We start from the raw sequence: 103,592 nt of genomic DNA on the forward strand, positions 1-103,592 counted from the left end.
TCATCGTCATGCCATGGTGATGGCTCACAATTTCTCCAGATACGATGGACAGTTTCTTCTCAGATACTATATGGAACATGGCACCGAACGTCCTAAAGTGACTTTGAACGGAGCCAAAATCATTTTCATGCAAGTGGGACAAGTACAGTTTAAAGATTCGATGAGCTATTTGGCCATGCCTTTGAGTCAAATGCCTAAAACGTTTGGAATGACAGAAATGGCCAAAGGGTATTTTCCACACTTTTTCAATACAGAAGCCAATCAACATGCCGTTCTACCCTATTTGCCTGAGGCTCACTATTACGACCCCGACAACATGTGTACCGAACAACGAGAAGCTTTCTACGCTTGGTACCAGGCTCACGCCTCGGACCCTTTCGACTTTCAGGAAGAAATGCTAAAGTATTGTCGTTCTGACGTGGACATTTTACGGCGTTCCTGTGGAAAATTTCAAGAACTGTTCATGGAACACGGAGGGGTCGATCCTTTGAAAGAAGCTTGCACCATTGCCAAAGCGTGTTCCTTAGTGTATAGGCAACGATTCATGCCTGAAAACACCGTGGCTGTCATCAGTCCTCAAACGACCCACTATGTCAAACGTCAATACTCGGTCAAAGCCCTACGCTGGTTACATTACTTGTGCGACAAGGAAGACAAATGGATTCAGCATGCCCGCAACGGAGGAGGCGAAAAGACCATCGGAACGCATTCGGTCGATGGCTGGGACTTAGAAAACCCCAAGATCGTGTACAAGTTTAACGGTTGCTTATTTCACGGATGTCCCATCTGTTACCCTGACCGTGGCACTAAAAATCAGTTTTTACAGCGAACCATGGAAGACTTGTACCAGGACACTTGCCAGCGATGCCTAAAGTTAGAACAGCAAGGATACCAAGTGGTGGAAATGTGGGAACACGAGTACGATCACCGTTTGAAAACCGATCCCGAATTTAAACGCCTCGTAGAAAGTTACCAGTGGGTGGACCCGCTGAACCCGAGGGATAGTTTGTACGGAGGAAGGACCAATGCCACCTGTTTGCTGTACCAAGCCGACGAAGAGAAAGGAGAAGAAATCAAATACTTGGACGTGTGTTCGCTGTATCCCTACGTGTGCAAATATTGTCGCTTTCCTGTAGGGCACCCACAATTGTTCATGGAACACATCGACCTGAAAAACATTCGACAACACGAAGGTCTGATCAAGTGCAAAGTTTTGCCTCCCACGGACTTGTACCATCCCGTGTTACCTCACCATTGCCAAGGCAAACTGATGTTTCCTTTGTGCCGTACTTGTGCCGAAACGTGCAACCAAGACCAACCTTCTCAGCACACCCAGGAAGAACGGGCCTTGACGGGGACGTGGGTTAGCGTGGAATTGTTCAAAGCTCTGGACATGGGATACCAACTGTTAGAAGTGTACGAAATTTGCCACTTTCCCAAGACACAACAATACCACAAGGGTGACCCCAGTCAGAAAGGCATTTTCGCCGACTACGTGGATGCCTTTTTGAAACTGAAACAGACCAAATACATTTCAAAGAGAAATACTATGAACAAGAAGGTATTCCTTTTGACCACATCGAGAAAAACGAAGGCAGGCGATCGTTTGCCAAAGTGATGTTAAATTGCTTGTGGGGTAAAATGGCACAACGACCGTGTTTACCCAAGACGGAATATTTGACAGAACCTTCCCGATGATTCACGACAAAACCAAATACATGAAACACGTGGACGTCGTTCGCGAGGGTTTGATCTTGGTCAATTACGAAGAAGTTCTGGACTTTGTACAAGACGACCCCTTTGGAAATGTCATCATTGCGGCTTACGTGACAGCCCATGCTCGCTTAAAATTGTACGAAGCTTTAGAACTGTTAGGGAAACGCGTCCTGTACTTTGACATGGACAGTTGCATTTACATCCATCACCCGAGTCAACAGCACCCTGACATCGAAGGAGACCGTTTAGGAGCCTGGACAGACGAGCATCCCGACGACAAGATTCTAAGTTTCGTCAGTGGCGGTCCCAAAAATTACGGCTACGAATACCGGGACCCACAAGGAGAAGTGCACACGAAGTGTAAAGTGAAAGGATTGACTCTGAATTATCGTACCAGTCGTGTGGTCAACTTTGGGGTATTGAAAGAAGCCTTGCAATCTGGAGAAGATGAACACTTTAAAGTGACCACCTATCAACCGAACAAGATTGTGCGTTTACCCACTCACCACGTCGTCAGTCGACCCTTGGAAAAAGTCTATCAAATCGTGTACCAGAAGCGAGTGCGACTCCCCAATCATTTCACTTTACCGTATGGACACGTCGGTATTGGTCTGTATATAAAAAGGAACTCTAGGCAAGATCGACAGTTCATTGTGACTACCAAGACCAAGCGAACAAGATGAATACTTTGAAAGAGACATCGTTTCAGTTTGGGGATTGTAAAAAAGTTGTATCTTCCTCTAGTGTGACTAATACTGGATGGATAAGACCCAGGCATTGCGACGGAAAATGTCCGGAAGGAAACTGCGATTGTCCATGTGGTTACCATTGTAATTGCGTAACGGAGTTTGCAGACGAGTGCGATTGTGAGCCTTGCGATGGGTACGATGCTGTACGTTGTGACCTTAGCGATGCCGTAAAGCATCATGGGAACTTTGTTCTCACTATCCCTATCATGGAAAGTGATGCTGTGCGTGTCAAACCTGAGGGATGCGAAAGCGATGCCACTCGTCCTCTTGGACATTTTACTGGGTTTCGTTTTAAAGGGGAATGTCGACCTTCACGTTTACCTCCCTACGGATGTCATCTAGCCCTGAGCAAACTCCTGTTCATGTCACCCAACCCTCATCGAAATGAACCTGTGAAAGACGAATATTCGTTTCCTGTGCGTTTGTCGGAATACTGCGACTTTGAAAATCGTCTTCAATCGTTCAAAGGAAAATGGCCTAAGTATCTGGGAGGACCGACCCCCGAAGAATTAGCCAGAGCCGGATTGTTCTACTTGGGCGAAGGAGATAAAGTCAAGTGCTTCAGTTGCGGTGTGTCACTTCACCACCGGGAACCGCAAGATTCGGCCTATGTAGAACATGCTCGATGGTCACCGAATTGTCATTACTTACCCTTAGTGGGACCGAGACATTGAAGTAACTTACCATAACCTGTTTATGGATACTTTACAAGAGAACATTCGTGCTTTGCCTGTGGAGTTGAGAGAAAGGATTTACCGAGAGCTGGTCAAAATACAAGTCAAACGTAAAGAACAATTGCATCCGTTACGTCACCGATGTTTGAATCACTGGTACCTGAATGCTATACAAGGACTGATTCAGTTGAAAGTGTTCCATTGGACAGACATTGATCAACGATCCCCTAGTTTTAAAAAGGATTGGTTTGCTATTGATGATTCTATCTACTACATTGTAACTTACTGCGTCGAATTCCACAGGAAGAGTTAACGAATTACCAGCATCTTGTACACAATGTCAACTTAGTGAAAGAGGAAACTTCTGAACGAATTGTAATGTGTAAATTAGTGACTAAACGATTTAAATTCGACACTGAAGTAAAACCATTCTGTGCAAACGGTACATTTCTTGTGTCAGACAAAAGAGGATTTAGTATGACCTATTCATGGATACTTTGCTAGAGAACATTCGTGCTTTACCTGTGGAGTTGAGACAACGCATTTACCGAGAGCTGGTCAAAATACAAGTAAAACGTAAAGAACAGTTGCATCCGTTACGTCACCAGATTTTTAACCACTGGTACCTGAATGGTATAAAAGAACTGATTCGTCAGAAATTGTTTCAGTGGCCAGACCATGTTCAATACTTCCAGGCCCCCAATGGTCGATGTGTTGATCATTTTGGTTACTTCGAGATTCACCTAGTACAACACATTGAGGAAGACAAGGTAAAGGATTACCGACATATTTTACGTGGAATCTACTTAGTGGAAGAGGAAACTTCTAAACGAAGTCTAACGTTTCGGTTACAGTATGCAACATTTAAATTTCCCACTGGAAATCGAAGATCTCTGGCTAGAAAGTACGTGTATTGTTTCCGCAACAAAGAGACTATAAAAACAGGCTGCCATGCCACGACTTGCATCACATGTAATCCAACAGATTCCGTGGAAGGAACTCAATGACCATATTCAAACCGTGGATCATTACCATCGATTATTACAAGAACTGTATCCATTCAATTTGGGTCGACAAGTGGTGTGTGTCTTAGTGACTTGTTTTCTGGGATTTCGTTTACCAGCCGATTCCTTGTGGACTCTTTACGAACAGTATTTACCACCCCAATGGTCTTAAATGGTCACGAAAGACTCCTTTTGCTCAAAGCCTTGCGTTTTCATCTGGATACTTCTCGACCTCTACGGGAAAAAAAGATTCGTCAACTTTTAGCTACCCAAGACGTGTATGACGATGTGTGTGTAGCTTGTGACTTACACCCCCATTGGACAGATGTCCGTGCCTCGAACGAATGGGATTTTGAGGCTTGGACCCAAGAAGTGGCCCAGTATGCACGAGAGTTGTTTAAGGAAAAAAGTTACTTTTCAACCTGTGTTAGTGACGGTGCCAGAAGAACCCGTCACCCAGGACAGGACTGTCGTGGACAGGCCTGAAAGACCCTTTCGGGAGGACACTTGTGTGACCTTACCCCCTATAGAACTGGTCAGAACTTTACACAAAACATATTGTACAGACACTTGTTTTTATTCCACGTTAATGGTTATCATGTGCCTTTTATCCTTGTACTTAAGCCTTTGGCTTTTATGTATTTTTGTCTTTCGTATTCATGTTTAAAAAATTCAATAAACTTCTTCTGAAAAAAAGTATATAAACTCTTGTCTTGTTTGTTTTCGTGTCACAAGTGACATTCCTAACACTATGGCTACCTCTGCTGTCTCTGCTCCCTCTTCCTCTACTGTCAAAGTCATCGACGAACACTTAGATCGTGCCAGTTGGGAGGCTTTGTATCTTCGCCATCCCTTTAACATGCTTATTGCTGGACCTAGCGGTTCAGGCAAAACCGAATTCGTCAAACGTTTGATCGAACATAAACATCATTTGATCGATCGGCCACCTCAGCGGATCGTGTGATGTTACAAAGAGTGGCAATCGGCGTACAGCCTCTTGCGAGAAAGTCAAGGCGATTCCATCGTGTTTGTGGAAGGCATTCTTAAAGAAGACGACGGCATCGTCTCTGACTCCCGTCAAACCCATTTGGTAATTTTTGACGACATGTTAGGAGAAGACGAAGAAGAAATTAAACTGTGGTTCACGCGCAAAGGGCATCACCGTAATGCCAGTGTCGTTTACATCACCCAAAATTTGTTTCAACAAAGTAAAGCCCATCGCACCATCAGTCTCAATGCGCATTACGTAGTCTTGTTTAAAAGCCCTCGAGATAAATCGCAAGTGCAAGTCTTAGCCAAACAGTTAGGAACGCCTTGGCTGACTCAGGCGTACGACGATGCCACTCAAACTCCACACGCCTATTTACTCGTCGATTTGAAACCTACGACCCCCGATGATTTGCGATTTCGTACCCACTTGTTTCACCACTGGTGCCAAGACGGAGGGTCTGTCCTGTACACGTCTCCGTCCTCGACTTAATTTCACTCCACACAAAAAATCTATAAAAACCTCAGACCCTTTTCGTCTGTCTCACACAACGTCAACATGACGTCCCTTCAGTCGCATCTTCCCGTCAAATTGATTCGTGCCTTGTATGGCATCAGTCGAGAAAAAAATCCACAAATACGAGCTCGTGTCTTAGAAGCTAGTCTCAAAGAAGTCTTACGATGGTTCACGGTGACGGCACGTCAATTACTCCAAGGAATCATTCAGATTCCTCATCAAACCAAACGCTTTTTGGATCGAAACAAAGTCGCTTTAACCCAACTGGCCGATCCCCGCATCGACACTCAAACCAAAAAAACAAATCATTTTGAAACCTGGAGGGAGCGGTACTCTAGGAGGGGTCATCATTCGCTCTCTCTTAAGATGGGATCCTAATGCCCCCAAACTTCTCCCCAAGAAAAAAGTCAAACGAAGCTCCAAGAAGAAGAAAAAGACCAGGTCCCCAAGGAGAACTTCTCCAGTGGCGGGACCCTCCTCTTACCAGACACCACCCCGGAAAAAGAAAAGAAGCCCCCAGAAAAAGAAACAGAGAAAAAGTCCCCAGAAAAAGAAAAGCCCACAGAAGAAAACTAGTCGCAAGAGAGGCACTTCAGCCAGGACGCAACCTTACACTCGCAAACCACGACCTGCCACGGTGGTGACTGCGTCTCCGGCAGCCTCACGTTCATCCACTTCTCCGTTGATGACACCAAGAACTGAAGAGTACTTGGAGACGTTGATCACACCAAGAACTTCTCCGTTGATGACCCCAAGAACTTTCCCAGTGGCAGGACCCTCCAATTTAGTGGCAGTGGCTGCTGCTGACAAAGTACCTTCTCCCAAAATCAAAGTCCAAGAAAGATCGGGCATGTTACAAAGTTTACTGGATTTGTCCAAGCAAGAACTGGCTCGATTTAGTCCGTTGCGTACCCCAGCACGACGTGTCATGCCTGTCCTGAAGTTGATACGACGTAAAGACAATCAGTGGCGACGCGTTCCAGTATAAAAAAAAGGCCTGTGACCAAGTCGGGGTATCAGTGTTTTTGGTGCTGAAGACTCATAGATGTCACCCTCCAGAAAACATCCCTCTTCTAAACAGCCCCAAGGAAAGAAAAGGAAAGGACTGCCTCCTCGTTTAGTCAAACATGGAGACATGTTATCTGTCCTGTCCAAAGCTTCTCCACCTCAACGAAAAAAACTCATTCAATCGGCCTCCAAAGAGGTCATCGATACCGTGTGCGAATGTTGTTTGAACGTCTTGAAAGGCACGATCCCTTTGTCCAAACACCAGAAACAATGCTTAGGCAAACATCGTCACGTTCTTCGCCAAATGGTTCAAAAGAAAATTCCCATTCGTCAAAAGAAGAAGATGTTGGTCCAACGTGGAGGCATTTTACCCCTCTTGTAAGGTCCCTTACTGAAGGGAGTCTTGGGAACCATGTTGGGAGGACTGGTGGGAGCAAGATAAAAAGGCCCTCGGAAGTCCCAAGATCTCAGAATCGACCCCTGACAACCCCATGGAAGGACGAAAACTAGCTTTAGTGCCTTACAAACGATGGATGGAATACCATCGTTGGCAAGAACAACTCACCCCGCATTTACCTCCCAACCCCAATTTGAGCGAGATGTCCCAGTTACAACACGAATTGCAGTCCTTGATGGATCGCCAAGATTTGTCCGAAACAGAAAAATCGCAAAAGTACGGTCAACTCTTGCAACGACTGCAATTCTTTCACCAGAAAGCTTTAGACAAAACAGCTCTACCCACTCTGAAAGATTTTAAGACCTTGATGAAAAGTCCAGCACCATCATTACTACCACCACCACCACTACTACCATCCCCAGGGGTCACCAGAGATGCTACCCCACGAAGACCTGAGGAAGAAGAGATGCGAGAAGTGTTTCAAACACCGTCAGCAGCTCCCATTTCGAGTAAGATTGCAGCATCCTTGTTGACCCCGTCCCCCACACCCCAGCGAGAAGAAATGAAAGCTTGGGTTAAAAAGATAATGTCCACTCCTCCTTCGACAGAAGTGAAAAAGAAAGAAGGGAAACCAGAAGTGAAAAAAGAAAAGAAGACCAAAGCCATTCCATTGCCACCTCCACCACCACTACCTTCGACTTCTACTCCCGTAGCCCATCGGACACGTAAATCCGTTTCTAAACCACCCTTTCGTCCCACCCAAAGTAGCATCACCGAAGAGTGGGTGACTTATTAACACACAAACAAACACAAAAATGGAAAAAGTGTTAGCCAGCATTTACTACGATTCCTCCCATCCTGCAGGTTACGCAGGAGTTCAAAAATTGTATCGTGCTGCCAAAACTCGACTGAAAAGTCTCCGTTTACCTCAAGTGCAACGATGGTTACAAGAACAAGCTACCTACACTTTACACAAACCCATTCGACGCAAGTTTGCCAGAAGTCGCACCCAAGTGGAAGGCATCGATCATCAATGGCAAGCCGATTTAGCCGATGTCTCTCATTTGGCCAGCTACAATCGTGGCTACAAATATTTGTTTTGTGTCATCGACGTCTTTTCCAAATTTGCCTGGGTCGTGCCCTTGACTTCCAAATCGAGCAGCGAGTTAGTGCGAGCCCTGCAACAGGTGTTGAAACAAAGTGGTCGTCACCCTCTTCGATGGCAAACGGACAAAGGCACCGAATTTCTGAACCAAGCTTTCCAAAAAGAATTAAAGAAACATGACATTCATTTTTTTACCACCGAGAATCCCGAAACCAAAGCCAGCATCGTGGAACGTTTTCAACGCACTTTGAAAGAACGCATGTGGAAATATTTTACACATCACCACACTCTGAAGTACATCGACATCTTACCGCACCTGGTGCAAGCGTACAACTAATCTTACCATCGAAGCATCGGACGTGCCCCGCAAGAAGTGACTCCCGAGAACGAAGTGCTGGTGTTTGAGCGCCTGTTTGGTACGTCCCCGACGAGGGCTGTCCCCAAGAAAAGTGGAGAGTTGACCGTAGGAGGTTGGGTGCGCATTGCAAAACCAAACGCACTTTTGACAAAGGTTACTTACCTAACTGGACGACCGAATTGTTTCGTGTCACTGGACGAGTGCATGGCCGTCATCCTGCCGTCTATAAATTGGAAGACATGAACGGAGAAGTGCTCAAAGGAACGTTTTATTTGCCCGAGTTACAACGTGTCACCAAAAAAGAAGACGACGTGTACGACATCGAAAGCATTCTCGAACGCAGAACCTGTAAAGTGGGCAAACGACGTGTCAAAGAAGTCAAAGTACGTTGGAAAGGATATCCACCCAGTTTTGATTCTTGGATCGACGCTTCGCAAGTCATCGACTATAAAAAGAAGTGACCATCATGCCCTTTCACACAGACGCAGCTACGTCGACCACTCCTTCACCCAGTTCTTCTGTGCAAGATTTACAAAAACAACCCTTGTGGGTGTGGTGTGGAGAACGTGTGCCTAAAACGCAAATCGTCTTTTTCTGCCAAATCTTCGTGGTGTATTGTGTCATCGGGGCAGCCATTGCCAATTTGAATTTGCAACAAGGAGACAAACAATTGTGGACCATTTTATTGAGCAGTTGCATCGGTTACCTGCTTCCCAATCCCTCCCTGAAATTCTCCTCGAACGGAAACCTTGTGTCCAGCGCCAGTGCCAGTCACCACTCCAACAACAACCAGAACCCCATTTTGGGCGGAGACACGCCTCTGACGTCCAGTAACCCCTCGGAGAGCCACAGAACTCTGGAATTATGAGTCACCAAAACCAATTTTACTTAACCTTACCCAGTGACAGTTCCATGGAGGTGTTTCCCAACAACATGTTGTGCTGTTACACGGCCAAATTACCTCAGGCCATCCAGTTAGATCACGAAGCCCATTGGGAAGTGGCTTTAGTGGAAATGATTCACCCTACACAAATCCAAAACATCACCGAAAAGCAAAACACTTTTGAGGTCGACATCCTGAACCAACAATTGCAAGAAACCATGAATGAAATTGGGTTTTCAGGCGACGTAAAACCAGCCAACAATCCACTCTTCAGTATCTACACCTTGAAAATTCCGTCAGGGTTTTATTTTAGTGGCCAACATTTGGTGGACACCATTGCTTCCAGGTTCGAGTTAGCCTTTGGCAAAGCCCTGAACAGAATCAAAAAAAGTGTCACCCTGGAGTACCATAAAGTGGCTCGTCGCTTACTGATGAAATTTCAGGATACCCAAACGTTGTCCATCAGTTTTAATCGTGACTCGTTTGATATTTTAGGTGGAGACACAAAAATGGCTCCAAATTTTAAACCGAAGATCAACAGCAATATGGAATTTTACAAGTTTTTTCGATTCCCGGTAGAACTGAACCAAGGACTGAATATGATGTTTGTGTACTCCGATGTGGTGGAATATAACGTGGTGGGACACACCTCCGTGCCGTTACTGCGTGTCTTTCCTTTCAAAGTGGATAGTACCACGTCCAGTGACGAGGAAGGTGGAAACACTTACCACGTTCACCGCGAATTTGTACATCCTCACTATTTGCCTGTCAGTAAGTCGTATTTGGACACGGTCAACATTGCTATAAAAGAAGATCTGGGGCAAAATATTCCATTCACCAAAGGAAAAGTCATGGTGAAACTCCATTTTCGAAAACGGTTCTCTCACGACTCGTAAGTCATGTATCCAGTGTACCGAGGGGTTGCTCGACAGCGAGGACACGGTTTAGGAGATATGCTGAAATCGGCCTTTCGTTCGGTGGCCCCGGTGTTGAAACCGATGGTGACACGCGGATTGCACGCCTTGAAAGATGCGGCACTGACACAAGGCAAAGAATTTCTCCAAAATGTCATCATCGACAAACAAAACCCTAAAGAAGCCTTCATGAGGGCTGGCAAAAATGTCTTGCTGCAAACGGGCAAAGACCTTTTGGGCCTACGAGAAACACCTATAAATGCCCTGCACGCTACCGAGTCAGGCATTCAGCAAGGACAAGGCAGAAAGAGACGACGAAGAAAACACCCTTTCACCAGACTTCACACTTCTAAAGCTAGAAAGGCCAAGAAAAGAAGAACCGTTTGAGACTTAGACGTTTTCGATTATTGAGAAAGAGACAAAAATGATGCACCGAGAGTCTTGCGCCTGTTCCAAGTCGGAACTGGATCTGTTTGCCATGCCCCCCACCATGATGACCATGCAAGAATCCCAATGGGTGGAATTTCATCCCGTCTCCTCTTTGACCGATTCCGCTCCCATCGAGTTTGAAATCAAGGGACAGCCCGAAGATTACATCGATCTGAATAGCAGTTACTTGTACCTGAAAGTCAAAGTTCTAGATAAGACAGGAGGTGATATAGACACTGAAGCAGTAGCTCCCGTCAACAATTTCATGCATTCCTTGTTTAGTGGAGTGGACTTGTACTTGAATAACAAACTAGTCAGTAGTAGCATGGATACTTACCCTTATCGCGCCTACCTGGAAAATCTCTTGACGTACGGAATAGACGCCAAGAACACTCATCTCAATGCCTGTGTGGTATGGGAAGCTGACGAAGCTAACGAGTTTGAAACATTCGAAACTGATACAAAGGATAAAACTAAATCAACAAATGAGGGATTTCTAGAACGAAGAAACAGAATCATGGGAGTCGACACAAGTTTAGAACTGATGGATCGTTTGCATTTGGACATGTGGTTGCAAGAAAAGTATTTGCTGAACGTGGTGGATGTCCGCCTGAGACTGAATCGTAGCAGTACCGCTTTCCATTTAATGGCTGGTGCTGACGATTACAAAACCAAAATCCAAGAAACTAGACTCTACGTACGACGCGTGGAAGTGTTACCTAAAGTGGGAAACGACATCAGTCAGACGTTGAGCAGAACGACCGCCAAGTATCCGATCCGACGCGTGGAAGTGAAAACTTTCACTATTCCCAAGGGGCAACGATCCATGATCGAAGATCATCTGTTCCAAGGACAACTACCCAAACGTTTAATCGTTGGTATGGTCGAGAATGAAGCCTTCAACGGAGCTATCGCTAAAAATCCTTTCTACTTTCGACACTTTGGCGTGTTCAAGATCGAAGTCAGTCGCGATGGCAAGACCTCGTGTACCCGACCTTTCGAACCCAACTTTGAGAAGAAGAATTACTTGAGATCGTACTTGTCCTTGTACGAAGCCACCGGTCAGTTAGGAACCAACACCAGTCACGGTATTACGTACGAGGATTATGCAGGAGGGTATGCTTTGTGGGCTTTTGATTTCACTCCAGACCAAGGCAGCGACGAGGGACATTTCCACCCTATAAAATCCGGCCAGATTCGTGTGGAAATTCAGTTTAAAGACCGAGACCCTGATGTAACGTTGAACGTCATCCTGTATGCAGAATTCGATAATACGATAGAAATCAGCAGTTTGAGAGAAGTCATTCTAGACTATTAGAAGTCATGGAAGACTGTTATCCCTCTTTACCTAGTGGAGAAACTTTGGAGATGGAATGTGAGGAGACCGTGGAAGGAGAATCCCAAGACAAAGACGAAGAAGTTGTCATGATGAAATCGAGATGGCCAGAACAAGAAGCCCATTTAGTCTCCTGTTTTGCCAAACACTTGGTCGAAAAAATGACGGAATTGATCAAGAAAGATTGCTATGGATGTCAAAACGATCATCCCAGTCAAATTCAACACGATAAATGCATGATGCTGAGTCAAGAAGAAAAATTGGACGAGTATCTGGACGAAGCTTGGAGTCTCATCTCGGACGAAGTCGTGTTGCACCAGTGGTATAAAGACTTGCGTGAACATTCTTGTCCACCATTAACCACTCAAGAGATCGATCGTATCGAAGCTCTCCTGAATCAAAGTGAGGAGACGAAACGAAGAAACGATTATTTGTCAGACATTTTCAAGCAAAAAGTCAGGATCGAATTGATGACTTATTATTACCTGTGAAGAAGAAAAAAACCACACAAAACATGGATACCTGGGAACTTTATTACCTTTTGAACCACAGTTCGTATACGGCTTCTTGGAATCCTGTCGTCTGTGCTAAAGATGAACTCCCTCATCGCAAACCTCAAGACCATCTAGCTTATGTGATCAACACGGACGACAGTCATCTCCCAGGAACCCACTGGGTAGCCGTTTACTTTCCTCAAGAAGGATGTGTGGAATATTTCGATTCGTACGGATTGCCTCCTTTGGAAGACGATATCATCGACTTTATGAGAAGAAATGCTCAGACCACCCGATTCAATAATGTGAAATTACAAGGCACAGATTCCTTGGTGTGTGGACAATATTGTGTGTATTTTCTGCATCATCGCAGCCTGGGCTATTCCTTAGAACATTTAGTGACTCATTTTGATCCTCGTTCTTCTTTTAGAAACGATGTGAAAGTAGATCAATGGTTTTGTGACCATTATGCTTATCTTTTGTCTCAAGCTAGGAAACGTAGTGTCCATCAATGGCCTAATGATTTCCAACAGTGGAAATCACAATTTCATTCACAACGTTGTCAGCCCTGTTTGAAGTAGAGTGTTAATTGAAAAAAAAATGTTTGAGATTTGAAAAAAATGTTTGATGTTATATTGTTGGATTATTGTTAAAAAATGTTAGAGTTGTTTGTTAGTGTTAAGTGATTTTGAATAAAAAATGTTGTGATTTGAAACAAAATGCCTTTGTCTTTTGTTTGGCTATAAGAATGTTGATTCATGCTCTTTGACTTCTCTCTATCCCTCTCATGGCACTCATTGACCGTTCTGGCTCGAAAACCGTAGAGGGATGTTTTCCTTCACGTCCGCGCTTTGACTTTAAGAACCGGGGCAGTTTCCAGTCAAACCATCCATTGTCGACTCATCCTCCTACGAAGATGTGCTCCAAACTAGCTAAGCTAAACGAAGCCTACGCGAATTTGCATAGGGTCAGACACAGTCTGATACCGAAGCCAGAAGAGATAGAGAATGTGAGAATGCTAAAAGTCACTGAAGACCTGATAGAAGAGCTCTTCAGAGAAGAAGTGAACAGGGAGAAAGAAGAATGGACAGAGAAGTACAGACTTCAAAGACAGCAGCAACAGCAACAACAACAACAGCAGCAGCAGCAGCAACCTGAACCTGACACAGGCTTTGTCGATTGTCGTATCGACACCAAAGAGTTCTTCTCTTTCCGAAGAAGCAGACCTATCGTCAGAAAGTCTATCCTCAGAGGACGTCGCATTCTTAGAAACTAAAAGATTGCCATAGCAAACAAAAAAAAACAGCCCTTTTCAGGGCTACCCAAACCTTTAGAAAAGAAATAACAATCCATTTGCCTATGTGTGTATGTAGAGTAGTGTGAATATAAACACTAGCTCTTTTTTATAGTGTGAGGGTATGTGTTTGTGTATATGATTGTGTGTTTGTAAGTGCTCACGTACGTTGGTGTGGATAGTAGATTAAGATCATGTTTTTTTGCTGTTTGACGTGTGGGGAGACTAGGTTTGGGGTTTGATTGAATTGCTTTTGCGCATGTGAATAGTATATTGAAGTGATTAATGAAAATTTTTAAATTAGTAATGGATAGTAAAAAAGTGAGTGTTTCTTTTAGGTCCGCGCGTTTGTTTGGTCATGATCTAGGTAATATAAATTTTGTTTCAGGGGGATGTTTTCCATCACGTCCGCGCTTTTACTATAAATTGAAAATCACTGGGCAGTCTAGCTACCCTGTTCATTCGTTGACAAGACAATGAATACCAGAATTGTGAAACTGCTAGAACTCCAGATGCACCTGGAATATGCCAGGCGCATAGTAAATGAACTGGCCGCGGAGGCCATAGTAGAAGAGGCAAGGATAAAGAAAGAAGAGGAGGAGAGAAGACAAAAGGAAGAGGAGGAAAAGAAAATAGGAGAGAGGATGGCTTACAAGATACCAGAGACAGAGGATTGGGGTGATGAAGCTGATCATCCTCCCTCTGCGCTCCCAGTCAAACGAGTCAACTGGAAAGATTGGAGTAGAAGATGTGTGTGTGGTGCCAGGCCAGGAAGGTGCCAGCATTAACCAGGTGTCCTGGAGTTCAAAAACAAACAGCCCTTTTCAGGGCTACCCAAACCTTTAGAAAAGAAATAGTAATCAATTTGCCAATGTGTGTGTATGTAGAGTAGTGTGAATATAAACACTAACTCTTTTTATTTGTGTGAGTGTGTGTTTTTTATGTGTGTGTTTGTAAGAGCTCAAGTAAGTTTGTGTGGTTAGTAGATTATTGGGTTTAATTATAATGCTTTGCGTGTGTGGATAGTAGATTTGGGGTTTGTTAATTGCTGCTTCAGTTATGTGGATAGTATATTATATGAAATGAGAAAAGTAGGGGGATGTTTTCCTTCACGTCCGCGCGTTTTAAGTGATAATCTAGGTAATATCAATTTTGTTTTAGGGGGATGTTTTCCATCACGTCCGCGCTTTCACTATAAGAACCCACAAAATTCGTCGTTCGCACCATTCTAAGGAATAAAAAAAAAAGAAGATGGAAGTGTCCCAACTGTTTAATGATTTAAGGCATGTTTATTTCTGGATGGTGGATGGTGAATATGGAGTTGAAAGGATTGAAAGAGATTGGAGGTTAAGAACCAGTGTGCACTACGTGAACGAACTAAAATTAGCCAGGGAGATGATAGAAGGATTAATTGAAGAAGAAGTGAAGAGATTGAGAGGGCTAATAAATCCTCCTTATGTCAGAGTGGGGACATTAAAAGAGGCCCTGGAGAAGGTAGAAGAAGTAAGAAGGTTTTTGGAAGAGATAGAAAAAAGGTCAGAGTGGCCCTTTATCAAAAGGAGTGTTGAAAGATTGAAAAAAGGGGAAGAAAAGATGAGAAAGGTGATAGATGAAGAAGTGGAGAAAATAAAGTCAGGTGGGCAAAAGATAGAAAAGAAGAAGAAAATAGAAAGAAAAAGGAACTAGAGAAACTGAACGCTAACTGGATAAAAATCCAACAGAAGTTCCGAGCCATGGGTCACCCGGACTGGATACCGGAAAATGAAAAGAAGAAGAAGAAGAAAGGAATGATGGAAAAAATAAGGGGATGGATAAAGAAGTGGACGAGTTAGAAGAAGACGAAGAAACCCAAACGCCCTTTTCAGGGCCACTCATAGGTCTCGAAAAGAGATTGACTTTCCATTGCCAACCCTCCTTATTTTTTATTTTATTTTTTTTTTATTTAAAAATCCCATGTTTCAATTGCCTTTGTCCCTAGAATGGATATTTTTTTCTCCCATTGTTCAAATGCCTTTGTCCCTAGAATGGATATTTCCTTTCTCCCATGTTAAATTCCCTTGTCCCCAGAGTGGATACCTTTTTTTTCCCATGTTAAATTTATATAGTCCCCAGAGTGGATATTGCTTCCCATGTTAAATTTACGTAGTCCTCAGAGTGGATATTACCTTTTTAACATGGAACTCCCCTAGTCCCTAGACCGTCCCACCTTACTACTGACATTAAATTTACTTTTGTAGATTTTACTGGAAATTGAAAGCCTCTGAAATTGTGATAAAACTAATCAAGATTTACTCATGAGCTATTTTCATTTAGAAAGTTGTTTTTATCATTAATGAGTTTTTCACTCCACTGCTTAGACATTACACTAGAATTTAGAACAATAATGTTAGGATTCATCATATTTATGTTGCAGAAATTCATTTTTGTTTTCAACAGTAAACTTATTATATAATTTTATATACTGAAATTATATGTATCCAAAACTTATTCACACATTCAGTCACTCTCTTAAAAAATTATTCAAAATAGGAACATTTTTTCCATTTGGGCAAGGGACAAATAAATGTGTTTTTTATTTGGGTTCAGAAGCAGTAACTCTCCTGATCCAGGCTACATTAATATAATTTTACAGCATATACATATCAACCATTTTAAAGCCACACTCATCAACCATTTTATAGCCACTCTCATCAACCATTTTAAAGCCACACTCATCAACCATTTTATAGCCACTCTCATCAACCATTTTAAAGCCACTCTCTTCAATCATTTTAAGGCCACTCTATTCGACCATTTTAAGGCCACTCTCATCAACCTCTTTAAGGCCACTCTCATCAACCATTTTAAGACCATTCTCTTCAACCAGTTTAAGGCCACTCTCATCAACCATTTAAGGCCCTTCTCATCAACTATTTTAAGGCCACTCTCTTCAACCATTTTAAGGGCACCCTCATCAACAATTTTAAGGCCACTCTCATCAACTTCTTTAAGGCCACTCCCATCAACCATTTTAAGACCATTCTCTTTAACCATTTTAAGGCCACTCTCATTTACCATTTTAAGACCACTGTCATCAACCATTTTAAGGCCGCTCTCTTCAACCATTTTAAGGCCACCCTCATCAGCCTCTTTTAGGCTACTCTCATCAACCATTTTAAAGCCACTCTCTTCAACCATTTTAAGGCCACTCTCATCAACTATTTTAAGACCACTGTCATCAACCATTTTAAGGCCACTCTCTTCAACCGTTGTAAGGCCACTCTCATCAACCTCTTTAAGGCCACTCTCATCAACCATTTTAAGACCATTCTCTTCAAGCATTTTAAGGCCACTCTCATCAACCTTAAGGCCACTCTCATCAAGCATTTTAAGACCACTCTCTTCAACCATTTTAAAGCCACTCTCATGACAATCTCACCCAACTACACTTTTCTTTTAATATAGTCTCTTGCTCAATTATAAAGACACTTACACAAGAAGAGAATCCAGTTCTTGGAATACGGTATCAGCGTGGTTTGGTAAGCTCATTTTCATGATGCCAAACATTTAGTAACTGCCATTGTATAAAAAGAGGTTAATTGTCTGTTTTGATGACAGCTGCCTGATTTTCCTGAATTTGTTTGCATAGATTTGTTTAACCATAAACCATCTCTGTCTGTGATGATTTCAAATGTGAACACACTAAATTTCATGACTGTATCAAAGTCCCTCATAGTGTATACTAAATTATCTCCAATTGCCCTTACGATCTGTTGCCGATAGTTAGTATTACCCTTCCAAGAACGACATACCATAACCTTAAGTTTTAGCTGCTAAGATTCAATTTTTTTTTCTTTCACAAATCGGTTTTTTTTCCATAACACCTATAAATATAATGAGTCATATGTATCATCACACGAACTGTAAACTTTGACTTGAGAATAGTGTGCAAGGAGGAGATAATATCATTTAGTTAAGCATATTATTCTATTTTCTATTAGATCACACGTTTTATTTCCAAACGGCTGTTGTTTTTTCACGATTTAGTTGATCGCCTCAATTCATTTACTACGTATGCAGAGAAAGCAGAGAGGGCACACGACACAATATTCTTGACTGGTGCGCTGCCCTCTTTATACTGCCCTCTTTACGTTGTATGTGCCTGGTACACTAATTTAAGATTATATCACCTTTTCTCCTATATATGAATCTAGCCAAAGACAGTCCATTAGCATCCTGGTACCCTGGGTCGTCGGTTGGTCAATGACCCAGGGTACCCGATGGTTTCTCAATTACAAAACGTCTTGCGTGCCGAGAATAGCATTCCTTATTCTAGTTAACATTGGATGTAAAAAATCTGAAAAGATCATCCAATATGGAAGTACATTCTTTTACTTAAAGGGGATAAAAGCTCAGAAATATCCTTATCTAGAAAAATTAAGTATAAGTTAGAGGACGGCCACGAGTCCTTTTAAAATAATATGCATGCCTCGCCAAAGAACGAGACAATAATTTTATTTTGCACTGGTATGTCACTTCGACCAATTAGTGTGTCCTTTCTTATATTTGTATCAGATATTAATATACTGCGCCTGTCGCCTCTGAGCACAAATGGTCGTTTGCATTCGATAACTTTGCATCAAACACGTCTATTTACTCCATATATATATGTGTGTGTGTGTGTGTGTGTGTGTGTGTGTGTGTGTGTTGGATTTTTTTTAGCTCAGTTTGAATAATAATTCAGTCATATCGCTACGATGTCTGCAGAGTGGCAGTTTATAGTGATATCTAGTACGGGGGCATTATGCCGCAGACATGTAGCATAATGTCCCATCCAGTCACATTATCCTGACACCAGTCCAACCATTGCTAACACTGACCTCTTACTGCTGAGTGCATAGCGAAGCAGCTGCTAGTACCATTTTTAAAGGTATTTGGTATGACTCGGCCGGGATTCGGACCCACGACCTCCCGCATCCAAGGCGAACCACTAGACTACCGGAGCGGCTGTGTATGTGTGCTAGTATATATATACGTTCAGTATGTTCCTTATCATAGTAATGCGCATGTTCATTTTCTCACAGTATGCCTTACTGAATTCTTTGCTTTAATTTGGTTGACTTCTATACCGCCTACTAGGGCAAGTGAAAGTTTTCTGATTTTTATCGTCCTGCTACAATAGTGATGGGGAAAATGTTGTCAATAGCCTTTATAACTATCATTGCTTACGTCCCATTGTCGAATCACTTTCTTGTGCACTACATACAATATTAACCTGTGTGCATCTTAGTAATGACAATTTGATAATGCTATTGAACATACGTACGTACATACATACATACATACATACATACGTGGCAGTAGTGGCCTAGAATAGCAGATAGCATCTGGCGCCCTAGGCGAACCATGCAATCCCCATCCCTCACCCAAATCATTACTCCTCAAATCTGGCTCCCCATTTAAGTTGGCGCCTAGGCAACCGCTTAATTTGCCTGTATGGATAGACCACTCGTTGTGCCTAACCTTTATAAATAAGAATACAAAAATACCCATTTTGATACGAGTTATTTCCCCTGACTTGACTTGTCATGTGGTCTGTAGTCTTCAAGACGTTTGCATATCAGTTAAAATAATAGCTTATTATTATTATGTTAAGATTATGTTACGGAGAATAGATGCACAATTAATCGTTATGGAATAATATTGCTTTCAGAAGCAGCCAGCCAAGACAAAAGTAATCGAGTTGATGTATTCTTTTCATTGTGTATCATTCATTCTTTGCTATTCTTAATGTAAAACAAACATAGTAAATATTGTTGAGAGAGCTTTTATATGGATGGCGCAGCACCAACGCCATAGATTTGCACCTATGCAGTCCTGGTTTCGAACCATGGATCCAAGTTGTGCAAGGGTATTTTTGCCCATCCAAGGTCAGTTATTTTCTCAGGATTCTTGACTAACAACAACAACAATCCATCACGAAGGTTGTATTTTGGCAATATCGGTACAAGTCGAGAACGCGACAAAACACGTAGTACAATAGACGTTTAATATATTAAGTTTAAACTTGATTGGACAAGTTTATATATAAATAGAAATATCAAAAATTAAAGACATGGCTAAATTTATCATATAAGTTATGTAATTGAGGATAGCAGATTAATTCTTCTTTTTCTTCTTCCTGTTCGTCGTCGTCGTTTTCTTTTTCCTTAATGAACCAAATGTTGTATTAACATTACTGAATAGAGGTAAAGTGTAATCCACAAATTACGCCATCTACATGTTGTGTTAACATCAATGCACAAACTACACCACCCCATGGTGTACGTACTGGAGACAAAAAAGACGGAATGCACAAATTACAACATCCACCACCCACAGCCACAAGGCACCAACCTTACAACGAATTCCGAAGTTAGACCTAATTTGTTTAATATGAACACCTTTTGCAAAGTAAAATACAAGCTTACAAACTTAATTCATGTTCATATTAAATTTGAATGCAAGAAAAATGCATTAATTATTATAATTATTGTAGCACATTACAAAGAAGTATTTGGAGAAAATGCCAGTCTTGCTCAAATTTTTTTTTTACATGTATTTGTACACAAGCTGGCTCTTTGTTTCACTTGAAATCATCAGCAGTACAGACCTTAACATGCCAGCAAATTGTGAGATGTATATCAAGATCTACGCTATGTTAGGGTGCGTATTATACAAGGATAAAGAGAGCATAGGGACTTGGTCTAGACAAGTTCAACTCTCAATGCTATTTCACTTGACGTAATGGAAATGTACAACTAATCATTTTAATGACCTGTTTGTGAGTGTGCATAAATAGTAGTGGATAAGTGTCATTATAAATTCGTCGATTGCTGGACGTGGTTTTTGGTTTTTCTTCCTTCTCATTATTATAAACATATTGTTTTCTAACAATGAGACCATCTCTCTCTCTCTCTCTCTCTCATCATCATCATCATCATCATCATCATCATCATCATCATTGGTCACCTAGGGATATTACCCTCAAAGCAGGTCAAAAACTCGTTATCTTTATCTGTCTGTCTGTCTCTGTGTGTGTGTGTGTGTGTGTGTGTGAAAGACAGACAGACAGAGATAGATTGATATCCGAGTAGTAGAAAGATCCAAATCTTCTGTCGTGAGAATATTCAGAAGCAAGCAAGAAGTCTTAAACTGGTATAACACCTGTGACCAAAAAAGAAATGATGAAATCATGCCACGACGTTGAAGATTGCAAAATATTTTGCTGGTATTTTTCTTTCTTTAAATAAGAAAATATGTCGAGAATGTGCGTAATGAAATTTCATAAAATATAAAGTAAACATAAAATCGGAGTCTTTATTTTTAGAACACATTTTCGTCTTTATCGAATTAGAATTATTTATAACAGGCATCGGCTAATCTACAATATTTTAGATGCAAAAATAGAACTTAAAAGGATGAACAAGGTAGTTACTAGGTATGACGCACTTAATGCTTTAGTTGTTACTAGGTATTACGCACATAATGCTTTAGTTGTCACTAGGATGGACGCACTTAATGTTGGTTTTGTTACTAGGTAGGGTCCACTCAATGTTATTGTTGTTACCGTGGTCTAAGGCGCCCGCCTCTACACAACACTGAAATCTCACTTCTGTCCTCGTGGGTTCGAGTCTCGGACTCGGCCAATGTGGGTATATGAGAAAGTTTTTCAGTAGCTTCCCATGGGTCCTTGGTTTTTCCCAGAGTTTGCCCGGGTTCTTCCTCTACCAAATATACTGGCCGCCATATATAATAATATATCATGGGCTGAAAAATGGCGTAAACCAGCAACAACCTATGAACCATTTGCGCCGTTTAAAACTTTGAAAATATACCATCAAAATTGTAATCGATTTCCAACACTTCTTAATTTTGCAGCTGCAAAAGCAGGGATCGCGAATACTCCGGGACCAGTATAGACAACCTGCCCTGTAATTAAAACCAGATTTCGGAGACCGTGATAAAGTTTCGGTCTGGTTCGACTGCATTGGTAAATCATGTTATACTGATACGTGTATCAACATTACAATAGTATCTTTAGCCAACGACTTACTTAAATGGATGACAGCCTGAATAACCCTGTGTTTTGTGGTGATCATGTTGCGAAGAAAGGGCGATATGCAATACTACCCCAGCACTTCGGTATGGCATACCGCAAACAAAGCAAACAATTATGTTCACGGCCATCGTACAATAGAGACACTCGTTTTTGTCGCAACACCTAATCGCACCTCTGCACACTCAGTGAAACGAGTATGTATTTCCATTGTTAAATATGACCACATTCGCCCTTTCAATGGGAACAGAGTCATTACAGAAGTTCTTTTCCGTGTCCTTGTAGTCAATGTTTTGGGGAACCGGTTTGTTTCTAGGTAGACTGTTTGAGAGGAAGAGAAGACAGGATCGTGTATCAGAAAGTGCAAGGAGGAAATTGGCTCCTTCCCTTGATACTTTCGATAACACCGAGTAATGTTACAATTTCGCCATAACGATACTTGTTCCACTGGAGTAAATTAGTAAATTCTGATCAGAAACTAACGTTGTCAAGGATCAGATGTTACTTTGATTTCTTTAAGGAATGTAATAGTCCAGAAATTGTCTTCAATCGAAACTAAGGTGAACACTCCTATATTTGTCTGGGTAGATAGCACAACCGATTGAAGGTGTGATTTATTTTTGCATACAAACCATCTCTAAGACCTTGTGAAAATAGGCTGAGAGATACATACACTAACGACTGCGAATTATTCTTGGTTCCTTTTGAACAAATATGAAGGAAATCCGATTAAATTACTGAAAGAACGGCAAAATTAGTGACACGTGTAAATAGAGACATTATCAATCCCACGTGAAAGTAACTGCCAGGAACAGAGAAGAAGCAAGAAATCTCTCAAGATCAAGACGAAAATGCCTGGTGAGTTTGGGTTTTGAATCATCTTTTTCTGCTTTGGCAGGTTGGACGCGCTGATAAGGTAGTGGTATAAAGACTAAACGATTTGTGCTCTGAACATTTTATTTTATGTTTGCAGTCCTTAATAATACGTGATAGCGCTAGGACGACACATTCGGATCAGAGTAGCGCTTACTGTTTTCTATCAGCCATAGGTTACTGGTAGAACTGCAGATGTATAAAGTTTTATAAGAATTCTTTAATAACCTGTGTGAAACATTCTTGCCGTTATTAATAACATTTCAAGAAAGGCAAGATTTTTGAGGTACGAATGGATTTCAGGTATCTCTCTTGATTTCTTCTTTGGAAATAAATTGTACTGTACAGAGTCATACAAATTAAAAATCAGTAACCCAGCAGGCTTCCGAGAAAAGAAACTGGTAACCCAGTTCATATTCAGTGCCCAAGATAAGATATTTTATTTAATATGGACATAATAGAATTTAGACTTCTCTTTTCTTTTTTATGACACATTGGTAATTTTAGATATTTTATTTTATTTTTATTTTTTAATTTTTTTAATTTTATTTTATTTGTATTTGATTTGACTGCTTTATCTTAGGTTGCTTGGGGTATGTGAGTGTGGTGGGGAATGTACGAAAAGCTATGATATAATGCTGTATGCCACTGGACTCTGAAAATTAAATTATACGGTAGCCCAGACAGAGCAATTTGGTTGCCCATGGGCTCCGGGCACGATATTTGTTGCATTATGTTTTGTAATATTACGTCAATGTTTTCTTTTTTTAAAACGCATCACTCTGTTAAATTACGTTTAGTAACAGACTACACCCTTCCAGAGGCGTAGCTGGGGGGGGGGGGGGGCAGGGGGGTACATATGTCCCCGGGCGCCAAGGTACAGGGGCGCCAAAATGAGGCTTACAACGTTACATTATAATAAGTAAACAAGGGTAATATTCAAAAATGTGATTAAACGGGGAGGGGGCTGGGGCGCCAATTTTATAGTTCGTCCCCGGGCGCAAAATATCATAGCTACGCCTCTGCACCCTTCAAACAAGAAAATTGTTTAGAATAAAGTAAACAAATAAACATGTTCCAACTCCCAAAAAATTAATCACATATTTTTAGTATAATATCACTACTAAAACTGAATTTAAAAATTATTTTCTTAAACCTCAAAAAATATCCAAGGTGACTTTTAACTTTGAATTAGGGAGGAGTTTTGTCCAAGTTTTTGCTTTATAGTGTCGTAAAAATGCAAATATATGCATATCATCTCAATTGGGGCCCCAAATGCACACACACACACACACACACCAACTCTCTCTCTCTCTCTCTCTCTCTCTCTCTCTCTCTCTCTCACGCACACACACTTAAACCCGTGCTCTGAAGGTTTGATTTGAATAAGTGAATTAAGTTATCAGTTTGCTAATCAACAAGGTATTCTCGACTAAGATGTTGCGCTAATTTCAAGTAATTTTTGAATGAACAAATTATACTTTCCTATACAAAACATTTGAACAAATTAGATACACCGAAAAAGCATAGAGATATTAAGATATATTAAGTGACATTCGTTGATTATAGCTCAAAGGTAAAATTCCCAAAATAAATTCATCATTCATCCGGGGGTCTACGTGTCATTTCTTTTGAACAATTTATTTCAAATATAATATCCATCTTCAATGGATTCGAAATTAATTTGTAATCTGAAAACACGAAAGGCCTTGATTCCAGGCAATATAGAATTATAACGATCATTTCAAGTACCTTCTCGTCTGAACATGATAAATTTAAAGTGCTTTCAAATGGTTGTTGAACTGTTTAGAAGAATAGCGTAGTGTATTTAGTGAACTTTACTCATTTGGAACACGAGGCTTTCTATGGGAAGATAGATTACCTTTGTCTGTATCAAGGGAGTAACTCCGATACAAATGTTAACTGTCTTTTGAGATAATTAATAATATCTATACGCCAAACTAAATGTGTTTCATTTATTTATATTTTTTATTTATATTTTAAAATATTTCAATTTATCTTTTGTTTTAGTACAACTATTGTCATGAGATGATGATGATGATGATGATGATTTTTATTTATTTTTTTATATTCAGAGGCGTCACTAGGGGGTATGGGGGATGCGGACCGCACCGGGTGACACCATCAGAGGTGATGATACCAAAATGACTATCTATAAAAATAAAATAACTGTCAATAAAATGTTTGAATTTGTGTGCAGGAAGGGGGTCCATGGGGGTGACACCATGAGTTACCGCACTGGGTGACACTAACCCTAGTGACGCAACTGTTGTTGTTGTTGTTATTATTATTATTATTATTATTATTATTATTATCATTTGGGTAAGGCCACGCTTCTTCCTTACCAAAGTGAACACGTATTACGGTTAAGACAAACAAATGTATAATAGAAGCTATATTTTGTTTAGGTATCAGTGCCCAGTCCGACAAAAATGTAAACCTTGCTGGAGGAAATAGCAATATCATCATTGGTAACACAGTCTTGCGGTTAACATTCTTTGGCATTGTCTGTTGATTTAAATCTGCTGATGTCGTGACGCAGTTGTGCGCACGTGCTGTTGGAAACCAGGATCAGCCTTTTAATTTCTTTTCTTGTTGTCAAAATCATGTCTTCGTTGTTTGTTGAATGGGCAGAAGATGGACTGATGATGTCAAGAGTCGATATTTTTAATCAATTGCTAAATGTCGTATACCTAATGAGGCTTTCTGCAACTATTGGTGAAAAATAAACGTTAAAGTAGGAAAAGCCTGTCTCCAAAATCGTATTCATGCAACCACACCACTGGACTTCACCATGTTTTCATTATATCAATACCCGATTGATGAACCGTCGATGTCGGACAGTCTGCCTGCATACAATATGTATGCGTGCATGCATTCATGCTTGTACATATGTATTTAGCTGTGTTTATTAATATGTATGTATGTATGTATGGATGGATGGATGGATGTGTATGTGTGTGTGTAGCTGTCAGCGTTTGTGTATGCATATATATATATATATATATATATATATATATATATATATATATATATATATATATATATATATAATATGGACAAGGTTTGATAATAACAAACGAACTGGATAATTAGATATGCAAACATTCTGACAGAAATACGGCGTGTATCAATATCGATCCTTTATGACACTAACTATATAAAATAGCCGCATGTTGCAAATTTTATTACATACCCATTTAATTTTATATGCTTCATCTGCCGTTCGATACAGCCGTTCAGTCCGTATTTTGTATCTCATACCAAGAATATAACTACTTCGGTTTCATCAGTGACGTCAGCGCGTATTTATTTTTAGAGACGGTAAATTTAACTTGTATACATCCCCATTCGTTTTGAAATGTATTCATGCAGTAAAGTTAAAAATATTGAAAAAGCCTAAAATAGAGAGTATGTAATAAATATAAAATCGCATTCGTGTTTTATTGTAAATCAGGGGAAAAGCTCGTTTGACAGCTTACGAATACATCTAAACCTGAGGGCTTCAACGTACCCTTACGCTATATTAAACTCGCTATTTCCGCCGATTGAAAACAAAACACGTATGCAGCCTGGGGTATTAAACAGAACCCTTTCTCTGATTGCCCTTGAAATAAAGAGCAACGTTATATAAAATTTTGATTATCTATTCAAAAGGAGATAATGCAATATTTCTCTATCCGAGTCAAAAGATTTCGTTTGATATGGTGTATGAATACGACACGGCCTGACGGCCTCGTCGTATCCTTTTTATATAACAGTGACATATTTTATCAAAATACGCTGAGACTATGAAAGAAAAGCGAAACTGCTAAATTCTTGATGAAAAAGAGGTTTACAACAAAAAAAAAATTAAGCATTTTAATGAAAATGGAAAGCATCGGATAATTTTTAACTTATTCTGATAAACAGAGTCATCTGTAGTGGAAAATTTAAGAGAACTTTGAAGATTGGAATGTAGAAGTATCTTACAGAAAATGAAATCAAAAATTTATTGGACAGTTTATCGAAACTAATTCATGCAAACAATAACACTCATCAGACATTAATAGATATGGCTCCAGCTGAAGCACGCGTGTAATAACACAAACCAAAAGTGTCTATTAATCTATTCAGTCACTTCACATTTTTTGCATTCCAAACGACTAGATTTTAACAGATTAAAGGAGTTAGAATTTACAAATACAATCTCTGAAAAGGGATAATTTCCTATCGTTACGGACGACATATGAAATTTGGCAAGACATCTTAGATGATCAGATAATTTACATCATGTGAGACTTCACAGCAGAGGATACACAGGGCATATTTTATGAACAAGAGTTATCTCAACACTACAAATAAGATGCCATATCTATATTTCAAATGATCTTAAAGACCAGAAGTGAGAATGGTAAAATGTATGCATTAGTAAGTGGAAAGAATGTGATAGCTTTTTTAACAGGTGGGCACCAGATGAAAGGATTATGCTCTCAAAATAAATGGTGTCTAATAGAAACACGTCTCCTATCGAGACGATGTACCAAAATCATACCTCCTCTCCGGATATGAAAAAATTCAGATTTGTAAGCTAATAAATTTCTAGACTGCGATAATTGTGGAATGTAGAGCACTTGAACATCAACAGATGTAACACTAAACTATATAAAGCTGGTTTTAACTACATTTTAAACAGTTGACAAACAAATACATTACAAAAGATCCTGAGTAATATAAATGGTAATGATAATCATATAGGCGTTGGTGCAACACTGGAACATTTAAATGTCCCTTTTTTCAATAATGGACATCCAGTATCACGTATGTGTTGCCTGAGTACATTTGTACTCCAGTGGGTACAAGCGAATATTTAGGCTGTAGTGTTTCGGTGCCTCTGAGCCAGTTTAATATATCCTGGCATTCATCTGATTGGATAGAAGCCGGAACATTTTATTTTGCTAAATCGTCTCTGATTGGATAGAGGCCGGAACATTTTATTTTGGTAAAACGTCTCTGATTGGATAGAAGCCGGAACATTTTATTTTGCTAAATCGTCAGTATTTTATTCTTTCGCAACAGTATATCTTCCAGCATTTCTCTCTATATTACTAGGAGCTAAAACCTTTTTTTATTATTTTCCTCGAATCATCTGCACCACTGAATTTGTCTAGTTTACATTACCATCTTGATACATATATTCTTCTAGATACTTGCTAACAAAATCTGGGCCCAGTTTATAACCAGAATGTATAGATGCTTTCCGACCTATAAGTTTCTTTTGAATTCACTGTGTCCTATGTGGATGTTCTGAAACATTTAATTCTATCCACTTTTGACTTCCATATAGATGTGAACAATATTTAATTCAGTTCGCTAATAAAAGTTTGCTTAGGATTTTAAGGGAGATGAGCAAATAGTTTAATTTTAGAATCACTAAGGTTTTTAAAACTTATTGTACTGATTGGTGTTCGGGTTCCTTTTATCAAGTTTCTCGGAAACTTCTTTATTATGTATCTTTCTCTTTCAAAATGTGTCTGACATCGTAGCGATATGACTGAAAAATTGTTAAAGCTACGTTAAAAATCCAAATCACACACACACACAATGTGTCTGTACCATTTTATTTACGTTAAATGAGGACATTATACCCAACAGAGTAAATTAAGTAATCAGTTGCAGTTTAAGATATGACGAAAGGTTTCTGCACTGTACTTCTTACTTGCTATCCAGACTTCTTTTGTGCTGATACTATTGAGTTTCAAGCCTGGGATCCTTGCAAATAAATTTTATACATCAGCGGACGACTTAATAGATTCGAAATAACCATCAAGTATCAAATTAGTATCATCTGCAAATTGTGAATGTTTTTCTTTCAGTTTAATACTTGTTATATTTTGATTATTTTTAAAAATAATATTGACAAACTTTCTGCACATATAAACTTTCTGCACATATAAAAAAAGGTAGGGAGGTAGTGGTTCGCTCTGTCTATAACCGTTAAAACAATGAAAAATGCAGATTTGCCATTTGGACATACTACTGAAGAGATATTAAAAAAACAAGTTTTTTTTACCCACTGCCTTATCACTGGTTCCAGTTTATAAAAGGATATAACGGTATGAACAAAATTCCATCAAATTTATTAAAAAGCTTTTCTCCAAATCTATTAATAATAAAACACCAGGCATATGTAATTCTTCAGAGGTTTAAATAAATAATCCTTGTATTTTCAGTTTGGTTATAAGATATTACATTATTTAATACTGAATTTATTATTTTTTATTACAGAATTTCTACTGGGGGGGTCTCAATGGTTTCTCCTCTTCCTCCAAAACTTTGCCTTTGACCTGATGATACTTTCTCAGAATTATACCTTGTGTTACTGTTTACAGTTATTTCTTTTTTCTCTAATAACTCGAAAACCATTTTCAACAGAAGTACTGTTCTCCAAAAAATGTATTTCACAAATGATTTTTTTTGTTCCTGTTTTATGTTTATTTCTTTTTTATACGAAGCATATTCGGTATTAATATCTATATTTTCTTAAAATGCTGATTGATTCCCCTGAATTCAAATAAAAAATACTATGTTTTTTTGCAAAATGTATGTGTTTACCTTGACTTGTCTCCTTTTCTAGTATGTACCGTCTGATTTAGAATATGTTAACAGTATCAGAACATGTACGCCTAAATTATATTTATTTCCGGTAGAGCTGTACGACGTTTATCTTGTAGGAAACGAAACGGCAAATACATGTAGTTGCCTAAACTTATGGGAAATAGGACAAACCAGTAACAGAGTGTACCGATACTAGATAAAATCAACCGCAGAGATCATCATTAGGTAAATATGTCACAAGCACTCAGGTTTTGTCACTGGTATTTTCTAGTGCTACCTGGATTTCGACATGGTTGTCTGTGCGACAATAATGGCGAATCAGCGTCGAATTTACGACCTATTAACATCCTACGCTTTCGATAAAGCCAAGTCATGTATGTTTAATTAGCTCAATAGCACATAACGATGTCAAAGACGTGTCAACAGTACCGTTTCTCCATACGTCAGAAATCTTACCTCGCTTAAAACCCTACAGCGAATGCAAGTGATTGTATTTGACGTATCAGACAAAATATTAATTTTCCTGTGTAATGATAAACTTTAATAAAACAATACACCTGAAACGAGCATCATATACAATTAGCTAAATTGATGCTTATAGATTATTTTTTAAAAAAAATGAAAATATGATATAAGTCAATCCAACGGGTGAACTGGATACGGAAAACCAAGTTCGGTGTTAATAGCAGCTGTAGGTATCGTCAGAATTTTCATGTTTCGATATTTTGTCATATATAACATTGTTTTGCAATATGAATTGCAACATAATGTGAAAATCTGTAGGAGGTATTAAATTAAAGTGTAAAAAGACCTCAACGTATCATATAAATTTATATTTTTTAACGAAACAAATTAAGGCAGACTTAGAAATTTTAATATTTAAAAAAAAATAAACATAAACCGGTTCATTATCGATGTTCCAGAGTACACAGGGGTAAAATGCGTACCACTGTCTACTGATATACCGAGTATGCAATGATGGGTCAGTGTGTTTGATAGCGTAAATGTGTGACTCTGTGTGTGTGTGTGTGTGTGTGTGTGTGTGTGTGTGTGAATTGGATTTTCAACGTAGCTTTAACAATTTTTCAGTCATATCGCTACGATGTCTGCAGTGTGACAGTTTACAGTGATGTTAGCACTAGGGCATCATGCCGCAGACATGTAGCATGATGTCCCACCCAGTCACATTATCCTGACATCAGGCCGACCAGTCCTAACACTAACCTCTTACTGCTGAGTGCCAAGCGAGGGGCATGTTAGTACCATTTCTGTAAGTCTTTGGTATGACTCGGCCGGGGATCGAACCCATGAGACTGTGTCAGAAGGCACCGAGAGCGAAACCATGACAGCAGATGATTATATACAAGTACGTCATGGGGGGGGGGGGCAGATGGCCATTTGCCCCCCCCCCCGAATTTGCATGTGCCGTAAAATTGCTTAGCCTATATACGAAAATTAACAAGCCCGTCAAGTCCCCCCCCCCCCGGGGAAAAAAGTTGAAATGACGTCCCTGATGATATATCTAGCTTTATTTCTATTTTTTTTATTTGTCATATCTGTAAATCCATATATGAGGGAGATGGAGGGGAGACTGTTGTTGTTGTGGGGTTTAACGCCATATTTCAGCACACGATAGGCTATGCATGGCGGCCAGTATTAATGGTGGAGGAAGAACTCGGGAAAACCCCGGGAAGAACCACCGACCCACGAGAAGCTACTGGCGAGCTTTCTCACATACCCACGTTAGCCGAATCCTAGACTCGAACCCACGCAGACAGAGGTGAGATGGCAGTGATCCGTAACGGAGAGCGCTTTAGACCACTCGGCCACCCGGAGGGGAGATAGTTTAATGGCATCACGAATATCAGTTCATATCTAAGAACAAACACAAGCATATGTGCACTTATGTATAAGGAGACAAACATACACATACATAAAAAGAACGGAAAGTGTTATTATCTGGATTGTACAGAAGAATGCTTGATAACACTAACATAACTTTTTATGAATACGAATAAGTAGCATTTTCATACAGTGAATTTTAATTCGTACTCGACGGAGATCCGACCCCGGGTCAGCGGGTAAATGGCACCCATTGCGTTTCCAGTAACCACTGATCCCTATACCATCTCGACCATGATGCACACACATCACCAAAACATTATGTTACAGAATCGGTGGTATAAGTATCCGTGCGTAGCAGACACGCCCACATGTCAACATAGTAATTAATTCTCGTCTTTACACAGTCATTCCGGATTCCTAAGACAGAAACCAAGGTATATAGAAATAATTACATAGGATTACAAATACGATGTTTAAGAATACATACATACATACATACATACATACATACATACATACATACATACATACATGTCTGCGTGGGTTCGAGTCTGTGATTCGGCCAATATGGGTATGTGAGAAAGCTTGCCAGTAGCTTCTCGAGAGTCGGTGGTTCTTTCTGGGGTTCTTCCTCCACCATTAATACTGGCCGCCATGTATAGCCAGCATATCGTGTGCTGAAAAATGGCGTTAAACCCTACATACATACATACATACATACATACATACATATGAAATAACGAAAATACCTACTCGCTTTACAATGCGTGAAGACTTATCTACCAGGTACAGATACTTGATATGGGATTGTCTGTCCTGAATGATTTTCGAGTGTCTGAAGTACATGATTAACATTTCCAGTGGCCTGGTATTGCTATCGCACCGTGCTAACATTTCAAACACACGGATTCCCGTGATGCTAAATAAAAGGGTGGGATAAAACAGTCAATATTTGCCTCGCTTCAAATGGCCCGAGCGCTATATCAGGGCTTTTGAGGAAGGAAATTGATATCACAAAATCGATGACAGGTGAGCAAGGTAGAACACGACAATGAGAACCCTTGCTAATTATGTTAGATTTATAAAACAAATCAAAACTGTACAGTTCAACAACAGTGTCGGCTCTAATTAGAATGTGATTTACCGAAGGGAAAAAATCAGAGATCGAAATTGTTCAGAAATAACGGATAAAGCAAGGTAGGATAACTCTCTCTCTCTCTCTCTCTCTCTCAACTAGCATAAACACAAACACATACGTACATCCCAGCATCCTATTTTCGTACATAATGTATAAGTGATACATCAATCCGTCAATTAGTACATATATAACTACAATACACAAGACAGTATTTACTACATTTGATCAAATTCCTGTCTATGTACATTATTATCAGTACAAGCTGAAATGTTATTTCTTTATTATTTGTAACTGAGTATAAGACCAAATAAAAAGATATGTGTAACAAAGATGACATAACATAGATATCTTAATATTCATGGTGGTTTAATCTGGTACACACACACACACACACACACACACACACACACACACACATATATATATATATATATATATATATATATATATATATATATATATATATATATATATATATATATATATATCGCTTTCTCCAGATAACGAAAGATTCATAACAATAAAATCATCACCAGTTTTTCAAGTCTGATACCTCTTATTTCGCTCTTAAATAGCAAACAATTCAATGCCGCTAACTTGTGATTTTGCACTGTAAAACACATCGCTTTTACGGGAAAAAGAGTTGTCCTTGTCATTTGTTCAGCACAATTCACCAAGACAGTATAATACATGTATTGATATGATCATATGAGTAGTTTCAAAAGCAACCTGTTACCAGGGTGGGGTTAGTGGCTTAGGGTCCCCCCCCCCCGCCCATTACCCCCTGGTATTGCTGACAATTTCAGATCTTCAGAGCCCCCAGACTCTACCCACTCACCGATAATTTTATCATTGTTCCTACGAGTCGATCCGATCACCTGTCTGTTATATATTATTGTTATATATTATAAATCCGATAGTATGGAAAAGTGGAAAATCTCGTGTCTGAATATTTGTCAAAACATTTACATTCAGCGAAGTCAAATATAAGATATGATTTACTTTTACAGACATTATCAAAATAGGTGTGGCTGGTTCAACTAAGCTTCTGTTCAAGGTTACTGTGTTAAAGGTTTGATTGTAATGTTGTAGGATCAATTTATGTTGATCTTACTTTTGTCCTGTGTTGTCATGATTCAATGACCGGGAAATGGTTAATAAGTGAGGGGTTGGGGTTAGTTTGTTTTGTGTTACTTTTTTGTTTATAATTGGGAGAGACTGAAGTAATAACACACACACACACACACACACACACACACACACACACACACATATATATATATATATATATATATATATATATATATATATATATATATATATATATATATATATATATATATATTCTGTGTTTGTAATTGCATTTATATCGATTGCAACACATCCCTACAACTTACCTTCAAGATATTGCTACAGCGTTTATTTCAAGGTTACAATTATCTTGTATAGATTTAATACAAATCGTGCATATATATTTTGACATCACTTGAAAACTTACGGATTTATTGCCTCGCCAACTCAGGTAAAACTTGTAAATTGTAAATACAAGGTAATACAGGTGTATGCATAGGTGTTTCATATCCGTGTAAAATTTATCTACTTGTGTAGAACTTGTGCCGTTGTATTTTTTTTTTCATGTGTTTGTTATCAAACTCAAAGAATGCAAATTGCAAAAAACCATCGAGACACCAATATAAAAAAACCACTTTTGTTGCATAAGACTAACACAGTTTGAAAGAGTCAGCTACGACCAAATTATGTCAAGACACATGCCGCGGTACTGTCGTCGTGGGCTGCACTTATATATAATTGTAATTACTGCATAAGACTTACATTTTAAATATAATGCCTATATATTCAACACACATAAACACACAAAGGCAAACAAACACACACACGCACACACACAAGTTTTTCTTATCTGGGACAGGTATGAAATATTCACATACAAAAAAGGTAAGTGGAAAATTATGTTCTGTAATTCTGTCTAGCTAGTATACATAAATCTACAACCAGTCTATACCCATCTCAAATCAGTTACAACTATTTATCGTCATGATGTGTTGACTCAAGAGTGTGATTTACAATGGACAAATTGCTACTTTAGCACAAGACTGTCAACTGATTCAGTGTCGGATACAAAGTCGATCTTATCATTTTGAACACGATTGTAATTCCTACAAATCAAATGGTCATGGTAGATGAAATTTTCGTCTGGTTTACTGAGCACCGCCATGTACCCAGGGGGTATTTGTGTTTTCCTTTCGCATTTGGGAAATGTAAATACATTCTGTTAGATCTGTTAGATCGAAATCTTCTCCGCCATGCTTTCTTTTGGTCTTTACTTGTGTGAAAATTCAATCAAATTTGCTGGTAATAATTTGAAGCATAATAAAGAAGAAGCAATTTATTGCAGAGGACATTCATGTGTATACAATTTCACAATATGATATAGAGTTACATGTTATTTCATAGCGTAATGTAAATAAAATTATACTTGTTCAATGATACAACTTCAAATGACCATAATTTTGTAATTTGCAAGTGACTGAATTTAATTACAGCGCAGCTTTATTGCCTAGTTGTACTGTTCCCATGAAACTTATTCCAGATATTTGCCCTCTGCAATACCAGTTGAAGTTCATACGTTTCTTCTCATAATCTACTGGATCTGTTCAAGAAAGGAATACCGTATGCGCTCGCTTATAAGAGGAGTCCAACTGCAAACTGCACAAACCATGATCGGATAATGTGCTGGCAGATCTGGTTCTGCGCAGTTTGTTTGAAGTAATCAGTAGAACAACTAACATAGACCGTGTTGGAGTGTTGTGTTATGGCAGATCAGGATCTGTATTACTTAAAATAATTGTTTCTTTAAGAAAGAATAAAAGCTGAATGGATAGTTTATTATCGCAATATAAAAATCTTGTCGAATAATGCTGTGGACACCTAGCAGATGTGAACACATTTTATAAATGACTGAATCTATTTTATTGTACTCTTATCCCATTCAAAAGAGTTCTTTAACCGTATCCCCTAAACCGAACTTTTTTTTAAAATAGAATTCATTGTCGATTTTGGAATTGTCGGCAGCAAAGCACACTTGGCAGAAAATAAACGAAAAGAAACAAACATTTTCTGAAACACATACATGTTATGATTATTGTAAGAGAGAATGAGGCATACTTATAGATGCCAGAAAAAAATTACTTGTTTAGTACCAATTTTTACTGATTTGTAACGGGTTGCTATAAAATATGTATCAAAACAGATTTAATCGATCATCGTCATCAACTACAATAGCAACAAGAACAACTATAATAATAATAATAATAATAATAATAAAATTAATAATAATAATAATAATAATAATAATAATTAATAACGACAACGAAGGCCTTAGGCCCCTACCACATATCTGTCGGAGGCATATCAATAATTGTGAAAACTGGCAAAAATGTCATGCCAGGAAGAGAGAGAGAGAGAGATTTGCTGTAACTGATCAACGCTTCCCTTTCCTTGCTAAAAGACATATTTAATAATTCTTCTATTCAACTGAAACTTGTCTGCAACAGCCAAGAATGAATGTTTCTTTACATATAGAATTGTTCTTAAAACCTATATCAAGGAATTTAGATCTTTATAAAAATCCCAATTTTGCTACAAGTCTAGATCCTACAGTTGTCACCCATTATATTCACTTCTAAGATACTGGTTGGTTGTTTCAAACGCTCTGTGTATTTTCAACGTGAATTGATAGACATGTTTGAGTTGGAAGAAAGGAATGGTTCTGACTTATGGTACGGATCTCTTTTTCCAGTTATATTTGCAATCAAACCTGTATCACGTGCGAAATAAAAGTAAAGTTTCAGTCAGCATTATGAAAACTTTGCTTTGGTACACAGTGGTTCCTGTTGCTTGATTGTTTCATCAAATAATCATGAGTGTGCCTTTCGTATTGTTAAACAATTAAAACTGGCTTCAAAGACACGGGCTGGTCGCGCAAGGCTTTCATGCAATATAATTAGGCGACTTCCGATTTCGTTCACTATCCTCGACGTTTCTATTCGTTTAATTATCAAATCTTTTCGAGAAAAAAAATATCTTTCTATTCCTGTACTCTGCTGACGCAAAGAGACATCCTTCGTGGAAGAAACAATGTTATATGGCTGTTGTAAGAGACAAAAACGGCCTTGTAACAGATAAATGTCTTTTTTTTTATACAACATAGAGCAGAGCATACGTAAGCAAGCTCCAAAATTTCTTTGAGAGAGACTATTCTCTCCCTGGAAAAGACTCTTAAGCCGTTGAATTCACAAAACAGAAGCCTCTCTATTAAGAGTTAAAGACTGTGTTTCTTCATAAAGAGATATGCCTAAATGACAGAATATAGATTTTTTAATTCTCCATTTCAAAACATTGTGAGGCCCTAGGTGGTGGTATGGTCGAAAAAAGCGCTCGCCTTTACCGATCACTGCCATCTCAGCTCTGTGTAGGTTCGTGTCTCAGGCTTGGCTAATGTGGATATGTGAGAAAGCTTGCCAGTAGCTTCGCATGGGTCGGTAATTCTTCTCGGGGCTTTCCCGGGTTCTTCCTCCGCAGGATGTACTAGTCGCCATGCATAGCCTATCATATGCCGAAAAATGGCGTTAAACCCACAACGACAGCATTTCGTCAAATTTAAAAACAAGATTTTACACCCATTTAATTCTTTGCGCTCAACGTCAAATTTCTGGACGCTGGACATTGGTGCTCGGTCCAATGTCGTTATCTAATATTTTAGGTTTCCAGGTCACCTAGATTTGAATCTTTTTCAATATGATATAATCACTGAGATAATACGCATAACCCAAACGCTAAATTCTCCAACCATTTCTTGACATATCCATGGTTTAAACAAGCGGTTGGGTTGAGTTTAAAGTCTTGTACAAATACGAAAGCTTCGAAAACAAGATTCGTATAGCTTAGTTAACAAGGCGTCACTAATCAGTATACTTAGTTGTTAGAAGTCACTAAATACAAAAGTACGACGTCTTAGTACTTTGGAAAATATTGTTATGAAGTGACTCGGAAGCGCATCTTATTTTAACGATTCTGTCATATCAGAAATTTTCAGATGTGAGCGATCTGGAATACTACATAATTTTATGACGTCATGGATCTTAGCGTTTACGTCGAGACTCCAGAACAAGAGATCAAAGCGTGACGCTTATCACTGAGGCGTCCTCAGCTATATTGGTCCCGGTTAGGACTGTCCTTAGATTCTTTGAAGCATCTTCTATAATACTTTAGGGGTGAAAGAAAGAAATGGTCGTACTTAATGTAAACCCCACCCTAGTTTTCTTAACTTCTGTTTAAAATCAAACCTTTATCGTGTGATAATCTTCATTTTTTTTACAAAAAGTTATTATTGCCATGTATCGTGAAAACAACCCAGCTTCATTGAGTATTTAGTAGTTCCTGTTTCATGAATGTTTATGATTTAATGATGACTTTTAATGGGTTGGGGACGTTACATAACTCAAATTTACTTCAATATTGCATCAACAAAAGGTGATGGTTATGCACGTTGGTTATTCGTTGTAAGTAGGCGATTTCCCATTTCTTATCGTACCTACGAAAATTTTAACAAATTCACAATTTAAATTTTTTGACAAATCTCTTTATTTTCTAATAAAGACATGATACACGCATGAAACATTTTTACTAATGGCCATTCACAAAGTTATTTGACTGGCACTCCATTTCACTCCGCACGAAATCCTCAATCTGGTGAAACAGGAATTTTTCAAGAAAAACAAGGGCGAATATAATTTCAGAGATAACTCTCCAAGCAAGCAGATTAGAGCTACCTGAATTCCATCAAAATGTAAGGTTCGCCTTTAAGTATAGACCCTAGAATTTTCATCCTTTTGATCCATGTACGAGATGACTTTAAGTCCAATAAAAAATCTTCTTCATTTTTTAATTATGAACTCTGGACATATTCGGCCTGGAGGAAAGTAATGTTCCTAGTTTTATACATGTATTTAATTTCCTCAACGTCTATTCAACACCAAACCTTTATCACGCAAGAAATCAACATTACCTTTGTCTAGCGTCTCGAAATAGTGGCTTTGATTTAGTGCGCGCTGTTTCCTGCTGTATAATTTGTGTAATTAGCTGATCTAGCGATTGCATTTCATTTTGTTACAAATTTTATATCTAATTTAGATCTGCTTTAGAGAATTGTTGTTGGTCATGAAAACACGTCGATTCAACCAAATTAGGCAATTTCCCATTTCTTCCCTGCTTGCGAGGATTCGATCGACTCACTTATCAAAATTGCTCAGCCAAAATCGTTTGGTCTACTTTGCCAAAAAAAACAAGCCAACAATGCACTAGGAAGAAGAAAAAAACATGCATAACATTTTTAAATCTGCGCGGCAGGAAAAGACCTAATCATAATGACACTAGACCTCTTCAGTGTCTCATTAAATGGGCAACATGCCTTCGCGAAGTCACTTTCATACTGTTTACACGTGCTTTCAAAGTTGTGCATGATATAAACGTAAAGACCACTAAAACATTTTATTACACGAGGCTGGTCATCAGTGAGTTGCGGGTTCGATACCAAACCATGCCATCCCAGGGCCCGACTGATATCTGCATTTTGTCGACGAAGATACAGTCTGAGCAGGCCGAGACTAGAAATACAGTAGGGGTCGTTGCATTACGCATATAACTTTACCAAATGACCCAGTGTGACGCCAGTCATCGAGGACACTAATCTATTCCGATGAATCTATTTTGGCCGAAACATTTAGAAGTATGCTCAGTATCTCTTTAAGTTCGAATTTAGAGACATAAAATTCGTAGTGAATTGTATCACTTATAGCGTTCAGTCGTTTTGCATTCTTGTGGTCAATGACCAACAGGTGTAGAGAGCACACGATCCACATCTTTTTCTATGGAAGATGGGGGTGGGGTGTCGCAAATTATAGTCCCAAATATGAAGTTAACAGAATATGTTCAGTCTCAAGATATAGACAGTATTCAAGTCCTAACACCACACAGAACGCATCGCTTCCTGTCGTAAGTCAAAATGAAGTCTCTTATTCCCACTTATTGCACTCATTAATCTCGATTATCTGTATTTTAACCCCATTTTCGGCAAATAAAGTGATTCACATGCAGGGGTCGTAGTTTCTAAGCTACACAGTAATGCTGTGTAAAACCACTCGAGCTGTGCCCACGTAATTTACCACTTACAATAAGTTATGGCCACTTACAGGTATCCAGGACAAAAACACAGAGGTTGCTTTACTCGTATTTGACAAGTATTACTGTGCACTTCATTCGTTGAGTGATAGATCCAACTTAACCTTATAATGAGTCATTTTATCAAATGTCTAAATTTTTGCGTTAGCGTCTACTTTACGAACCATCTGGTGCAGTATTTAACAATGCCATGTTAAGACGCAAGATCGATTTTTTTATTTATTTAAAGAATCTCATAAAACATATTTCCTCCACAGTCTAATAGACGCTTTAAAATCGAATAGGAAATATATGAACACTAAAACTATAAAATTATAATTTGGAACTTGACCATGACATACAAGACAAGGGTTCTGCGCAATAAGCCCGTGAACGGCGCTATGGTGAATCACATTCTGTCATACAGACGAGACAAAAATCCAGCTGTATCCAAACTTCAGACTCGTAATAATTTCATAAAAAAAAGTTTTAGTTTAATACATCAAATGATGCAAAAGATTGATGACTTTCAAAACTTTGTCATACATTCTTTATATAATTACGTCTACCACTGTAAAAGTGACACCTATATATTGCAGTGGCGCGCGCACACACACACACACACACACACACACACACATATATATATATATATATATATATATATATATATATATATATATATATATATATATATATACCTGCCTCTGCCACTGTCAAAGTGGCACCAATGTATCGTCTCTCTTTATATTGCTACCTCCGCTACTGTAAAAAGTGACACCTCTCTTTTATATTGTTATCACCAACAATGTAAAAGTGATATCGACACGTTTGCTACCTCCACCAATGTAAAAGTGACACCTGTGTATCACGTCTCATTATATTGTTACCTCTGCCACTGTAAAAGTGATACCTATGTATTGCCAGTCTTTGTATTGCTACCTCCACCAACGTAAAAGTGACACCTGTGTATCGTTACTCTTTATTTTTATACTTCCGTCATTGGAAAAGTGATACCAATTTATCCCCTTTCGCAGGCAAGACAAGAAAACCGTATTTTCATTCAAACAAATTAAAATTTTCATCTGATTGTAATTGATTTTACTTAATTTACAGTTATTTACAGTAAAATTGTTTACAGTTTTGTCAATACGTCTTTCAATTTAAAAAATGATAATTGTACTGCGTTTAAGATCTTGGAATAATGAAATAATCTGTTATTTCTTTCATATCTTAGTCGGGGCGACGTGCTAACACTTGTCCATGTGAGGACGTCATGCGGTAAACACCAAACCCACACGATGGTCAGAGATCTCACACACGCACGCACGCACACACACGCACACACACACACACACACACACGAAAATTCTAAAGGCAAGGAAGATTATACGAAACCTTTGGAAAATCTGTAGCGACTACGACCCACTGTCATAATTCCTCTAGCTTTCTGTTACAGAAAACCGACGTGATCTCATGCTGTAAAAAGATCACTCACTAACATAATACCTTTCATTGCGTATTTGTTAATAGGAGTGTATGGCCTTAATCCTGTGCAGACTTGATTTGTTAACTACTAATTCGGTTATTACTTTAGAGGCATTTAGTGACAACGTATATTTTACAATTCTCTTCTAAGCAATAATCCTTTTTCGACGATATAATTTCTGCTTGGAGTAGCACAAGAAAATGTATGCCAACTCATAGCTTCATAAGTGATTTTGGATTGGTTGCACCCTTACCTATATAAAATGACTGAAAGTAGTAAATACTCCAAAATTTTGCAGTTTATGATCCTAAAATTTTAACGCCAAGGAGGAAGGGTGATTTAAAAACTGTTCTCACTGTTTACAAAACAAATCCTTTTTTTTTTTTTTTTGTAAGCTAAACTGTATGTGCTGGGGTAAACCCTTTCAGAAATTACTCAATACTTCTCCACGTATATCCATACCAATGACCCGCCACTTTCCTGTTTGGAAACGAAAGAAAACTAACCCATCGTATGCTTTGGTAGTGTGTATGTAAATCCGCTCTCAGGATCAGAATATGTTTGGCAGGATCTCAGCAAGGCCTTGTTCCAAACTATAAATTCTGACCTTCCGACGAGTTCCGCTTTCCTGCTCCAGTGTATGTGGTGGCTTGTATCAATCGTCTAGTGTTTTTGTTCTTGTACTGATAAATAAGGTTTGATCATGAGCGCTCAGAAATGTAAAGATACTGAATTTTAATATCATGGCATTTGCATAGGTTTACTATGGGAACTGAATTTGTTGTTGTTGTTGTAGGGTTTAACGCCATCTTTCAGCAAACAATAAATGGCGGCCAGTATTAATGGTGGAGGAAGAACCCGCGAAAACCCCGGAAAGAACCACCGACCCACGAGAAGCTACTGGCAAGCTTTCTCACATACCCACATTATCCGAATCCAAGACTCGAATCCACGCAGACAGAGGTGAGATGGCAGTGATCCGTAACGGAGAGCGCTTTAGAGTTTAGACCACTCGGTCTACCCAACTGAATTTGTTCAACAGAAAGTTATGAGGCGCCGTAGCGGACTAAAGCTGGTCCAGTGAGTTGTTGTTGTTGTTGTTGTTGTAGGGTTTAACGCCATTTTTCAGCACGATAGGCTATACATGGCGGCCAGTATTAATGGTGGAGGAAGAATCCGGAAAACCCCGGAAAGAACCACCGACCCACGAGAAGCTACTGGCAAGCTTTCTCACATGCCCACATTGGCTGAATCTTAGACTCGAACCGCCGCAGACAGAGGTGAGATGGCAGTCATCCGTAACGAAGAGCGCTTTAGACCACTCGGGGCCCCTGGTCCAGTGAGAAAGTTGCGATTGAAATTTCGATGTCGTATGTCGAGAAATCCAATTTCACGTGTTGGATCAAATTGTATGTCCTTAAAGTTCCATTTTCCAGATCGAGATTTTAGATGTTATATGTTGAATTATACAGTGGTGGTTTAAAGTTATATTTCCTATGTCAACGTTTTACATTGTATATTTTGAATTACACCGCGGTGGTTGAAATTTCAATATCATATGTCGAGAATCCCTAATTCACACTTTGTATGTAACCGTTTGTGATGAAAGTTCCATTTCGTATGGCGAGCATTTAGATTTCAGCTGTTGAATTTCACAGCAATGAGAAGCAGCCTCCTTGTTTAAAAATAACGAGGTCCGTTCAAGACAGCGACCTCTAGCGAAGAAATTCATAATAATTCTCGACCTGTGAATGGTAAGTTTCAAACTGCAACTGCATGAAAGGTAATGGTGCCTCATACTTGAATGATATATCTTAATACTCGATTTTATTTTGAATTGTTTAAGTGGACATTGTGTAATGTTACTTTAACACCAACACATCATTTCACCATATAAAAATAGCAGTTCTGTCAAGCATAATAAAATGTCCATTCACCACTGTCTAATTCAACAGATACACTCTAAATGCTCGACATACGAAATGGAACTTTCAGCACAATCAACGTGATTCAACATGTTAAATTGAAACTCTCGACTTATGACATTAAAATTTCAACAAACGCCTGTAATTCAGAAGATACAATCTAACAACTCGACATTGCACATCGAATTTTGAACCAGCGCTGTGTAATTCAACAGATGAAATCTAAATACTCCATAATATGAAATGGAACTTTCAACATAAACTCTTTGAACCAATACGTAAATAAGGAATTCTCGACGTACAATACTGAAATTTCAGCCACCGCCGTGTAAACCAAACGACACAATCCAAAACATCGACATAGAAAATGCAACTTTCAACCACTACTGTTTAATGCATCAGATACAATCTAAAATCTCGACCTAGAAAATGGAACTTTAAGGACGAGAATTTTTGAGACAATACGTGAAATTGGAACTCTGGACACACGACATTAAAATTTCAACGGCAACGTTCTGATTGGACCAGCTTTTGTCCGCTACAGCGTCTCTTATAAAGTCAATCGATCAGGTCTTCACTTTAACTTTGATTTGTCTAACACTCTCTGCATCCCAGTGTCGGATTAAGGCTGTGGGGGGGGGGGGACACAGAATGCACGTACCCTGGGCCTTCCTAGATATGGTGGTTACAGGATACAACTCTGCCGTGTTCTGTACGTTTTTTTTAATATTTTACATACATCGTTTGTTGTCATTGTACACTACACGATACAGAGGGATTTTTCTGGATTTGGTTTCTCACAAAGTATCTTATTTATGGGGATTGACAGTTCAAGCCATTTTATGCCCAGATTGTGTCTATGAGAGATTCGAATGGTATATATCAGAAGTTTGTCCTTTAGTAGTCTGTCATAAATATATGGACGAATATTCATGCATGCTGATTATACCGTTCCAGTTGTTTAAGTTATGAATTTCATTAATGTCCGCCACAATTCTGCAAGGAATATAGTGTCACCCTTGTTATCCGTCTGTCTGTAAAGTAAATTAAGTGCTTTTACATTTTACGTTTAAGTCACCGTTTTTGTACTTTAATAAATATATAATTACATTTTGTCTCTATACAATCTCCAGCCAGTTTAGAAGTAGCTTACTGACTGACTTCAGTGATTATTATTCGCCATCTTCGACTTAGTTCTTATTATTGATTCAACGGAAAATACACTCCATTTTTGGCTATCATTCAAGTAATAGTTTCATACAGTGAAATATGGATAGTGTGAATTATGGGAAATCCCCGTTGAATCGTATACTTCTGACAGGTATTTGTTTATAACTGGCATTGTGTACATGTCCTTCAAAGAGTTGAAAAGGTGAAATTACATCTCAGTACACACTCCAGTCCACAAAACTGTGACATTATAAACAGCTCCCAGGACTTTGTGGACGTGAGAATCTCTCCGCAAATAAATGATGTTGGATTAATATCAATCGATAGATAAAACCCATTATGATGTCGTATTGATATGCCCCTGTAAATAACCAACTTACAAAGTCAAATTAAGTTATCGCCACTGATGAGACACGGCTGTTATCAAACAGCTAGAACATTGTAGCCGATTTCTGCACGTGATGGTACGCGATTAATCAGTTATCGAGAACAGATATTAAATCTATTTCACTGAATCGTTCAATACTTTCCGCCCGATAACCGAATAAAAAACGGAGATCACGTTATTTGATAGTGTACACATTTACAATATGTCTCCTCGTTTCATAGTAACTTACAAGTCACGCTGTATTTTCCTACCCTGATATAATTCAATAATTCAGTATGGGTACACTACTTATGGTTAACTTGATGAAAATTTCGTATGGAATATGAGAGTGACTTCGTGACACGTACAGGTTTAGATGAAGAGTCTGGTACGCACAAACATGGAGACAAACAAACAGACGTGGGGATGAGGTAGGCCGTTTATCACCAAGTTCACGCGTTGGTTCCCTATTCTTCAGTCATTGCGATATTTTCCTATTTAAATATAACTCATAAAACTAAAAATCCAGCACTATTTAGTGACCCATTGTGATGATAATATCATTTCCAAAATCTGAAGGGGGTAGGGGTAGGGCTTGATTAAAATACATTATTATGTAATGAATTACATTATTACAGTTATTTATGTTGTTGATACTTCAGCGCCAAATCTTTTTAAAGTGCTGTATTTTTATGTACACTGAACAAGTCATGTGTTCAGGACTTTGTTTAACTAAATGCGATCTTGCTTGATGAACATCTTAGTTCCCACCCCTGACCCCTACCTACACGTCTGCAATGTAATTGTTCACACTTTATCAATGCAGTTTAATTTGTTTCCTGTTTACACCAATTTATAAAAATCAGATCTCCACGACCTACTTCACGTAGAACAGTGGAGATCTGATTTAATCAGATTGCTGTTTACACACTTAACCGTCTGTACTTGCTTATAACATGAGTCTAGTTGCATTGTTCACAGACCCAGTAGCCCATTTCATACTGAATTTAACCGAGTTGCTCCGTAATTATCCGAATAACCTCCCGAGATACTTTATACTCCAGCCAATCAAACGCTGGTGGGTACATGTACATAATTGCGTCCATTGTTGTTTAGAAATATTTCAGAAATAAAATTAATTAAATGATTGAAATTTATATGTAAATTATCCACAGACTTTCAAAAACAAATCTGATAAACTCATATGAAAAGCATTTTATTATAGTGACGTTTCGGATGCACAGAAATAGTTTGAACAACTTGCTGTTTGATTGCCATGATTAAATTTGTTTACTTCGACACAGTTTCCTTACTTACATGTACATGTCCAGATGTAAACAGCTCAAAGCTACTCTCTCGTATGGGTTTGAAATCCGCCCTGGTTTCCAGAAAATAAGACAGGATGGTTCCAATATTAAATTTCGTCACTATCTGCGGCAGCATCGCTGTTGAATATGCATTTTTCAACTTGATAAACGATGTTGAAGTAGTTACAGAAGTTGATGCTGATGCTGAAGCGTTAGCCATATTTTGCCCACCACCTATTACGGTCAGCTGACCACCCGCCACGTGATCAAAATTCCGAGCAAATTACGAAGTTCACCGAAGTCTGCATGAAATGGGCTGTTCTGTAGCGCATAATGCGCCGGCAGATCTGGGTCTGTGCAATTTGTTATGAATAATCAGTAGAACAAACAACATAGACCCTCATCTGCAGACTTATTATGTGACGGCAGATCATGATCTTTGCTGTTAGCAGTTTGACTCTACTTATGAACGAGTAACGACGGTATGAGGAAACGTATTCTTCAAAAATAAATTGCAGTTAACACGTATGTATTCGTGCTAACATTAAATAAATGGAGGGACTCTGGTCTTTATAGACCAAGTTAAACACAAATATGACAAGCAAAGCATTCTAGCTGTATAAGTATATCAAGGTGTTTGGCGTTTGTTAAATAGATACTTTACTGAACTGAAAGCTGTTATAGAACAGCTGGTCTCAATCAAGTGAGAGAAAGTTGGTGTTCCACTGGTGACATCTCGTTCTTTGTTGTTTCAGTTGAGATTAATAGCTCGTTGGAGTTAATCGATGATCGATCTATCCACAGACATTTCACAGTCTTTGAGAGCATAGAAGAAAGTAATCGATCGAATGTCATCTGATCAGTTCGAAACATTATTAAAAAGTGACGCTACGATTTCAAAGAGAATTACTCCGACTAATCCGTACCTCTGAACCTTTTGAAACAATAGCTCAGACTAAAAGCCAAAACTTATATAAGATACTGGTGATACATTCATGTCACGGAAATTTATCAAGCCAGAAAATCAAAAATGGGAAAATTCCGAAAGGGGTATGATTTTAACAGTATTCTGATTGGACACACACACACACACACACACACACACACACACACACACACACAACCCATTTTTACAATTCCTGAGGATGGGACAAATGGGAAATGGTATACAAAGTATTGTCATTTGGTGCTCAGATGAAATGAGTAATAGTATGCAGACTTCTGTAGATTGATAATAAGAGAAAATGGGGAATGATATGTACTAAGAGGATATAGGGAATGGTATATAGAGTATTGTCAATTTGTAATCAGAGGAAATGGGGAATAGTATGTAGAGTATTGTCAATTTGTAATCAGAGGAAATGGGGAATAGTATGTAGAGTATTGTCAATTTGTAATCAGAGGAAATGGGGAATAGTATGTAGAGTATTGTCAATTTGTAATCAGAGGAAATGGGGAATAGTATGTAGAGTATTGTCAATTTGTAATCAGAGGAAATGGGGAATAGTATGTATTGTCAGAGGAAATGGGGAATAGTATGTATTGTCAATTTGTAATCAGAGGAAATGGGGAATAGTATGTAGAGTATTGTCAATTTGTAATCAGAGGAAATGGGGCAGAGGCGTAGCTATGATATTTTGCGCCCGGGGACGAACTATAAAAATGGCGCCCCAGCCCCCTCCCCGTTTAATCACATTTTTGAATATTACCCTTGTTTACTTATTATAATGTAACGTTGTAAGCCTCATTTTGGCGCCCCTGTACCTTGGCGCCCGGGGACATATGTACCCCCTCCCCCCCCCCCCAGCTACGCCTCTGAAATGGGGAATAGTATGTAGAGTATTGTCAGTTGGTACTCAGGAAATGGGGAATCGTATGTAGAGTATAGTCAATTGGTACCCAGAGGACATGGAAATGGTATGTAGAGCATTGCCAATTGGTACTCAGGAAATGGGGAATCGTATGTAGAGTATTGTCAACTAGTACTAAGAGGATATAGGGAATGGTATATAGAGTATTGTCAATTTCTAATCAGAGGAAATCAAAATGGTATGTAGAGCATTGTCAATTGGTACTCAGAGGACATGGGAATGGTATTAGGGTATTGTCAATTGGTACTCAGAGGACATGGGAATGGTATTAGGGTATTGTCAACTGGTACTCAGAGGACATGGGTATGGTATTAGGGTATTGTCAACTGGTACTAAGAGAATATAGAGAATGGTATGCACATATTTCAACTATCAAATTTTTAACTTTAAAATGGAGAATTGTATTTGGGTAACATTTACATTTAAGCAGATCTAGTGCATGACAATTATAAACTGCAACCGTTTCAGAATATTAAATATAATCAATTATATGCATCATCCAAAGTGTTTACGGTTTTTGACAATGTTTGAATCGTGTCGTGGATATATGTATATAGCGTTTCCTATTTGACAATGTTTGAATCGTGTCCTTGTTAGATGTAAATAAAGTGTTTACGGTTTTTGACAATGTTTGAATCGTGTCATGGATCAATGTATATAAAGTGTTTACGATTTTTGACAATGTTTGAATCGTGTCATGGATCAATGTATATAAAGTGTTTACGGTTTTTGACAATGTTTGAATCGTGTCATGGATTAATGTATATAAAGTGTTTACAGTTTTTGACAATGTTTGAATCGTGTCATGGATCAATGTATATAAAGTGTTTACGATTTTTGACAATGTTTGAATCGTGTCATGGATCAATGTATATAAAGTGTTTACGATTTTTGACAATGTTTGAATCGTGTCGTGGATCAATGTATATAAAGTGTTTACAGTTTTTGACAATGTTTGAATCGTGTCATGGATCAATGTATATAAAGTGTTTACGATTTTTGACAATGTTTGAATCGTGTCATGGATCAATGTATATAAAGTGTTTACGATTTTTGACAATGTTTGAATCGTGTCATGGATCAATGTATATAAAGTGTTTACGATTTTTGACAATGTTTGAATCGTGTCATGGATCAATGTATATAAAGTGTTTACGGTTTTTGACAATGTTTGAATCGTGTCATGGATCAATGTATATAAAGTGTTTACGATTTTTGACAATGTTTGAATCGTGTCATGGATCAATGTATATAAAGTGTTTACGGTTTTTGACAATGTTTGAATCGTGTCATGGATTAATGTATATAAAGTGTTTACAGTTTTTGACAATGTTTGAATCGTGTCGTGGATAGATGTATATAGCGTTTCCTTTTCGACAATGTTTGAATCGTGTCCTTGTTAGATGTAAATAAAGTGTTTACGGTTTTTGACAATGTTTGAATCGTGTCATGGATCAATGTATATAAAGTGTTTACGGTTTTTGACAATGTTTGAATCATGTCATGGATCGATGTATATAAAGTGTTTACGGTTTTTGACAATGTCTGAATCGTGTCCTTGTTAGATGTAAATAAAGTGTTGACGGTTTTTGACAATGTTTGAATCGTGTCATGGATCAATGTATATAAAGTGTTTACGGTTTTTGACAATGTTTGAATCATGTCATGGATCGATGTATATAAAGTGTTTACGGTTTTTGACAATGTCTGAATCGTGTCCTTGTTAGATGTAAATAAAGTGTTGACGGTTTTTGACAATGTTTGAATCGTGTCATGGATAGATTTATATAGATTGTTTACGATTTTTGACAATGTTTGAATCGTGTCATGGATGGATGTATATAAATTGTTTGTTGTCTTCATTTCTTCAGTCTGAACGCGCACTGACCTATATAAGATTATTAACGTTTGCGAAACGTAAATTCGTTATAACGTTATTTAACTCATAACCATTTTAAAGTTTTTTGTTTGCTGGGTTTTCCTTGGAGTGGGATTGTGGGAGATGTCTTTTGGTGGAGAAAGAAATAAAGACAAAGACATCCTTATTGGTATCTGACCTATTTTATCAGCCTTAGATAAGAAAATGCCAGCAAATCGCCATGACCAACCTCCCACGGTGATAACCGTAATATATTTTGTCTTCACATAAACTACTTCACAACTGAATGCAGTTAGGTACAGTCCATTTTATTCCATTAATTTTTTTTTCGTTTGAGCAAACGCCATTTGTTTTAGCAAAATTTGCATTGTAATTGCTACTGGCATACAAAATTAGCCAAGACAGTTTGTATCATTCCATCATCTTTTACAAAATCTTTCCTTCGTTGTTCTTTTTATTTTGCCTCGTACATTGAACCCTATCAACACTTACTATATGTGCAATTCGTTCTACAGCACGTGTTGCAGTTGTATTTCCTGTATTTGTAGGAGAGGATATTTCTAAATAGAAAGGACCATTTGAAACACAATTTTTTATTAAGTGCACCCCCACCCGAAAAAATGGTTTTAATAATCAGGGAAATGAGCATATTATATTTTACATGTACAAATCAATCGTGTGAATACAAGAAATGAAATTTTGCAAATCAAACAGTTACGACTGTACTCTCTATTCGCTTTTTATAGAATCTGTGTATGTCGAGTACTGCAAGATTAGTAACTGACTTGAGTGGTTTGTTTGTTTTCAATGCAGGTCAGTTTAAGATTAATACACAATATTACGTGTATGAGGTCAAATCTGACTGAGTCTGAAATGAACTCAACACACGTGTGCAGGAAACAATTTTTAGCCAGTTTGCATATAGAATGCAAAGTGGGGGGGGTTAAATTATTGCATTAAAATGCTTATGTCAAACATTAATGTATTACAACTTTGTTCAAGATAATGGATCTTAGTAAAATCATAATCAAATGGCTCAAATACTTTAATAAGATGGCGTTCGGAGCGGAAGAATCTGCGATATATATATATATATATATATATATATATATATATATATATATATATATATATATGGATGAGGACAGAGTTAATCACCTCTTTCAATACAATTTTATTTACTTCGGGTTGGCTCATAACAGGGTTAGCGTCGATGATAAGCTGTGGTATTATTTTTGGAGTGCATTATTGTTATCGATGTAAGTGAGGCCATCAGAGATTTTGTTCCAATACAGATCATCCTGCATCACAATTTTGTCTTAGTCTTAGTCTTTAGAAAAAACCTTCTCTCTTCCGTCGACCTTAACAAAAACAGCTCTGTCTGTTTAATGAAAGTGGTTGATTAAGAGAGGAAAATATGAATGGAAAATTATCATTTCGATTAAAATAACTTGCTTATCGCTAAACTTTGATCGTCATGGAAGTTAGCTGTTTTGGAGACGGGACTGTATATATGGGCACAACAATCCTCTGAAAAGCAAAGAGAGCAAAGAGAGCACACTTTTGAGAAAGTTGGTTTAAAAGTAACCAGACATTTCTTTTTATAAATTCAATCGTTGTATCATAATCTAAAATAATCGAGAAATAACTACCAACCATCTTACTCTTAACTTACCTTGTGTAAATTACTCGTACACGTCAAGCATGGAACTCAAAACGTGCTATTGAAAATAAAAACTAAAACGAGTATGTTGGAGATGTGTTAATATCGTTAAAAGTTGATATTTAATTAATTCTACAATTAGAATATATATATATATATATATATATATATATATATATATATATATATATATATATATATATATATATATATAACGCAAAACCTTTAATCTCTGACACCAAATTGAAAGAATTGCGATTTACAGTCTTAAATTTGACATTATTAAGTTTTAACCTATGTTTATAAGTGTGATTTTAAATTATTTATTGGTACTTTAGCGTTATAATCAGAAATTGTAAACGTTTTCTGTCGCGGTTAAGCGTATTTCGCTTTGTGTTTGTTTGTGTATTGGATACAACTTACATAGCTGGCGTGTTTATCTGCACTATGATTTATTCTTCCACATCTAATAATTCATTCTGCCTCAGTGGAGATTCTCTTACAGGCTTTCTTTGCCAACGAAAACATTGAATGCCTGTCAACACTGATGCGAACCCAATTCTCACGTCGCACTTGATCGCAACGTGATATATAGAGCGATGGACATTGTAGGCGATCAATACACAGGCAAATGTATTGACGGTATATATCTTAATATAGGCCATTACATACGTATGTGAATTCATATAATTCAAAGATGGCACTTAAATAGGTAATAACGTCCAAGGAGCTCCCATAATAGTATAGTATATTAAAATTTATCAAATCGTGACAGGATAGAAAAACCAGCGTTCCTGTAGTTTTGAATTAAATTTATGCCCGGTTCATGCTGTCTGAATGTTTAATTGTAAGTATTATTATTATTATTATTATTATTATTATTATTATTTCAAGTGCTATATTGTGGCAATATGCTTCATTTATTTATTTAGTTTATTAGCTTCAACGAAAATATATTTAAAAGCAGCAATTCCATTTTCGTTCCATAAATATTATTGAAAAGAAACATGTTCGCGTTAATGTGCAATTTATTACGAAGCTATTGTGTGGCTGCATCTTAATCATGTATGAAAGGAAGATAATGTATGTACGGACAGGTCAACCTATCTACGGACAAGTTTGTTACAGTTATCCGTCGAAAACTGAACTGTGTGTGCATACAAGTGATCATATAGGAGCTGTGGTGGTTTAGTGATTGGAGTACGACTAGAAGGGTCCTGGTTTCGTATCCAGTGTGACGTGTCCCATTGCAATGTACTTTGCCTCAGAACAATTTACTCAGTAGCAAATAAGTTGAGGTTACACACCAGTAACATCAGTACGCAATTTTGAACACATGACCACCATGATTGGACGACATGTGTTGCCATATATGTTACAGGTTTTCTTTCAAATTTGCTTTGAAACGTCTTTGACATTTTGTCATGTAAGAGTGAAAATTTTAGAAACAAAACAGTAAATTGTTTGTTGGAGTGAAGTTTATTCAATATCTGTACTTATCTGCAATTACCATAATGTAATCTACAATGTATATTTACGATGTGATCTCTCGAAGTGATATAGTCAAAATATGTAATGTAATGACCAAAGGAAGAATATAAACCTTACATGAATATGAAATAAATACTTTTATCGGTGGACTGTTTTTATATTGTTGACGTCCTAGAGCAGTGTCATAAGAGTTGGGGGAAAAAAAACGATGACTTGAATCTAAATGTAATTGACCAACTTCTTAGTTATTGTTTGGTAAATTATGGAGTGGATTGGACCCCGGCATTCATTTTCACGTTGTAGTACAACGTGTGGGATAGATAGATGCTAGAAACAAACTGTGATGGCAGAATTTTATCACGCTGTACCTTTGCGATGCAAAATACGCTGAAGAAAGACTAGTCTATGTCAGGGGTCGGTAACTTAAAGCACAAGTGCCAAAAGGTGGCACGTCGGGAGGTTTTCTATGGCACGCGAAGGGCAGAAAAAAATCTCGATTTTAACAGTGTTACTCTCTTACTGGTGGCACGCTCTCGTTCGTTTTGTAATTAATCCGGAAAAAAGTGGCACGCTGTGTAACATAGGTTGCTGACCCCTGGTCTATGATATGCCATATTATTTAAATAAGTATTTTCTGTGTTCGAAACGTCTTCAACTATTTCAATTGCTTGTTTGTGCATTTTCAAAAGTATTGTTTTATTCTCAGCTAAAAATTTGACCCCATCCACGCAATGTATGAAGTTTAATATGTACCCATCCTCCAATAAAAATAAAAACAAAAGTATCACCTGAAGTTGCGTTCTCCATATTACAAACTTCGACCAGTTTGGACGCAATTGTCTACCCGATAAAGAACTTATTATGCTGTTTTCTTCCTGGAAATGGTTGTTCTTGACTTTTTTCTTTTTAGTTAACAAAACAAAATGGTTGACAGAATAATACGAAAATTCTTCTAAGTAAATGACGCTCATTCCAGAAGCATTTCCCCGCAAACCATCTGAAAACGTATGTTCTATTTGTTTCAAATGTAGGACTAATTTCAGAATAATTATTGTTAAGCATATTATTTAAGTGATGACATGTAGAATTTCATTTTTAATAATTGACAACATTAGTTTAGGGCTAAATCATCAATACCTTTATCGTGCTTGTCCTTTTCTTTAAAAAGATACGTTGATTTTATCAGTTCTCAAGAATGGTGTTTATAGGACAGTGAACTGTTATTTGTCCAGGTCAGCATGGTTTCATATACATAACAATGTTACTGTATGACCTATTTTATAACTCGCACAGTGAAAGGAACTATACAGACCAGTACGGCCTTCATATAATGTATTGGTAGATCTGGGTATATGATGTTCTTTCTACTGACGATTTAAGGCAAACGGATTGGATTCTGACTAAGTTTGATTGCAGTTTTGCATTCGTTCTTCAAGAGATTGTAAAAGTGAGAAGAAAAAAAAAATGTTTTGCTGGAGCATCATGCATCCAAGGATCTGGGTATGTGCTTTCAGAACTGAATTCACGTTGTATTCAGATGGAAAGGACGATTATATTTTCAACGGGTTCTTCAAATTGATAATTTTTACTACGTCATGTAGGGCCAACCGTCGTTTGGAACACAAAATACCTTCATTCGTTTGCACAGATTTAATTGAATATTCCATTAGAAATTTGATATATACAGATTACGTTTCCTTTTATGTGAAAGAGTGACTCTTAGCCTAGTTATTCAACCTGTTCATTGACCTATAAGTGGACGAGAGAGGTAAAGACGGTAAGCTTTACATGACATAGTATAATCAAAGATTTGAGGAAGTACCTGTTACAATATTTTGAGCAACCATAACCCGGGGGAAAAAACTCCGAAATGAACATTTCAACAACTGTAATGAAGCCTGAACATCGGTAACAAATAGAGTAGAGGTCAGGGAACTTGATTGTACAGAATACCCCTACCTGTCCCATAACAAAAGAAACATTGCCGTATTGTAGCCCTATGTGTGTTGAGTTCAAAAATTAGTATTGGAGCTGGCAAATCAACGACCCAATATACAAATTTTTGCTGTTTCTACGATAACAATGAGAAAGAATAAAAGGCAATTTCTTCCACTTTTTTCTTCTTTTTTTTTCTTTTCTTGTTGCTTTTTTGTTGATTTGTTCGGTTTAAATAATATGTTTAAACATGTTACAAATAGGGAGAGTTCTTTGACGTTTCGCTTCAATGCAGATCTACTGAAGCTACTTTTAATCATAAAAGTGATCCAAAAAGCATTTTACCAGACCCACCCACGGCGAAACTCACAAAGAGTTAAGTATGGTTAAACGATAAGGATGCAATGGTTACTTAAAAAAAAAACCTAAAAGGTATAATAGCATACACGATACACAATAACCGAAACTATGCCATTTAATCGAACTGATGAAAAAGCAACCTTCCCAGGATCTGCACGTCGACAGCTGACATATATTCATATGAAAGCGTTTCACGAATGCAGCTCATGTCTTCCTCAGCATGCGATTATTTCATTTCATGTAATATTTTTTAACTTCTTGTTATGAAGGGTTCAGTTTGTATGACGTGTCTTTGCTGAATGTATCGTACAATTTATAACCTCCTTATGATTGTTTTGATATTGTTTCGTACTGCTACATATGCTTTTTATATGATGATAAAAATCAATAACGCAACCGGACGTACCGACTGGACATGCTCACTGGCTAACACCAAATGTAGTACGTGCATGTTCGTTTACACGGTTACTGATTTTATAAACGTTTACATGGAGTAAACGAAATAAGCTGCAAGTTGTAAACGTTGCAGTCATCGATGCTAGCGAGAAGTACGAGTCGGTGAAAACACCTCTTGGTTTTTCGACTAATCTACCCGATCACTGAGGGAAAGCTGAAATTACTCTCCGATGACATAATTAAACAACTCCAATGTTTAATCAGTCGCTATTCGAGTCATTTTTTTTAATTTTTTTTTGTCCAAATGAGCGAAAGAGGATAAAATGTTAGCAGTCTAGTGTTAAAGTGTCTGGCACGGTGCTTTTAAAAATATCTACAATTTCCATTACTTGTTCTGAATCCTTTGAAAAATGAGGTAAAAAAACCCAAACTAATATGCAATAAAGCAGCAGAAATCAACTTTTTGTGGCTGCTAAGTCTAGATAAAAGTGAAGAAGCAATTTTGGAAAGGCTCGAATGTGTTCCGACTGGGGTCGATTGGAACAATGCTCGGCCATTTCCGTCAGGTCGTGAAATAAACCTCGGATGTAATTCGTCGCCATTGAGAATTATATTCTGAACTACTTTCGTTCACATATAACAATATGGCAGCGGAAGGAGCTGTAAAATATGTGGTGCATTCGGCCAGAGGCGGATCTCCAGATACATCAATTTGATCAGTATTCCAACAACTACTTTCGAAGTTATTTCACGACCTGACGGAAATTGTCGAGTGATGTTCCAATCGCGACTGGAGTATGACTATATCTAAAGCAGTACTTTTCAATAACTTCCATTACTTTAGAATGAGGACCAGTCAAGAAAATGTTGGACGTTCTGAAAGAGACATGTAGGTAATCTCAAGTGATTCTTCCTGAACCGGAGAGTTTTGAGACTGCTCAACATGATGCCCTCTTGCTTCCCTGCAATCACTCCTGCCACCACAAGATGATATCCGCAGCCTTTTCGCAGAAAGGTCGGGGGGGGGGGGGGCTTTTTTCACTTTTTCTCAAGAGATTCACAAAAGATAAAGGAAAATATGTATTTTTTTCACCCTTATTCCAGCACTTCTATCCTATAATTATTAACTTTTCGTAATTGTAGCCGGAATTCAACGCAAAATAATTAAAATTGCTCTTGAAAATGAAGTAAACGTTGCAGGCATCGATGCTAGCGAGAAGTATGAGTCGGTGAAAACACCTCTTGGTTTTTCGACTAATCTACCCAATCACTGAGGGAAAGCTGAAATTACTCTCCGATGACATAATTAAACAACTCCAATGTTTAATCCGTCGCTATTCGAGTCATTTTTTTTTTGTTGTCCAAATGGGCGAAAGAGGATAAAATGTTAGCAGTCTAGTGTTAAAGTGTCTGGCACGGTGCTTTTAAAAAGAGACATGTAGGTAATCTCAAGTGATTCTTCCTGAACCGGAGAGTTTTGAGACTGCTCAACATGATGCCCTCTTGCTTCCCTGCAATCACTCCTGCCACCACAAGTTGATATCCGCAGCCTTTTCGCAGAAAGGTCGGGGGTGGGGGTGGGGCTTTTTCACTTTTTCTCAAGAGATTCGCAAAAGATAAAGGAAAATATGTATTTTTTCACCCTTATTCCAGCACCTCTATCCTATAATTATTAACTTTTTGTAACTGTAGCCGGAATTCAACGCAAAATAATTAAAATTGCTCTTGAAAATGAAGTTGACTCTTGGTTCAAATGGTCTCTGTGGGCAATTGCGTTGTTTACATATGTAGCTATAGAGTAAATATGACGAGAGTTTTACAATACTTACGTACCTTAAACACACACTGCTGCGGTGGCCTAAGTGATTAGAGCGTCCAGATCGGATGCGGAAGGTCGTGGGTTTTAAACCCGATCGAGTCATACGAAACACTTAAAGAAATGCTACCAGGCCCAGCCCTAGGATGTGCGGGGCACAAGGAAGCATGCAGGGCCCCAAGGCAGCAAGCGATGAGAGGGGTCCCAAGGAAAACAAACTTGCATTGCGGAGATGATTTCCTGAAGCGCGGGTCCCAAGGCGGTTGCCTGGTTCGCCCTGCCCTAGGGACGGGCCTAAATGCTACTAGCAGCTGCCTCGCTAGGCGTTTAGCATTAAGAAGTTAGTGTTAGGACTGGTCCGCCTGTTGTCATGATAATGTGACTGGATGGAACATGATGCTACATGTCTGCGGCATGATGCCCAAATGCTAGTTATCACTATAAACTGCCACACTGCTGATATTGTAGAGATATGATATGACTGAAAATATTTTAAAGCTACGTTTAAAATCCAAATCACACCCCACCACATATCACACCTTAAACAAACTGCTAAATATGGACGTAACCCACACGTAAGTAAAATATTAACTGCTTCATTAAACGCACAGGGGCTCGAATCATTGCTTACAATTTAACAATCAGTAATACACGCAGTATAAAAAAATATAAGGGATGACACTTCTCCCCTTTTTCGCGCCACCTATTTAAGAATCAACGCTGATATTTCAAGCCACATTTCGCGTAGCGTAATAAATTTGGTAACAATGTTTAGCCCAGGCATTCGACTTTTTATGCCTGTCTAAAGCTTGGCTTGTTATCATACCTTTAAGGACAGCCAGACCATTTTCCCACGCTACTGCTCGACATCGCCATAATCGCGCTCGCTTTATATGCAAGTGAAATCCCTCTTAATGGAATACTGGTCTCTCATTGGTTAAAAGAAAATGACGTCCTGCATTTATTTATAACTTATTTTCAGTTGGCCAATGAGAATGCAGTATTTCAATCAGCGCGTCGTTCTTGCATATTAAGCGGGCGCGATCATGGTAATGATTAGAGCCCCTGTGCACCAGTAGTATATCCTGCTTACCGTTTGCACTCTCTTATAAGTCAAATCCAATGGCAAACTGCACAGACCCTGATTTTTCTTGTTTGCCATTGGACTCCACGTGAATGCAAATATATACGGTAGTTCTAATAATATTATTATAAATAATAGTAAGTACTTGTGTCCACTCTACATAAATTTAACTTGGCAAGTCTTAATATGAATCCATATTGGTTTTAAGATTGATGTAATATGAATGATTTATATAATTTTTACCTCTCTTTATACTTCTATTCCCCATATCCACTGTAATTACACCAAGGCAAAGTCAAAGTATCCACTATTCATATCATATTGTTACACTATAATTATGCAATGTTACAAAAATCTCAGCTTAGAAGGTCAGTGCAGAGGCAGACAATTTTAGCTCGAAATAATATCATAGTATTGATCTTATCATGAAATAGCCACATTGTATCGCTCTAATCTGCTACTGTTTAATGAAGTCCACACCAAAAAAAATTAAGCTGTTCAGATTGTCTGAATGCTGGTATTTTATCTCTGTGTTGCTTGGTTCTTTCTTGTTGGGGGGGGGGGGGGTCTTGTCCTAAATGGCGTATGATCGTTAAGCAGTTGTATCATTACCAGCTATTTCGTTTACAAAAACTGAGAAATGTAAACAAAGCATCGGGTTCTCGGCTTTCATTGTAAAAAGGTGCAATAATGGCATGTAAAAACACGCACATTCAATCATAGTGTGTCTGTGTGTGTCTGTGCGCGCGCGCGTGCGTGTGTGTTCTAACGATAAACACGTTGTCTCGTTCCTCTTAAAATGTTCTGCTAGTTGCTTTGCGGTTAAGTATCTTCAGCTTTAAAAGTTTCCATTTTGTAAACTATACAAAACAAAACCATCGTCTCAACAGCGGGTGATAATCGGTTACGCACCTTCATCGCCCGTAGATGCATGTACTGAAATTTCCTCGGTTTTCCTGAGTACGCATAAATGAATTACGTCATCAACAGTAGCGTACTAACGTGGGGGGAGAGGCGGTTGCTCCGGGCGCTAGAGATCTTGGGGCACCAAAACCACCGGTGCTGTAGGTCCTGGGGCGCCAAAACTCTTTTGGGCCATCATCTTCGCCCCGGGCGCCATTTGCTCTTAGTACGCCGCTGGTCATCAACAACGCAATGTAACAATTATCTACTGAAAGTGCACGATCGATAAGTGACTATATCAGAAAGAGGGACTGTCACTGGCTCACTCAAACAGCATAAAAGGTCACTTTGGGTGACAATAGCGAGCAAAATTTTACTCGCACTCGCAGTGATTGGTTAAGTAGATTTGTGCATATTCATGAGAAACCAGGAATATCTGCAAATATGGTCACGGGTGATAAAGAAGCATGGCGATGTAACAAACCATTTTTTATTTGTTAATTCATTCCCATAACGGAACACGATTGTTGCTCACTCAGCATCTACGTGCTCCGATGGATATCAGGTGCTCGCGTCGTGAATGTATTCATTTTAGCAGCCAATATTCATTTCTCCAGTATCAGGTGTTTTTAATCGGTCGTAAAGAAACAATGAAAAGTGCTATTCTAGTGAAGAAGGAAATTTTAGAACACCATGCTTTAGTCGATACAACAGTGACCGGTTCAAAGCATATATCGCTGGGAATGTGAAAGCCTGCCTTTAAGCGAAACTAGTTAGGACCCTAAACTTAAGAATATATGAGGTGGTCCAAACCCCAAGGACCATCAGGCCCAGCTGCACAAGGCGGCGCACCATTAAGCCTAGGAAAGTTTAAATAACCATACACAAAAGGGTGAACCCAAACCAAAGACCACCCACCCAAATCAGACTCAATAGATCAAGTTTAAATAACCCTACAGACTATCACTAAGCGGTCACTGGTGCTATCTTTAAAAAAAAAAAAAACGGCTCAGAATATATCTCCAAACATCCGTCAAGACTACAGTTCATGAACCTTTTGGCAAGGAAGTCAAAACATTTATACCTTGGATAAACCAAGGTGCCTTCCTAGTGATGAGGCTCCTCCCTGACCGAACCTTCCTCCTCGCCACCGCAGGACATTAAATTAATAAACGTGCATAACACATATTAAATACATGAAGGGAGAGGCGCTTTTTCCTCTCTTCATGAACAATTAATTAACCCTCCACTTGGGAATAAAAACCTAGGTGCCCCTATGTGACGTCATAGTGGCGACTAATCGCTACTGGCGTCACATACTGCTTGGTTGACACCTAGCGCAGTTAATGCAGACTGAATTGCTACCTTCAACTCGAGTGTGCTGGGTCTATCCCCACTATAGTATAGCCTTACATTCAGGTCGCTAGGGTCTATGAAGCCAGTTATATTGACCCAAGACCTGATGGCTCAATTAAATAGTGCCTTTTATGCACAGTAATGCCTGGGGGATGAGGCTCTAATTCCTTCCCCCGGGATCAATTAAATAGTCCGCTTATGGACATTAACCAGACGTACATGCCCGTATGGGTGAAAACATATATAATTTAAATGATGATGATGATGATGAAGCCTGCTTTTTTGCGAAAAATATGGTTTATGCGACCTTCTTAGTGACTACATCACGTATTTTGGTCATACGACTTACAATACTGTAATCTAGGTACTCCTATCAGTTAGAATTAATTAAAATGCGTAGTTTCTGCTGTACTTATTGGCAGTCATATGGACGTGCGTTGAATTTGCACTTGCGTCTCTTACGATTTATAGACCGCTCCGGTGGCCTAGTGGTTAGAGCGTCCGCCTCGGATGCGGAAGGTCGAGGGTTCGATCTCTGGCAGAGTCATACCAAAGACTTGCATATTTGGTGGAGGAAGAACCCAGGAAAAAACATCGACCCGCTAGAAGCTACCCACGTATCCACGTTGGTCGAGCCAATGCTCGAATCGACGCAGACCGAGGTAAGATGTCAGTTGTCTGCAACGGTGTGCGACTTAGACCACTTGGCCACAGGAGCTTCCATGCAAAAAGTTTTGTCAACCTTTTCAATGTTCCTCACAAGTTAGCCAAAACTAAAAATAAATAAAATAAAAAACCATGTAGAAATTCAAACTAAAAACACCTTTTCTAAAAACAAATATCACTTTTATGTCCAAGTTTAACTGAGCAATTCGGATGTAAATATGTGAATATTGTGCCAGTTTTGAAAAATAATAACAGCAACAAAAAAAAAAAAAATAAACATAATAACAATAGCAAGGGAAATAATACTTAGTCGTTATGAATAGATAAATTAATTTGCATATTATTTTAGAAAAGAAAATTCTGGCATGCCATAATTTAACATGTTACTGCTTTATAGGCAAGCAGAAGCCCTAAAAAATCCAAGACCAGAACGCATGTGCATTGAATTGGCACCTTCGTCTCCTGCGATTGATAGTGTCACAGGGCGTATACGAAGTTGTGCTATTTACAGCTAAAGTAGAAATGTTTCTGTGTACTTGTATTAATTTGTGTTGTAACTTACTGCATTCATCTGAGAAATTTGCAAACTGGAAAACAAATGCATTGTAGGTAAAACCAAGGGTTGAAATAATTTATTAATAAATATCCAGACAATTTGAAAAATAATCTGGCAACATTTCACGTGGGTGTACACACTACATAATAACAACACCCTAGTCTTGCAACTGGGAAGATATTCCGAATGACCGAGGTTACCATCTATGCATCAGCGAGCACGTGCATATGCCACACAGGCAGAAGCTATATATTCAAATGAGAAACATTCAAAAGGTTTAAAAAGAATTATGTTCCCGATTTATGTTTGAATTTTGAAAAAGTAATGTCTAAATCGCGACAAGTATATAGTGAAAATGAATAAAATTGGAGAAACGCTCAAGCATGGAGATTAGCAAAACAAAATGCATTTTTTCAACGAGTCCACTGTTAGTTGTGGGTTATCCGTTACATCTATGTAAAGCATACTTCGAATGAAAACTGTCTGTAATTTCGTGTGTCTGGTTCAATCCTTTGAGCTGCAATAAACCAGACCTCTTGCATTACAACCATGCGTATTGTTCACTTTTTTCACGTTCGAATTAAGCACGTTGACAGGATCAGTGTCTTTCTTAAGAGCATTTTTACAGAAAAATGTAATATTAATGTTAATTTTCTAGCATGCAGTGGAGTAATGTTTTTGGCACTGAAACGAATTTTTATAAAATGACACTTACATACTCATAGTGAAACATTGGATATTCTAGTCCGGCAATAAATAATTATCTTCTAAAGGAAAATCAATAATTAGAAATATTTATTTAATTTTGGTAGCAAAAACAAGAAAAGAAATGGAACAAGAATCTGAATTTACAGATAATGAAAAACTTGAAACTATCTAAGATTACAATATAACTATCGATCTTTCCATATTAGGCTTCTTGTACACCGAGTCTTATAATCAAATACATTTTCTTTTTGGTCTTTTTTGTACACTAAATGTGGTATATCTGAAAATAAAAGATGACCTTGTTATAACCACCTTTTTATCTCCTTTTTGGACATGTACAGATATACATATCCAAAGTTTGACCAGTAACACATAATAATTGGAACTTAAGATTTAAGAAAAAAAGACTTAACTTTGAATTTTAATTTTATTCTTAAATAAATTAATAGCATTTATATATCAATCATTTTAAAATGTATCTCATCAAGTTTTAAAACAGAAAGGAGTAACGTATTGCTTTAAAAAAATTAAGTTGCATAAATTCAATAACAAATGGAGTTTGTACTTAAAAATTAAGTGCCGGGTTGTAATCTTTGTGTCGATGCAATGCTTTTAAGTACGTTAATACATATCTCTCTCTCTCTCTCTCTCTCTCTCTCTCTCTCTCTCTCTCTCTCTCTCTCTCATGGTCGTGATTAGACAACTTCCTTAAAACTAAATAATTTTGAATTTGATTAATGATTCTGCAGACTGTTTGAATCTATATTATGTTACTGCTGCTTTTATATTGTATTTTTATTTTCTTCTGAACCCCCAAAAGTGTACACTTTTATTTGCCCAGTGTATGTATGTATGTATGTATGTATGTATGTATGTAATCGGTATTAGGTGTTTAATACTGTTTGGCAATTTACTGCAAACGATAGCCACCCTGTGGTCCATAGATCCCGAGAAGAATGTTTTATCAGAATGTATCGAAGATCCCAGTTTTGTGTAAGGAAAAGACAAGCAAATATTTGAGCAACAGGGAGTTTTATATGAGATATCATAAAAACTTAAACTGGCCTAGAATACGTTACAGTGTATGATAATCTCTGGATAATTAAAGACTCGAAATTGTTCAGTACTTTGTAATACGAGGCATTATTCAATGGTTTAAGCTTACTCACTTATAGGTCAAATCGTGCGAACAAAAGTTTCTTTGTGCTAAAGATATTTGATCGCCTTAATTACTTTGCGATTTTTTTTTGTCTGTTGTTGTTCTCATACATGATGTTATACATTTCTTTCTCTGCTCAGATCTTCCCACTAATATCTCAGTCTTTCTCGAAGCATAAAACGCGCCGCAAATGATATACTATGATATAGGAAAATGTTTTCAACACTCACCTATAAGGAGCAGGGCCGCGAACAGGATTTCTGGCCATAGGAAAAATTCTTCAGTAGGACCCTTTGAACTATAAATTATGACGGCGGTGGGCCCCCGGAATTTTGTCCTAGTTGTCCTACCCAGTCCGCGGCCCTGAGAAGGAGATCAGAATGCACCGGTATAATTTTAGCTGATCAAACTATTTACATTCTCCCTGGTGCTGTAATTTTATATTATCATGACTAATATTGACTAATTGATTCATCTTTTGAATAAAGCCTGTTCATTTCTTTATTGCGTTCATGGTATTATATAACAGAAACATACACTCAAACGATTACTGAAAGGTTACCGGTAATAGTTACAAGACCCTTGTCTCAACTGATCGCCCTGAGTGGTCTAAAGGTCTTGCCTTTACCGATCACTGCTGTCTCGCCTCTGTCTGCGTGGGTTCAAGTCTCGGGTTCGGCCAGTGTAGGTATGTGAGAAAGCTGTCAGTAGCTTACCGTGGGTCGGTGGTTCTTATCGGGATTTTCCTGGATTCTTTCCCCACCAATTACACTGCGCGCCATGTAGGACTCACGATACTAATTATGTTCACATAGTAAACCTATGCAAACAACCATGATATTAAAAATTCAGTAACTTAAAATTTTTGAGTCCTCATAAAACAGATGCTTTCAAATCCGCACCAAAGAGTCAGGTGCTAATTTTTAGTGTGTGTGTGATTAGGATTTTTTTAACGTAGCTTTAACAATTTTTCAGTCATATGGCTACGATGTCTGCAGTGTGGCAGTTTATAGTGATGTCTAGCACTGGGGCATAATGCCGCAGACATGTAACATAATGTTCCACCTAGTCACATTATTCTGACACCAGGCCGACCAGTCCTAACACTAACCTCTTAATGCTGAACGACTATCGAGACAGCTGTTAGTACCATTTTTGTAAGTTTTTGGTATGACTAGGCCGAGGTTCGAACCCACTACCTCCCGCTTCCGAGGCGGACGCTCTAGCCACTAGGCCACCGGAGCGGTGCTAATTTTAGTAATGAGTGTTCCAAACTCAAGACTTTTAAAGGACTGAAATTCCATCAATAAAACAATGTCTATTTTTTCACTTACAACTAGGATAAGCTCTCAAAAGATTCTTTTTCCTTAAACATAACTTACATTATTAACCAGTCCTAGTCATCCAAACCCATATATACTCTATTTTATGTTCAACCATTTCCAGGCTGGTTCCCATTTTTCCATATCATTAGTACCGTGTGTCCCTTACAGCCTATCTTGCACTGAGAAATTGCGTAAAACTCCAAAACAATAACAAACGATAGCTGAGAGGCTACCAGTAATAGTTTCAAAACCCTACTCTCAAACAATTTCTGAGAAGTTACCTGGTTATTTGATGTTTTTAATATAACTTGATACAATTGGAAAAAATATAAAAGAATGAATTTAATCAAAGAAGCACCATTTAAACAAATTACAGGTAGTATTCACATTTGACGAAACTAGCCATTCGTGCCTTAAAGAATTATGGCTGATCAGACTAACATATGAGTTGTTCAGTTTTATTTCCTTGAAGTTAATAGTAGGTCCAATTTCTGAACTATTTAGTAACAATTGGAGCATTTCTCTATTTTATGTGATGAATGAAAGCAATGATGAAAATGCTATAAGTAAGTGCCATATACATGTTATTAAGTAAGTGCCATATACATGCTATTTAGTAAGTGCCATATACATGCTATTAAGTAAGTGCCATATACATGCTATTTAGTAAATGCCATATACATGCTATTAAGTAAGTGCCATATACATGCTATTTAGTAAATGCCATATACATGCTATTTAGTAAGTGACATATACATGCTACTAAGTAAGTGCCATATACATGCTATTTAGTAGGTACCATATAGATGCTATTAAGTAAGTGCCATATACATGCTATTAAGTAAGTGCCATATATATGCTATTTAGTAAGTGCCATATACATGCTATTTAGTAGGTACCATATAGATGCTATTAAGTAAGTGTCATAGACATGCTATTTAGCAAGTGCCATATACATGTTATTAAGTAATTGCCATATACATGCTATTTAGTAAGTGCCATATACATGCTATTAAGTAAGTGCCATATACATGCTATTTAGTAAGTGCCATATACATGCTATTAAGTAAGTGCCATAGACATGCTATTAAGTAAGTGACATAGACATGCTTTAGTAAGTGCCATATACATGCTATTAAGTAAGTGCCATATACATGCTATTTAGTAAATGCCACATAAATGCTATTAAGTAAGTGCCATATGCATGTGTATACAAAAAAGTCACGAGAGCGTGTGTTCATTTATGTATACCTCATTACGATAGCAATAAGGGTATGTTCGTCTGTCCACCCGTCCGTCACACCATGGTTAAACGTTGCTTGTAGGTCAGTTTTAAGATACTGTGTTGTGGCATCCGTATTCCATAAACATATTTCTGTTTATTGTTGTTGTGTTTTGTTGCTGTTGTTTGGGGATTTTTTTGTGTTTTTTATTGGGGGGGGGGGGTATTTCTGTTTGCCGTACCAAATTATTGACGTAAGACTGCTAGCTCTGGAAAGAATATTGATCTCAAACGTTACCTGCAGGAAGTACTTATGATTCCTCCCAGAGGGTACACTTTATTCTTGATAAATATTTCGAACAAAGTTACTTCGCACTTTGATGTTGTTGTTTGTTATTTTAAATCAGAATATATTAGAGCTAGTTTACTCGAAAATATATGTAGAACGATGTATTACACTTGGGTGTATTTTAAAGTCCTTATCAAGATGACTTTGGTCGAGCAATTAGCGCATACTTTGAAGATCTGCCAATGTGAAATGAAATATCGACAGCTGAAAAATAAAAAATTAGAAGAATTTTTTTAATATAAGTAATTGATACTTGAGAGCAAAACTCAAATTATTGTTATTTTAATAATAACAATAATAATAATAATAATAATAATAATAATAATAATAATAATAATAAAAATAAGAAGAAGAAGAAGAAGAAGAAGAAGAAGAAGAAGGAGAAGAAGAAGAAGAAGAAGAAGAAAAAGGAGGAGGAGAACATTTTATCCAAATTACATGTATCGTTTTCGTTGTCCATTTCAGACCAGGATCTGGGAAGTGGCCAGGGCGACAAGATGTCAAATTCTAGCAAGACATACAGTAACAAGGAAGCGCAAGCTCAGAAATTAAACGAGATGGAGAAAAGAGCGCTATCAAAATCGATAAAAAGTTTGACGCGAGAAATAAAATACGCAACCAAACTGCAAACTCTTGACCATAGATTCATCAAGGTTAATTACAAACGGCTGAAAGAGAATGTAGCTAAGATAAAGTCATATCTATCAGCTGATGAAATAGTGGAACTTCGAAAATTAGAGGAGGAAGGAAAGCTTTTGCCGAAAGTAACATCCGTCAACTTAAACGCAGCCATCAAGATTGCAGCAACAGCCAGAAGACTAAAACTTGAAAACCATCCGATGCTATTTGGCAGGAGACCGAGAAGCTTAACTAATATATCCATGGAAGTCCCAAAGCCTAAAAAGCTACTGGACAGACCAAGTACAACTGGACCTACCCTTAAAAGGTCGAATTCCGTCACCGGTGTTTTCATCGATGCTCCAGAACCTGATCAGATACTTAGACGTAGTTCAATCGACGGAGGCGTGACGCTGAGGCCAATGAGCGCCATTGTTCCTGGTATGAAGGACAGTGAGGAAATTCTTGGTAAGAGAAGTCGCCCATCTTCTTCAACTGGTATAGATCGAGAGAAAAGTGGTCTGGATCGAGAGAAAACAGGTATAGATCGAGAGAAAACCAGTATGACTAAGGTGTCTTTCAAAACAACAGAAACTGCGACAAACAGTACATCTCACTATGCTCCGTATTCATCTCATAAGCTTGAAAAAGATTCGCTTGTTCCACCTTTACGTTCAGCGAGAGACACCAAATCGTCCGCGTTGGACGATTCTATTGAGAGCAATTTTGGGGATGATCTTTTCGAGGAGAAACGACAGCTACTTCTACAGGAAGAATCGGCTAGAGCATCTGCTTTGACGCAAAAGACTAAGTCATTTCTGGAGAAAATAGACGGTTTCATTAGTGAAAATCCACCAGTTGATATCGAGGCAGCACTGGAATTCATGCGAATTCGTGCAGTTCAAGAAAAAGAGGAGGTCGAAGAAGAACAACCCGTTTTAACGACCACAAGAAGGCTGCAAAGACGCAGCCTTGACTTTGAAAGGACCTTTACTAATGAGGAGTCCTACAAGAAAAGGGGCGCAGATGCATGGAAGGACTTGAACAAATGCCGATATCTGAGGATACCAGACGAGAGAATAGACCATTCTGGAGTTGTGACATTGGCAAAAGATCAGATGAAGTTCTTGCAGTTATTGAGGACTACCGAGCCTGCGCACATCATTCAGCATTCAGCACTTTCGTGATTCAGATGAACAGTGCATACATTCAAAAAGACAATGACAGTTTCAGGTTGTGGTAGTTACATGGGACGGTGCATGCTACATTGAGCTGTATATAGGGCCTACGTCATTTTGCAGATATATACTCTTGAATTTTGGAAAACAAGGAAAATATACTCTGTTACCAGAATGTATACGGACATAAATATGTCCATTAAATCATGAAGAGCATTTTACAATTAATGTATAGATTTAGTAGAATAAAGTAACGTTTTGGTCAAAAGCTAAACATTTTTAGCATAGTGTTTAAAATAATTTGATCCAAACAAATTTTCTTTAGATGAAAGCATAAAGAATAAATGTTCATAAATCACAACGACACTGCGCAGAAGTTCAGTTTATAAATCTATTTCATGCGGTGACGACAATGGATATTTTGCAAAATTAATGTAACAAAGGTTCTAGTCACACGCGTAATTCATTTTTATTTCTCCAATTTGCGAAAAGGTCGTGCAATATAATCACAGAAATATATATGGAATCAGTAATATCGGCAATGTCTTTGTAATTCATCTCCACTAGCTCGACTTTGCATGCGCGATCAGACTAAGCTAGATAACTTTTCACGGATGATTAGGGTCACTTTTCAAAGACTTGTGTTATTGCGTGCAAATGGAATAATTATTTTCGTGTAGAAACGATGTAATCAATGTCTGTGCCACGTGACCTCTTTGTCTTGTGCATTGCAGTGTAAATGAGGACACTTTGAAGAAGGCCAAATATTGGTGACAATATTGAGTATTGAATAATAAAGTAATGTTTAGCGAAACCAGTAGTATCTATTATTAGTGTTTTATACTCGTGATATGGACAAGCTAGCATTTTAATACCAAAGGTAAATTATCTTTTGGATTGATATTGGTTAGTTAAATGCTTATTCTAGCCACCTTTATTCGATTCAAACATAAATTCAGTGATTCGTGTAAATACAGTAATCTTCGTCAAAACCGTATATTCGTTCGAGTTATTGTGAAACTGGTGAAGGCATAGGTAATAATAATAATAATAATAATAATGATAATAAAAATAATGATAATAAAAATAATGATAAGCATATCTGTAAAAAAAAAAAACGTTACGAAAGTAGCAAATTTTTTACTCACTTCGATAACGGTACACTGTGTTCATTATATACTGTAACAATAATCTTGTATATTCCAAGGATATATGTACTATATGAGCCATATTATTTATGTGATGTTCATAACCACTAACAATCAGGGCCATAGAGAGCGATCACAGGCCCTGGGTTAAGAAACACCCGTTTACCTCCTAGTTCTTGATCAAACCAAATTTTTCTTTTACAAAACTGAAAAGTGTTGTTTGGCCCGGCCCCCCTTACAGGCTCGAGCCCCCGGGATATATCCCCGCTCCCCCCCCCCCCCCGGTCGGCCCTGCTAACAATCCGCTCACGAGAAAGGCCAAACAAACGTGTTGGAGTACCATGGAGGCCCATATATACAAGTACATTTTAAATTATTCCATGCACGATAAACGAAGATAAACAACCTGATTACAAATCGAGATCTAGTTTTAATGAATAGATCTGACAGGTCCCTATTAAGGTTAATTTTTCTGGTGATCTTGGAATTCATTGCTCACTTATATTTAGGAACCTATCATATAGATCAACACAACTCGTGTATCGATAAGATGTTAAGTTACTAATGACGCTTTTAGCTTTCAAGAATTATGAAAGTTGTAATTTGATTGGATGACTCAACGTAATTCATTATTTTGTTATCCTTGTGGAAAGAATCCAACGGAATAACTTTGCATCCCAAATTTGTTCAAGTTTGCCATCTTTTCTATGTCATTTTTAAAGTATCTTAGATAATATCTTTGAGACCCAAAAAGGAACGTTTTGGGGGTCTAGTTCTCCTTTCATAGAAAATGATTATTGCTCTGAGTTTGATATACCATGACATGGTAAATGGTGCAGACATACTTTTGGTAAGCTGGTGTATATATTGATAAGCTGTGAGGATTTGCACAGGCGTCATTGAAACATAAAAATGTAATATAAGTAGAATATATGCCTTAGCATTATTTTAATATATGCAACACATTCCAAAATATTTTAGTGTGAATAAAAATGGCTTTACAATAATTCTGTAAAATACTTAACTAAGTAGCATTTAAAATTTTAGTACATTGACTACATTTAAAGTAATAATTAAAATATTCCGATGTGAATTTTTAACCTAATCAGTGATGAATACAACATAAAAATATAAATAATATTATAAAACAACAGTTTACGGTATTATTAAAAGATGTTTATTGTAAGGTGCACGGTTGTAACGCGGATCTATAGTGCTTACTCTATGCCAGATATCTACAGCGTTAATAACTATAGCTATAATAAAGAATACAAACTACAGTAACAAAATTCTCTAAATCATAAATATATCATTTTGTACATCGAAAATATGTAATGAAAGTCGATTATAGATTTTATCATTTTATATTATATGCTAAATATCCTACAATAATGCAGTGTAAACAGAAGTTTCTCAACCATCCAAAAATATTTTTAATTCATATTTAGAGGGCATGAAGCATGCTAATATTTTGATTAACATTTAAAAAGAATATGCATTGTAGACATTATTATCAATATTATTATTATCAATATTATCATTGTTTCTGTTGTTGTTGCAAATACAACACAAATAATTCATAAATATAAGTGTAAGTATCTGACGAACAAAGAAAATATTATTATTATTAAAATTATTTCTTCTTTTCAAAATCTGATTGTGGAAGAAAGGTTACGTCTTCGGAATATAGCCAATTTACCCAACATGGACTCGTTCCAAATAAAACAAAAGGTATCAGTCATTGGAAAGTGGGCTTGGGGTGGATAGGTCTGTAACAATGAATCCACCCTATGACAAGCGTTTCTTTAAATGTTAATTTATAGGACTAAATGCACTCACCAGTTTTTAATGAAGAATGTGGACATGCCGGTCTCACAACTGACAGTTATTTAACTACAGCATTTGCACGCGGTAAAATATGTCCAACAAGCTAGAATTTCTTATTATGTTATGCATTTCCGACTCTAAACAACGAACAAATAGAAAAACATATATGTATGTCGATGCCCACTATTCAAATAAAATAATGTAAATATCCTGTCACAAATATTTTACAATAAATCTGGATTTTCTGCATCGAGTTATCAACCCTTCACATGTATAGCCAACAACTGGAATGCTTCGTAGTGCATTTGACACGCTTTGGTGGATACGTTGTAAACATTCTCGTCCAAACCATACGGCTCGTCTAATCTAAAGTAGCCAACCATGTAATATCACAGTAATTTCCATCGGTGTTCCACTGTTGAAAAAAATGATGGTGTCAGTGTCGAATGTTCTATTGATTTGGAGGAACAGTTGTTCTTTGAATCACAATTTTTTAATTTAAAAAAAAACAACTAGTTCTTAATTTTACTGGCTATAGAAATGCACATCGTTAATTCGACTAGCGTCAGGGAATATTTTTATGACGCGCAACAAACGAATGGCTCAGCTGAGCAGAATGAACGAAATTATTTCTTCTTTTTTCTTCCTAAAATGTTTCCCTTAAAACAACAAATATGATAAACAGAATCTCAAATGATAAATTATTTAATATTGAATATATGAAACTCGTTGAATAAATTCAATGTTAAATCATTACCCATTTTAAATCTTCTATATTCAGGATCACAACCATGTATTTTACAACGTATATCAGGCTGCACTCTCTACTACACGTAACATTTCTTTAACACTGCACTACCCGGTGACGACTTGCTTTTTTTTCTTCAAAACTCCATTCATAACCCTCAATCACGATCATGACAAAATTCAGGAAAGCACAATCCAACATTACAATATAAATTAAATATACATACAATGTTAGTGTTAAATTTTAGAACAATAATTAATACCTAATTTAATTTTAGTAAACGCGTCTACGTGGCTACATTGACATACACTTTACCTGAAATCTATTTTAGGTACCATTGCATTCGTATTGCTTTTGACGTTTGGGACTCGCTCAAACAATTTTATTCAGAGGACTTTATAATTATATACCTAAGAGGACACAATCTATGACAAAAGCCAAGAGATCTCTTGATTTAGTATTATATGCAAGCATCCTTTTTTCATATCTTGTCAGGAGATTCTTTTAGATAAAGCAATGACGTTCGTTTATTTTTTCTCCCACAACGCCAACTTAAAGATATACATAAATAATATTGTATGCGATATACGCTCCAATATAAGATTATTTGCAGATTATACAAGTCTCTTTCTAATTGTAGATAATCCAGTTGTAACCGCGCATAACATCAACTTTGACTTCGAAAATATTTCTTAGTGGGCAAATAACTGGCTTGTATCTTTCAAACTGAACCCTTGACAATTACTAGGAAAATTAATAAACTTTTCAATCCACCACTATACATGCTCGACCAAAGAATTAACGAAGCCGACGCGCACATACATCTTCGAGTTTTTCTCCCAAATTGACTAAACAATGGAAAAGGCAGGGGAAAACATTATTGTATTGCGAAAATTTAAATTCAAACTTGACAGGAAATCTTTAGAAATTATATTTAAGTCATATACGACCAATTCTGGAATATGGTAATGTGGTTTGCGACAACTGCGCATTGCTCGAGAAAACAGCTCCAAAATATACAAAAATGAGCCAGCCAGAATTGTCTCTGGTGCAACAGAATTAGATTCTATCGAAACACTACACTAATCAATTGGATGCTAATTATATTGAATCCAGACGACAAAAACATACTTAACACTTTTGTGTAAAATGAAAACTGGTTCAAACCCTCGCAATCTCATATATGATTCCACTAGTAGTTAGTGATATTACTCGCTATGACGTATGTTGAGGTTTTAATTCTTGGGTCAACTAAATTATTTAAAAAGCTGAAACTATATTTATTGTGTTTACAGCAATAAATCATTCAAACTTTTGGGAGAACGCTTATTCGGAATTCTGAACGTCTCGAGAATCATAACCCGAGGTATACGCACCTTTAGCGTTGGCAACTTTGCCATAGTAAGAGTTTACGATAGCTGGTTGTGTAGTCATCATTTAAAATTCTCATAGCACGCTCTTCTTTCTTCTTTTTTTTTGGGAGGGGGGTTGTGTGTGTTTTTATTCTTCAAGTTTAGTAGTGTTCATGTCACTCCATAAACGTCAGGCTAAGGGACAGAAATTGGAGACGAAGACGATAATTTTATATACGATTGTCAGATTGCTGAGTCAAGCTTCTGACCAATACGTTTCAATACAGGTATTTGCCCAAAGCTTTCCTACATAGATTTTTTATTTATATCTGGATCGAATTGCAATTGTTATTCAGTGTCAGTTCCCGGCAGTTTACCAATCTCTTCACATTTTATGACAGCACAGGCTCCATACTGAAGATCTTTTCCCCCACAGCTAGTGCTTGAAACTTGTCAGGTCTGACTTGCATTTTGTTTACAGTGAACTAGTCATTCAAAATGTTGGACTCGGCTTCATTTGTGTTAATAAGTATCAAAATCTGGTTAGGAAACGGGCATAGCGTTCTCGTCTGCATAGTCATATAAACAGCCATATGTAATAAAATAGGAGATATTACTGATATAAACATTAAATAGTAATAGTCCGAGGATCACCCCCTTGGGAACCCTTTTTGAATTTCAGTTCAACTACTCAAGACTCAAATTGATTTGCTGCTTGCAGCTTCGATCTGACAGATAGCACGGTAAGAGTCCTCTGACATACAATAAGCCCCTAACTCTAGAAACTTCACAGATTGGTCGCATCCGAAATGTTTCAGAGCATGTAGTCTTTAAACAACAGCTTTTAATGATTGTGAGTTTGCTTGTATTTAGGCTCTTTTTACATTCGAACAGAGGGTGCATCCATATTTTGATTGTCAGTTAATTTCGGTTTGCAGTCAAAACTCATCAATGACCGTTTTCTCCATCGTTTATAAGAATTAGTATGGTTGCGTTTAGTATTAAATTCTCTACTTAAACAAATTTATTAGTATGCTTAATCTAGTCCGATAAATCAACCCAACTGAATCACGATATGTGGGTATGATGTCACCTGCTTTGCTACTTTGCTGCATGCAAATCATTCTGGAACACACGTGCGTACACTTTAGACACTTACCGGTATATAGTAACAGCCATATCTAGCTGGCTGTACTATTCCATGTGGATTCAAAAGTCACCAAATATACGATTTGATCCGGAAATATAATGCACATGTCACTAAAAGAACCCTTCAGCCGACGACAGTCCCATAATCAATAAGTGTATAAATATACATCGAGGTGTGCAAACAAAATTGTCTGCACGTTTTAATGAACAGATGATATCAGCCCCTAAGGCACAAGTCAGTATCGTCAGATATGTGGGGCTGATTATCGACCTATACTTAATCAAGATTGTTTCCTCAACATATGTACGTTTGTAGTAGAGTGTAATATGTATACAAAACTTATGTCACCCAGAATGTCCAATAGCAACAGGCCATGTAAGTGCATTCACTAACAATTTGCATGTTTCGTGTGGAAAACTAATTTTAAAACGTGTATGCTTGAAGCTTACTTTTTGTTGCTAGGAGTTTGTTTTAAACACTTTTCTGACGATGCCTTCTTATTGATCAAATTAATTAGAGGCTGTACAGTCTTAATAGATTTTTAGTGATTAAACTAATTAAAGGATCTAGTCTTGACAGATTTTTATTGATTAATTAATTTAAAGGCTCTACAATCTTGACATTTTTGATTATATTGATTCAATTAATTAAAGGGTTTTCAGTCTTTACAGATTGGAAGATATGTTCATCCTGACAGATAGAGTGAGAGAAAGAAGAAGAAGAAAGAAATAAGAAGAAGAAGAATGAAATAAGTCTAAATATATGGAAATACAGATTTGAATATCAGATGTCACCTAAAAGGGGGGGGGGGGTGATTTCCAAAAGTGGCATCGTCACTGAGGCAATATACTTTTCCTGCCAGTTATATATTTCAGTATCTCATGTGAAATGTATAATCAGAATGGCTATATAACATTGTTTGTATACCGTCAACTGGACAGACTCAGTAATTCCATCTTGTATCTGTATGATCGTTGCTCTTCTTGGACGTATGTAAGAAAAATCGTCATAAGTCAGCATCAATGTTCTGTTGCACGTCATCAGTCGAATTATAAATAGGTACGGTAAGGCCTAGTAACATACAAAGGACGACAGTAGACGTTAATTTCATTTTGAAAGGAAATAAATGCTATGCTATGACCATTGATTCAAAAGAAGTAGTGATTAAAAAAAAATTGTCAAAATGTCACTGTGGCGGCCATATTGAATGTCTGGCCGGCATGATTTTTATTTAGGACCAACTGGGCATCATAATAGGTCTTCAGAAAAAGCAAATTTTGATATGACCATCCGTTCTGGTGGAGTAGAAACAATAAAATTCTCAAGATGATCATTGTGGCAACCATATGGGATGTGTGTTCGGAACCATATTCATTTACGACCATCAGTACATCATAAGAGGTCTACTGGTTTCAATTCCATGCCACTATGACTTTCATTCAAGGGGAGTAGAGATAAGATTTTCAAGATGGCTGTTGTAATGGCCATACTGGACCTAAGATCATTTTCATGTAGGATCCTGTAGACATCATAAGAAATATTTTGGTGAAAACCACATGTTTATATGGTCCAGGAGGAGTAGCGATGACACGATTTTCAAGATCGCTGCTGTGGTGGTCATAATGGATGTCCGAGTGGTGCCATTTTCCTTTAGGACCAACTTGATGGAATGGATGTGTGTGTGTGTGTGTGTGTGTGAAGCTTCATGCTAATCCTTAAAGTACTTTGGGAGGATTAGTGATTATAAACTTGTGTTAAAAGATCGACATACGCCAGACTAAGGACCGCCACACGAGTTCTTCTTGTCTATGACCCGTAGAGCTAACAGCAAAAAGCAAAATAAAAAAATCCCACAAAAAATCTAAAGCGCTCAACTCACATCATCCAGGACTGAAAGCAATAATGGAAGTATGTTACTAACTACATTTGTTTGCACCACACCTTTTGCGAAACTGTTTGTTTTTTTTTTTACCGTAAGACCCATAAATATAATGTGTATCATGAGTTTTTGACTATCATTGCAACAATGAAAACTTTGAACAGGTGTCCACTATAAACAGGACAGTTATATACCACAAAATGACGGGACTATGTGAATCCGACCAATATGAACTGGTTTCGATTATATGGCTGTGACGGAAGATCAATGGTGTAATTAAGTAAGTACGGTCAGGTATGCCGTACTATCAATATATTGCCGGTAAGGCCATACCCGAAATATCGTACCGGTAAGAGTCAAATTTAAATCTACTTACACTAATGCAGCTGATAATATAAAATGCTATTTGAATCTATTATATATTCGACGTGCTTTAAATTAAGCAATACAAGAGGAACGTGTGACAGAGAGCTGATAATGAGCCCCTACCCTGCAAGAAGTTACTCAAATGTAAAGGAGCATCTTAATGTCAATTGCTAAAAACATATGCAGTACATGTACTCATAAATAGTGTTCTCCTCTGTTATCAATAAACTATAATTGTATAAATATAACTTGTTAGTTTTCAGATGGAGCACCCCGGTTCTTCTAACAATAGACGTATCAGTAGAGCAGAACTACATTTAATATAATGCCAAATTATTTTTTATTTTACTTTGACAACTATTACCTCAAAAGTAGTATTAGGGCCTACCTGACAAAAATATTGCTATCTGGTAAAAGAAAAATATTTCATTGCTAATATTTTTCTAAGATTTTAGATTGTTTTAATATCATTAATACTGGAGGTGAAACATGTTTAGTATTTGAGTTTAGGCCATCGGTTTTTCACTTGGAAATTCCTGATTTTGCTGACAACCTAGAAAGTACTTGATGCAAGTTGTTTACAAATTTGATGGGAAAGTGACCCTCATCCTAGTTCTGTTAATGTGTAGTAACTTTTAATATTAATGTTGTTTACTTCCAGATTATTCTTTCATACCTTAACATACGAAGTGGAATCTGTGTTCAAATTTTATTTGAGATTTTATTTATATATTTAAATTATGCACTGGCATTACAAAGTGCTCTTTGAGTTTCCGACTAAATTGCTGTCTTCGGACTATTGTGAATTCATATAATGACATTTTGGATAATACCAGTGACAGCTGGCACATTACCACATTTGAGGCTCTACCAGCTGAGTTACAACAGCTCAGAATAAACAGTATTTCATCAGACTAACACCGAATTAATGTCAATCAGTCTATCAAACTGAAAAGCGCTATTTATGGTGTTAACACAGCATAAATGAATGGCCTGTCATCAACAAAGTCTGGTGAAGGTACATGGTAAAGAATTAAAGTTATTGTGCAGAAACCAGCTTTCTTCATGGAGTTAGTAGCCTTGAGCTTGGACCTTTTTACCTCCACATTAATAGATTTCTTTCTTACCCAAAGTGCAAGCAAGCCACAAAGTTTGGAAAAGGTTCACATTTTGAGCTAAAGTTCCTGTATGGATACCCCAAAATGGACTGACAGATGGACAGAAAGACAGCCAGATGTATAACATGATATACCAAGAATACTATTAACACACTCTTTTTTTAAACAGACGTCTGTGTAGGTTCTAGTAGGGTATCTTGTCTGTGGAGGTTACTGAGAAATGGATCTCAATGACCTTGACAAATAGTCAAGGTATACAGCCTTGAATAAACTTAATGTGCAGAAGCCATTGTTTTCTTATTAGACTTGTCATTAATGTGACTTCTGACCTTTCAAACCGACTCTTGACATGCTTCTTTATTCCCCAAGTGCAAGCCATCCAAACGTAGAACTAATTCTGTTGTGGGAAAGCCATTTTTCTCCTTCTGGCAAAGTAACCCTGGTCTCTGACCCCAAAACTGATAGCCTTCTTCCTTATCCCAGATGCAAGGTATCCAAAGATGGGTATAGGTATGTGATGTAGAACTAATGTTATTTTCCAGAAACCATTTTTATTGTCAAGTCACAGCAACCTTGACCTTTAAGCCCTGAAATTTAAAGACTTTTTCCCCAAGTGAAAGTAATCCACAACGTTTCAATAACAACAGGTAGTGGACAACTTGAGTCATTGTGAAAAAAACCATTTTTCTTTTTTTAGACACATTACCCTTGATCTCTGACCCTGAATATAAAAATACAAAGTCTGTTGACAAAAGATGGTCGAGAACTAGAGTTAATATGCAGAAGAAAAAAACCTGGTAACATATGAACAGACAACATTATAATACAATGTGTTCTGCCTTGCGACTCCCATATAAACTAACATAGTTATGTCATAATACATTGAAACAAGCCATTCAACTTGAATCAGGCAGTATGATTAATTGCTTGCAATATCAGTATGGATGAAGCAAGGGAGACAACTTTATTTATAAGTGTAAACCATAATAGAATTATTCACCCATAACTGATATTACTTAAATGAGTTCAAAATTGTTTATCTTTTCAAACACCAACTTCTATCAATGTCAAAATAATATGTTCTGTTTATCGCAAATGAGCATAATGAATATGTAAAATGTTTCATTTGTAAAGGAAAAAAGATGCACAAGCAGGCCTGATATTGCTCACCTAGTTTACAGAACTGAACAGTTGACCATTTCACTAATTGCATGTGTGCAGTATTTCATAAAAATCAGCCCATGTAAACTATCTCCTAAACTTCATATGCTGTTGAATTTGCATACTTTACTACATGCATATCCAGATAAATGATGTTGATTTTAAATATTCTACTAAATCCTGATAAATGATGTTGAATTTAAATATTCAACTAAATCCTGATAAATGATGTTGAATTTAAATATTCTACTAAATCCTGATAAATGATGTTGAATTTAAATATTCTACTAAATCCTGATAAATGATGTTGAATTTAAATATTCTACTAAGTCCTGATAAATGATGTCCAATTTAACTTACTAAGTCCTGATAAATAATGTTCAATTTAACTTACTAAGTCCTGATAAATGATTTTCAATTTAACTTACTAAATCCTGATATATAATGTTCAAATTAACTTACTAAGTCATGATAATTGATGATGAATTTACCTGTTTTACCATATCCTGACATTCTTTCAAAAGATAAATAGATAATAATATCCAGGTTCTTGCTCACAGTCATCAATGATCTTAGCTCACAGTCATCAATGATCTTAAGTCATCAATGATCTTAGGTCATAGTTATCAATGATCTTAGCTCAGATACAAGATAATCTCATTAACATGAATTGATCCTATTAACTTAAATCAACCAGACATATTCACTCCAAAGTGGTAGCAAGCATTTTTTGATAGACACATGACATCAAAGATTACATACAATGCATGAAGGATGCATGGCTATGCCATAAATTCACTTGGTCTTAAGGCCAGGTGAACTAGAAGCCTATTAATTAAATTACGTCTGAATTAGCAGGTACTGGATAATTTTCCTCTGTTCAATCAAAATTCAATTATTTGGCAACCATCACTGCTAATGAGTAAAATGTCTGATGATGTGTGGTTACTTAACACTGTCTCATTGGGATGTTTGATTAGATTATGTCTAGTGTAGTGATATTGAAATGCACAACCATCCTTCTCTCAGCTCCTGATAAAAATCTGGAGAATTTCTGAATATTCACTCCCTAAATATTTTCACAGTAAGTAAAAAAAAAGTATTGTATATTAACAGGTTCCTTTTTTTTTCTTCCCCCATCACAAACTTTGTTGTTGCTGATTCACCAGTACTTTTCACAGTAGCTACATGTAGAACTGGATATAAGATGTCTGTTTAACTTTGGTTTGTTAATTTACAATGATTAAGACCAAAGATACATGAGGTCCATTTAACTTTGGTTTGTTAGTTTTCAATGATTAAGACCAAAGATACAAGATGTCTGTTGAACTTTGGTTTGTTAGTTTACAATGATTAAGACCAAAGATACATGAAGTCCATTTAACTTTGGTTTGTTAGTTAACAACGATTATGACCAAAGATACATATGTCCAGTTAACTTTGGTTTGTTAGTTTTCAATGATTAAGACCAACGATACATGGTGTCCATTTAACTTTGGTTTGTTAGTTTTCAATGACTAAGACCAAAGATACATATGTCCGTTTAACTTTGGTTGTTAGTTTTCAATGATTAAGACGAAAGATACATATGTCCATTTAACTTTGGTTGTTAATTTTCAATGATTAAGACGAAAGATACATATGTCCGTTTAACTTTGGTTGTTAATGTTCAATAATTAAGACCAAAGATACATGATGTCCATTTAAATTTGGTTTGTTAGTTTTCAAATGACTACAACCCAAAGATACATGATGTCCATTTAACTTTGGTTTTCAGTGACAATGACCAAAGTCGGATGAGGATAAGTCATCTTAAAATTCTGCATGAAATACTATTTTTTCTGCCATTTTTAAAAAAAATTACATTTTATCTTTTTACACCACCTTTCTTTTAATAGGAAATGCAAAGAATCACGAGAAAATGCATTGTACAGGTTAAGGAAAACAGATATATCAGTAAAATGGAAGTAAACTGTATTCTGTACTTCAGGGAATCATAACCTAAATTTAAATATGCCATCTACTGCATCTACAAAATGTCAAATATGCCATTTTAATAAAGTCCTTTTACTAGTAATACCAAATGTTTAACTGTATGTTAGTAATAATATTAAAGGATATTGAGTTACTCTCATTTGTAACCAGATAATATTCAAAATATATTCATTTCATGATAGGGCCACATATATCATGACTGGGCTTCACATTTCATGATTAAGCTCCATATTTTATGATTGGGCTTCACATACCCAATAAAAGAAATTTTCCTCAGTATTTTCCCCTGCATCTTAAGTCAGTTGTTTTGATAGGTATCCCTGTATTGAGAATGGGATGGTCCAGTTGTGAATAGATGCATCTGGGTAACATTATAGGTCATGTGGTACCACTGTATATAAAGGCTAAACTGATTTGGATTCTGATGCTTATCCTCAGAGAAAGAAGAACAGAGAGGCAGCAAATCAAAAAGTTAAACATGAAGATAATTACAGTAATATACAGGCTAGAGGATAAGTGCCTGAAGGTTTTCCACTACTCTAGCAAATAGAAAAAAAATGATAAAAGAAAATCATTGTCTTTATCTTCTTTGCATGGGCAAGCACCAGGGTTTGAGAAGAAAAAGTAAAAACAGAGTCATACAGCAAGGGGGAAGGTTCGCTACCAAATTTGTAACTATTACTTGATGCATGCCCCATTACACTTCGCAGTATTGTTATTGTTCAAGCAGTTTAATTTGATATTTCACACATGTAAACACTGTACGCTGCTATGTATGTTAAAGGAAAAAAGAAAATGCAGGAGTAAATAAAAAATATCCTCCCATAAGTCATCCTGGCTCTACTGTTCACTTAAAAGAAACTGCAACGAGTTAAGCAATATTTGTGTATCCATTTTACCAAGACTTGTGTATCCATTTTACCACGACTTGCATATCCATTTTACCAAGACTTTTGTATCCATTTTACCAAGACTTGTGCATCCATTTTACCATGACTTGTGTATCCATCTTACCAAGACTTGTGCATCCATTTTATCAAGACCTGTGCATCCATTTTACCAAGACTTGTGTATCCATTTTACCAAGACCTGTGCATCCAATTAACCAAGAATTGCGTATCCATTTTACCAAGAGTAATAAACAGATAATTGGATTTGTAAGAAATTTGTTTGAAAATGCTTCTTTACTGTGGTTTCACTATTTTTTGTGGGGTATCAATTTTTTGTGGACCTCATGGTTGCACTGAACCACAAATTTAAAGATCCAATAAATAAAAAAACTACTTGCAATGAAGAATGCCCCCATCTATTTACTCACCAGTACATTCATAGTGATTTACAATAGCTTAGTCATTTTAAAATTTAAGTTTATTATACTAATAATATATTGTCTTTTACATGTGTTTATTTTCTTTTAACCCATTTTTGAACAAAAAATTTATAAAGTAGTTGATACTGTTTTGATGCATATGTATTCTGTATCTGGCATCTATTGACTTCATGCACTGTCTTAAATCAATATGCGCTGTTCAATCTGAGGATAGAGAGAATGTAGAAAGCATAAAATAGTTCTGGTAACAGTATTACTAAAAAAAATTAAGTGCCCACAAAAACATCCTTATTTAATTTACAAAACTATAAAAATGTATACCCACGAAACATAAATGAAACCACAGAATCCTTATTTTTCAGTCAATATGAACAATTAAGTCTCCCCTTATCCACTGAGAATCTTAGTTGCTATTTAATATGGTGTCACATTAATATTGCACTTACAACTGTGAAAATGTTAGCAAACATCTACTGGGTACTTGTCGATTTTAACAATCAGTTAACCATGTACCCGGTAAAAGGGAAATTGTATTAAATGTGTACAAACCTGAACTGCTTTGCTGTAGGTTGATGCTGGCATGAATGGCATAAAAAAGTGCTTTCTGTGGTCGAAGTATACAAGTATTTCGCACGTCATATTTGTCTGGAGTGACTTTTCAGTGAGTCATAGTTGCATTTTTGAAAACATGATTGGATGGACAGATGGATAGGAAGAAGGACAATAGGAAAATGAAGAACTGTGTAAAATACACTTGTATTATCGAGTGGAGTATGTCACAAATAAACTGACATCTTATGTGTTCTAATTGAATCCACTACAATCCACATTTTAATTTGATTCTTATGATAAATCCAGTCTGCAAATTTCAAACATTTGCTAAACACATGAACAAATATTTATCTTTATTCATATATTACGATAATCCTTACTGATAAATTTGAAAATAAAACCCTTGCCAAAAACTGTTGATGCCTAACTAAATCCTGTAAGGTTTTAAATATGCCATTTAGGTTTATACACAGTAAATACCAAGTGTTACTGTTATGTATATTTGATTTAATTAGATCTGATTTAATATATATTTATTTCAATTTAATTGTTTGTCAGTTTTATTTTTTTTTATTTTTCATTACATGATATTGTAAATTTATTCACTAGAGACACTTTTTTCAGAAAATAGTTTGACCTTGACTGTTAGTTTATAAACACCAGGTGTTGATCTAATTCCTGACCTTGTTTCAGAATTTGTAGCAACCTTCATAAACATGTTCCATTTTATTTTAAAATGATTGGTTGTTTTCAAGGTCATGATGGGTCTTTGTCTTTATTTTTTTATTTCCAAGAGTAAAAAGGTTGGTTTTTCGTCACGGTCACACTGGGTAAACGTGATCTGTAACAAGTATTTGCTTCTATAACCTTCCAGAAGATGAACACATGACCCCTTGTTTATGTTTTAGAAAGACTGTATAACCCATGTTTTGGAGAATTAATCTCAGTAGAAACTGGGCTGATAAACTGTTAGTTGTATGTTGTGCTGTTTAGAGTTATTTCAAATTACTTTGTTTGGAGTTATTTCAAATTACTTGGATTCAAAAGGATTAATTCCGTTATTTTTCTGGAAAATCTGTGTGTTTATGTAATATTGTGGAACAAGAATAGTTTTTTATAAAAATTTATTCAGCTATCAGAAACTGGAGTGATAATTCTTGTTTCTACAAGGAACTGTTGACTTTAACAGTACGGATTGAAGCATACGTCATCGTCTTCCATCTTGGATTCTTTGTCAGGATTCGAATGTGAAATCAGTAGAACATTTTGTTATTAGGACTACTAAAATTTTATTCTTGGATTATTTTTGGATTTGATTCTATAAAACCGTAAGTTCATATATTTCACTTTTACAAAATTTTTCCAGGGAAATAAATTATTGTATATTTTTCAAAGCTTGTTGTTTTCACTCTTTCTTGTGTTACTGTTTATTCAAGCCTAAACAAGTGACATAAGAAATTGGACACTCGTCCTAAGGATCATTTTGAATTTTGGATAGAATATTGAAATTTGAATTCCCTTAGTTTTTTAAATCTTAGTGAAATCGGCAAGCTTTTTCTAAAATATCATCAAAAGTGGAAATCTTTCTTTCAAATCCTACCGAGGAACAATTAGATCTTTCTTGTGCTACTGTTTATTTGAGCCTAAACAAGTGACATAAGAGATACAATACCCCATATCCTGTCTGTCTTTGCATGTCATGATTAGGAATGGAGGGGGTGGGTGGAGCTGTCCAGGTTGAACCCAGCCAGCTGGATTGCCAATTTTTTTTTAAAAAGTTGTGAATTAAGATTAGGGTCTTCAATACTTTCACCCTACCCCGCCAAAGAATTTTTATTTTTTCTTCGCCCTATGCTAGCAGTTGACCATCATATGCACTCCAGCTATAGTCCTGATACATACTTTGTTGGGGCCCCGAGTGGTTGAGTGGTCTAAAGTGCTTATTGTTATGGATCACTGCCATCTCACCTGTATGCATGGGTTTGAGTCTCGGTTTCGGCCAATGTGGGTATGTGAGAAGGCTTGCCAGTAGCTTCTTGTGGGTTGGTGGTTCTTTGAGGGGTTTCCCCAGGTTCTTCCACCACCATTAATACTAGCTGCCAAGTATAGCCTATCTTGTGCTGAAACATCATGTTAAACCCTACAACTACACACTTTGTTACTTATCAATGGCATTCTAACTGACAATAGTTTTAAGTGGCAAAACAATGCTGGTGGTTAACCTATATCTAATTAGGGTAAATATCTAGGAACAAAACATCTGTTTTAATTATTGTACAAATAGGAAAACTTGGTTAGTATTTATCCAGGTGTATTTACCAACCTGAGCAAATCAGCAGGAAGTAGGATAAAGTAAAACAATATATCAAGTTACTAAATGTATGTGAACTCAGCCATGTTTAAATCATAATATTCTTTTTCTCTGCAAATATAGATTTACCACAAATATTCCTTAATTAGCATGTGATAATTAAAATGTTGCATATGAAACAAGATTACAACAATTTTCATACAGACACCACAAAGTATGGGAAATACATCTACAGTTCCTGTCCTGCAATGAAATGCAAGGAACAACTCTGACTGTAAAAACAGAAGCTTTGACCGTCAAGCAACCAACTCTGAAATCTTTAAGGAAACAAAATTAATTACCTGTTTTCTTGACATCAGTTACAGAAAGGTTCAATTATTGTCCTAAAATTAAGCAAAAGATTAACTCTATTTTACTAACACTGACTTTGCATTTGAAGCTACCAACTCCAAATAAATAGGAAACTCACTCCAGTTAAAGAATTATAATAACATACCAAGTTTGACTGAAATTGTTGAAAGAACTAAATTTCTTTCTAAATGAAATTCAAAAAGTCAAATCTATTTATTTTAACAGTGACCTTAAAAAGATAGGTACACATTTCCAATCACCATGTAACTAAATGTCACTGAATTCTGTTTCTATTATCTAAAACGTAATTTATCATCTGAAGATGGAACGTGATGGTCAGATCTATTTTTTTTCAATAATGATGATGGCCTTGAGGTTACTAATATTCATGGAATTTTGTCATACAGAACTCGAGTTATCAGCTGGGAAAAAAATGTATACATAAGGAAAACCAATTTTCATCAACAGTAACCATGACTTTAGATCCACTGACCCCAAAATTTAAAAAATTCTTCCTTTGGCTGGGAGAACAATTTAACCAAGTTGCATTGAAATATGTTCACTAGAAATTAAGGTATCATCAAGAAATGATTTTCAAAGACAAAGACTATTTTCATTAACAGTGACCTTGAACCTGGCACTACAGATCCCAAAATCAATGAGATTTTTCAATGAACTAAGAGAAACATATAAACCAAATGTGCATTTTTTGAAATCTGTCGAATGGAGCTCAAAACAGATACCTGTGTAACCACCCCACCCAGATGGTAAACAAGAACACTCTTCAACATTTGTTGCCAGGATAAACAAAGCAAAATTAACTCATGAATCATTGTTGCATATTATTTTTATTTCACATGTCAATGCTGTTGATGGTTGATCTAAATAATATTTGTTTGTATTTGCCTCCAGCAGCTCTTCCCCTCAAAGATTCCAAAAATTTATTGAGGTCTGATTAAGTATGGAAAATATTTAAAGGGTAAATATTTATACATCTCGATGACACACATTTGTGTAACGATATACATTTTTGTATTTAACAGCTTTGTAAATTGAAAATGGCAGAACTATGCAAATTGAAAATAACATTAGCTGACAACAGATATACTAGACAAAACACAATTCAAGAGTATGACACACCAGATGTTAATTACACTGCTTGTACAGTTATTTTTCCTAAACTCTTGATCAGTGTTTGTACATATTGCTTCTATATCTGGAACTGAAACTTTCAGATAGTCAAATGCATTTTTTGTGTGTCTTACATGCATATTGTTATTATTATAATTATTACCCTCCTCTGAGCTCCAACAGCTACTGGTGGTATGTATCTGTGCCTGGTTTACTAAGACCAGTCTGCTGCTTGCAGCCTCAGTTGATGATCTGTTGCACAGCAATCCCATTCAGTGCCATGTAAAAATCTGTATAACAACTAATAACCCAAAAGCAGATGCCTAAATCAGCTGAATTATCTCTAAGTTCAGCCCCAGTTCAAATCTATCAAGACATTTTGGCATCTAGACTGTATGATTAACTTGCATCCTATGATGTGATTTCCTATAGATTTTGGTCACTTATCACTTTTTGTACATCACCAACAGACAGGTTCCCTGCCACTGTTACTCCATCACCAACATCAGTCATTTTGAGCTTGTTTAAATTAGCATTCAACATAAGTGAATTCACCATTTCTGAAACTCCATTATCACTGTCATCATTACCATTTTCATTACCAGAAATATCTTCCTCTTCCTCATCACTAAAGTCATCTCCAGAGTCATCAAATCCTACATCATCTGTGCTTATGCTACCACTAGTGTGCAACTTTTCCTTTATAGCCTCATCAGTCAGCAGCCCTTTTTCTTGCAGACGAATAAATGTCCCTTTAGATATGGCAAGAGAAACAAAAAAAATGATTGCCAGTACATGCATACCTTAGATATGTTAAATGAAAGTAAATTATACAACTAAAATCTAATTTGTAAGAAAGAAAGAAAAAAAATACTACATCAGTTTATTTGACCAAAAGATAAAAAATATCAAAAGATTTACTTGGTCCCTATATAACTTAAATAATTACATGGTATTTGAATTTAAATTTAATACAAACCACCTTTGAAACAACAGATATGATACATGAACAGAACTAGCTCTAGCTAAAAAAAAAAGGGGTAAGGACATCCTATGTTTTTACTATGATATAATACACTGATTTCAATCCTAAATTTACCATTAAATAAAAATGTGTTCAGAGGACTTGGATACCCCAGCCAGTATAATACAATTAAAGAAAACATGGTTCAAAATAGAGGGGCAAACTTATGTAAAATGAGGGCTAATGCCAAGTCAAATTTAAAAAGAATAAGGTCAAAAATGAACCTAACTTGGGTCGTTTTAATATTAAGTCCAAACCAAATTTATTTAAAAGATAAAGATGCTAAGCTCCACTAAAAGATAACTGTTATGACTCTAAGTTTTAAACTAAGTAACAAAAACAAATGAAACCAATATATTTAATAAAATCAACAAATAATTTATTTCTCTAAGTTACAAAGTGAAAAACCCTGAACAAAATGGGTCAGCATCTATTATAATTTATATTCAAAGTTGAAGATTTTCCCTGGTGTTACACCATAACAAGATCTGTGACAGAGTTCACATCAAAACTTTCTGTCTCACAGTGGATACATTTGAAAAGAATGGTCTGCAATGGACTGATGGATAGGTTGGCATGGGCAACTCCATATGGCCCCTTTCAAGAATGTGTCATAGGTATTAAAACTGACTATACCAGTCAACTATATTCAACTGAAAATGATTGCTTTTCTTTTGTGTGGTTAAGGTAGAGTCAAACATGTATGCAGTTATCAACCACAAAAGTTACAAACAAATTATTCACATAAAATACTTCATTTTATTCACACCTTCTTCCTTGCAGAAAAATGTGAGACATTGTGATGCTGATGTCAGTAGTGGCGGCATCAATTAAAGGTTAAAACTTGCTGCTTAATCCAGTGTTACAATTTTCATGCAAGCCCATAATGTACTTTATAGTAGACAACAGAAAGGTGCAAGGCTGCTTAATCCAGTGTTACAATTTTCATGCAAGCCCATAATGTACTTTATAGTAGACAACAGAAAGGTGCAAGGCTGCTTAATCCAGTGTTACAATTTTCATGCAAGCCCATAATGTACTTTATAGTAGACAACAGAAAGGTGCAAGGCTGCTTAATCCAGTGTTACAATTTTCATGCAAGCCCATAATGTACTTTATAGTAGACAACAGAAAGGTGCAAGGCTGCTTAATCCAGTGTTACAATTTTCATGCAAACCCATAATGTACTTTATAGTAGACAACAGAAAGGTGCAAGGCTGCGGCAAAGAAACAGTAAGAAATACCATATATACTCGCTTATAAGTCTAGTCCAACCAGAAACAAATAGACCCTGACTCAACTTAGAAGACTACAGCCAGTACTGTCCCATGTAACCTTTATTCAATATAAATGTCTCACAAATAAAAGTGACTGCCAGTGTTTGACTAAAATGGTTCATACATCAATTTCCTGACCAATTTTAAGGATTTATAATATTCTGAAGGACTCACTTAAATGAACGTGACAACTTTTCAAGTCTAACTCTGAAACCTCTTTAATTGTATTTGTGTTCATTGCATATTCCAAATTATAGAAAAATTTATAGAAATGAGTGTGAAAAGTCGAAGTCCAGAAATAAAAACACAAGATATATATATATCCTAATATTTAAGCCCATGTCACTGTGTAACAAAATATCCTAATACTTATGCCCATGTTAGTAATGTGTAACAAAATACCATAAACTGTTATTGTAAAGATGGAAAATGTAATTAAAAGTTTGGTAATCGGAACGTGCAGCGATGATAAACATTATGTTCAACTGAGAAGTTTGTAAAGTACGTGTAGACTTTATTTACCACTAGTACAGTGGCACACATTTTAGTTCCAAACCCTATGGAGCTCAATGGCTTGTTGCTATCTCTCAACTTGATGTAATTCTTGGAAATTCTTTTTTCCATTTCACATGATGACAACAGTCATATTTCCCGCCATGAGTCATACTCAAATTGGCATGTGATGTCCAATAAACATAATTATGTCCCTTCCAGCTTTTATTCACAAGAATCTGAATATTCCTTTTTATTTTTCTGTGTTAATTATTAACACTTTTCAAGAGGCTTATTTTCCCTTTTGTCTTAAACAAGAATCATTTGCTGGACGCCATTTTTTAAAAAAAAATCTATGATCAACAGTTTGCTCATGTAGATGCTTCGCATGAACAAATATGTGCAGTTTAAAGCATCTGATGTGCTGCTGTGAAGTTAGTCTGGTTCCCTTACCAATTTCACTACAGCAATGATCATTTTTCTGTAGTTTTTGCTTGTATGCAGTAAGTCCATATTTTAAGGGTAAATTCTGTAAGACTTTTGGCAAAATCGTAAGAGTTGGCAGGTCTGGGAAGGATGTGACTTCAAAAGAAAGTCTGGTGTGCAAATTTATTCTCTAAGAAAAGCTGCAGCAACTCTGTCAGGATATGGAGACTTGGGTTGACAGATTTTTTAAAATCCTCTCCATGTTCTCTCTACCCAAACCAGAGAAACAAAAAGATGTGTGAGCTGTGCCAAACAAATTCAAGGGGTTTTTAGGGGATGTCAAAGCAAATTTAAGGAGTTTTCCCATTTTTCTAATTTTTAGGAGTTCAAGCTCCTTAAACATTTCTATTCCTTTTAGGTGATTAAAGATAAAGCAATTTCTGAAATTTAAATAAATGAGCTAATGCAACAACTTAAGACAGTAAAATGTTAAAGAAACACTGACTGTTTTGTTACTGTTGTGGAACTATGAGAGATTGAATAAGTTAATGAGTATGAATAGTAAAAAAATTACCTAAATAGCATCAGAGAAATGTGATCTATTGGTCACAGTGACACACTTTTAATATAAAAGTGCAATACTTATAAAGATTCTCTTACCATGCTTAATAATTCCAGATAAAGCAGTATTATAAAAAAAAATAAAACAAATGTAATCATCACCTAAATGCAGAAACTTAACACAAAAATTTTAAATGTAAGTCACAATGATATTCTTTATGGGAAATGTACGTCCTAATGATATTCTTTGTTTTAAGGGTATTACTTATAGGATGCATACTTTGATGATTCTGGCATAAACAGTACATGCGACTGATAACAAGGTAGAGCAGAATGAGAATATGGGATATAGCAAAGCTACTTTGTGAAGTGTGGTAGCACTCATCAAGATACATTCCCTCACCAAATTCCGTGAATCCTGGTTTCAAATAGTATGTATACAGGCTACTAAAAATAACCTATCAGGTCACAGTGACATTCTTTTGTTGCAAGGGTACGGTACTAACAGAAATGTATGCAATTATCTACTTTAATAATTCTAACATGTACTGAGCTTAAAAATAAATTTAACACAAAATTTAACCAAATTCAGTGAAGCATTAACTAATTTTGTGATGTAAGTAAAGTACTCATCAAGCTGCATCCCCTCACCAAATTTCATGAATCTAGGTATAATAGGATATATTCTGGGTGTAAAGAAAACCTAGTTGGTCATGAGCTAAACACAAACTTAACCTAAGCTGGTAAAATGAAAATGAAGGTCACAGTAACCTTGCTTTGTAGAGTGTGTGGTATGGATAGAGATGCATTATTATAAACAGAACTTGAGAGAAAAAAACTTGAAAAACAAAAATTCACAAAATCAGTGATGTATGAAATATAGTTCATATTGATTGATATTTGTAATAATGGTGCAGTACTCATTCAGATGCATCCCCTCACCAAGTTTCATCATTCCAAGTAAAACAATATACTGCAGGCAAAAATGTGAGATAAACAAAGACTTAACCATGAACATGCATCTAATTAATATATGTACAAACAAAGCACCCTCAGCCTCCTCTCTGAGGGAAGATGCTATGAAACCCACTCCAGACTGCTGCCTAGGACATGGAAGAAAGAATGACAGACATTTAAAGAGGGTATACATATGTAGATACTTTTAATTTTGCAGACGCAGATGCTGGGGTATCACAATCGCTTGTTGAGGCAAGCTTAGAACTATCTCATGCACAGTTCTGAAGGAGTTTCACGAGCATGTCATTTAAAGGTTTACGTCCTTAAAGCAGTCATCATGCTAATTTGGTAAAAGAGTCAAATCATTTCATGTTGAACCTGATTTTAAAAATATTTTGCACAAACCTGCATTTTATTAAGTTAGAAAATACCTACATAAAAGGAACATAATGAAAACATTAAAACTGAGGTTCATCTATGGTGTGGACTACAAACAGACATATGGATGGACAGGCACATGAATGCCAAAGTGATTGCCATGTCAAGCGTCTACCAGGACAGAATTGAAAAAAAGATCCCCTGACAAATTGTAAACCTTGACATGCATTCATCTTACTTCTTTTTCTCTCTGGCAGCACTTCCAGTTCAAACTGCAGCTGTCTGTCTTCAGAAGCCTGCACTGGAGAACTCAAGGATTTTCTTTTAAAAATCAAGAAAACCATTTATGTTATATTATTATATTACAGCATTAACCAAGACTTTAGAAGTCATTTTTTTATTAAAAATCTCAAGAAAATAATTGTTTTACCAACTGAAAGAGATATTGACAGACAAACAAATGAAAGTGTGATTTTAGGGGCTGTTGGAAGTTTAAGAAAGCTACACTGCAGCAATTTATAAAGTCTGTATTTAACAGAGAAAAATGATAGAGAAAAAATGTTCAGACTGGATAGTGTCTTTGTTTTGTGTGCATTATAGCAAAACACAATTTAATTTTAAACCTCTCGGTGAAAACATTTCTTCAGAAAAAGCATGGACATTAGCATTATTCTTTTAAATAAAGGCAGAGGTGTGCATGTGTGTATAGAAGTTTTAATATAGTTTGTCACCAAGCAATGAACACTGTAATTTAAATCCTATACCTTTTCTTATACTAGAAATTTTCTATGAGTATATAACAGTGCTCAATGAACCTGGCTGACAATAAAGTGACAATTCTTAATCCAACAAATCCAAGTCATCGCATATAGGGCTGTCAAAAATCACGAAAAACCAACCCGGGTACCCGTTGCGAAATTTAACGGGTACCCGTTAGCACATGAATGACATGTACAACCACAGACCAACTAATTGTTATCCCCATTTCTTTAATATTTTGTATGGCGATAGAGGCTAACCGTGTAATGCACTACTCGGTCTGATGCGTCCGCACCGATGTAGCTGCGAATGATCTGACCGCACGCTATTAATTAATAAATTTATTTAGAATGACCTTTGCACACAGATGGTAGGTATAATCCAACTTTTAATGATCACTGTGATCAGCCGCGTTAAATCCTTTAGAACACTCACCTTTTTCTAAAGTATAAGTCCTTGTTAGAACAGACCACGTTTATTCATCCGCTTTTGACCACAGATTTGAATTACCCACGCATGCGTGTAAAGCAGCTTTACCACATGTCAAGAGTAATTATGCCCCAGTTATACCACGTGACCACGCAGTCGCAGAAGTGATATTATTTTGGAATTATAATTCTTAAGATAGTTATGACAAAAACGTAGTAGTATCGAAAGTAGAAATATCGGTATATGTATGATGGCTAACTTTCAAAATTAGCAGAGCTAGCCGACTAGAAAAACAACGAGCTGCTCAAAGATTACTTTGAGGCATTACGAAGATTTCAAGGTGTCTAGGTGATAATTGTTCATAATATAAATTGTGGGATTTCTTCGACACGTGTGTTCGGAAATCAAAGGTATCCATCTGGATTTCATTAAAAGAGCACACAATGTACCGATCATTTAGCACCCACAATCAATAGTTATCGTCTACAAAGAGGTTTATAACCTGTAGAACAATGCTATGTTTTAACCTTGGTATATAATGCCTCGGGGATAACGGTTTGTCCTGTTGCACAATGCCAATGAATTTTATTAATCCAAACTGACTCTCTGATGTATTGTTTATTTATGTTAAGCAGAGATATGGTTTCTAATTAAAGCCATAGCTGTCACACCTGTTTGAAGTGGTTGGCGAGTGTGGCGATTTTTTTTTACGGGTACCCGCGTTTACGTTTCAATACCCGGGTTTTTCAATACGGTCGGGTACCCAAGTACCCGTTGACAGCCCTAATCGCATATGTGCAGTCATCATGGATGATGATGATGATCCAATCTCACACTTAGCATTCTTTTTAAATGGCACCGACTGATGACCATGATAAAATGGACCTGAAGTGACAGCACACACTACTCATGACCATCAGATTGATAAAATGGACCTATAGTGACAGCACACATAGGAAGTTACCAGTAAAACCAATAGTGATCAAGAAAGAACCAGTGTAGGCAATTAATACACATGCTACAACTTAAACAGCATCTACTAAAGATAATCATTATGATTAACAAAGAGGACAGACTCACGGAGCAACTATTTCTTTCTTCCCTCCACACTTGGCACAAAGTTCAAGGGAAAATGAGCATTTCTCACACATAATGTTGTATGCTTCCTTTACTGTCCTCTGAAGGCATTTGACACTGAAAATGAAAACAGAATTACAAAGTCAATGTTAGCGATTAATTAAACTTTTGCATACAGTCTACACTCTGCCATACTTTAATACTGTATTCACAATGTTCTGGTGACCAAGTGATTATAAGTGTCAAGTCATGACTCACGCCACTATCCAGCGTCTCCCTTGGTTCAAGCCCAACAAGCAGCAAAACATCACATAAGGCAACATTTCCATGATACTGTTAAATGTGAACACCATTACTGAAAGGTATGTTTGTAAATCTTATAAATATGCATTTAAACTGTAAAATTTTTCTAGGTGAATCTTTTTTCTGCATACAGTAAATCTTATGCATGGAAAACTGATAAATATCACCACTTATTTAATTTTGATCTTATTGGGGTTTTTAAATACCATATATAGTTGCTTCCAACTGCAAACAACATAAACCTTGAACTGCTGTTGCACAATGTGACACCAGATCGGAATCTATGTTGTTTGTTCCACTGATTACTTGTAACAAGCTTTACAGCTCCACATCTATCAGCACATTATGGTGTGTGCAGTTTGACATATTCATAAGCGAGTAAATATCGTAGTTCTACTTTTGTTCAAACATTTGACAACATTATTTAAATTATTTTCACTTGTTAAGACTATAGCTCTTAAACAATCAAACATAAAGAAGTGAAACCAAGTTTAGTAAAATCAAACAATAGTTTATTTCTCCAAGATACAAGGTGAAAATTTAAGACACTTACAGTATTGTAAATTAAATCCTGAATAATCATAAATGTCATATCACAAGTCCAGAAGTATAGAATTTTCCGAATGAATTCCAATAATTCTGAATGTCCTAATGTACCAATAATCCTGAATGCATTCAAAATAATCCCAAAGTAATGCGTTAGTCCAAATATCACTAAGCACTGTGTAATTTCAATGAATAATTTAATTATTTCCTCACAAAATATATCTGAACACCACTGTAAATGATTCCACAGACTAATCTTAAAACAGGATTGAATAATCTGTTTACCAAACCTCTCTTTCTATCTCTATTTCACTAGACCTATGATACAATAGTAATTTCTGGAAAACTAATGGAAAATTTCACTAACTTGCAACAAGGTTAGGCCTCAAATTTAAATTTTACTAAACATTTTGTTTACCACTTACAATCACGACAAAAGTCAGGTATGCAAAAACTCTATCCACAATCCTCAATCAAGGACAAAAGTCAAGAACTCAATAAAAATTAAATATACACAAGTTTTTAACACACTGAAAAGGCAAAAAGGTCAATGTTAATTTTACTCAGTTTTACACTTTCCCAAAAGGAATAGAAATTCAACTTTTGGAACACTTATCAGTATCATTAATCACCTTTATCAGTCAATTTCAGTAATTTCTTTTTTGGAAGTTAAATTTTTTTGGTTGAAAAACTGGTAAAGAGAATATTTTTACTTAAACCAATTGATGTATATGGTAAATCAGGTATAACTTAAGTAAATGATTAACTTGTCAATTACACTTGTAAAGTATTAGTGACAAAAAAGTAGTCAAATAATTAAGAAGTCTGGTTTTTTTCATTTTACTTTCAGAATTAAATTGTTCCTTCTGTGTTGGTTTTGCTGATTTTCTGAATAAACAACACAATAAATAAAATGAAAATTGTATTTGAATTGATTTGTGTAAGATACTAATAAAACTGCATTGTTAATTACTTTTTAGTCGGAATCATAAAATCTGCATGCAGAGATTATTCATTAACATGTTTTGAAATATGTTGGATTGTCTGACCAGCTTCATAACAAAAGTCCTGGGCCATGTCAAAAATATCAGAAACAAAGCAGCTGTGCTTATTTTCTATGCAACTGTATATAAAGTAAAACAAATCTCTGATGAAAAGATCACTCTGAACTTCTGACATTTTAAAAACAGGCAAGTCTGGTCATATGATTATATAGAACTTAGTACAGCCTGGGTGAGTGAGACTGTGATGATAATCAGTGCTTTTGTGTACACTGACACTTTTTACTTCCAACAGGACCGCTCCAGTGGCCTAGTGATTAGAGCATCTGCCTCAGATGCGAGAGGTCGTGGGTTCCATCTCTGACTGAGTCGTACCAAAGACTTATAAAATTGTTACTAACAGCTGCCTCGCTTGATGCTCAGCATCATTAGGTTAGTGTTAGGACTGGTCAACCTGGCGTCAGGATAATGTGACTGGGTGGCACATCATGCTACATGTCTGTGGCATTGATGCCCCAGTGCTAGATATCACTAAAAACTGCCACACTGCAGACAACGTAGCAGTATGACTGAAAATTTTTAAAAGTTATGTTAAAAATCCAAATCACACACATGCATACTTCCAACAAATTTTATTTAGCATCAATATCTAAATGAAATAGAAAATCCAAATTTTCAAAGCAGCCTCTTAAATACTGATGCAAATCGGTATAAAGTTAAAATGGGTTTATATAAATCTGCAGTGTTCTGACCAAAAATTACCCCAATGGGCCATTGGCCTCAATAAGTAAAAAAATTGGGGCTATTTTAAAAAATGTGGGATCAAAAATATAACTCTCATGTTTTGCATATATTTTTTATCTGTTGAATTTTCTGTTGAAGTACAAGAATAAAAAAATAAGAGTATATATTGTGTTAGTTTTCATTTAACATATAACATATTTACCCTGAATCTGTACCCTATGATGAATGCTAGGGATTGCTCCATACCATTTAACATATTTACCCTGAATCTGTACACTATGATGAATGGCAGGGCCTGCTCCATACCATTTAACATATTTACCCTGAATCTGTACCCTACGATGAATGGCAGGGCCTGCTCCATACCATTTAACATATTTACCCTGAATCTGTACCCTATGATGAATGCTAGGGATTGCTCCATACCATTTAGCATATTTACCCTGAATCTGTACCCTACGATGAATGGCAGGGCCTGCTCCATACCATTTAACATATTTACCCTGAATCTGTACCCTACGATGAATGCTAGGGCCTGCTCCATACCATTTAACATATTTACCCTGAATCTGTACCCTACGATGAATGGCAGGGTCTGCTCCATACCATTTAACATATTTACCCTGAATCTGTACCCTATGATGAATGGCAGGGCCTGCTCCATACCATTTAACATATTTACCCTGAATCTGTACCCTATGATGAATGGCAGGGCCTGCTCCATACCATTTAACATATTTACCCTGAATCTGTACCCTACGATGAATGGCAGGGTCTGCTCCATACCATTTAACATATTTACCCTGAATCTGTACCCTACGATGAATGGCAGGGCCTGCTCCATACCATTTAACATATTTACCCTGAATCTGTACCCTACGATGAATGGCAGGGCCTGCTCCATACAATTTAACATATTTACCCTGAATCTGTACCCTACGATGAATGGCAGGGCCTGCTCCACACCATTTAACATATTTACCCTGAATCTGTACCCTACAATGAATGGCAGGGCCTGCTCCATACCATTTAACATATTTACCCTGAATCTGTACCCTACGATGAATGGCAGGGCCTGCTCCATACCATTTAACATATTTACCCTGAATCTGTACCCTACGATGAATGCTAGGGCCTGCTCCATACCATTTAACATATTTATCCTGAATCTGTACCCTACAATGAATGGCAGGGCCTGCTCCATACCATTTAACATATTTACCCTGAATCTGTACCCTACGATGAATGGCAGGGCCTGCTCCATACCATTTAACATATTTACCCTGAATCTGTACCCTACGATGAATGGCAGGGCCTGCTCCATACCATTTAACATATTTACCCTGAATCTGTACCCTACGATGAATGGCATGGCCTGCTCCACACCATTTAACATATTTACCCTGAATCTGTACCCTACGATGAATGGCAGGGTCTGCTCCATACCATTTAACATATTTACCCTGAATCTGTACCCTATGATGAATGGCAGGGCCTGCTCCATACCATTTAACATATTTACCTTGCATCTGTACCCTATGATGAATGCTATGGACTGCTCAATACAATATATTTAATTTGAATATGTACCCTATGATGAATGACAGGGCCTGCTCCATACCTTTTAAGACAGTAAAATACTTAATGATTGATAATAATCATTTATCACACACTACATACATTTTTTAAATCAAATATAAAGTCATTTTAACCTACATACACTTCAAATTATCTTGTTTCAGCGACAGAAATTAACTGTCACTAGAATTTATGAGAGTAAAGTACTTAATGATTGTTGTTTCTAATTTATCTTAACTTACACATAACATTTTAAAAACACACATCTAATAATACTGAATCATATCAGTACAAAACACTAACTGCAATTACGAGTGCATCTTTGCCAGTTGGAAAAAATGTTATTAGTCCAATCACTTATATACTGCCTGAACAACAAGATAAACAATGCATTTCATGAACTTCTTTGATTTTTAGAATTTATCCACTGTCGAAATGTCAGAGTCCTGTAGTGCAAATGGATGAGGCTGTGAAAAAATAGAATATTCCTGTCAGTACACTGATAATCAACTAAGAAAGGGACAGCCGGAGATGTAACAAGTGCAAGCCTATGCACTATATAATGGTAGTTCAACATCATGTGATTGTCTCTCAACATGTACCCAGTCAGCTCTATGCCTGTGCCAGTCATGACTTCGGTCTCATTTGTGCCAAGAACCATGATTTTAGAAACTGGTATCTTCAGATGGCTGGAATGCAATGGAAGCCAGGAATACCAAAATCAGTTAAAAGGGTGATGAGAATCTTGAACAAAATGAAGCTATCTAACCACTTTCTTCTACATTCATATATTTTTATTCATTCGTTAAAGAAACATACTTCAACTTTTTCTGATTTCCACATTCCCAGCTTCCATCGCATTCCAGGCAACTGAAATGTAGGCCAGTGGAACTTTAAAATATGTCCATTTGCTTGTTTGAGAATTTTATTTTATTAGACAAATTACATCTGAGTCAGAGATCTCAGAAACGCTTAATTACATGTATTTGGACGCCAATTTTTGATCTGGGATGCAGAAAATCACTGAGGCAAGAGTCCACTGTACGCATGTAATAGGTGTGCAGCAAAATTCAAAGACTTGCCAGTCCTGCTTCAGCCACCTGCTTTGTGGGAAAATGTGTTGATCAATTAGCTGTGCTGATAATTACAGTGACAGAATTCAGTGACTGAAAGACCCCTTGATACATAAATGTTGCCATTTTATAAGAGTACCTAAAAAAGAACATGATGCAATAGCTGGGCGGCACGTTCAAAGGCTTTGACTGGCGGCTGGGTGGGAAAATGTACTGATATTTACAATGATTGAATTCAGAGGCAGAAAACCCCCGATATGTACATGTGGTCATTTATAAAAGTACATCAAATAAACAACTTTAGCTCTCATTATTGTGTTCATTTCTGAATGTAGCAGAATAAGCAGTGCACGTGTCCTCAGAATCAAGACTTGTTGAGACTTAAACAAAAGGCCATTTGTAAGTGGGTGATGAGTCACCTAAAAGTGTAAACTTCGCCTTCTTCTGTTAGGAAACCGAAAATGACTTCGCCCTGTGATTATTTAAGAGGTACATTGACTGACCATATCATATTTTTTTTAAATACCCATCGCCTTAGCCCAGTTAGTTCTAGTGTTGTAGCGAAATGTATTCATCAAGGCATCAGTAGCTAGGCCTAGTTTTCATATCACTTATGTTGACAAACAAACTCTTGCCCATTCACCAGCATTATGTTTTGATAACTGATTGACCATTAACCCTTTTCCGAGTAAGGTAGCAACTATCAATTTCCTGCATGATATGATGATAAAACATACAAACTTGTGTTTTAAGATCAGAATCAGTGATCTGGATATATATTAACTGCCTCTTATACACTATTTCATCATAAAATTAGTTTGAAACTGTAAATAAACCAGTAGGCCTAACGGAAAATAATGGTGGACTTCTCTTAGTCAGGGATGTACTAGTTTATTAGATTGTCTGTTTTCTTAAATCATCGGGCAAATATATTCAGAAAAAATAAACAAATCATTGAAACCAAAGCCTAGGTATTATTTTATTAAAGATTTAACTTTAAAATGCAAATTATGTAGGTCAGAAACGTATGGGACAATGCTATATTGTGGAATTTGCGAGATGCGCTTTAAGGTTTACGCTGTTTTCTGACTTGACACGTATTTGTGAAAATACGGGAAAAAACAACAAATCAGATAATACTTATTTACCTAACATTACAACAAGTACATATACAAATAAATAAACCATAAATGTGCAATCCTGTCAATGGACTGTTGTAATGAAACTATATTATAGTGAGTGATTACATTACGAAAACCTCTCCATCTAAAAATAGGTGCACTCACGTCTGTGTTGATTCTGTAGGAAAGAAGGGACTGCAACTTTTGATGGTGGGACTCTTATTTTTACTAAAATGGGAGTCCTGGACTCCTAGTTTTAAAATCCTAGTGAGACCTCTGAGAGTAAGTAAAGTCTGACTAAAACATTAACTTTAAGTTGTAGAAAAGAACTGACTGGCTGCCAAGTGTGTTAGATATTCCTGAAAATTTGACTTATCATTATGATGTTATAATCTGACTATGCATCCCTGTTTGTTTGTACCCCCCCCCCCACATCAATTTCATTAACGAAAACATTTAATGTGATAAAAAGAGCACTGAACTAAGTCAATTGATTTATAATTCATTGATTTATAATTTCTAACCCAGCTGTAACCAGAATGGCGCTAATACTGGCATCCCCTGCACCTTTCATGGTTAACAAACTTTCCATACTAACACAGTGCCACATTGCATACACTATAGGCTAGTTTATTTTGATCAGACAACATAATGATGTAATTCATCCTATTCGGTAACTGCTGGATAATTCCATAAATTTCATATTGTTGAGAGTTTGGAATTATATCCCTTTGCACACATGAACATAGAAATTAAACCACTTGTTAAATCCATGTGAAAGGCAAAGTCATTCTTTACCTTTGCTTGATTTGACATTGTAAATATCGGAAGCAGAAGACATCTATGTACATCTGTAGTCGTGCATACACCCCCTTGCTGAAAATGGACTTGTCCAGGAAATGTTGTTGTTGTTGTTGTTGTAGGGTTTAACGCCATTTTTCAGCACACGATAGGCTATACATGGTGGCCAGTATTAATGGTGGAGGAAGAACCCAGGAAAACCCCGGAAAGAACCACCGACCCACGAGAAGCTACTGGCAAGCTTTCTCACATACCCACGTTGGCTGAATCCGAGACTCGAACCCACGCAGACAGAGGTGAGATGTTTCGATGTCAGTTGACATTGGAATGAGTAGTCAAAGTTTCAGGAACATCTCACACACTTGGCAGCCAATATCGACACTCTTCTACTAATTTATGTGTAATTAATATACTTACTGTGCTATCTTTATCCTGGCAGAATGAAAATATGACACTAGCAAATGGATGCATTTTCATGTTCCATTGACATATATTTTAATTTGTTGCAATGCGACGGTATTCGAGGTATGCCAAATTATGTTAAGGTAGGTTTACGAGGGGGATATGTTTCTTGAATGAAACGAAACGTTGCTTAGTTCCATACTCAAAATATATTTTTATTCATTTCATCAAAGAATATTTCAATTAACCCGATTCTGGCATTCCAGCCAACTGAAATGTAGGCCAATGAAACTTGAAAACAGGTCCATTTGTGAGAATTTGAATTTATTAGTGAAAAGACATCAGGGTAAGTAAAGTCTGACCAAAACATCATAACTTTACTTTGTAAAAAAAAGTCGTTATTGGTTGCCAGTTGTGTGTGATATTCCTGTAATTTTGACTTTCGTTACACTGTTAGTCGACATCAAAACACACTACACAGTGCTGTTAGTTAGGCAATAAGACCCATCACTCCCCCAGAACAAAAATATCATGTGATGTGTCTTACATTGTAGGACTAGTCAGACGATAGTCGACATCGGAACATGCTGCACAGCGCCTTTATTTAGGCAGTAAGACCTCGACCGCCAAATAAAATGTATCAGGGTCGATGTCTAGACCAACAAGTTGTTCTCCATCTTTTTTTTTTGTTTGACTAGCGGCCAGTCAAATAAAAAATAAAGGTGGAGAACAACTTGTTGGTCTAGGTCGATGTCTTACACTGTAGGACTAGATTATTACCATTTGACCTTTTCTGTAATTGTTGCTATTTTGTATATTACGCTTATAAAAGGTGAAACTGGTGGAGATTTTGGTAGATTTGGGAGTTTCGCTTATTGTAATCCAGCATGGACCCATGAAATGTTTTAAAAATTAACTTATTTTTTTAAATTTAGTCTAATACACATTACTCAAAGTATCACCCTCACCATTTTTTAGCTTGAGTAAGTGGTTTATATTTTTTATATTTGATCCTCCAGTCAATGATATCTTTACATCGTCGACAAACTCCAGTCACCTGCAGACGATTTATCATTGAAGTTTTCTTAGTTTTGTCATGAAGGTTATTCTTAAAAGCTGTCTTGTTTTGATGCTTTGGTGGCCCCTTTTTCTGAACATTCCCACGCTGAGAACTCATCTTTACTGTTCTCTGATTAAACTTTCTTGAATTTTCAACACGTGTTATTCCAATCCCACTTCTGACAGATGCATGTGATGTGACACCGGTTCATTCATCGTTTTGAGGACGTAACGTTACATGTAATTGTGTATCTTTTTACATATTATATATAAAATATAAAAATCACAGAACTTAAATCGTTTTAATCAACGATTTGATAAAAATGAATTGTAAATATGAGTATAGAGTACTGTTTAATGAATAAGGAGACCGATAATACGGATAAAATATGTAGGATGTAACAAAATATCATACACCACATGAAGTCAAGTCTAATACCTAACTCAAAGTACGATAAAGAAAGGAACAGAACCTTGGACAGGTGATCAGAAGGGTACGTATTTTATTACCACTATCGAGCCCGTATCCATGTCAGAAACTAAATCAACTTTTAATATTGGTATTGGCCTATTCAGTAAATGTTCTTTTGGGGGAAGTGATTTTGCGTCTGTGTTCATAAAAAAAGTATTATGTTAACTGTTCAGATTAGATTTAATCTCTTATGTTTAGATTATAGTTCAATCCGAGTTTTCAACTACAGCAGCAGAGAGGGTGAA

At 36.8% G+C, this 103,592-nt stretch overlaps 2 protein-coding genes across 5 annotated transcripts; one reads left to right on the forward strand and one right to left on the reverse strand.

Annotated features, from left to right (window-relative positions):
* The first annotated feature begins 22,253 nt into the window (after positions 1-22,253).
* LOC149801740 (uncharacterized) lies at positions 22,254-75,238 on the forward strand. Of its 4 annotated transcripts, none has more exons than XM_089956053.1 (2): positions 22,254-22,800; positions 67,118-75,238. In XM_089956053.1, the coding sequence occupies exons 1-2, from the start codon at positions 22,794-22,796 to the stop codon at positions 68,455-68,457; spliced, it is 1,347 nt and encodes a 448-aa protein (XP_089812179.1). In that variant the 5' UTR covers positions 22,254-22,793; the 3' UTR covers positions 68,458-75,238. The 4 variants fall into 4 exon arrangements, with proteins under 4 accessions (XP_089812179.1, XP_089812182.1, XP_089812180.1 ...); XM_089956056.1 differs by lacking the exon at positions 22,254-22,800 and adding an exon at positions 31,646-31,712; XM_089956054.1 differs by lacking the exon at positions 22,254-22,800 and adding an exon at positions 32,177-32,475.
* Positions 75,239-86,565: 11,327 nt separating this feature from the next.
* Positions 86,566-103,078, reverse strand: LOC149801741 (uncharacterized). Its single transcript, XM_089956058.1, has 4 exons — positions 102,785-103,078; positions 94,251-94,364; positions 92,221-92,303; positions 86,566-87,619 (listed from the first exon to the last, which is right to left on the reverse strand). The coding sequence occupies exons 1-4, from the start codon at positions 102,991-102,993 to the stop codon at positions 87,294-87,296; spliced, it is 732 nt and encodes a 243-aa protein (XP_089812184.1). The 5' UTR covers positions 102,994-103,078; the 3' UTR covers positions 86,566-87,293.
* Between the last annotated feature and the right edge of the window lie 514 nt (positions 103,079-103,592).

Source organism: Sinohyriopsis cumingii, chromosome 4 (genome assembly GCF_028554795.1).
Source record: "Sinohyriopsis cumingii isolate HCF-2022 chromosome 4, ASM2855479v2, whole genome shotgun sequence".
Lineage (NCBI taxonomy): Eukaryota > Metazoa > Mollusca > Bivalvia > Unionida > Unionidae > Sinohyriopsis > Sinohyriopsis cumingii.

What these genes read in the sequence shown, in the direction of transcription:
- LOC149801741 (XM_089956058.1), bottom strand. Translation starts at nt 102,993, where the DNA reads ATGAGTTCTCAGCGTGGGAATGTTCAGAAAAAGGGGCCACCAAAGCAT. An exon ending in CTTACTCAAGCTAAAAAATG is followed by an intron (nt 94,365 to 102,784) that starts GTGAGGGTGATA and finishes TTTCATTTTCAG; the next exon opens with TGTCAAATGCCTTCAGAGGA. An exon ending in AAGAAAGAAATAGTTGCTCC is followed by an intron (nt 92,304 to 94,250) that starts GTGAGTCTGTCC and finishes GATTTTTAAAAG; the next exon opens with AAAATCCTTGAGTTCTCCAG.